Source organism: Toxotes jaculatrix, chromosome 15, assembly GCF_017976425.1.
Source record: "Toxotes jaculatrix isolate fToxJac2 chromosome 15, fToxJac2.pri, whole genome shotgun sequence".
Lineage (NCBI taxonomy): Eukaryota > Metazoa > Chordata > Actinopteri > Toxotidae > Toxotes > Toxotes jaculatrix.
The window spans coordinates 1,398,101-1,538,802 of NC_054408.1; the positions used below are offsets into that span (position 1 = coordinate 1,398,101).

At 41.8% G+C, this 140,702-nt stretch overlaps 8 protein-coding genes across 29 annotated transcripts in view; 4 read left to right on the forward strand and 4 right to left on the reverse strand.

The window, feature by feature from the left end:
* Positions 1-18,494: 18,494 nt before the first annotated feature.
* On the reverse strand, positions 18,495-36,717 carry pde1a (phosphodiesterase 1A, calmodulin-dependent). The gene is made up of 20 exons (XM_041056733.1): positions 36,656-36,717; positions 36,435-36,618; positions 36,081-36,386; positions 35,889-35,999; positions 35,782-35,849; positions 28,261-28,287; positions 25,322-25,450; positions 25,037-25,219; positions 23,982-24,048; positions 23,394-23,510; positions 22,519-22,659; positions 22,200-22,300; positions 21,952-22,077; positions 21,739-21,840; positions 20,439-20,559; positions 19,951-20,032; positions 19,602-19,722; positions 19,064-19,248; positions 18,766-18,969; positions 18,495-18,575 (listed from the first exon to the last, which is right to left on the reverse strand). The coding sequence occupies exons 1-20, from the start codon at positions 36,715-36,717 to the stop codon at positions 18,517-18,519; spliced, it is 2,496 nt and encodes an 831-aa protein (XP_040912667.1). The 3' UTR covers positions 18,495-18,516.
* A 6,052-nt stretch (positions 36,718-42,769) lies between these two features.
* On the reverse strand, positions 42,770-47,368 carry LOC121194147 (dual specificity protein phosphatase 19-like). The gene is made up of 4 exons (XM_041056792.1): positions 47,146-47,368; positions 46,401-46,447; positions 45,609-45,761; positions 42,770-42,976 (listed from the first exon to the last, which is right to left on the reverse strand). The coding sequence occupies exons 1-4, from the start codon at positions 47,366-47,368 to the stop codon at positions 42,770-42,772; spliced, it is 630 nt and encodes a 209-aa protein (XP_040912726.1).
* Positions 47,369-52,259: 4,891 nt separating this feature from the next.
* frzb (frizzled related protein) lies at positions 52,260-65,144 on the forward strand. Its single transcript, XM_041056779.1, has 8 exons — positions 52,260-52,665; positions 58,795-59,043; positions 60,413-60,448; positions 60,683-60,742; positions 60,985-61,050; positions 61,980-62,184; positions 62,663-62,726; positions 62,885-65,144. Exons 1-8 carry the CDS (start codon positions 52,461-52,463, stop codon positions 62,924-62,926), a joined length of 927 nt encoding a protein of 308 aa, XP_040912713.1. The 5' UTR covers positions 52,260-52,460; the 3' UTR covers positions 62,927-65,144.
* Positions 65,145-69,416: 4,272 nt separating this feature from the next.
* On the reverse strand, positions 69,417-78,967 carry dnajc10 (DnaJ (Hsp40) homolog, subfamily C, member 10). The gene is made up of 25 exons (XM_041056730.1): positions 78,890-78,967; positions 77,495-77,749; positions 77,150-77,312; positions 76,868-76,918; positions 76,553-76,635; positions 76,159-76,290; positions 75,900-75,993; positions 75,665-75,742; positions 75,377-75,420; positions 74,879-74,944; positions 74,519-74,584; positions 74,325-74,414; positions 74,052-74,162; positions 73,797-73,911; positions 73,364-73,491; positions 72,338-72,454; positions 72,157-72,258; positions 71,983-72,043; positions 71,686-71,780; positions 71,143-71,276; positions 70,758-70,811; positions 70,414-70,561; positions 70,192-70,314; positions 69,945-70,052; positions 69,417-69,855 (listed from the first exon to the last, which is right to left on the reverse strand). Exons 2-25 carry the CDS (start codon positions 77,702-77,704, stop codon positions 69,844-69,846), a joined length of 2,385 nt encoding a protein of 794 aa, XP_040912664.1. The 5' UTR covers positions 77,705-77,749; positions 78,890-78,967; the 3' UTR covers positions 69,417-69,843.
* A 690-nt stretch (positions 78,968-79,657) lies between these two features.
* On the forward strand, positions 79,658-104,275 carry nup35 (nucleoporin 35). Of its 4 annotated transcripts, none has more exons than XR_005895359.1 (10): positions 79,658-79,969; positions 81,067-81,234; positions 81,321-81,457; positions 81,934-81,991; positions 82,573-82,681; positions 82,767-82,836; positions 83,681-83,809; positions 83,966-84,100; positions 84,204-84,388; positions 104,223-104,275. XR_005895359.1 is itself a non-coding variant. In XM_041056784.1 (9 exons), the coding sequence occupies exons 1-9, from the start codon at positions 79,957-79,959 to the stop codon at positions 84,279-84,281; spliced, it is 897 nt and encodes a 298-aa protein (XP_040912718.1). In that variant the 5' UTR covers positions 79,658-79,956; the 3' UTR covers positions 84,282-84,494. The 4 variants fall into 4 exon arrangements, 2 of the variants coding, with proteins under 2 accessions (XP_040912718.1, XP_040912719.1); XR_005895360.1 differs by lacking the exon at positions 104,223-104,275 and adding an exon at positions 104,034-104,051 and having other exon boundaries at positions 84,204-84,389; XM_041056784.1 differs by lacking the exon at positions 104,223-104,275 and having other exon boundaries at positions 84,204-84,494.
* Positions 86,973-102,759, forward strand: ddx3xa (DEAD-box helicase 3 X-linked a). 16 transcript variants are annotated; one of them, XM_041056712.1, is made up of 23 exons: positions 86,973-87,299; positions 88,561-88,612; positions 88,863-88,910; positions 89,711-89,770; positions 90,135-90,227; positions 90,325-90,396; positions 92,544-92,624; positions 93,045-93,218; positions 93,563-93,698; positions 93,914-94,018; positions 94,106-94,205; positions 94,337-94,472; positions 94,637-94,734; positions 94,821-94,919; positions 95,061-95,221; positions 95,600-95,744; positions 95,830-95,974; positions 96,307-96,357; positions 97,729-97,910; positions 98,542-98,659; positions 98,740-98,893; positions 99,333-99,454; positions 99,672-102,759. In XM_041056712.1, exons 1-23 carry the CDS (start codon positions 87,255-87,257, stop codon positions 99,755-99,757), a joined length of 2,463 nt encoding a protein of 820 aa, XP_040912646.1. In that variant the 5' UTR covers positions 86,973-87,254; the 3' UTR covers positions 99,758-102,759. The 16 variants fall into 16 exon arrangements, with proteins under 16 accessions (XP_040912646.1, XP_040912648.1, XP_040912647.1 ...); XM_041056714.1 differs by having other exon boundaries at positions 93,045-93,152; XM_041056713.1 differs by having other exon boundaries at positions 89,714-89,770.
* Positions 104,276-104,990: 715 nt separating the features above from the next.
* Positions 104,991-109,572, forward strand: nyx (nyctalopin). The gene is made up of 4 exons (XM_041056751.1): positions 104,991-105,012; positions 107,232-107,518; positions 108,152-108,456; positions 108,638-109,572. The coding sequence occupies exons 1-4, from the start codon at positions 104,991-104,993 to the stop codon at positions 109,464-109,466; spliced, it is 1,443 nt and encodes a 480-aa protein (XP_040912685.1). The 3' UTR covers positions 109,467-109,572.
* A 19,079-nt stretch (positions 109,573-128,651) lies between these two features.
* Positions 128,652-140,702, reverse strand: part of caska (calcium/calmodulin-dependent serine protein kinase a) — a 91,611-nt gene continuing 79,560 nt past the window's right edge. Inside the window, exons 19-28 of one of the 4 annotated variants that reach the window (XM_041056705.1) lie at positions 140,578-140,646; positions 139,786-139,821; positions 138,212-138,253; positions 137,509-137,705; positions 137,180-137,295; positions 132,414-132,494; positions 132,131-132,211; positions 131,843-132,045; positions 131,648-131,731; positions 128,652-130,457 (exon numbers count right to left, since the gene is read on the reverse strand). In XM_041056705.1, coding sequence (XP_040912639.1) covers positions 130,281-130,457; positions 131,648-131,731; positions 131,843-132,045; positions 132,131-132,211; positions 132,414-132,494; positions 137,180-137,295; positions 137,509-137,705; positions 138,212-138,253; positions 139,786-139,821; positions 140,578-140,646 — 1,086 coding nt within the window. In that variant the 3' untranslated portion in view covers positions 128,652-130,280. The remainder of the gene's footprint in view (positions 130,458-131,647; positions 131,732-131,842; positions 132,046-132,130; positions 132,212-132,413; positions 132,495-137,179; positions 137,296-137,508; positions 137,706-138,211; positions 138,254-139,785; positions 139,822-140,577; positions 140,647-140,702) is intronic. The other 3 variants (XM_041056707.1, XM_041056706.1, XM_041056709.1) reach the window with 3 other exon arrangements.

Consider the following 140,702-nt stretch of genomic DNA (forward strand, 5'->3'; position numbering starts at 1 on the left):
TTTATGATCTGCAGTGGAAAGTTCAGAAACAGAAAATCAAACTTTGCTTCAACCTCCACAGAGACTCAGCAGCAGAGACTTCATCTCTGCGTGACGGTCGCAGTCTTTGTAAAATCTGTTTTCATCGGCTGGACGATAATATTCTTTGTTTTTTCTGTCACTCAGATGCAGTTTGATGTCACATCAATATAAACTGTCGATACATGTAAATAATTCAGTTATTTGGTGACTGGGGGGTCCCATCTCACACACACACACACACACACACACACACACACACACACACACACACACACACACACACACACACACACACACACATTTGCAGTGACCACGTGCCCGTTAAGACAAGGAAAGAGTGTGGAAATTTATCAGAAGCCACTGGGACACTAATGAGGACATGGGGGGGGGACTTGGCTCACGCAAGTACAAATACATGGCTGAGCTGAGATCAGAAGGGCTGTTGGTTTTATTTAATTCCCACATAATGAACAAATAAGTAGGATCAGCCATTCACAATTACAAAACACACACATTCAGGGTCTTAAGAGGATTAACTCAATTAATAAAGCAATTAAATCAGGTTAAAAACACGTAGCAGTGCATTAGAGACACTTTAATTTGAAAGTTTTCTGACTGACAGCAGGTTAGGTTTCACCATCACCAACAACTGTGAACTGTGGGATACCGTTTGCTCTGAACACTGCTTCAAAGCAGGGTTAGAAAAATGTGCGTCCAGCGAGGGTTGCATGTACAGAGTGTTAGCATTTGGTGCTGAGTACTGTACGACAATACAGTGGTGCATTCAGCTAAATGCTTAGCTATAAACAAAAGTTCTGCACAAATGAAAATGATTAGTCTACGGGGACCATGACTGCTCGTACAAAGTTTCATTACAACAGACCCACACCGCCATGCTTAGCCACCAGCATGGCTAAAAACAAACAGCAGAATCTGAGTGATTGATTTTTGTGTGTGTCGTCATTATCAAGCCTTTCCATCAGCGTGATGAATGACAAGGTGCAGATGTAGGAACTGATCGACTCTGAAGCTCCTCTCTGCAATAAATCAGAGTCCGAGTTCATATCTGGAACCACATCCTGACAGATAAAGAGGCAGCTGCAGCCCATCTATGAAACTCGATTACATTCCACTCACACTGCGGAGCAGGCAGCTAATATTCACTGTATAATCACTCAGAAAACTAAAGAAATAGCTTTATGTTTCACGGCCAGGAAAAAAAAACCAGTGAACAGCCAGAATAAGAATCTCCTGATTCATGTTCAGTGACACCAGCTTGATAAAAAGCACTGGATTTTATGTACAGTATATTTACATATATATAAAAAGTATAGTGGTTTATTATTAAGGCAATCATTACAGAATGTTTCATCACATACAGCAGAAAGTGTGAACCTCTGCACTGATGACTGAGTGAATGTGGGGCATGTTACACTGTGAGGACTGTGGACACATCTGTGGACATACCTGTGGACATACCTGTGGACATATCTGTCGACTTCATGGGCAGTAATTCATGGGAGGTTTCATTTCTTCCAGAGAGCACATTTCATGGCCAAAAGTTTATGGACACATGAACCTTCCAGCCACACGTGATTCCAGAGCCATGGGTGTTAATCTGCTGCTCCCAGAGCCTCCACCCTCCTGGTCTCAGTCTTTCCACCAGATGTTGGACCTGCTGCAGGGATTTGCTCGGGCTCAACAGCAGCAGTGAGGTCCAGCTGCTGCGGCGTTAAGATTCCTCTTCATGGGGACGAAGGAGTGTTAGTGTATATTACTTAAATGTTATATGTGAATGTTTTTATGCCCCTAATTCCACAGCCTAATTTTCCAGGCAGAAAATTAAAGGATTACTCTGAAGTAAAAACACTGGGGAACAGTAATGAGAAAATAATATTTAATTAGCTGTGGACAGAATATTACAGTAAATTCAACAGGAGGCCTCATGAAACGTTCTCATGGACAAAATCTTACTCTGTGTTTTTCAGCTGTGCATAGACTCATTTCTACACATTGAATCCAAATGATTAAAAAAACATTCATGTTATGATAACAGGTTGATAATTTGCTCTAAGTGACATGAATATTGCGCTGCAGCCTATTTATGGAATCCCCAAATACCTTTAACCTCAAACCTCATCCCTCCTCCTGGTGCTCTGCCTGCTGACTTAGTTTAATGTCCTCACATAAAGTGTAGAAGGCTGCAGCTCCACTTGTCAGCAGGACAGACTCACTGTTGGTTTTGGCCTCATCAGGGCAAACAAAAAAAATATGAAAAGATAAAATCCCTCTGCTGTTTACAGAAAATTAGCTGAATGGAAAATATGCAGAGTCAGAACGAACAGTGATGGTACAAACACACTGTCTCTGTGAGCAAATTAACCAGCAGCACTTTAGCCCGGTTAAGCATAATAAAGCATGACTCAGCGCCCAGCCTGCAGGAGATGTCAGTTCCAGCTGTTCCTCTGAAAGAAAAGCTGGAAGTGGCCAAACAAAGGAAGGAACACCGACCTCTGAGCAGCTATTGACATGTGACAAACACTTTGTTTCCCTCAGCATCCAAACACGGACGAATTCCTAGGTCGCCCCATGTCCACAGCACACAGCAGCACAGTGTTCAATCAGTTCTTCTTCAGATGAACTGAATATAACTGTGAACAATCAATTTAATACAAAAAACACATATTTACCTTAAAGTTCATGTGTGTTCAGGCGGTGAGTGAACATGGGAGGTGAAGTGTTTGTATTGAACCAACACTTCCCACATTCATATCCTGTCTCATTGCTGCGGTCAGTGTTGACATTTATATTGTCTAAGCATGACTAAGTAAAAAGCTTCAGCTGCCCAAACATTAAGGCTCATACTAGTGTCTGTAAGTTTTAGCTCTTTAAGACAAATCACATGGACCAGCCCGTCATTCTGTCCCCGATTCTTTTATCTGAAGAACGCTTTGAGATCTCTCTGTCAAACTTTGCACTAATGTTGACTGTGACTTAAGGCAGATCCGAAAGGAGTTTGTAGGTCAAAGGTCAAAGGGCAAGGTCACTATGACCATATTTATGTTTTGCATGGTAATGAGATATCATGGAAAACCACACGGCAGTGATCCTTCACCCAGACTCAGGCTGGAAACAAGTAACGAAGGAATAACTGAACAAACAAAGACGTCATGTACAACATGAACTTTCAGTCTGATAAAACAAATGAATCTGTCTAATTTCATAGCAGCAGAGTTTGTGGGGGATGAAGCTGGTATCTGCCGTGTGGTAATGATGTTAACTGAGATGATCTCAACCTCTCCCACTAACACTGTTCTGTAAAATTTAGATTCTTTAAAAATTCAACACAGTGACTCGAAGTCACATTGAATGTTTCTGAGAACAGACAGGGAGGAGGGTTTCACAGATGAGAGGGAGAGTTTCAGTTATCCTCCTGAGAAGGTCTGACTGGTACATTCTGAGGTGCAAAATGAATCACACGTTAAAATACTCCCCAAACCTTCATCCTCTTCATCCACACACCATCACCTCATCTGTCAGCAAATCTACAAACTGTTAAAGACTTCAACTGAAACTCAGTCTGAGCTGTTTTCAGTTTCCTCTCTGAACGTATTGATGGAGACATGAAGAGGTAAAAGTATATTTTCTGTAATGTCAGAAAATCTCATGTCACATACAAGTTTTTTTTTAGTTTTGCTTCAGTTTGCTGATGAAATTTTTACGTTGTTGTATTGTTAAGTTAATGCATTTTGTAGGTTTTAAGAATGAGTGTGAAAGTACAACACGGTGTTGGAGGCTCGATAATAAGTGAAGATTCTCTCATTATTTTGAATTTTCTCCACCACAGATAAGAAAATCACCATAGAATTGTTTTTGTGGAGCAGAAACACAACAGGAGAAAAAACTGCTCCTGTCCTGAGGATGTCCCTGATGGACAGAGCTGATCTCTGCTGGCTGATGGATGAATGGATGAGTGTAAAATTTTCCCATCACTTAGTAATGAATGAGAGGCTCGTTAGGATTTCAGGAGAGTATGTCATGACTAGCCCCTATGGGGACTGTTTTCTGAGCCCTTTTTATGTTTTGAACTCTTTTGTGGACTTTTGGACATTTTCAGTTTCAGTTTGGTTTTATTTTGAAAGTATATTCTTGTGTATCATGTCTTGTTTTACTCTTTGTTTGGTTTCCCGCCTGTGTGATTGTCTGCCCCGCCCTAATTGGTGTCACCTGTTTCCCTTTGTCCTGTGTATTTAAGCCTCATGGTTTCCCTGTGTTTTGGGTCAGTTTGTTTTTGTCTCATGCCCTTGTCTCTCGTCTCATGTCTTGTCTTTTGCCCAGTGATCAGTTTTGTTCCTTGCTTAGTCTTTCTCCTCTTTGAGAGTGATTTTGTGTTCACGTTTTGTAACCTTTGTTTTTGTGCCTTTTCCTTAGTCAGCCATTTTGTTAGAATAAAATTATTATTTTTTGACTACGTCTGAGGGCTCGTGCATTTGGGTCCTAGTCTTTGCCTCCCAGTCGTGACCGAGTAATCTGTCATTATTCTCTTCTGAGAATCACACACTGTCTGAGGCCTCCACAGCTGCAGGACAGACAGAGTGTGAGTAAATAAACTGGATCAAAGCGGTGATTCCTGTGTGGGATAACTTCGACAGTAATAACCTCGTGGCTGTGAGGAAGTGTAAAAACTTTAATTGAGACAGAACTGACGAACTTCTCATCGCAGCAGCGAGTGCAGCTGGAGTTTCTGCATGAAAGGAAATCTGCTGAAAACAACATCAAATATTTAACGAGCGGTCCCTCAGAGCTCCGTCGCACCGTGTTTGGGAACAGGAAGTGTAAACACGGCTCACTAAACGGCGGCTAACTCTGACTAAAACACCGATGTTTGGCTTCAAATCAGCCACTAAGATCTTAAATTAAGCTCAGTTTGATTCAACACAACCCGAACCAACAACAGTAATCTTCATTTTCATTTTAATTTAACACTTGTTAGGTTTTAGATTGTTTGCTAGGCAGGAAGTTGAAGATGCTCCTGTAACTCTTCACCTCCATGAATCGAGTCAATACATTCGCTTTGGTTCTTCCTTCCATGCAATGAAGTGCAAACAAACTCGAGTCTCGCTCCAGGTCGTCTCTGCTGTTTGCTGCTGAACTGTGTTGTACAAAGATGATGAGACAAGAGATTCCACCATGTTGAATTGTCTCTCAAAGGTCAACGTGCACAAGACATCGTCTCCCTCGTCAGATTTCATCACTTCACGTCTGCAGGCATAAAATTACAGCCGCACATTATTATGATAATTATGATTACATGGTTTTCAGAAGTCTGGCCTTGTCGTTGTCTGGGTGAAGCTCTGTTGTCATGCACGAAGGGATGTCGGCATTAACCGAAGTATCCGTGCCTTTTAAAGGTTTCTGTGGCTTTAAAACAAAAGTGCTTAGAGCGCACAACTGTAACACATCAAGAATTCCAATTATGAACACGCATGCAGCTGCCAAGTGGCTGTGAAAGTCAGAGATAAGCGCTGAGTGTTTTACAAACACTGATAATGGGTCTGAAAGATGAAATCAGCCTGATGTGAAAAAAAAAATCAGTCTCAACCTCCAGTTCAAGTGAAGTTATGGAGGGAAACACACAAACACGCCGCCACTGTGAATGTGAATGGAACTTACCTGCAAGCAGACCAGAACAGGCCTGTGTGGCCTCATATGGAAATGTTAAGGCTGTTAATGATGCTAATAATCAAATGTCATGAACCTGCACATGAACAGGTGACACGTGAACATGTGACACGTGAACAGGTGACACATGAACAGGTGACACTCACGACACACTTGTGCAGGAGACTTTGTTGAATCCCACTTGGAGCAGTCATAGAAAAAAGAAATGTCGGGGATATGAATGTGATCAGAGCTTCAGCAGTGAAAATGAGCTGCTCTTCATACAGTCCTGGATGGTATATCAGCGTACAGCTCGCTGTTCCTTTTCTGTCTTTAGTTTATCAGGTGTGTTTTTTCCAAATCGTCCTAAATGAAGTTTTAAGCTGTGACTTTTATGTCATGTTTTTTTTCCCTTCATCCTGAAACATAAACAGTGAGCAAACATTGTGTTGTTGTAATGATAAGCCTTCACTGCAGCATCAGTACAAGAATGGTGAAGATAGGAAATGAAAAAATCTTTAAAACAAGAAGAAAAAAAGTAATCTGATTCAGAGCTGGCAGGTGTGAAAGCAGTGGTCTGAGGTGAGACTCCAGATCTCACCTGAGGATCAATACAACGTGTCTGCTCCATCATTTCCTCCTCAGCTGCACAAAGGAAGCAAACTCATCATCTGTTTGAAGGATGGGGAACACAACGTGGGAGCTGAGTCCCATTTTCATTACAGTTACACTGCACAGGCTTATCAAATTTACACTAGACAGGAAGTGAATTACAGATTCAATCAGCTTTGGTTATGACTCTGTTTCTTTCCATCTCACGTGGGACTTGAGCATATGAGAGAGAGATAATAAATATTTGATGAAAGAGGAGATAAAGGAGAAAACCCTCTGTATTCTTGCAGGGTTTGGCTGAGGAGGTAGCACTGTAATGTCACAGGTGCTGTCCTCTGCCATGAACACATGTTGTCATCTGCTCCCATCAGAAACACATCTCAGCAAAAGGCTGCGATGTAAAATCTCAATCTGCTTTGGAATGAAGTGCTTCAGCGTATCTTCTGTATCCATCACATCCTCATCACAGCCCTCGACTCCCACAGAGACACTTCATTCTCTGCTCATAAGGCACAGCGAACGGTGAAATGACACACGTCTGCAGCTCAGTGCCATTAAAATTCAGCTCACAGGCAAAAGCTGAAGAGGAGCAGGAAGTCTCACAGGAAACCAGAGTTCGAAAAGTTAAAAGAAAAAAAAAGAAATCTCTTTTTTAAAGACTTTTCCTCGAGCTCGATGGAAAACGTCATGAGGTCGAGGAAAAGCGTGAAGGAGGAGAATCTGACCACTTTTTTAAAACCAACTTTATTTATAACACATGGAAGATAAGCACAGTGATATACATTTATTTCCCATAACGCTGAATGAGGTCAGGTTAAAGTTTTCATACGATGCGTTTAGTTTTTGTTTTTTCCTGAGATGAGGTTCAGCACTCACACTCTCTCCATCCTGTTCCACTGTGATTTCTATGCAGCTGCACCTCCTGTTCATCAGCAACACGGATTAAGTTTGGGTGATGAAACAAACACAGTTAATAACGTTCCCATTCAGCGGCAAACTAAACGACTGTATTCACAATCCAATTATTATGATCCTCAGTGCGGCGAGACCTCTTCCTCCTTTCACTTTGATGGGATTAGTCACGCCATCAGCCAAAATAAAGAACTGACACACTGAGTGTCAACGATGAGACGGACGCTTCATTCACATTTGAACAGACAGATTAATGAACGGCGGGCGGCCGGTTCTCTGAAGGCCTGTGCTCCCTTTCATTAAAACTCCTTTTCCTGACATGTTGGTCATCAGATGTTTTCCACTCTGGCAGGTATTTAAGTTTCATCCACTCTCTCATTTCAAAACCACCACGCTGCAGCAGCACAGTGATAAAGAAGGTTAAGAGAAGGAGCTGAGGGCCGTGGCCGTGGTTTCAGGGGTGTAACAGTTGGTTTATGACCGTCAGGGATCAGATTATTGTTTGGGGACAGAGGCAGAGCAGAGGCAGCACACTCCTCTCAGTGTACTGCAGTACGACACAACAACAGTGGATGCCTGAATATTCCAGCCATACAGCATGTGATAGGGGAACATAAGCTGGTTCAGTCTGTGTTCCCGTTCATCCCATCTCACCTTTATCTCGACAGTGATTTGACCTTAAACCTTAAACTAATGTTTTTCTGAGTTTGAGTCTAACATACTGTGGAAATGTGGATGTTGTTGTGTGTTAATATGAAACATGCATGAAGATGGCCGCCTGCTCAGACTGTCCTGACAGCAGCATCACACACTGCTGCAGATGGATCTTCCTGTTTAGTCGCCTGCCTGCATGAGATTTTGAAGAAGATCATTTCTGCTGCGTTGGAGCTCCGTCTGCGTCACAGGATTCTTTTAAAACAGGGATCCATGGCTGACAAAAGGCTTTCCAGAGCATGGAGTCTCAGAGTGGAGAGGAAAGGGCCTTTTCAGAGGGAAGGTGTTTACTCAGTGGAGCTGAACGAGCTGCAGCAGCTTTCATTTTTATCTTGACTCAACTGCTGAGGCTCTACCTGAGTCGATATGCAGCCGGCTGGTTGGATGTAGCTTTGAGGTCACTTCTCTTTTATGGTACATTATAGATCTGACACTCATTCAGACCTTTTCCTTCTTGGTGGCTAAGAAAGAGTACTTTAAAGTTTAGTAAAGCTTTTTGTTCTGTTGGCCTTTCACGTCTGAGGAAATGTCCTGCTGCTCTGATGTCGGCTCCTCAAACGTCGCAGCTTCAACACAATCAAACAGTGGCAGCAGGACAGGTGACCTCTGGGGTCGGCAGCTGAAAACGCCAGAAAACTGAAGAAAAACACTGAAGAACAATCCAAGAGTTTTTCATTGAGTTGCTGCAGTTCCAGGACACTGGTCTCAGTTATTATCATTCATGTTATTCATTACACCTGTGCTGTGAGTCAGGTCTGCTCAGACCAGGACTACAGACAGACAGACGGACAGACGGACAGACGGACGGACGGACAGACAGTGTCTGCTGCTGCAGTAGACTGAATGTTTCCACAGTGGATCAATGAAATCAGTCAACATGTCAGATGCAGCTCTGCCAAAACACACAGCAAACAGGAGATTTTTAAACCGGCGATCTGAGCCTCAGCCTTTGATCGGGCTCCTGCCACTTTGCATTGATTAAGCTGGCGAAGGTGAAGCCTGCTCCAGCTGCTGACACAGGCCTACGTCTGCTCCCAAACTCCGTCAGTCAGAATTATAGTCTTAATTATAATGAGTCTGGCCGTACTTCACGGGCTGTCACCACTTAATCTGAACCTTTGAACTCAGAAAGGGAAACTCAATTAGTCACATACGATGGTTGGGGACATTCTGCTGAGTCTGGTTTTCGTCTGTTACACAAACAAATGAGTGACTCTGCACTTAGTGTGAAATAAATCGTGTTTAATCCTGTAAATGGGCCAATTATGAACTTTAGTAAAACCAGGGCTCATGCAGATGTCGAAGAATCAGACTGACCAGGTGAGCTCAGGTGGAAATCATCTTCATCTCAGTCTTCATCAGAATCACGTGGACAGTGGCTTTTCACATCTGCTTCTCTGAAAACAGCTGCCTGCACTTAGTGAGAGTGAGCCACAACATTATTCTGTGAGTAAAACCAAAACAATGAGCTGAAAGGTGCTAAAACACAGCCCTATGGTTTTGTCTCTATGATGGTTCTGTCATGTTACAGCTGTTCTTTACAGTGTCAATGGTGATTTTTACGCACAGTAAAATAATTTTCACATGTAAGAATGAGGTGATTGGCCCCTGGTTCCTTTGTTTGTTTGTCTGTCTTTAATTTCTGCTGTCAAATAAAGACAAAGTCCAGAAAATGAAATATCAGAACTCATCTGTAACCTTTGCTGTTCATCTTATTTAAGCTGAATTATCTTCATATCTGGACTCTGTTGCAGTAAGAGCTGCTCCACAGGTCTGGACTGAAGAGTGCTGTGTGTTGTGTTACTGCTGCTGCTGTTAATCAGGAGCTGACTGAGACTGACTGTGATTGAAGGCACTTGAAGTTTCTCTAAACTGGACTAATCAGTGGATCAGTGGAAAAACAAACCTCAGGTTGTTTAATCCACAGACAACAAATAAATCAAAGTTATTCTACAAAGATAAAGTACTTTATCTTATTTTATCTTATTTTTTTACTCATATTTTACTTAAAATTTTAAGTAAAATTACATTTTATTGTATTGTATTGTATTGTTTATTTTATTTGATTTTATTTATATTGCATGACTCTTATTGAAGTTACTTTTTATGTATGCACCAAATCACCAAAGCAAATTCCTAGTAATGTGAAACCCTTTCACTTACATGGAAATAAACATGATTCTGATTCTGATTAAAAACAGAACAGATATTTCATAAATTATCACATATGACAAAAAAAATCAGAAAATTCTCACATTTGAGAAAATATTTGACAAAAAAATTAGTCTGTCATGCTGTTGTGTTCAACAGGTTTGACTTCATGTTTGTCTCTCAAATTAATTATCTGCTGCCCCCTGGTGCTGATTGTTACGTGTCTGTTGAGGTAGAGTGGGGTTGTGGGTTTCCTCCCTCCTTTTCTTTCCCTCCTCCTTTCCCTCACTCTCTCCAGGTGCTGGCTTTCTGGTCTCTGAGCTAATCAGCAGAAGTCGGAAGCTCATTGGCTCCTGAAGACTTCACCTGGCCAATCTTCCAAGAGGGCAGGGTTAAAAGAAGCACTGAAGCCTGGTGCTCACTCTCTCTTTTTCCTGATTGTTAGGCCTGAGGCCTGTGAGGTGCTGAGCTGTAGGTATGCTACATGTGGTCAGGGAGGAGGTGGATCAGGTAAGCTGGGGTGCCCTGTACACTCACAACACGTAGTTTTGGGCTGTCTAAAAACACTAGTCAGCGTGGTCAGTGCCGACCCCTGTATTTGTTTTATTTAAAGTCACTTATTAGTTAGAATAGCCAGGCCCTTTTGTTTGTTCTTTTGTGTAATACTAAGAGATAGATAAGGCTGGTTTTTTGTAAGTTTTTCTTTCATTTGGTACTGCCACACGGTCCCCTCCTCCTCCACACTTGAGAGCCTGTTGTGATTCTGTTATTAAAACTTTTGTTTGCACTGATGTTGACTCCCGCCTACTTGGTTCAAATGCTACGTCCCAGTCAACCCCTAGAGACCATCGCAGGGGACGTAACATTAGTGGGGGCTCGTCCGGGATCTTTTTCCCTGAGCTAAACAACCAAAGGTTGGAGGAGTCTGTGTAGTCTTGGTAGCATGAGCATGAGTTTTGATTTGAATGACTTCATTGACAACCCCAGCCTGGATAAACTTGGGGCTTGTCGAAAAGATGATTTACTTTGTATTGCAGCCCATTTTGAAATTCCGGTGGCAAAGCATGATCTTAAAAAAGAAATTAAAAATAAAGTGGTTGAGAAACTGGGTGAACTGAAAGTCCTTGAACTTCCTGTTGGGCCTGTGCATGATGAAAATGTGGCTGTTGCAGGTCCAAGTGTTTCCCTCCAGTTTACTCCTTCAAGGCCACAACCCAAGGGTGAGGCCCCACCAGCAACCTTGCCCCGTTTTGAGCCTTTTTCTCCAGAGATACCTGGGTCAGGTTCAGATCCCAGGCTCAAAATTCGATTGGCACGTCTTCAGCTAGAAGCCCAGGAAAAGGAGAGGGTGCGACAGGCAGATTATGACCTCAAATTGCAGGTTCGTAAGCTGGAGATAGAAGCTGATAAAGAAATACAATTACGCCGGCTTGAGTTGGAGGCTATGCGAATTTCCTCAGAGCAATTGTCACAAACACCTAATGCTTCTGTGTCTTTAGTTTCACCTCCAAAACCAAGCTTTGATGTTGGTAAGAATGTTGCTCTGGTTCCACTGTTCAGGGAGTCAGAAGTTGACTCCTACTTTCATGCATTTGAGAGGATCGCCACTGCACTAGACTGGCCAAAGGATATGTGGGCTGTTTTGCTCCACTGCAAGCTGGTGGGCAAGGCCCAGGAGGTTGTGTCTTCTCTTCCTTTAGAAGACAGCTTAAAGTATGATGTCCTCAAGGAATCTGTGTTGCGGGCCTATGAGCTTGTGCCAGAGGCCTATAGACAGAGGTTCAGGAACCATAAAAAGTCCAGTGGGCAAACTTTTGTTGAATTTGCACGGGAAAAAGGGGTTCTCTTTGACAAATGGTGTACTTCTAGTGATGTAAAATATGACTATGAGTCTCTTCGCCAGTTAATACTGTTAGAGGATTTTAAGAATGCATTGCCAGAGAAAATGGTGGTATTTTTAAATGAACAGAAGGTGACTTCATTGTCTAAGGCGGCTGTATTAGCCGATGAGTTTGTATTGACTCATAAAAATGTTTTTGTGTCCTCACGTCCGGACAGACCTTCTGTGTCTCGCCCAGCAGGTTCTAGTCTTGCCCGCCCCCCTTTCGACAAACCTAAAGGTCCCTCGTCACCTCCACGAGGGGAAAGGGAGTGTTTTTATTGCCACAAGAAGGGGCATGTAGTTGCTGATTGCCTTGCCTTAAGGCGTAAACAGACCTCTTCTAATCCAGCCCAGCCACAGCCCAAAGGTATGGGGCTGATTAAGACTGTGGCACCTCTTCCCCAAGGTGACACGGAGCCACAAGGTGAAAGGCCAAAGGATGAACCTGACCCATGTTATGCCCCGTTCATCTCTGATGGTTTTGTGTCACTGACTGAGGATCCAGCTGATGGTCAGCCAGTCAAGATTTTGAGGGACACTGGAGGCTCTCAGTCAATTATTCGTGAGGATGTCCTCCCTCTGTTGAAAACATTATACTGTACTTCCAGTGTTATTGTACGAGGTGTAGGGATGAAGTATGTGGCTGCTCCTGTATGCAGAATCTATGTTCACTCCACATTGGTTAGTGGATTCTATAAAGTCGCTGTTCTCCCTGCTTTGCCAGTTAAAGGGATTGATTTCATTCTGAGTAATGACATAGCTGGAGGTCGGGTTACCCCTGTTCTGGAACTTCTCCCCAAGCCTGAGACTGGTCCTCAGCTAGATGATGTTGCTCACCAGCATCCTGAAGTCTTCCCGGCCTGTGTGGTTACCAGGTCCCAATCTAAGGAAGGTGATGTTGATCTGTCAGACTCTTTTCTGGTTTCAGGACAGATGTCCAGCCCTGAGCCCAGAAATCAGCAGGGCCAAAGTAACTCAGTACCACTCCTTACCAGTCATGGTGATATACACCTGCCGGCTACCCGAAAGGAGTTCATTGTAGCACAAAAGTCTGATATGACCCTTTCCAAATGTTTTTCTTCTGTTCTTAGTCGTGAGGAAGCTATGAAAAGGAAAATGGCCTACATCCTCGAGGATGGCCTGCTTATGCGTCGCTGGGTTGAGGATCCAAATGAAAACTGGACTGCGACATATCAAGTTGTTGTTCCTGCATGCTACCGCTCTCAGGTATTGTGTTTAGCCCATGATCACCCATGGTCAGGACATATGGGGATCACCAAAACTTACAACAGAGTCCTTAGGCATTTTTTCTGGCCAGGCCTCAAGTCCGATGTTGTTAAGTACTGCCGTACCTGCCATACATGCCAAGTAGCTGGTAAACCAAATCAGGTGATTCCCCCTGCTCCTCTTCAGCCTATCCCTGTGATGGGGGTACCATTTGAAAGGGTGATAGTTGACTGTGTGGGGCCGTTACCAAAAACTAAGTCTGGACATCAATTTCTCTTGACTATAATGTGTACTGCCACAAGGTTTCCAGAGGCGGTTCCATTACGTAACATCACAGCACCTGCTGTTACCAAGGCCCTGATAAAGTTCTTTACGGTGTTTGGAATGCCCAAGGTGGTACAGACCGACCAAGGCACTAATTTCAAGTCGAGGGTGTTTGGCCAGGCATTAAAAGAGCTGGGCATCAAACATGTGACCTCTACACCCTACCATCCCGAAAGCCAGGGGGCGTTAGAGAGATTCCATCAGACTCTGAAAGCTATGTTGCGGAAACACTGTCATGATTCTGAGAGGAAGTGGGATGACAGTGTCCCACTTGTCTTATTTGCTACTCGGGAAGCTGTACAGGAGTCATTAGGTTTCAGTCCAGCTGAATTAGTTTTTGGGCATGAAGTCCGTGGACCATTAAAAGTCCTTAAGGAGCAATTGGTCACTCTTCAAACAGAGGTCAAGAGTCTCCCCGAGTATGTGGCCCTACTCAGGACCCGTCTTCAGAAGGCCTGTGCCTTAGCTAAAGAAGCCCTGACCTCCACCCAGAGCAAGATGAAGCTGCATTATGATCTGAAGGCTGTTTCTCCTTCTTTCCAGCCAGGTGACCAAGTCCTAGTCCTGTTGCCTGTTCCTGGGTCTGCGCTATCTGCTAGGTTTTCTGGTCCCTATATCATAAGTGAAAAGCTTAGTGACACAAACTATGTTGTCAAGACTCCAGACCGCAGAAGAGGTACTAGAGTGTGTCATGTCAATATGTTGAAGCCGTATTACTCTAGGAAAGAGCAGATGGAGTCCTCCATTAAAACAGACAAGGAAACAACTGTCTCTCCCGTAGCCATGGTTCACAAGGTGAACACTCCTAGTGATGATGGGCTGGTAATGCGTAATGCTACACCACAGGGAGCGAAGCTAAGTAATAGTGAAATATTGTCTAGTTTATCCTGCTACTTGGCTCATCTCCCTAAAGGTCAACGTAATGACCTTGAGCAACTGATTGGTGACTTCCCAAGCCTGTTTAATGATGTTCCCTCACAGACTTCTGTTGTAGAACATGACATTGTGCTAACTAATCCAGCTCCAATTAAGCAGAATGCTTATCGAGTCAGTCCGGCTAAGAGGGAGACCATGAAGAAGGAAGTCCACTATCTGCTGCAGAATGGATTTGCCATACCCAGCGCTAGTCCATGGAGTTCCCCCTGCCTGCTTGACACCAAGTCAGATGGAACCCCAAGGTTCTGTACAGACTTTCGCAAGGTAAATGCAGTTACCGTACCCGATGCTCATCCCTTGCCTTTGATGGATGATTGCATAGATGAAGTGGGGCCTGCAGCTTTTGTTAGCAAACTTGACATGCTAAAGGGATATTGGCAAGTCCCCTTGACAGCCCGTGCCTCAGAAATTTCGGCCTTTGTAACTCCTGATAGTTTCTTGCAGTATACTGTAATGCCTTTTGGACTGTGTAATGCACCTGCCACCTTTCAGAGGTTGGTAAACAGAGTTTTAGGTGACATTTCAAATTGCAGATCATATCTAGATGACATTGTTGTATTTAACAGGGACTGGGCCAGCCACCTGTCCACATTGAGGGATTTACCTTGGTCAGCAGGTGGGGAGTGGCAGAGTGTGCCCAGCAGGTGTTAAAGTTAAAGCCATCGCAGACTTCCCAGTACCAACCACCAGGAGGATGCTGCGTCGTTTCCTTGGCATGGCTGGGTACTATCGGAGATATTGTAAAAACTTTTCATCTGTTGCAGCTCCGCTGACTGAATTAACCAGTCCTTCTTGTCCATTTGTCTGGACTACTGACTGCCAGAAGGCCTTTGAAAGCCTTAAAGGATTGTTGTGTTGCTCCCCTGTGCTGTCTGCTCCTGATTTCCGCAGGCCTTTTAAACTAGAAGTGGATGCCAGTGCTGTGGGAGCTGGTGCTGTCCTCCTTCAGGAGGATGATGATGGCATCGACCATCCTGTGAGTTACTTCTCCCGTAAGTTTGATAAACATCAGGTGAAGTATTCCACAGTTGAGAGGGAAACTCTTGCACTGTTGTTAGCCTTACAGCATTTTGAGGTGTATTTGGGGTCCAGTGCTGAGCCCATCCAGGTTTTTACGGACCACAATCCCCTAGTGTTCCTCTCAAGAATGTACAACAATAACCATCGCCTTATGCGTTGGTCCCTCATTGTTCAAGATTACAATCTTGAAATACACCATAAAAGGGGGTCTGAGAATGTCCTTGCTGATGCTTTATCTCGTTCTTGATAGCTATGTGATTCCAAACAGGTTTGGATTTCTAAGGGTGGGGGTGTTACGTGTCTGTTGAGGTAGAGTGGGGTTGTGGGTTTCCTCCCTCCTTTTCTTTCCCTCCTCCTTTCCCTCACTCTCTCCAGGTGCTGGCTTTCTGGTCTCTGAGCTAATCAGCAGAAGTCGGAAGCTCATTGGCTCCTGAAGACTTCACCTGGCCAATCTTCCAAGAGGGCAGGGTTAAAAGAAGCACTGAAGCCTGGTGCTCACTCTCTCTTTTTCCTGATTGTTAGGCCTGAGGCCTGTGAGGTGCTGAGCTGTAGGTATGCTACATGTGGTCAGGGAGGAGGTGGATCAGGTAAGCTGGGGTGCCCTGTACACTCACAACACGTAGTTTTGGGCTGTCTAAAAACACTAGTCAGCGTGGTCAGTGCCGACCCCTGTATTTGTTTTATTTAAAGTCACTTATTAGTTAGAATAGCCAGGCCCTTTTGTTTGTTCTTTTGTGTAATACTAAGAGATAGATAAGGCTGGTTTTTTGTAAGTTTTTCTTTCATTTGGTACTGCCACACGGTCCCCTCCTCCTCCACACTTGAGAGCCTGTTGTGATTCTGTTATTAAAACTTTTGTTTGCACTGATGTTGACTCCCGCCTACTTGGTTCAAATGCTACGTCCCAGTCAACCCCTAGAGACCATCGCAGGGGACGTAACACTGATTATCTGCAGTGCAGCCACACAGTGAGAAACCACAGTGGATGTTTGACTCAGTGATAAACACTGGCCTTTGGTTTGATGACACTGCCCCCTACTGTCAACTGAAGCGCAGTGAGTCAGAGCAGAATCTCCAGTCTCCACGTTTGTGGACAGTACAAACAGCATCAGGTCCAAATATATAACCAAGGTTAGTCAGTAAACTCCATCATCATTCAGCGGTTCTCAGTGTGTGAAGTGGCAAAGTTCAATCTGATTTCTTTCTGAGATACGAGCTCAGTGAAGAGTCTGATTTACAGAAGAAACTCGAATGTCGTTACCTCAGAAACCTTTCAGTCGCTGGTCTCCAGTTCCTTCACTGTCCCATCTGGCTGCTGAGGCGAGGACACAGGCTGCACCCTGTGATTTTCTAAAATGTGGTGTAGATGTGACCTTTGACCTCACAGGGAAGAAATAAGACCTGAATAAACTGATCAGTGGGGAACTGAATGTTTAATACAATACTACAGAAAACAGCTGTACAGTATACAGTGCACACACACACACTCAGAATCTCACACACACACACACACACAGAGCCAAAGAGCACACGATGACTATAGCAAACATTGCATTGACGAACACAGTGCTCATAGGATCTAAAGAGTTTTTACTGTCGGCCATGTTGTCTCCACCCTTCAGTGTGTTGGCCGTTGCTATAGAAACTGGTGTTGTTTGTTGCCTTCATCACCATGGTGATAATATGGAGGGCACTGTTGTTTATTCTCAGTGAGCAGAGGTGACAGTCGCATGGTTTTATAGCAGAGAACAGGAAGCTGTCTGAGCTCTGAGACCTGCCCGTCTCTGCTTCCTGACCATCGCACTTCCTCGGCCTCATCTCGTTTCCATCCCGGCGCTCGTGTCCACAGCTTCTACAGTGACGGTGGAGAGTCAGATGCTATGCTAACCTATGGGCATACTGGCCAAAAAGTACAAGAAGATGATCCATGTTGTAAAAAACGTGGTCACATGTAAACTCTAGTGTTATTGACTGGTTGTCACTGGTTCGATGCTGCTCTGTTCTCTGTGGGTTCAAACTGTCAAACATGTTTGACCTCTGGCCTCATAGGGTCAGTCTGAGATCACACTGTGTTCTTCTCCTGTGACATGACTCAGCTGCATGAAAGCCTGAACAACATTTTCTCGTAAAAAAAATTAATGTGATTTTTGCTCTTTACATTTATCGGAGCTGTTTGGTCAGTGGGGCTTAATTAACTTTGGAAACTGATTTCACGACAACTAAAAGAAAAACTGTCACCAGGTGATTTCAGTTCAGCGTCTGCTGTTTGCTGTTTGCTGTTTGGTGTTTGGTGTTTGCTGTTTGCCTCCTTAATGTGAGAACTGCTCTGTTTAACTACACTCTATGTGATGTAGGCCTGTTTTATCTAAATGTCCACACCGTCGTCTCATGTTCGAAAAAACTCCAAAAGCAAATTGTTTAATTACGTTGTGGTTATGACAGTATCATCATCAAATCACACAAATGACCTATTTTGGATTCAAATCACAGCTTTTCACTGGAGGCTGCAGCTCTAAGGTCACAGGATGCACAACACGCCTGATCATCTGAGCCATGAGCAGAGAGAAGAGCAGAAATCACTCTTTACATGTAGAACAACACATCTGTCACTGTTCTCAGCTTCGTTCAGAAAACCTCCACATCTGCTTTTTAACAGCTCCATGACTCATTCCTCCGGATCAGGACCATTTCACCTGCGTTGTTTTCACCTGTTGCTCTTTAGTTTTTATTGAAGTTTGGATGTTTCCTCTCGTTTGACAGACAGCATTCCTCTGAGTCTCTACTAAAATCACACAACACTTTCACCACGGTGAATGGACCATGAAGCTGCTAAGAAGCTGTTCTCTGATGAATGTTGTCACTTTGAATGTGATATTTTCATGGTTGGTTGTAAACATAAGGTCTGCTGGCCCTCTGGGGTCCACCGAGGGGCCGCTGAGTCAGCCGCTGTGTTTAAACAGAAGAGTCTGAGCTCTTGTCGTCACCGCATCGCGCCGCCTGTTGCCATGGTGATCTGCCACAGCCAGATACAGTGGTGAGTCTGCCGCGGAGCGTCATCAGGCGTTTTCAGGCACTTCGTCGTCGTCCTTCTCCTTCTCCTCGCCTGGCCCTGCCCCTGCAACAGTTACCACAGCAACAGGTCATGTTCGAGATGTTTGATTGACACGATCATATTAATTGTGGACAGACGTCCCGCTTCACAAACAAAAAGACATTAGGAGGCTCCGCACTGATGTGAGCAGCAGCAGGAACTGATGCATCTGTGTGTACATCTATGAAATGTTTGCACGTGTTGTTGTTTGTACCATTCCAGGTCAGGTGATCTGCAGGCATTTGGTCAGGTGACTTGTCGTTGTGTGTCTGATCAGGTGGGGAGCCGTCTGAGTTCTGTGATTGGTCAGAGTTGTGTCCATCAGGGACACTGTGGTTGGGTGAGGCGTGTGACTGGACATCTGAGTTCATGCTGGACTCCACCCCCTCTTGTTCCTCTTGCTCCTTATTGGCCAGTTCTGCACACAACAGACAGGAAGATGTTACAGGAAACCTGGGTAACCATGGGCACAACAACGTGGTTTAGGTTGCTGTGTGTGTGTGTGTGTGTACCGTGAACAGACAGCTCTTTCCAGCGGTCCTTGTTGCTGACGATGACGCCCGATAGGTGGAGCCTTAGAGCTGGCAGGTCGATAGCGGTCAGAGAAAAGTCCATCTGTCCATCATCACTGTTTCCATGGCGTCCACTACTGTGTCTCTGCACTGACTCTACGGTAACGGAGCCACTTCCTGTTAAACTGGAACAGAGTAGGGTTATGGACCAAGAAGAACCACATACTGAGAGTCAGAACCAGTGGAGCCTCACAAAGTTAACATGTTAGCATGTAGCTCACTTAGTGTTGCCATAGCAGCCCCATGTTAGCAGAATTTCTTGGATTGTACCCCAGGTCTCATCAGTACCTGAGGCAACACGTCTCCACCATCGCACCCCCCTGCACTTCTCTAAAGCAGGTTTGATTTCAGTCTGAATGCCCACGTACTGAAATACACCTGGGATTTTCATACATGTCCAGGACATGTCCAGTGGAAATAGTCCGGTTCTGAACCAATATTCAATACCTGTCCTTGCATACAGTGGTAGTAGCAATACCTGGACCTCCTGTTTCCGGTCTCTCTGGCCTTCCTGTCCTCTTCTATCAGAGGACCAATCACCTTCTCTGTTGTGTCGATCAGAACACTGAAGGTCGGCTCCACGATGAAGTCTATGAAACCTGCAACCAGGCAGAGAGAACGTTACTGACAAACACTGGTTCCTCTTATAAAAATATAATAATCATCTGAGACTCATCCGAGATCAGAGAACGAGTTCAGTTCTTCCGACGGTCAGCAGGTGTCACTGTTGAACCAAAGTTCATAAACACACTGTCTCCTGTTTTAATTGGGGTATCTGCCACTAGTTAATGGTACTGATCACGTGGTCGGTTGATGGTTGTTCTTACCTATCTGTGATTGGGCGATCATGGTAGCTTTGCGGTCACAGAGAGGAGAAAAAGGAAGGCCGAGTTCCACCTCTTTGTCTCCCTGGAAAAGAGACGGTCACTAAGGCAACGTGAACAGTCTGCGTTTTTTCAAACCAAGTCTTTGTGGTATTTGCATCCACTTTTTTTCAGTAAAAACCTCTGGAAAGACCCGTAAAGTTTAAACCCCAAAGCAAAGCAGGGTGTGATGGAACCATAAATAATACTGTCTTTAAATATGAAGCATCACCTTTATTACATACATGCTCACTGGAATATAGGAGAAAGCACAAAACATCTGACACCTGTATTATTCTGATGTAGTAGTTCCTACCTCTGTTTTTTTAATAGTCTTTCCACATGGAGTCAGAATGGTCTTTTTACAAATATTTTGTTTTGGACATGTGTGTGTGTGTTTGTGTTTGTGTGTGTGTCTGTGTTTGTGTGTGCGTGCGTGCGTGCGTGCGCACCTGTCTAAAGAACTCCTCCATCAGACTGTGAGTCCAGCGGTAGTGCAGCGGCCAGGTTTTGGCTGGATGACTGATGTCTGCAGCGTGAAGCATCAGAGACAAAACCTTCACTTTGTCTATGCTGGAGAGAAAGAAGGAACAAAACCTCATTTAACAGCCAATAAAATCAATATTAAACTGGAACCATGCAAAGTAAGAAAAACATCACTAATGAAAAACTCCTCTCCTTCAACCCTAAAAAGCAGAACAGTGTCTCTTATTTTGTATTGAATAGTTCTCTGGACATTAGTGTGCAGGGAACAGTTCTCCAGACAGCTGCTGCAGCAGCACAAGCAGAACCAGCATGTCGACAGGCTGATGACAGCATCTTCCCCAAAATGTCATCCAAGTGTGCGCTGGCAAGCGTGACAGCTGCCCCCCTCCACACCCCCACACCTCCAGCAGGACTCACAAACAGAGAGGGGAGGCTGGACTCTGGTCAGACGCACAGACCAATCTGGATCAGCAGCCTGCAGGACCTTATGTTGGACCATTTCACCAGACTCCCACTGATGATCTGGTCGTCTCCATCAGATGGAGCAGCCTCACACAGTCTGCCTCTATCAGACCGGCCGACAGAATGCAGAGCTCAGGTCTGTGAATTTGGTCTAATTATGAACAACAAACTGTGTCACCTTAGAAACGCAACAAGAATCAGAGCATCACACAGAAGCTTGTACATTTGACTTTGGGCTCTGAGGAGCTGTGACACTTTTTACAGGCCAAACCGAATCAGCTTCAGTGATCAATAATGAAAATAATGATTATCTGTAGCCTAATATAACAAAACCAATTTTCTGTCCCTTAACAAACTACGACAGTAAAAATTCTGCTCACACATTAATGAATAGAAAGAAAAATACAATAACACAACACAGTACTTTTACTACTGATACTTCCTGATAATAATTTTACTTAAGCAACTTTTTCAATATAAGTTGACTTTCACTTGTAATAGAGTATTTTTACGGTGTGGTATTATGACTTTTACTTAAGTAAAGGATCTGAATCATCTTCCAACACTGACACCAACTACCTTTAAATCCAAGTCAAAAACGTCTCCACTCTCCACTTATAATATAATTATCTATCATCTCAATGAAAAGTAAAGCTCCAGTAGGCTGACTTACATTCATTAGTTTCTGCTTCTCTCCCCTTGTCCAGTACATCTTTCCATCACAACACTTTTCACGTAAACAGTCTTTGTTTTTCATAAAAAAAAATCAAAAATCATGAATAGGTTCATGGTAGCAGTACCGACCTGTGTGTCTGCGTCAGGGCGTTCCTCATGGTCTTGATCTGCTGGAAGTGACAGGACATGTCTGTGGACATCACCATTTCTATCACCAGAGACCTCAGCTCCCTGCCAATAATCAGAACACACAACAAAGACAATCAGTGATCAATCACCAAGACAGAGCCCTCAGCCCTTCCCGTACACAAGTAATAACTCTTCAGTGATCTGTGTGTGAACCTCCAGTCGTCCTTGTTCAGGTTGACCAGGATGTTCATGTCCTCCTCTGCCATCAGCCTGTAAGCAGCACTGACGTGATGGTTTTCCAGCACCGACCTGTCGTTGTACAGAATGGCTACCTCTGACCTGACAGACAGACACAACATCCAATCAGACGCTGACATCTGCTGCAGCCTTTTATATTTAAATGCAACGTGTTTCTGTTCTTGTTATTTCCTGGTTAAGGGCCATGTTGCTGTCTGCGTTACCTGGTGTGGATGTGGAAGTTGTTGGTTGTTCCCGTGTGTTCGAAGTCGTGAATCGCTGCAGCAAAAACCATCGCAAGAATCTCCAGCTCGCTGAGCCAGTGCTACACACACACACACACACGCACACTGTTAGCTGAGTGTGTTAATATCCACAGAGACTGTGGACAGACAGTGATGTTAGAGTGAGTGAGTGAGTGTGTGAGTGAGGTTAGGGTTAGGAAAGTAGTGGTTAGGATGTGTGTGTGTGTGTGTGTGTGTGTGTGTGTGTGTGTGTGTGTGTGTGTGTGTGTGTGTGTGTGTGTGTGTGTGTGTGTGTTACCATTAGTCCAGTGTGCAGCATCAGGAAATGGGCGGTCTGAGTGACATCAGCGGCATGGATCAGGTTGTGGTAGGGGTTCCTGTGTTTGCTGTAGCCGTTCTCCAGAGCTTCAACAAACTGCACCAGAGCCTGCACTGGGATCTGAACACAGTACTATAGTCAGTACAGGTGATATAGGTGGTGCAGGTACTATGAGTGGTAATTATGGCAGCATCTCAGTATTAGTACTAAAATGTGTTGTGATAATAAGACCATAAACTTAGAATTACAAGAGCTGCATCTCATAATTGTTGGTTCTTCATCTCCTAATTCTGAGATGCTAAGTCATGACTACAAAAACTGAGTCTCACAATTACAAGATACAGGTGTTGTAATAACAACATAGCTCCACCATCTTTTCTTTGGTGAAAGTAATAAATTACTATACCCTTTGCTCAATACAAAAAAAGCCTGTGGCAAATACATGTTATAGTTTTAAGGAGGGTTATGTGCAGGACTATTCTTTGGCTGGGTGAAGTAACTGCCTGGAAATAGTTTGACCACAATAGCTCACCCTCAACATCTTCATAAGGAGATCACCCAGGCCACTGACTGCACTTAGTATCTCTCACCCTCACATTAGGTCCCATCCCTCCCACAGTAGAGGTCTTCATGGGTCCACTCGGTTTTGAGGAACAAAGATCTGACCCAGGTCCCAAATTGGGCCAGGTCAGTCTTCCCACCGCAGCTGCTTGTTAATTGGTCAAATGAACTGACAGTGCATCATGCTGCTGCCAGTGTTTGTGTTCTTTATGTCCTGTTTGGGTAGGTTTTCCACATTTTGGATCATGAAGACCTCTACCCCACGTTTGTTAATGATATGAAGTTGTGTGTACCCTGAACCTGTTGACGAGGTCATAGCGGGTCAGCAGGTCGTAGACCAGGAACTTGAGGGCGTGGTCTCCAGTGGCCACATGGAAAGAAAACACATCAAACGACCACTGATCCACTTCCTGGAAAAAAATCAGTAAACATCATCATCTCATGAACTGAATAACATCTGATATGGGACAGTGCAGCTTCGATACAGCAGCTAATACTGACAGCAACGGTTCCATTCAGTGTAATGTAGTATAATTTCCAGTAGAGGGCAGTGTGATAATAAGTTTTGCTCACACTGAAGGAAGTGAAAGAGCATACCCAATTAAATTAATGATTATAATTATTGATTAGATCTTCATTTTACTGTTGTTGTCCACCTCTTTCTTCCTTCTCTGCGTCCTCATTTCCTTTAAAGTTAGTGGAACAGGATTTTTACAAGCACACAATCTTATGAACTGGTGTTTGAGAAAACAAAACTGTCTCCCAGTGTAGGAACTCTGGTTAAACTGGACTTTTTTTAACTTCTAATCAAACGCAGGGTTAATACGATAAAATGATGTCACTTCCTGCTGATGGGACTGCAGCAATAAAACTGTTTTTACCTTCAGAGCTGTCAACGCTGTGGGAGGATAGGTCAGACCAGCCATGTTGGATGTCCGTCTGTACATCCTGATGTCACACACACACACACAGATAAAAATATCATGCACAAATCTCACACATAGATACAGACAGTTGCATGCATATAAACACTCCTCTCTCAGACCCACTCCAGCCACCCTTCTCCACAGTTTGTGACCAGGATGGATTGTTTGTCGCCATGGTAACCATCTTCTAAACACACACACACACACAGAGCGAGCGTTGCCTCGGTGCAGCAGATATTTTTTGATTTCATGCGTCATTAAGCTGCAGAAGATGAACTGATACTGTTCTATCACTGCGAGTCATTTACACTCTAATGATATTGGACCTCATAGTTTCCCTATACTGTACGATCTCCATCTCCAGCTCGCTCACACGCTAACATCATTACACTTCATGTTTGACCTTGTAATCACATCTGCAGTGAAGTCGCCCGGATGTTTACTGATGTGTGTGTCGAAGAAGTTGATGATTGTTTCTTATTCTTTCTTCAGAAGATGAAGACAAAAATAACTGACTGGACATATGAAAGTCTTTAAGTTGAGACAACTGTCTGACTGGACAGGACTCATCTTTACCTGTTATTAGTATACTACACTAAGTGGCCAAAAGTACACGGACACCTGAAAGTTCCCCTATTTGTGGCGTTTACCTCCTGTTCTAACAGCCTTCATTCGCCTGGTCTCAGTCTTTCCACCAGGTGTTGAACCTGCTGCAGGGATTTGATCCTATTCAGACACAACAGCATCAGTGATGTCCAACTCTGATGTTGTGTGATAAGCTCAGTTTGCATTCTACTTCATCCCAAAGATGTCAGATGGCGCTGAGGTCAGGGCTCTGTGCAGGCCAGTTCTTTATGGATCTGGTTTTGTGCACGTGGGATTGTCATGATGAAACAGGAAAGGGACAGACATATTGTGTTAAATCTCATTGCGTGCTGCAGCACTGAGATTTCCTTTTACTTTTCCCTGTTAAGAAATACACATCATGAACTGACAGGAGCAACGTTTACCTCTCTACAAAGATGCCAGCTTGCACTGCATGGACAATGCTCCTGAATCTCGGCTTCTCCTCAGGGCGACGCTTGGCCACGCCCATCTTCCTGCTGAAAGTACACGCCAGCCAATCACGTACTTCACTCGGCACCGATTCTGCCTGCAAGTCGCTGAGCTCGTCCTCGGTGTCCAACAGACGCCTGCAGAGCAGAAACAAACAGCTGTCAGTCACAGCTTGGATAACCAGGAACAAAGATTTATATTCTGTACATCCACCCTTCCTCCCTTTATTCCTCTCTTACATCCATCCATCCCACCTGGTCTCATCAGTGTAAACAGCATCCAACATGGCAGCAGCGAGTTCCAGGTTCCTGCGGAGTTCCTGCAGGTCCACAACGCCACGGTCCATCTGCTCCAGGACCCCCTTCAGCCTGACAACACAAACACACAGTTATTAGTCTGTGCATTACAGGACAGATAGCACAAAGCATAATTTCTCCCAGTTTTACTGAATTACTGAAATAATGTAATTTGTTCATGGCTCATGAATTAATGAGTGGATGAGGGGGCGGAACAGAGTTTGCTTGAGCACGAAGCACATAGGAAATGTGTGTAGAACAGGGTGTTGGTACTGTCTTTGACCTCACATTAGATTCTGTTTGTTAGAAGTAAAATTAATCAGCTGAAATCAAGGCAACAGCATCTGTGAGTATGGTGTTGTTATTTCGATTTTTTTCACACTTAGTGAAGAAGCAGAGCTAAATACTGATACATTAACAGGATCACAATGACGACGCAAACGCCAGAGGATCATCACAGTTCGTCCTGAGGAGAACAGGAATGTCTGGACTCATCAGAAATCCTCTCTGCAGACTTCATACACCTGCTCACTGACAGAAGGAAGCACCGCTCTTCATACTCTGCACCCACACAGCTGCTGTCCTGCTCATAGCACACAACCAGAACACGAAAATCTGTTTCCTCCAGATGGACACATGACACTCTGCCGCCTGTCAATCAGCTGACACCCACAGTTAGTAACGGGAGTCTCCTCCAGGAAATAAACACGCTCTCTCTTAGACTTCATACTCACTGTGCCTTTGTCAGTCAGGTTAGCAATTCATTTCAGTTTGAAACCAAACTGCTGGCATTCATAACACCCTCAGCTAAGAACATGGACCCATCTTTAATATTAATCCTGTCATCTAAAGCCCCATTCAGACTGGATTTACTTCTCCAGGGGAGGTGGGGTGATTTTATCATCACCTGTTCTGGTCGCTCATTTTAATCCCGTCCAAAGCTTGAATGCTGGGAATTTTTCACCTCCAGCTTAGAAACAATTACAGCTGTAATTTCCTGGTGTTTTTCTGTGAACTCGCTGGTCTTCCTGTAATTTCAATCCTGTATTTTACAGTGAATCTCTGAGTCTTTTCTGAGCGAAGAGCTGCTTGTCCTTGTCCAACATGCAAGCCAGTTTAGGAACCAAGAGGACGACAGAAAACATTAAAAGCATCAGCAGAGCAAGAGCTCATCAAATGTGCAGATGTAATGTCAGCTTCAGGTACTTTATTCTCTTCTGAGCCCCATGTTTTTTCACATTCTCTGTCTGTGTTCAGAGTTATGACTTTAGGAAGAGGATGATTGTTGACTCTATTTCGCATCACACAGTATGTTTTCCTCCCCAGCAGTTCTCCCCCACTGGGGAGGCATTTGTCTCTGTCTTTTGTCCACATCTATCACAGACCACATCCTGTAATATCCTGCTGGTTAAAATACCTCCAGGAACAATGACTTAAACTTGACTTAGAGCACAGTCAGTACTTTATTCCGCACCTCCCCATGTTGATCCCATCTCAGTGGGAGTCAACAAACCCAGAGTTTTCCCACCACACTGTACAGTTCCTTTAAAAAGTTCCTTACTTTTTTTTCTCAGTATTATTTAGCTAGAAGATGGCGAGTGGGTGTGAGGCTGCATTCTGTACCCTATAGAGCTCATACTGTGTATTCACACAACACCTACCATACAGTCCTGGTATATAAGCTGAGGATGGACGGATGAATAATTGGACAGATGGATGGATATTTTGTGCCGGGCTGTTAAATCTTTTCTTGCTGCAGGAAAGAGGGACGGTTTGAATGTTTACAACAGAGGAGACTGACAACAGGGAGACATAAAGACTCCGCTGCGGCTGGGCATCCTGCCGTTGTCATGGTAACCAAACACCTTCTTGTAAACTGGATTAAATCAGTTTTAGTTGCCATGGTTACAACTAGTCAGAATGGGAGACAGGGTGAGAGAGAGCTAAAGTTCAAGACTGAGATTCAAGCATTTTCATTTCCATCAAAACTCCTCATCAGTGTCAGCAGTAACACGGGCAGCAGCAGCAGGGGTGAACTGTTCATACGTACAGTTCTGAGGTACATGTACGTTACATGAGTATTTCCACTACTCCACCACATTACAGAGGATCCCAACCATTTCCGCAATTAATCAACTGTTTTGTTTGTAAAAATTCTGAAAATAGTCAGAAATGCTGTCACAATTATCCAAGTGATATTCTAATAATGCTTTGTTTTGTCCGAACCTCAAAATTATGAAGAAATTAACCGAAACAATTAAAAAGGAAAAGCAGAAAATCTTCATATCTGAGAAGCTGGAAATATGAAATCATTCCTTCTGCTTTTTGCTCTGCTCATATGTGCTTTTAAGTAGTTTAATTTATAACAAAAGATCATATTTTATAAGCTTTTCCTATGTTCTGGATGCAAAAATCTTATTTTGTAAAGTAAATAAATCTGTCAGATAAATGTAGTGAAGTAAAAAGTACAACATGTCCGTCTGAAATGTGGTGGAGTACAAGTCCTAGCATAAATGTGCTTAGTTACATTCCACCTCTGCTGCTTGACGACTTTTCAGTCTATTAGTTTTCTGATGTTTGACATCAACACATTTCTGTAGTTTACAGAATATTTTGCAACACAATCCCTGTCACCAAGCAACAAGCAAACACAGAGACACACCAAAAAACACACATGTATACAGTCAGACAAACAGTGAAGACAGTGTGACCGTCTGTACAAAAATAGAGACAGAGACAAAAAGACAGGTAGGAAGACAGACAGGCAGCCCAGGTGTGTGTGGGAGGAGTGAGAGCCTCTTCAGTCCTGTACTTCAGACTGAGAGCTTCCTTTTTGTGTGCTTGTGTGTGTGATCATGTATTTGTGTGTGTGTGTGTCTTACCTCTGCGATGTACTTTTATATTTCTGCCTGTAAACAAAAATAAAAACAGAAGAGTCATTAAAATGAACCAATCACATGTTGCCTTCAGAAACAGATGAGTCATAAATTGACCAGGTGAGTGTGTGTGTGTGTGTGTGTGTGTGTGTGTGTGTGTGTGTGTGTGTGTGTGTGTGTGTGTGTGTGTGTGTGTGTGTGTGTGTGTGTGTGTGTGTGTGTGTTTGTGATGGTTTGGGTTGATGTAAACAGTGTGTGGAGCAGAGCAGAGCAGAGCAGAGCTATAAAGCTCCAAAAGAACTTAGCCAGGTTCTGAAGAGGACTTCTGCACGGTGATAAAGACGGAGGACAAGTAAATGAAGAGCATTTAGAAATATGAGTGTGTGATAATAAATCAGATTATGGCTGAACTAAAAACCTTTGCTGAACAAAATACCAGCATTAAATTCATTTGCAGCGGCGGCCTGATGGTTACGGAAGATGGCCGATTGGACATGTGTCCCCGGACACGTGTGTGGAACTGTGTGAGCATGTCCTGCAGAGGACAGTGGGCTTCTGGGAGTGTTTAATGAGCGATTAATGTGTTTCCTGCACTGTATGTATTTTTTCTGTCTAAGCTTCAGCTCTGCATGTTTCAGTCAGAGTCTAATAAAGCAGCACAGTGTTCTTATTTAGTCCATATTCCCTTAAACCTTATTACTCATCACTCCTGCTGTGTTTCTGTGTTGCACGTTTTAAATTGTACCTGGCGATGTAGAGCACCGTAGGCCTATAAGATGTGTTTTATTATCAAATAATTTGGTGGTGTAACTTTGCTTAATGCCCATTTCCATGTTTTGTGTCCTACATTAAATGTGACAGCCCAGTTTGTGGCTATATGAAGGGTCAGGACATCATTTTTCTCCATATTGGCTTTTAATGAGGTCAGCACAGTGTGATCTGTGGGAGCCCAAACAAACACAGGAGTTAATAAATCCTGGTAAATCCATTACATGAACTGGACCATAGAAGAAGGGCATGAATATGTGCACTACATACAAACTCTACAAGATGATGTTGAGCATTTGGTCTGAAATTAGCCAATCACGGGTCTGGGATCTGACCCCGACAGCTAATCACAGCTGTGACACGTCTCAGCTTTGAGATCTAACAGCAGGAAGCTGTTATTTCACGGTCGGTTGGTAATTGTACACTGGCCTGCGTGGGAGGATCAGCGCTGAATTACAAAGCTGGGTTCGGCACAGAGAGCGGCCGAGTGCAGGTTACTGCATTGTGATTTTCAGTCAAAAACACAAACACATGCTGCAGAGGCAGCTGTGGCAGGTGAGGACAGAGATAGTTTGTGGAGAATGAGTCACCACTCTGTCATGACTTTTCCAGGCTGAAGCCTTCAGTGGGAGAATTTGCATTTTTTCTCTGCTTTTCTGACCTTGTGCTGATTCGTTTTGTACTTTCACCTCACACATTTTCGTCCTTGCATTATTATCACTGAACATGTAAAGTATATTTTATTCTTAGACGAGTTACTTCTCTGCATGACTGTGTTTGTGATGAACCACCACAGGGTGCGTTTCGCGCTTTTTTCTAAGTTAACTCCATCTACGCCGCCTACGTCAAGACCGAGCGCCGCGGCACGGAGGAAAAGCAAAGAATCTATTAAAATGAAACAGTGATAATAAACCATCTGCAGCACACACACGCACACACACACACACACACACACACACACACACACACACACATACACACACACACACACACACACACACACACACATATATACGTACAGTCAATTCAATTCAAACATTTTAAAGCTTATGTGTGTGTGTTTCAACCAGTTTACCAGAGGCAGTAAACTGGTTTCCACTGTGGCTGAACTGGGCAGACTGGTTTCCACATACTGTTTGTGGTTCTCTGTGTGAGTGCAGTAACTGTACTGCTTCAACTGATTTCTGTTCTATTTGATGCTTCAGAAAACAGTCTGATGAACTCTCCAGTGGACATTTGCTCTTTTTTCTTCTCGTAGTTTCATCACCCTGTCACCAAAGCCTACCCATAAAAAATATAATATTAAAAGAAATATAATGACTACAAAGTGAATTAGTTATAATATGTTTGACAATATATAAAAATCTAGGAATAAGGAAAAAAGAAAAAACCGTCCTGTTTCTCTTTTTTTTTCTCTTCAGCAGAGAGTTTGCTGCATCAAAATGCTCTGCTGTTACCATGGAAACTAGGGAGGACGGCAAAAAAAAAAAAAAAAACACAAATCTGTACACTTATTTGTTTTCCCTCCAAACGTCACAGACATTAATTGTTTGTTGATCTGAAGATACAGTTTATTTCTATCAGGAAGAATTAATACGATCAATCAGGACGTAAATGAAGACACAAAAGGGCACTTAGTGCTTCAAGCACTGCTGGAAACTAACACACACACACACACACACACACACACTGATTTGATGATAAGAATGATGACTTGAATGCATCGTCTTATCTGTCAGGAGCTGCTGAACTGTTTGTTTTTGTTGCTGCACTTTTATTAATTGTAACTGCAGCTGTTGGGACTGTCTCAGTGTTACAGTCAGTTACAGTTGGACTGGGCATTGACCCTCATTACCTTTTAAGACCAAAATGTGTCCTTCGCACTGAGTATCAGAAACTTTCAGTGACTGAAAGATGGCATCTGTTTCTAAATAAGGAAACTTTGACTTTGGGCTGAGTTTAGTTTGAATAAAGTTCGTTATTTCACACTTTGGCACATTTCATTAAAGTGGCTATAATGAATATTTTCTTAACAACAATGTATGAAGGCCACGTGAAAACAACTTCACTTAGAGTTAAGTCTTAACTTTATCTGTCCGGACACAGCTTTGCTGTTCTGGCTCAGTCTCATCGCGTCGTATTTTGAGAAAAGGCTCTAAAAAACTTTCTCAGGAGAACAGAGGCACTCAGTCAGAGCAGCTGGTGAACATAGTGGAACATTTAGCTGCTAAAGAGCCAGATATTTACCTCAGGAGCTGGTAGAGACCAAAAACAGAGCTAAAAGAGAGGGAACACAGGACTTAGATTCGTCAGGTGGACTCAGACACCAGATGAAGGATCGCGTTGATCTGTAACTGCTGGATGTGGGAATAAGCAACTGTTTGCTAACTACGTGTTTCCCCTGCCTCCAAGGAGCCAAATAATCTGTTACAGAGATTTAACCAAGGTATCAAAAACAGTGTTTAGATACCAGTTCTGATGGTCAGGTACTGACTCAGTGTCAGTCAGTGATATTGAAAATATGCGATATCCCTGTTGTTGTTCAGAACAGGTTAGTTCTTCACGGGTGTTTTTAGCTGCTGCCTGTGTGAGTGTGTTCAGACCGACTGACATCTGGTCTCTGCTGTTAGTCTAGCTGCATCTGTCAGGGTGGGGCAGCGTACACCTCTGTCATATTAATCTGAACATAAATCCCAGGATAAAGGTGCAGTCACATTAATCCTCTGCTCAACAAAACTGTCCCACATCCAGCCTCGAACATGTGATACCATGGTACAGAGGTGGGCGATCACAAACGAACAGGCAGTGAGGCTGATTCTGCAGTTACACCAGGCGTGTTAGAATACTGACTCCATCAGTGTCTCCTCACGTCTGCATGGTCAAAGTGAACATCATACTATTTATCAATGGCGACTATACAGAGGTGTAGTTTGTGTATAACAACACTGAGTGATGGCAGTGTTTGTTGTAACAGACTTTGGCAGCATTTCCACACTTTTTAATCAAGTCAGATAAAATTTAGACTTCTCAGTTGCATTTCGACTTGGATGTTGACTTGGATGCTATCTGTGGGAAAGTGGTGATTGTGGTAATGATGCAGCATGAGATAACCCTGATGACATTACTATTATATCAGCAGGGGTTTCACTCCCTATGACAGAGTTATCTCAAAAGTTCTGACCTCAGAGTTAAATTATTTCGGGTTAAAAGCTTCTGAGCTGAATTCTGCATTTTCAGCTTTACACCGTCAGTGTTTCTCTCTCATTGAATCACTACTGACAGATAACACATCCATGTGCCAATGTTTATTACAGGATTTGGCAAAAATTAAACACTTTTCTTGGCGTCAACTTCTTCAACCAACACACCAACTTCTGCTGGTAAATTTCTGTTGTTTTTTTTTTCCTGCGATCTTTTGCTCTGTTGCCAACCAGTTACTAATACAAGATGCTGTATAGCAAGTAAGGTCTGTTAAACAGAACAAGAGTTGCCAGGGGGCATACATTTGTGTGTGTGTGTGTGTTTTATGGAAATGATACCACGCACATTTCATTTCACTGCTGCCACTGATGCGAGGAACGTTCAGTCCATCAAACACTGCTGGTGACTTCACATGATGAATGAGACCACAGTGACATGAAGACAAATCATAACATTACTGGAGTTCACGAGGATTAAATATGTAAAATAAATAAGGTAAATGAAAGTACATGGCATGTAAGTAGCATTTTAATGTTAGCTGATCAAAGTGGAGCTGCTTTTAATTATTTTATTTGACTGTTCTGTGTTTTGCACTATAAACTTTCCATCTCACAAAGTATACACGTATATTCATCAATATCATCAATAAGTATTCATCAATATATAGTAAATATTAATGAGACACTGAGTCCTAAAAGTCTTTTTTTTCTCCTTAAAGTCAGTTAATTATAATTAACAGAATAAGGGATCACTGCTTTAGAATAAAGAGAAATGTCACTTTATTCTACATTAAAAACGAGTCGCCCTCTGTTATAACAGTGTCATGACTAGAACCTAAGGGGGCTGTTTTTGGGAATCCTTTTATGTTCTGAACTCTTTTGTGGACTTTTGAACTCTTGTTTAGTTTGTTAAGTTTTGTTTATAGTTCCTGTTTTACTTTGAAATCACTGCCCTTGTGTATCTTGTCTTGTTCTACTTCCTGTCTTTGTCTTGTTTCCCTCCTTTGTGATTGTCTGCCCCGCCCTAATTGGTTTCACCTGTTGCCCATTGCCTAGTGTATTTAAGTCTCGTTGCTTCCCTGTGTTCTTGTCAGTTTGTTTTTGTCTCATGTCCTTGGCTCGCGTCTTTGGCTTTTGTTTCTCGTCTCACCTCTCGTCATCGTGTCCCCAGTCAGGTTGTGTATTTATTTGTTACTTTATTTCTTGTTTGGTTTTAGCTCCTTGAGCCGTGTTTCTCCTCGCTAAGAGTGATTTTGCGTTTGCATTTTGGATTTTTGTTTTTGTGCCTTTTCCCCCTTTATGGGTGATCCTTGTTTTGCCACTTTGTTAGAATAAACACTATTATTTTTGATTACGTCTGTGGGGCCGTGCATTTGGGTCCAAGTCCTTGCCCTAGCCGTGACAAACAGATGGAAACTGTGCCAGATTTTATTCTTATTTTAATAAAATAAGACATTTATGAGTCAGTAATCACTTGTTTAGATGAAGATTTTTGCAGTGTTTGCAAAATGTTAATCTACTGTACAAAGTAACTCAGCCAATCAGACTAATCTAGTGTATGAGTAATGTAATGAGTAGGAGAAAATGTAAATACTCAAGTAAAATAAACTGTAGTTAACTGTAGTTAAATGTACCTAGTAATTTTCTACCACTGGTTATAGTGCGTACTGTGCGCACCACATGCATCTGACAGAGACGTGCAGCTTCTATAGAGACTGGTTTCCTGGTCTGAGGTGTGTCAGTCTGGGCCGATGAGTCATGGTTCAAGTGACGATGACGAGGACTCTCGTGTGGTTGAGGGCTTCACATTTACAAAACTGTTCCAGCCCCAGAAACAGATAAAGCACATCACAGCGACACAGGTGCTGGTGATAAGGTCTGACTCTCAGCTGCTGTTCCAGTTCATCCCAAAGGTGTTGGACGGGTTGAGGTCAGGGCTCTGTGCAGGCATCAAGTTCTTTATCATCTAATGGAGCTGGCTTTGTGCAAATGGACAAACACAAACTGCTGCCACAAAACTGGAATGATGAATTCTAACACTGCATTTATCCACTGCAGTGCCTTTAATTCACCTGTTCACGCGCTCACATGGAGGCGTGCTCTTCTCTGAAATATCGCTGTGTGTTGCAGCATTAAAAGTGCACTCCACTCATTTTGTGCTCCCGTTCCAATAGACAGCTTTTCACATATTCTTTACCCACAATGCAACTTGACCACTGACAGTTTGGTTGAAGATTCAGGTGTGTTACAGAACCAAACTAAACAGTGAAGCACAAAGCTGTGTTTGCTTTTTAGCCTGGAATTAGAGTCCCAGCCCAGAGTTCAGGACCCGACAAAGGGAGTCACAAGACGACTAGTTGGACAGGAAAGAAGGTAAAAACATGTCTTTCCTTCTGACATTGCTTTGTTTTAAGATGTCTGGGAACTGGGAACCGTCTGTGCCACAGTCTCTTTTCTAGTCAGCAAGTTCATCAAATGATGACAAAGACACAAAGCAGACTCAATCCAACTACACAGAAATTCAAAATAAGTATGAGCAGCTATGTGCCGGACTATTTCATGGCCGCCCCCATAGAACCACAGATTTTCACTTTTACACTTTGGTTTCTGAAAGGATTAAACAAACTATATATAACCTGTTAACGAGTGGTCTTTAGAGGTGTTAGGCTGATTTTGTTCATCTTCAGGCTGTTTCCCCCGTTTCCATTCTAAGCTAAACTAACCTGCTGCTGGTTGTAGCTTCACGTCTGACACCTGAGTGCTGTCAGTCTCCTCGTCTAACTCTCAGCACCAAAGTGAATGAGTGTATTTCCCAAAATGTCCAGCTCTTTATCTGATTTCACCGTGAGCTGTGTTTCCTGATGTGTCTGTGCTCAGTGTGTAGTAACGATGTGACGAGGCTGTGGTTTGGATGTAAACAGACGTATGAAGTATCAACAGGATGTTAATTCAAACATTTACATCCTCTCTTCTCTTCTTCTCTCTTTTTCTCTTCTTAATCTGCGTTTTTATGCCCTGCCATCTCTCTCACTCCTAATGCATCTATCTTTGCTGCATCGCAACGCTCCACCGTTTCCATGGCAACTATAGAGCACAAAAAGACATGCTGTTTTTTTACATTTGTTGCTGTAGCCTCAAATTCAGACAGATGTGGCGATGATGTTCCTGCTGCGACATTCACTTGTTAGCTGAGACACACACACACACACACACACACACACACACACTCTCTCTCTCTCTCTCTCTCTCTCTCTCTCTCTCTCTCTCTCTCTCTCTCTCTCTCTCTCTCATGTTCAGTGATGTTGCGCACCCACTGCTTTTCTTTCTCATTTTCTGTCATTCATCTTCCCTCCATCCTCAGTCCATGCCAACATCACCACGGCAACCAGGCCACCGCACTGATGCCGTCCCCGAGGTTGTCAGTCTGATTCCAAAACTAACAGTGATCGATTGATCCTCGCAACACGATCACCAGTTAGTGATCGTGATAGTGCTATTACATCATCATCACCAGCATTACATCATCAGCCAGCTGACCGTGGGATCTGTGTTTACTCACATTCCTCTCAGTCGAATCAGGACCTGGTTGTTGTGGTTCTGCTCCAGAGCATCCACAAAGTCCTGCACCTCCCCTGTCCGCTGCACCTCCTGAATCTGCTGCTGCACCTCCTCGGTGTGCTGCTCCTCCTCAGACTCCTGCTCCTGTTCAGTCTGCTGCTGCACCTCTGTCTGCTGTTCCTCAGTCCATGACATTTCCTCAGTCTGCACCTCCTCCTGCTGCTGCTCCTCCTCCTCCTCAGTCTGCTGCTGCACCTCCGTCTGCTGTTCCTCAGTCCATGACATTTCCTCAGTCTGCACCTCCTCCTGCTGCTGCTCCTCCTCCTCCTCAGTCTGCTGCAGCTCCTCAACCTGCTGCACCTCCTCCTGCCTTACCACCTCACTCTGCTGCACCTCGTCCTGCTTTTGTTGCATCTCCTCCTCCTGCTGCACCTCCTCAGTCTGCTGGGGCCCCTCAATTTGTACCTCCACCTGCTGTTGCCCTTCCTCAGTCTGCTGCACCTCTTCCCGCTCCTCTTGCATCTCCTCAGTCTCCACCTGCTCCTCCTCCTGTTGCTGAAAATCCTCCTGCTGCACCTCCTCAGACTGTCTGTTCTCCTGTTCCTGCTCCTCCTGAACCTCCACCTCCCCGTCCTGCATCTCCTGATCCTGCACCTCCTCCTCCTCTTGGTTTCCCGCCTGTTGCATCTCTGGCTGCTGCACCTCCTCCTCCTGCTGCTGTTCTCCCTCCTGTTGCTGCACTTCCTCCTGCTGCTGCTCCTGCTCCTGATCGGGCAGCTGTGACTCCTCTGCCTCCTCGTTCATCTCGGTGTGGGTGAAGAGGAGAAGGAGGTGGCGTTTTTTTCAGCTGTTTGTTGAGTTGCTGTGTTCACAGAGCAGAGTTTGGTCTCTGAGAAGCGTTCGGACGTCGCTCAGACTGATGGAGTCGCGAAAACATCGACACCGATCACAGCCATTTGTGTTCGATGAAACTTCCTCTAACTTCCTGTCATGTCACCTGTCAGCCCGGCCAATCCAAAACAATGCACTCTGATGTGATCCGTTAGGGAAGCGGGAGGGTTAAGGTCACAAGACAAAGTCTAGTTTGGTTTTTTTTCTCTTAAAGTTGAAAAGTAGGAACAGACTGATGGCATCCAGCAACAACCAACAAGTAAACAAGGTGATCAGCTGACGACTTCCTTCAGTTCAGCTCTGCACTCCGACACTGCGGCGGCAAAATGATCCAGCTGAATGTCCCAGAGCATCGCCGTAGCAACGCACAGAGGAAGTCGACCAACGATAAAGACAGGATGGAGTGAGAGGGAGAGAGAGAGGGGAGGGAGAGAGGAAAGCGATGGAGGAGGACAAAGGAGAAGCAGAGAACATCGCAGAGCGTTTCCGTGGTAACTCAACAACGGTTGCTAAGAGTGATGGAATCCTGCAGCTGACAGACCTCCCTCCTCCTCCCTCCCAAATTCAAACACACATAACTTTACGCTCCATTCAGACGAAAACAGCAAACAGGCATCTCAGTCTTTACCTGAGAGAGTGTGTGTGTGTGCTGAGCTGTGTGTTTGCAGTGTAAGAGAGGGAGAGGGAGAGAGGGAGAGAGGGAGAGGGAGAGGGAGTATGTGGTTTTTAGACAATGATGATGTAATGTTCCTGAAAATGAGAGTCACAAAACCTCCCCAGTCAAGTGCCAGAACCAGACAATCAGATAAAGGTCCTGCTGGCGCCCCCTACAGGCTGCACTGGTCATTACAGCCCAATATGAAAATGTGGGAGAGAACTACTCTTATTTTTAACCTGGCTTACACATATTATTTATGTGTGTCTATCAAACACTTCTGTTATGATACTGACAAAAAACAGTGTTGATTTACCCCTGCTTCTTTGATGGGGCCTCTTTCTGTCCCAGTCACACACACACAGCCAGATTTTGCAGCGAGGCGGAAGTAACCGCCCACTATTCATCAGCAAACACTTTAATTGGGGGAGCACAGGTCTACTCGCCTGGGATCCAATTTGGTGGAAGGCTGCAGTAAACATGGCTGCAGAGGCAAAACGTGTACATGTATGTACACGGTTCATACTGCTCATCCAGCTGTGCGCTGATCAGCACACCTCTGTCCGCCCTGCAGCCAAGTCACCGCTTCGTCACTCACTCTGTTAGTTTACTGTTAGCTGTTAGCCTGCACACTGCAGCTAAAACACAAGCGAAACTTCAAATTGTCTTGCCCAAAGTCCTCACTCTTCAACACAACTGCTAACAAAACTTTCTGTCCTTAACTTACGGTTACAAACACAAGTTTGTTTACACTGTCTCAGCCTCCCACAGACAACTCAGCTACCAGCTGCCTATTGGTTATTTGGTTTCCATGTAGAAACCTGATCAAATTCTTACTGGCTGGTAAAGCTGGCGAGGCATCTTGCTGTGGGGTAGCCGAAGGAATGGCAGTAGCAAGAATCTTTGTATTTTCACAGCTTTTATTTTAGTGAGTTGATAAAAAAAACAAACACAAAAAACAATCTGACCCATTTTCACGATATTTTACACCAAACAAAAAACCTTCGAAGCTTGAATCTTAAGTTTCTTACCAGGTCTTGGGGTTTTTCACAGGACAGTGATTGGTAGGTCCACGGGCACGCCTCCCGATGCTACACCTGCTCCTGATTGGATGCTGCAGCTGACTCACTGCTTTGATTGGCTGCAAAGAGTCACCTGATGGAGGGAGAGGAAGGAAAAGTTTGTCTTAAAAACTGTAACCAAGTTGCACAGAAAACTCTGTTTGACCTCTCTGATCATTTCACTTCACCAGGTTGGAGGAGAATAGGAACAAAGGCAGTGAAGACCCTAAGTGACTGATGACAGAGTCAGGGTGAGAGTGATTTCTGCACAGTAAACATAAATCCTTCCTCTCTGAACACAACCTCCTGTTGCTCTTCATAGGATTTTTCTATACTAAACTGACCCTCCCAGAATTACAGGAGACGTCAGGCCTAAAAATAGACAAAGCTAAAAAAGACTGTAGAGGTGAAATTAGAAGGATCCACAGCAGCAACTGGAATAGACTGAGAGAGAAAAGAGAATGAAACAAGACGAGTGTGTGTGAGTGTGTGTGTGTGTGTGTGTGTGTGTGTGACTAGAAGAGCCCCAAAAAGAGGCCAGAAGAGTCCAGGTGACACCTGAAGAGACTAGAAGAAATCAGACAAGAGATCAGACCAGAACAGACCAGACAATCAGGCCAGAGACTGGAAGATACTAAAAAGGACCAGACAAGAGCCCAGAAGACACTTGAAGAGACCCAGAGACACCAAAAGAGCCTAGAAGAGAAACAGCAAGACACCAGAAGAGACAGGAAGAGAACAGACAAGAGAGCAAAGGCCCAGGCACTAAATGAGACTCGAAGAGTCCACACAAAAAGCCAGGACAGTCCAAAGCACACCTGGAGAGACAAGAAGAGACCAGATGAGAGACCAGAATAGACTGAAGAGACCGGACTAAAGACGAGAATCAGCTTTTGTCAACACTGTTGAGAGGTTTGGTTGTGTCCTTTGTGATAACAGGGATGAACAGAGTGTGTTAATGTGTGTTAGTTTCTGTTACAGTACATGTTTGTCCTTGTGTGTCCAACACAGCCAGCTCTTGTGGTTGTAAACAAACCCTCATGGAAACATACTGACCGTCTGATTGGTCAGCTGGCTAATTGATTGTTAATTGGTTCTTCATAATCAGCACCAACACTGAAGAGACAATTAAAGATGACCGCGTGGGCGGCTGGAGGAGTGTGTGTGCATGTGTGTGTGTGCACATGTGTTTCAGTAATAAATTCAGGTCTTTGTTCGTCAAAAGGCTTTCGAGGCAACAAGTAGAACAACACTGGCAGAGCGGAGAGACATCCTTCATCTGACAGAACCTGTAAAACACATTTTATTATACGTCCCCTGCAGATATGTTTTAGGACAAATAAAATGAATTTGTTTTCATATTTTTTCATTTCAGAAGATTAACTGCAGGACACAAGATCTCTCCTACTCTTACCTTAACCAGGACGTCCACAAGTACAATGACTCCTTTACAAGAAGACCTAGCCCAATTGTTAGCATTAAATATTCACAGCACTTACACATTGCTCATTGAATACCCACCCATTACACCAAAATTATTTGATGGCTATATATTACATGGACAAACATCAAAATGATGAGGTGACAATGAGCACGGAGGACAGTCAAACAAAATCCATGTTCACTGCAAAAATAAGACCACACCTAAGACAGGTGTAGAGAGGTAGAATATGACTGTCTGACCTGTCATTGTCTGAACCGCCGACTCCTCACGTGGCATCACCATCACCACTGCCATCTTCCTGTCCAGAGTCGAGCAGAAGGAGCCCATCATCAGCAGAAACCACAGGAGAAAGAGGAAGAGGAGGAGGAAGGAGACTCCAAACAGATGGAGGACTCTTTCTGTGTTTTTACCTGACGGAGAGGCATCTTCCTCCTGCTTTCATCCACATGCTGCACAGCACAGCTCTCTCTGGCTGTTATTGTACTCTCTCTCTCTCCCTCTCTCAGACTCAGAAGTGTATTGAGGTCTCTCGCCCTTTCAAGCAGCCTGGAGCTCTGTCAAGCTTTCCTTTCTTTGCATAGCGCATATACAGTTTACACTGTTAGTGGAAGCAGATTTACCACTGAAATTCAGTCATGTTTAAACATGACAAGCTGTGAACACAACATTGACATTTCATCATCTTTGATATATTGAACTTGTTATCAAAAAGTTTAATTCCACATCCTCCTTCGTCTGGAGTGGTGTCGAGTTCACCTGATGCCTCTAAGTTCTGTGTTCCCTCTCTCTGTACCAACTCCTGAGGGAAATATCTGGCTCTTTAGCTGCTAATTGCTCCACTATGTTCACTGAAATCACACCTGTCTTCAGCAGATTTTATCAGTTTCAGTTTCCTGATAATTCATATTAAATCAATGACCCTGTAAAAGGGTCTTAAATAAGAACTTGATGACGACATACATGATATTGTGCTTTCAGATTGAGGCTCACCAACCTCACCAGCTGATGATCCAAACTATGGACATGGAAATATCAAACAAAGTTATTGTATTGCTGTGCAAAGCTAGTTAGCTAGTTAGCTAACTGAGCCAACATTAGCTCCATGAGTGTATGGCTGGCTTGTTTTACAATGAGAGCCCTGGTCTTGATGACTACACTGATATAATGCTAAAAGACTGAGGCTAAAGCTAACAGGTCCCAGACGTAAAGTCACCATCCAGCTGATGAGCCATTTATAAGACATGGAAATAAAGATTACTGTACAGCTAGTTTGATTTAGATCTATTATACGTACGAGGAATAACCGATGTCTTTTGGAAATGTAACGTTACTTTGCATAACGTTGGCTGTGGTTATAAATTATATAGTGACGTTAAGCCATGGCGTCACTTCCTGTCTAACCGCTGTTCCGCTAGCTATGGGGACGTTAGCTAGCGGAGTTTTCCGTATTCCAACGTAAATCAGCTCCACTACAGCAGCTGCTACAATGAACTGAAACCTGGTCGTTGTTTTTAACAACGTTAAACAACGATTGTTTTTTAACTAAGTTAAACAACGATCAGTTTGTGAGTGCAAAAAACCCCCAAAAACAAACAGCTCCCGTGAAAAAAACTACGGGAGTGGCAGCGCGGGTAATTTGATTTTCCGATATTCTCCTCGAAAGACTTGGTGTTAATCCGCTGTCTAAAAGATGCCAACGCGTCCAGTCCTCTCTGTCCCGCTGCTGTTTTAAATTTGGTTTTTTATAACCACAGAAACTCAGTGACGGACGCGCCACTTCTGTCTACCTGCGCCAGTTTCTGGGGTTTAACGGAAATGCCGTTCGAAAAAGGTCAGTAAAACAACATTAAATATACAACGATGTGAGATTGTTTAAAAGGAAAAAAACAACTACCGTCCTTATCTAAACACATGAAGTGAGCCACACATCGTGCTGTTGCTAACGGTTCTGTTCCCAGGCTGGATTTATAGTCATTAGTTTAAAATGTGAGTGGGATTTTGAATGAGGTTTGGTTTGGCAGGTTCCAGTTTCACATTGGATTTAATGCAACCTGCAACCCAACAAACTGATGCTGCTGGCAAATGGTGCGTTCGTAGGACTTTGAAGTTAAGCTTTCTTTCAATTGTTGGTAGTTATTTAGTTCTTGATAAATAATTAATACGCATCAGTATCAGGCTTTGAATAAACAAACAATATTTGTTAGTAGAATTAATTTCTACTGGTGCGATTACACACAGAAATATGAATAATTATAAACTTTCCTTTTGAAAGATGCTTTTATACTCAAAGTAGCAACAGTGAGATGTTACAACCAACATTTCTGCCTCTGTTCTTTACGTTTTTATTGATTTATATGTTAAGAAATAACATTGTGGAGTTTGTGGCTTCCCACCGCTCTGAAACAGTGAGCATGGGTCTAAGTGCAGAGGACAAAAATCCCCCACTGATTTAAATCAAATTTAACAAAACACAGAGATGACTATGAGACAACAGCACCAAAACACAAAGAAGACGTCAATTATAACACACAAACAAGAATGTCGTTTGAAGTCAGTAATGTCCCTTTGTCTCTTTATCTGGACACATTAAGCCAAAACTATCTGCACAGAAAGATTCTGCCAGAGGAAAGAAAGAAATATACATATCATTTTTGGAGTTTAGATCACAAATCCATCCTTTCATTTCCAGCTTGTGGCATCTCGTTGCAAGGCGATTTGATTTTAGGAGTCAATATGATATTTCATATCAACCTCACTTTCTCACTGGATTATTGACCCAAAACAGAACCAGACTCTTCCTTCTCTGTAAAAATCTCCAAAATTTGTTCACGAAAATATTTATTTTTACTTCTTGGAAAGACCTCAAAATTTTCTCATAAAAATTAAACGTATTTGTTCTTAAACTGTCAAACCACCATGAACCTTTTCTCTTGATCCTTTAGTGTTTGGATCCGTTCATTGTCGGCATTTTAAATCTCCTGAGTTGGTCCAGGAAGCCAGGGTTGGGGGAGGAGGCGGGCCGAGCTGATTTGACAATTGAGAGGGCGCTGTCAAAGGACTGGCCATCACATGACATCAGGTAGCCAATCACCACAGCCGGTGCCCGGGACACGCCAGCGTTGCAGTGGACCAACACCACACCTTTCTGAGGGAGAGACAGAGGTAAATGTTAATACTAAAGCTGAGTGAATTGTGTTTGTTTGTTGTTGTTTTTTGGCCACTCGGAGGCAGAAAAACAAGCGGTTGAAAAACATACCGACCTATCATATTATCATATTATCATATTATCAACTTATAAACTTTTCCTGGCAAACGTGTTTGCAGACAGTTTGCTATTAACACATCCAGCAGACACAAAGCAACTGAATCACTGGAGATGAGCCTGTGTCCAGTGTTAGTCTGATATTCATTCCCATGTAGCTCTGTTTTGGTCTCCACCAATTTACTGATTTACTTTACTAAAAAACAACAAATTTATATACAAAAAATATTGTTCCATAAAATATCTATTATTATCTTCCAGACACCTCTTTATTTTCTGTGTGCAGTTTTAGAATAATTGGGAATGAATGTCCTGACATACATCAAACTGAAGTAGTGTGTCGTGCTGTTAGGAGTCAGTGAGAGGTGACATGAAGCTGCAGTGATGGTGTCTGAACACTAGAGGGCTCGACAGATCAACAGAACAGCTGTCTTCAGCCTGTGGAGCCGAGCCTAACCTCACAACAAGCTCCTCCGCTCATGTGCTGTTTGGTTAAGAGATGGCTTGTTTGTTAGTGTCTCTGGATCCCAATTAGCTTCTCCATTACAGCCTCTATTTTCCTTCACATGGAAGGTTTACACCACAGGCTGTGTCCCAGTTATCAGACTGAACCACTCTGCAGGGCTGCGTTCACTGCAGCCACAACCAAACATGTCAACCCTCTCATCTCAAGACAGAAATTAAAAGATATAATTGATATTATGAACTCATAAACCTGACCCAAAAATGTTGTAAATATTTCATGAGAATATGTTTACAAATCTAAACATTTGGATAAAACTAAATCTGATAATTGAGTTAAATTTGGGGGGGGAAATGAAGAATTAGAGAAAACAAAACAAAAAATGGAAATAAAAAAATGTTGCTGACCCAAATATTTGTATAAGAACCCAAAGATTTGCCACAGGCCTGAAAATTTCATTTGCAGTCAATGTGTTTTTGGGTTTGTAGCAGAATTTCCAGCTCAGGTTTAACAAAAACAAAATCATACATTTTACTGAATTTTCAATGTGCCTTAAATCAGTTCTGGAGTTTTTATCCAAAGTCATGTGTTGCTCATATTTTCAGAGTGTTCTCTCAGAGTTCTTGGATTCTCTGACTTCAGGAACTTCAGGTAAATAAATTCTAGGTTTTTAGCCCAGAATTTATTTAAGGCACGTTTGTGAAAGTTATTGCAAAACCTGATTCAAATTGTGTTAAACATGGTGAAAATTATGATACAAACCTGAAAACACATTTAGCATGAACACTACATGTCTGTGCTGCATTCATGAACTGAGCCCCATGATGTTATCATGGTTGTTGCTGTTGTTGTCATGACAACATCAATAACTGTCATTACCAGCCAGATGGCCTGCTGGGTAATTTGACCTTGCATTTCAAAGTAAAAGCATCAGTTTGATTATCGGGGCTGGAATTTCCACATCCACACATAGAACCATATCATAATGAACACACACACACTTCCTGTAATCATACACCCCTAATGACTGCCTAATGACTCGCTGTGTGTGTGTGTGTGTGTGTGTGTGTGTGTGTGTGTGTGTGTGTGTGTGTGTGTGTGTGTGTGTGTGTGTGTGTGTGTGTGTGTGTGTGTGGTGTCATGTTAAGGTGAGTCTCAGGCTTTGCTGCTAAAAGCTTGTATGACACTGAGATCTGATCTGTGTGCACTTTAATAAAACATGAACAAAAATACACATCCATTATTTAAAACCGAGGAAGAGGAGAGGAGGTGAAGGGAGAAGAAGGGGAGGGAGGGAGGGAAGGGGAGATGAGATGTCAAAATATGTGTCACATGTCACCTCTTCCTTCTGCCCATAATCCTTTGGCATTAGTGGATTTTTTTCTTGTTGTTTGACTTGCTCTGTTCGTTTAGTTTCTCCTGAGCTGCAGCAGCTCTCACCTTCAGTATTGGTTTAGTTTCTGGGGTTTTAATGCTACAGTTCCTGTTTCTCTGTGATAGATACAATATACATAACTAATAAATAATAAAAAACTGTTATGTTGATTTTACGTGTTTCATTTTTACGGAAATTAAACAAAACTTTACTCGTATATATGTTGTATCATGACAGAAGCTGAAATAAGAAAGAATCTGGAGATGATGAAAGTCTTTAAATCAAAATGCAAAAACCTTATTATCACTAACATTCACTGAAAGTTGTGTAACTTAGTCTGACAGTTAGTTTGGGGACATATAACATCTGAGCAGGCAGGAGAGGGTGAGAGCTGCTGTCATGTTAGACTTTAGAATGAGAGCATATGGCTATTTCCTGGATGCAGGATGTATCACCGTAGATCATCGAACGAGCACAAGCATCTTCAGCTCAGTTTGTTCACTTTTGTCCAGCAGTAGAAATGCTCCTCTTCCTCTGAGCAGCTGGATAGACGTGTTGGTGTCAGTGTTTGATTGACAGCAGCTGACACGCTGAGCTGCGTCAGGTGAATGAAACACAAAGTATTCAAACTTTCACTGTAGCTTACAGGTCGTGTTCATGTCTGTGAGACGTGTTACCTCACTGTGGGCCTTCTGGATGAAGTCGCAGCAGTCCTGGATGTGAAGCAGCAGATCAGCGTTGGGATGATCCTGAATACTGACAGTCTTATAGATGAACAGGTCAGGAAACACATTCTCCACGCCGAAGGCCACGTTCAGGATGTGAGACACCTGAGGATGAAGAAGACGACAAAGAGTCTTCATCTTGATAATCCCATACAGTCAAATCAGAATCACATGAAAATAACATTAACGCTCAGGCAGCTCAGTTCTGTTCATCAGAGCCTTCACAGAATTTATTTCCTGTCTTCTCTGCTGGTCTTGCTCAGTTTTTATTTCCTTTGTTAACAAGCTTTTGTCAGAGTCGCTACACGTCTGAAACTACGTTTGCGTTACACCATCTAAACTGTATTTTCATTACTTAGATTTTTGCCTCCACGGCAGAGTTTCCAGGCTGTTTCTGCAGAGAGCTCTGTCCTCAGTGTTCAGGTGTCCTCACACCTGAACGACATGGAAACAGCTCAAAAAACTGCATCACAAACTGCATCACAGCCAGTGTCCGGCGAGTGAGACAGATCAGCCCCAGGTTAGCTCTGCTGACGGAGGACTGACAAACAAAGGCGACAGAGCCTTTGCAGTCAGGGCTCTGAGACGTTGGACTGACTTACCTGAGGAGACCAGGACAGCAAACTGCCTCGTCTTTTAAATCGCACCTGCACACAGTCTGTCTCGGACACTTGTGGCTCATCAGTGTGTAGAAGCTCTGTGTTCTTACTGGTTTTTCACTTCAGTAGATAAACGAAAACTCACCTTGTGTTTTCTCAGAGTGCCAAAGTCATGTGCAGCATCTTGAGAACCTACACACACACACACAGACGTATTAGTGAGTGAGTTCAGTGCTTGTCTTTGCAGGGTGCTGACCTGGAAAGGGCAGCCTCTCTGTGTGCATGTACAGCATCTAATGCAGGTCACAGGGTCATTTATGTTCCACCTGTGAACCAGGGAGTCCTGATGGGTCACGTCTCCCCCTGTCCTCCCCCACGTCTAGGCTCATGTTACCCTCCACACTGAGCTGAGTCATCATCTGTGTTGGACTGAAGGTGGACGAGCCTGACTCCATATTACCTCTTTTACTCTTCACTCATAGTAGTTTCAGTAAAAACTTTTGAACCTGGCAGTTAATGCATGTACATATTTAGTTGCAACTAATCTCTTTGTAAGATGTTTGTTTTTGATTTAGACGTCATGACTAACTGGACTGAGTGTGATCCAGTCTGGAGCTGGGACATCACCTCACCAGGTGAGTGGTACGGTTTTATTTTACAGTGCAGTTTGTCCAGGCTTCAGTGCCACAGCTGCAGAAACCTTCACCAAACTGCACAGTTTACAGTTGATGTTGGAAATGTTTTTGTGTTTCTTCACCTTTTTTGCACAGAGTTAACAACAATGACAAAAACGGACAAACATTTCTGTTTGTTTGTAACGTGACACCACCTAATGGTGACTCATCATCAGCTAATATCGGTTTACCGTGTTTTCTGTCGTGTTGACTCACCCAGCAGCAGGTAAGGTTTGATGATGCCGACCTGCAGGTCCCAGGAAGTGTCTGGGACGTATCCCAGCGTCTTCTCTGGGGGGGCGGGGTCTTCAACCACAGTGATCGTCGAACCCTTCCAGGTCTCGATGATGCGACGGCCGCTCAGAGATGTCACACGGGTGCACTGCTTCCTCAGCCGCGTCCGAGAGAAACTCTGGATCTCCTCAGTCAGGGACTGCATGACCACACCGGACTGGACTGGACTGAACTAGTCTGGACCGGGCTGGAGTGAACCTGAAAGGTCAATGAAAGGTACTTAGACGATATGGTGGATATAGACAGGTGACAAACAAAACAATGAACCCAGTAACATAACAAATGCCGATGTTTCCACACAGGTGAGAACGGTACAGGCCTGAGTGACTGACTCTACTCTGAGGCAGCATATTGTGGAACCATCCCAGTGAACCTCATCCTCATCATGGCTCTAGAGGAAACGTAAGAATCTCTCCAAACAACTAGTGGGTGCCACACAGACGACCTCAGACGAGCATTATATTCTTGATTAAGTTTTCTGTGTCACTGAAATGACTTCCTGATCCACAGTGAAGCAGCAGCTCACTGTGAACAAGTAGTGACCGCAAGCTGGAACCAAGGTCCACATTTCCAACTTGACAGAAGATTCAGGGCAGGACAAACCGATTACCGTAGACTTCAGAGCAGTTCATGTTATTCTGTACACGTCACTGTATATCACTGTACGTCTGTATATATATCAGTCTTAGGTTTAGCTTTATTGGCCAAGTATTTTTATGTAAACGGAATCTGAATCTGATTTCTGGTAGCTCTGTGTGGACTTCCTCACAGACGAGACAGTCCAGGGAACCTTTGAATTTCTCAAGCTCCTCACAAATCAAATCATTCAAGGTTCACCACAACAAAGCTACTGGCAACAACACATGTCAAAGTATGGTAGTTATGACTGTCATTGGATAAGATGAGCAGTCAAACAGATGACAGACATTCACTGTTCATTTCACTCAGTTTTGTTAAGTGTAATAAATGTGATAAAAACCTGTTTCTTCAGATGTTCAGCTTTGGTCCAGTTTGGATCGGAGTGGATCCGGTCCAGCTGATGGCAGATAGTCCAGTTTAAACACCAGAAACCAGAGCAGAGTGGAGATCCAGTTCAGTTTCCAGGAAAGTAAAATACTCCTCCGTTCATCGTCTTCTGCTCCAGAGAAAAACAGTCTGGTTCAGTCCAGTCTGGTCCAGGTTAAAAGCTGAAGGCCAGATCCCAGTGCTGACCAAACTGGGCCCAGAGCAAATCCACTCTCACTACCTGTAGACCTGTAGTCTGTCTTCACTTCAGCTGAGTGGGTGAACTGTTAACTGGACCAACTCTGCTGGAGGTGAGACTGAACTGCTGCTGTGTAACATGAAACCTGCCTGTCTGTCTGTCTCTGCCTGCCTGCCTGCCTGCCTGTCTGTCTGTCTCTGCCTGCCTGCCTGCCTGCCTGTCTGTCTCTGTCTCTGTCTGTCTCTGCCTGCCTGCCTGCCTGTCTGTCTGTCTCTGTCTCTGTCTGTCTCTGCCTGCCTGCCTGCCTGCCTGCCTGTCTGTCTCTGTCTCTGTCTCTGTCTGCCTGTCTGTCTCTGTCTGTCTGCCTGTCTGTCTGTCTGTCTCTGCCTGCCTGCCTGCCTGCCTGTCTGTCTCTGTCTGTCTCTGCCTGCCTGCCTGCCTGCCTGCCTGTCTCTGTCTGTCTCTGCCTGCCTGCCTGCCTGCCTGCCTGCCTGCCTGTCTCTGTCTCTGCCTGCCTGCCTGCCTGCCTGTCTGTCTGTCTGTCTGTCTGTCTGTCTGTCTCTGCCTGCCTGCCTGCCTGTCTCTGCCTGCCTGTCTGTCTGCCTGTCTGTCTGTCTGTCTCTGCCTGCCTGCCTGTCTGTCTCTGCCTGCCTGTCTGTCTGCCTGTCTGTCTGTCTGTCATCAGTACTTTATCAGGGACAAATCTACCAAATCCATACCTAATAATACAGACTCATACTGGATCCAATCAATTAAAATTCTTTAACATATAAGACAAATTATTATTTCACATTTTGTTGTTTTCTTTGGTTTAATTTGCAAAAAGAAATTTACTAGTAAACAAACACAAAGAGAAAAACCGAAGGTAAAAATGGTGTTATCTCTTTTCTCATCATTGTTCTAAATCAAACAGTGAAAAAGTTCACATGATAATAAATAAAATCCCTCTTATGTTATATTTTCTTACATTTACACGATGAAATCATGCTCTGTATTATAAAGTTACACATACTGATAGTAACCTCGGTGAAAATCTTATTGGTGGTGGATGTTGTTCACTGTGAGATCCACTAGATGGAGCCACATCCCTGCTTTAATGAGCTGTTACAGCTTCGGTTCAGTAGAAGATGAAGCTGAGTAAACAAATAATAACACTACGTTCACTCTCATTGGTAAATTAACGGTTGAATGAAAACAGAATTAGTTTAACTTCATAAACACCATAAAACAAAGTTCATCGAGTATCTTCCAAAGTGAGTATCTCCGTGTTAAAGGCTGGTGTGAAGGTTCTGCTGCAGACTACAGAAGCAGACTGAGACCACCTGAAAACAAGGGTCTCAGACCGCTTTCTGTCGACTCTGGTGCTGTGTGTTTGTGGTGTGAAAGTGTGAAGCTTGTGTCTCACTCTGTATTTTAGCAGTTCAGGTGTGAACAGGTGAGACCACACAGTACCTGTCCTCCCACAGCTCAGTCTCTCTGAGGACCAGATGAACTGAAAACTTCAAGTGTCCTTAAAGTGAGAAACGTTAGAGCTCAGAGGACGAAACCTTCGGACTTTAAAGGCTTCAGTGTGCTTCAGACGGAGTGATCATCAGATGGTGAAACCTGTGTGAGTCCCCCTCCTCCTCGTCCTCCATCACCGTCTACAGGTTAAAACTGAGTTGCAAGAGAAAACTTCTGTACCTTTTGGAACCCGTCATTCACAACCACTTCATGTCCCAGCTGGCCAGGTGTGCAGAGGTATGAAGGTTGGCAGGGTGTGAACAATTTTACATAGTAAATGTGTCAACAGGTGTTAGGGCAACTCAAAAATCTGTTTTTATGAAGCTAAAATCAGCGAATGTGTTTGGTACAGAACATAACTGCGACTGGATCATGCTTCCTGGAAACAAACACTGATACTGAACATTTCAGTAAAACGTTCACCGACGTGTTCACAGGTGTTTCCTCAAACACCAGACTCACCTCATCTCCACTGTCAGGCTCTGCAGGAGAAACTGTAACTGCTGAAGATTACTTTAAGTCCTTTTCAATACTGTGTGTTTGTGTGTGTGTGTGTGTGTGTGTGCGTGCGTGCGTGCGTGTGTGTGAACAGCTGCACTCCTATTTATGTTGGAAAAGATTCTGGCAGTTTCCAAGAATATTTCCACACACACACACACACACACACACACACACACTTTCTGGCTGAAATTGAACCTTTTCATTCCCCACATTCAACACACACACACACACACACACACACACAGAGGTCAGGTTTCAACAGAAGTTTGTTTTGTTTCTCAGAAAGAGAAGAGGAGAAGACAGAAGGAGAAAAGAGGAGAGGAACAAGTGAAGATTTATTTTACAGCACAATCAGACAAAGACACAGATCCAGGTTAAACAAAAACACAAACAAAATGCAGAAACATCAGCCATGAAAAGTGAGGGAGCAATAACACTGGAGTTGAATGATCTTAGAGTGGAAGGTGAAATATTTCCAGAGTTAAAGGGCAGAGACAGGAAAGGTAATGAAGAGGAGAGGACACAAGGAGAGGAAAGGAGATGAGGCGTACAGGTGAAAGGAAATGAGAGGAGAAAAGAGGAGAGGGGACACTTTTACATCAGAAACACAAACACACTTTCAGAGATGAAATGAGAACTGAGAACAAAAAACGAAAGAAAGATGGAGGGTAGAGGAGGGAAGACAGGAGGAAAAAAGGAGAGAAGGAAGGATGGAGGAGAAAGTGCTGACTCAGTTTTCTGCATGTTGATCCATGAGTCAGAAAACCCAGAGACTGTGTGTGTGTGTGTGCGTGTGTGTGTGTGTTGGCTGTAACTCAACCTTAACATGGGAAGCTCCTCCAACATCTGACAACCATTACTGCTATCACACACACACACACACACACAGCTGCAGTGTGCAGCGTCATATTCCGTTTTAATGGACCAATAACAGAGCTGTTAATGCAACAGGCCTGCTGGGGTCAAAGGTCAACATGTGCCAGTGAAACAGTTACATCACTATCAGTCAGCTCCCTGATTGGTTAACACCTGTAGTTAATTCACTGCCATCCTGACTGAACAGAACAGGGTTCTTACAGGGCATGCTGGGAGATGTAGTCTTCTTCACCACGTTACTGAACCATGAGCCCAAAGGGGTCAAGGGACCCCTGGACACAATACTCACCCTCCAAAGAGTCACCACAGAAGTCTGAGGCGTGGTGCAGGGACTTACCTGGATGGTTCAGGTCCATTAGGGAACCCTAACTGGGACCAAACCAGTCCAGTTCAAAGTCTGAGGACTAGGAGGAAGAATTGTGTCACATCCAGTCCCCAGATGGACACATGCCAGTTACTGTACCCTCATTACTTCCTGTGCTGGTATCACACGTTTGGACCTGTGAGGTATTGATTAATTTACATTAGATCGGATTAACACAGTCCCAAACTGGCTAAGTGTTTAAAACCAGCTCCAACAGTCAAACAGCACTGGAGTCTCAGGGACTCATGGTCCCAGTCACAGAGCCCAGTTCTTTCACTTTAACTGCATTTTACTGATAATACTTGTTTACTCTTACAGATCTGCATGCAGAGTATTTCATTGTACTTTAACGTAGTTGTATTGGTACTTTTACTAAATCAGTGATGTGAGCAGTGAACACTGATTTTATGAAATAATGACACACACACCAACGAGCTTCCAGCGGCTTTCCTGCTGTTGACTTTTCATCTAAAAGGAATCTTTCTTTTAGTTTGGAGGATAAGAGGAGAGGGGAGGGAGGGAGGGACAAAGGGGAGAGGTGAGGAGAGGAGGGGAACTGTATAGAAGGGGGGACAGAGGAAGAGGAGGAGGTGAAAGTCTGAATAAGAAAGCAGCTCCTCCCGCTTCGTGTAGCTGCCTGCAGACCGGACAGCGGCGGCAGAGAAGCGCCAATCAGCAGGAAAATCACGTCCTCGCTCGGATTTAACTCAGTGTGAATGACCGAGGCTGCACCGGAGCACCGACAGCGCCGCCGTGACTTCAGCGTGTCCCCTCACTGAACCGTCCAACATGCTCTCCCCGGGACTCTCCGTGTCTCTGCTGGCCGTGTCCTGCGCGCTGTGGCCGGCTGCGGTCCGGGCGGCGTCCTGCGAGCCGGTGCGCATCCCGCTGTGCCGGTCCATGCCGTGGAACATGACCAAGATGCCGAACCACCTCCACCACAGCACGCAGGACAACGCGGTGCTGGCGATCGAGCAGTTTGAAGGGCTGCTGGGTGAGTTCGTGCCGCTCTGTGCGCTAATTAACCCCTTAATTAATCCTCCACCGGATCAGGAGCCCAATTAACTGACGGATCATCTCACACAGGCAGAGCTGAAGCAGACAAACCAAACTGTTTTCTGTGCCTCTGAAAATCCTCAGATTTTTCACTGTGGTTTGGCTCTGAGTACATTTTTGGACATTAAATTGAGGAAATGATGTGATTAATCTGAAATAGCCTCAGTTTAATGATCATGACAACTTTTAGTGAATTAATGAGTTTTTAATAAATTATGTTTGAGAGTAAAAAGTGGCTCCAAAGCTTAAACAGGAAAAGGTCAAATTACTTAATTACACTGCTTTAATTGGTTCAACAGATATTTAATCCATCAGTTGTTTAAGCAGCAGTTCAGTTACAGCTTCTCAGATTTGAGGCGTTGCTGCGTTTCTTTTTCGTGTCACTGTAAACTGAATATCAAACAGGGAAACTGATTTTAATGTGATTTCACTATTTTCTGACATTTTATAGACAATGAGTGAATAAAAAAAATAATTAGCTGATGAATCTATGAAAAGAAAAATTCTTAGTTGAAGCTCTGGCTTTAATTAGTGTTTGAAAGAAAAGGAGATAAATAACAAGGAGACAGAAAGGAGAAAAGAAAGAAAGAAGAAGAGGAAGGACAGAAGGAGAGAAAGCAGCAGAAACAGCTGGAGCTTTAAATAAGGTTCAGTCATCATGTGAGAGAAACTTTGAGAAAATGGCTGATGTTGCACAGATTAAAGGTTCAGTTCACAGTGATCCTCAGTGGATCAGAGCGATAAGGACAGAGACACTGATGCAAGGTGTGTGTGTGTGTGTGAGAGAGAGAGAGAGGATGGAGAAGTTTGGATTTTAGTGATGAACCAGTATTTATTCATCACCCTGATATTCACTGAGACTTCATGAGTTTAGCTGAAGAGAAAGTCTGATGTGACCGTACGTTCACGGTGCCCTGTGGACGTTTTGGCCACTGCAGAGTTGTTTTTACGAGTGGGCCTCTGTCTTATTTTTATCATGCTGATTGTGCAACACACAATCCTGCCGCCAGTTTCATGTCATTCCACTGATAAACTGTTGGCAGCGTTAATGAGCAAAGAAACAAAGCAATGCAGCGAAGAAGAAGAGTCTCAGCTGGTAAACATGGATGTAAACACTGTAGGATTTTAAACACTTCAAACTTTGCCACTCTGCAGATGTTTCAGGAGGAAGGAAATACATTCAACACATTCATTAGACCTCAGGAATACACACAGTGTGTTTCCCTAAAAAACACTGAATGTAAACATAACGTTGTTTATGAGAAAACTCCACAGGGCAGCTTTAAATCTGCTGAACCTCTCACCACACCCAGCTGTGCACAGTCAGGTGTGGTCACCAGCCTCATCAGCTCAAGTGTCGTGGAAACTGCCCCAACGTTGGATTAAAATCTTCCCATCTCTGTCTGAGGTCATAGAGAAACCAGTCAAACCAGATCCAGGTCTGGCTGTCTCTGGGTAGCTGCTAACACTGGAAGCAGAGCCACTCACCGACCCACACAGCCATGTTAAAAGATCTAATCTAATCTAATGTCATTACTAAGAGGGAATATAACTAATCTTAATCTGATCTGACAGTGTTGCTGTTGCAGTAAGATCATGATCTTGTTGATTCTGTCAGTTATGTTTGAATGCTTCTCTGTGTTATTGTATAAATGCAGTTTTCCTGACCTCCAGTGATTTACCTGCATTTGTCCTTCAGTGAGTGAAGGCTAAGCATCTTATTTAATACTTGGTTGATTAGTGTTGTTATAATAAATACAGCTACATGCGTGTAGCTGTATTTCAGTATGTACTTGATAAATCCCCCTGACAACAGGTGTGTATATGTCACATACCTGGGTATACATCACTATAACTCTGAGTCAGACTGCTGGAGCAGAGCTGGTTCTGCTCTGAACCCTTCAGGAAACTCTAAGCCATCAGTTCACTCAGTGACCATGGAAACATTTTTGTGGGAACCATCATTCTGATTAAGTTGATTCAAAAAGGAAAAAACGTTGGCTCCTGCAGCAGCAGTCAGGGAAGCAGCAGCTGAGAGTCGGTCAGAGCTACAGCCCGCTGCTGGTTTCTGGTTTGACTGGTCATTCCTTGTATCACGGTTCTGCGTGGCATTTTTAAAATTAGTTACAGGAAGAATGTTGAACAGTGTCTTAGAGCATTAACTCCAACAGCAGAACACTGAAGCTCATCCACACAAAACAAGAAATCCAGCTGCTGCCTGCTAGATTCCCTCTGACCAGGATAATTATATCCACACGTATTAATGGGTTTTTTTTTTTTTTACATAATTAAGTCGTCAGCTGAGCATGGAGGGGTTGAATGTCTGGAACTGAGATCTTGGTATTTTCCAGGAAAAATAGCTGTGGTGTCCTGGGATTTTTATCATGGGTGTGTTTGTGTGCTGGAATACTTACATACAATCTACACACTGAAAGTCAGTGGGACAAAATATACACAAGTTTGGTCTTTATAACTGCACCCACAAAAAACACACAAGACACTGGGTGGTTTTGACTTAGTGTTAGTGTCATTCTTTTATTTTTGATTTTACTGTTAGGTTGTTTTTATTTATTCATTTATATATTCGATTTTTTTTCTTTGTCTTCATTGATAGTGACAGTGGAGACAGACAGGAAAGGCAGGAGAGAGAGAGAAAGAGGGAACGACGTCCTGTACGTCACATTCACAAAACCAGGACAGAACAATCGTTTATTAAAATAGTGTAGCTCAGTTTCCTGTCGATTGACTGCTACAGCTCTAATGTGAATCATCATTTTATACAACTGACAATACACTGGCAGCAGATTTAAGTAGAACTGCAGCAATAAGTTGATCAATCAATTAGTTTAGACAAAAGAAAATTATGACCAAGTTTGACAATTTATTATTAATGATTTCATTCAAGCCAAAATGCCAATGGATGCTACTGAAGAGAAAGACTCAAAAAATGGAATCTGTGTTTTTATAATTAAACATCTGCAGATCTATTTTATAAATCAGACTTAATTTCTGGTAACAGATCTTAGGAGTCAAAGGAACCGAGTTATATATGACTGAAAGTTAAACCTCTAACATCAGAGGAAGTTTCCACCCTGAGCACTGTCACAGCCTCACAGCTCTTCATACCTTCATCATCTCCCATCATCCCCGGTGCTCCTCCTCCTCCTCCTCCTCCTCCTCCTCCTCCTCCTCCTCTCTCAGGTCTTGTTCTAAGTAAAAGAAGAAGGTCAAGAAGAAAAAGAAAGAAAGGGTTTTTCTTCACGACCTTCCTCAAAGGTTCGGCCCTCTGGACTCACAACAGTTACATTCACGCACGGTTTTACAAAGCAGCAAACGTGTGTTAGTCCAGGTTTTCTCCTTCAGCTCAGGGATTTAAAGGCTCCCTTCAGACCTGAAACAGCTGATGCTGTTTGGCAGCACAGCTGTTGGAAAGCACGATGTTATCAGAGCTGATAGAAACCACAGATAAAACTCACCAAATAAGACAAAGGCTGGAAAAAAAGAGAATTTTCCTTTAATCAACCATGACGTTGAACCTTTTCTCAGTTTGGTTTGTTTGGCTGTGAGTCCTGGACAGAGTTCAGCTGGGAACATGAACTTGGAACCAGAAAAAAGTTTTGGGATTTCAGGAGGGTGTGTTTAAAACAACAAGACCAAGAGCTGTGCTAGCAGCTAAGTGAGGCTGAACTTGGACACAGTGGTGGTTTGAGCTAAATGCTAACAGCAGCGATCTGTGACAGTGCTAACATGCAGAGGTTCAGCACGTATAATGTTTACCATGATCCCCATCTTTATTTAGCATGTTAGCTTGCTACAGATGTTTGGTGTTCAGCAAATGTAGCCTTTGACCTGCAGGTGGTGCTCTATGAAACGTTTAGTTTGTTTATTTGCACGAATATAAAACACATAAAAACATAATTCATTAAAGTATTAAAGGACTGTGCAGCAAGTGCAGCTAGTATACAACTGTTAGAAATGACACTGGGACAGAAAAGGCCACAAAACAAGTCAGAGTGAACCCGAGCCACAAATGTCTGTACAAAATATCATGTCAGTCCATTCATTAGCTGTAGAGATATTTCAGAGTGGACTGAAACTGTCTCAGACTTTATGTCTGAGGGGTTAAATAAGAGTTGAACAGGTTAAAGGTGAGTTCGGTGAATGTCAGTGTTTTCTTGTTCTTTATTGTTTGGTTGTGTTGAGCTGCGCTGGTTTTACTGTGTGAATGTTCATTATCATGGAGCTCAGCTCTGTCCAGCTGCTCTGCAGCCAAACCTGCACTTTATGGTTTTTACTTCAGCCCAAAAGGTAATAAAACAAACTCAGATTGAAGCAGCTGATCATTAAACACAAACTGGCCTCCATGTTAAAAGTTCACCCAAATGATAAAAAGCATATTTTCTCCTCCTGTGGCTGTAACTGTGAAGATTTCTGCCTCCACCCGATTCAGTGGAGGTGACTGGAATTTAGTTTGTTTGCACTGTGAAAAAAAGTTGTGAAAAATGTTTAGAGAATTTTGTGGATTATATATAAAAGGTGAAAGAGAAGTAAAAATATTCCGGGTAACTGTGGTAACGCTGTTTCTGGAACAGTCTGGTATTCAGCTCTGCTCTGTTTTTTTCTTCTCTTCATACCTGCTGATACCGACTGTGTGTTTTTGATAAGTTGAGCTAATAACACTGCTCTGAAACTCTGCACGTCCTCTGCATACATTATCTCAATCTGTAAACTGAATGTATTTGACTGTGTGAGTATTTTTTTATAGCACAGTTTTTTTTGTCTTTATCGTGAAGTCTCTCTGTACAGAGTAAATATTGCACAGTTCCTTTTCCTCCACAGTGAATTGGACTGTGAGTTGATTTAGTTTGACCAGTAAATCTGTGTTCAGCCTCCATCAGTGTCATTATTAAACATGTTAATGGTCCTTTTCAATCAGAACACAGAGCTGATGTAGGTTTGAGGTTTTCTCAGTTTTGTAAAACAGCTGATCAGTCACAGCAGGATGTTCACCATCCAGCTGATTCACACATTCACAGCTCCTCTGGGTGATGAGCTCAGGGCTGCGGTGCTTGTGTGAAAGCAGCTTTAGTGACGTTCCTTATCTCACAACCTGAGAGGTGAGTTTAGAATTTCCACATTTATTTTTGAACTATTTTCATTTCACAAACTCTGATTAATTTTCCTTAATCTAAATTTGTGAAGCTGGTTGTGTCTCTGCTCTCAGGACAAAAGATTCTCTTTTTCTAGAAGAAATTAAATCTTGATTCTAAGTTGATGTTCTCTGTTGAAAGCACTTCACTCCTGTGAATAACTGCACAAATGAAGCTGATTTCATGAAGATGATGAAATTGCAGCTGTGATATTCACCTTAGCAGTGCAGTGAGTTAGCTGGTTAGCTGGTTAGCTGGTTAACTGTCTGCCTGTAACACTGAGCAGGACCCTTTTCTGGATGTTAGTCTCTGGTGTTGGACTGAGATTTGTGGTAAAGAGACATTTTTAAATATCTTTAACTGTAAAGCAGAATCAAACTCAGAGGTATGTGGAAACCTCATTATCTACCATGATATTTTATGACGCATACTCGGCCTTCAGTAAGTACTTTTAGGTATTGGCTGAACTTAGAGCTCAGCTGAGGTCGGAGGAGTGGAGAGTGAAAGTGGAAAGGCAGTAAGCTTTGACCAGAAAAATGTCCTAATGAAAGATCTGCACGCCAAAAAGCAGGAGGCAGTTTCAGGTCACAAGTTCAGAATGTTTCTGTGACTTCACTGTGAAACTGTGCAGCCAAACCTCAGTCGCCCCCTGCAATAAAAACGCTGATCCATCTTCTACCCACTGTTGAACTCTTTCTGGTCCTGAGAGAGACGACCAGCAGGACAGCAGTGAGGACTTAAGTCCTGTGTGAGGGAAGTCCCTGAACGCACCGTGTCTTCACTGATGTAAGAGAAGCTGTGGTGGAAGACGTTGATCGTCGATGCAACACATGTCCAAAAGTGGTTTTAAAAAGAAAAACATGCACATGTAACTTTAAAAAATATTTAAAGCTGCTCACACACCTGTCTGTGTTCAGGTACAGGCTGCAGTCCGGATTTGCTCTTCTTCCTGTGTGCCATGTACGCTCCCATCTGCACCATTGACTTCCAGCACGAGCCCATCAAACCCTGCAAGGCAGTGTGCGAGCGGGCGAAGTCTGGCTGCGAGCCGGTGATGAAGCGCTACAACCACAGCTGGCCCGACAGCCTGTCCTGCAGCGAGCTGCCGCTGTACGACCGCGGAGTCTGCATCTCACCTGAGGCCATCGTCAAGGCTGAGGGACCAGGTATCAGTGTGTGATGCTGTGTTTGTCCCAAAGCAGCTGGTGATTGATTATTGATGATTGATGATTAGCATTTAAGCATCATTTTGAGGGGTTATTACTCAGATTTCAATCAGATTTAACAATTTAATTTATATCCAATTAATAAAAGGACTCGTCCACACATCAGATCAGTGGGATATATAAGGATTGTGATGTCAATGCAAACAATGATATACTGAATTGTTATTGTTTAAAGTGACAAGAGCAATTTACACAGACCCCCATAGTAAAAATACATTTTTATTGAAAAGTGAAAAATGGGAAAAAAACCCTAAACTAAATAAGATTTTAGTTTGTTTATTGTAAACACTGGTCACAGATCAGTGGCTTCTTTAATGGAACAAACCCATTTACTCCTGTCACAGTGTGAATATGGAGGCTGCTTCTGAATAAGGATCTTTCACTCTCTTTGCTGGAAAACATGGACAATCAGGAAGCAGTTTTCCCTCTTAGCTCAGCCCTATCAGTGTTTTCTATCATGTTTCTACTCTCAGCAGTTTGTTTCTGCTCCCTCTCGAACAGATAGCGTGAGTCATTTCCCCTCCAACTTCACTCCCACTGACTTTCTCAAAGAGCTCCTTGATACAGGCGGCCCACTCGTTTTACACTCAATAAAACCCTCACTGTCCTCTGCTTCTTTAAACAGGCCCCAGACCAGAAAGTCCTGAAAAAGAAAAACCTCATCTCAATCCCCTCGACTTCCATAATGATACACCCACATATCTCTGAGCTGCCCTGGCTCGGCTCGGCTCAACAGGGTTTTGGGATTTTCCCTCGGTGTGATTTGTTGATTTGCTGAGGTTCAGTCAGGGTGGATCGTTTAAGTCATTCCAGCGATTTTCAGCAGGACTCCAGGCCGAGTGTTGCTTTAAGGAGTTTGTCTCCTGTTGGAACAGAAAACTGAAGCAGCCACAGTTTGTCCGTTTGTCTCCATTTATTCTCTCACTTGGTTCACTAAGTTTATTGCGTGTCACACTGTGCAGGATGGATCTAATAAAATCCTGCTCTCACTCCATGTCAGACTCTACGATATCAATTTAAGGCGTGTCTCTGTCAACTTCACGTCTCAGACAGCCCACAGTGGGACAGTGTGGCCTTAATAGTCCAGCAGCGCTGTAAGGTGGCACACTCATGCTTTGAGCTAAATGCTAATGTTATCCTAACATACTTCCTGAGCTAGATGGGACATATATTCCTTCCAGTGTGTCCTGGGTCTGCCCCTGGGTTTTCTTCCAGTCCGTGCCCAGAAAACCTGTGTGAAGTGAAGAAAAAGGGGACGTGTTTTCTTTCTGTTCTGACTCTGACCGTGTGTCTCTCTGTGTCTCTGTAGATCCATACTACCAGGACCCAGCCAGGTGTAATCCAGGTGAGGCTGACCTTTGACTTTTTCTCTGCCCAAGCTTTGTTTGCTTTCCCGGGAGCTAGCCCGTTGTGTCGGCTGGTTGATGAGATGTTGGGTTGACCACATCATCACGAACAGCATTTGGGTGAATGTCAGTCACATTTCCATGTATTTCTCACTAACGTGCATCCAATCACCAAACTCCCAGAAACCACTTCACTAAAAAGCAGCACTTCACTGTGTTTCATCCTCTGACAGAATCCGTTCCAGACTTTCCAATGGACTCCAGCAACTTCCACTGCAGAGGACCGAAAGGAGGTAACCCGTCTGTCTACCTGTCTACTCAGGCTCGTCCTGCTTGTATGTGTGTGGTGTTCAGGGGACTGAGGGTTTATGCCATCTGAAAGCTCTGACTCAATATTACAAAAAAAAAAATTCAAAAACTTTTTGGATGTTTCACATTAGCTAAAGACTGCTGTTCAGATTGAATGGATATGCTGTTATATTATCAGTGCACAGAACCTGAATGTGTGTGTGTGTGTGTGTGTGTGTGTCTGCAGATCGCTGTAAATGTAAAACAGTCCGCATGATGTTGAAAACCTACTTGAGGAACAACTACAACTATGGTGAGTCATCTGGGACAATATTCAGTTTCAGTGTGATTGGTGTGTTATTCTGACATGATTATAAATGGTAGTTAAAGCTGATCAGTGAGACTATATCAGTTATCAGAATCAACAGTCAGTCTGCAGCTCTGAGGTTTCAGCAGTGTTCAGGTTGCTTTCATGTTTTATATTGTGCTCATTTTTTATAATATGACCAAACATATAAGACAAGCACAAACCTACATATACTGCATCGTTCAAGTTGTAAGTCTGTGCTGATTTGTTGGTACATTTCCAAATGAAGTGGGAATGGAGACTGAGCTCAGACTTGTTTTAGTCCAGAATCACTGAACTTCAGTCTTCAGCAGATTCTTTCTCTCAGACCTGTGTTTCTTTGTGAAGTGGGAAAGATTTTGGTGCTGAGGCTGTTACTTAGACTGAATTAGACACGCACAAGCTAAAAGACCAGAGAGGCTTTTCCAGACGATTACAGTTCACAGGCATGATTTGGCAAATCCAGCAGAGATTTTCATGTGGACTTTTGGAGCTCACTAATCCCTTTGGCTACAGAATCCGTTTGGGGAAGATTTTAGCTTTTTTTTTCCGCCATCAGTAAAAACAAGAGCTCACTTTCTAAATATTCAGATATAATTAAAACAGAGAGGTTTAGTGAAGCATGGTGACACATCAGAGTGCACAACAAGGTGGTCTTTATGATCTGACGGCTGAAACTGACTTTTTAACACTGCTGCTGATTTTTACTTCTGAGTCTGACCTGACTCACCACTTTCTTACTGGTTGTACTGGTTTCTACATCATCTGCCCTGTGAGTTCTCTGTGCAGAAGTAAACATGTACAGTAGCTGATTCATTATGAGGTCTTTATGAAAAGGCAGAAATTTAAACCCATTGTCCAATGTGTCCATATGTGTCGATGACTCTCTCCTTCAGTAATCAGGGCGAGGGTGAGGGAGGTGAGGAATCGCGGTCTGGAGCCCACAGCAGTGGTGGAGGTGAAGGAGGTGTTCAAGTCTTCTCTGGTCAACATTCCCAAGGACACGCAGACACTCTACTACTCGTCCTCCTGTCTGTGTCCTCCTCTGACTCCTGGGGAGGAGTACCTCATTATGGGCTATGAGAACGAGGAGACGTCCAGGTATGAGAAACTAAAACAAAATCTGAGATGTCGATACAAATCCAGCTGACCGATAAGACCCTTAAACTTCAACTCGATGCTGATTAGCTTCAGTCTGTTGTCTGACATGCAGGTTTTCACAGATTTCTTTGTACAGCTTTTAAAAACCCTGGAGGTTTTCTTTTCTCCTAACTCTGTAACGTACCATTGTGATTCATTTCTTCAAAAAGGATGTGATCAACCACCTGCTGAGCTGAATCAGACAGATCCTTGTCAACCACGTTTTTAGTAGAATGATTGTAAACACTCGCCTACGTGATAAAATGTGTTCCTTTCTGTGTGATGTAGTGCCACTGCTCATGGTCCCTGAAGCGAAGGACGCCTCATTTTGTTTTTTATGAAACTGTACATATTTCTTCTGACATTGTCAGAGTTTACGGACACGTCCACTTTGAAACGCGGTGGGAAGCCCTGCATAAACCTCGCTCTGTGTTTGTAGGTTGCTTCTGATTGACAGCTCCATTGCTCAGAAGTGGAGGGAGAAAATGCGCAAGAAGATCGAGGTGCGTTTCACATCCCAATAAACACAAACAGAAGGCAGCAGTTAATTTCTATGGAAACACATCTGCTGTGATACAGGTGGAGGCTTTTTAAGTTAACACTGATTTATACCTCCCACTGACTCCAGTTTCACTTCCTGTTTCTCTGTCTTTCTGTCCAGAGATGGAACCAGAGCCTGCGGGATTCAATGAGCAGCCACTGAGATCTGACTGTGTGTGTGTGTGTGTGTGTGTGCGTGCGTGTGTGTGCATGTGTGCGCCTGCACTTGTGTGTGTTTGTGTGTGTAGATATTGCACTATCACAGGCTGTTGTAGCTGAATGTAGTTCATCTCTTCATCTGTCAGACTTTGTCTGATTTTTGTCATTTATTTTCTTTGCACAAACATTATTAAGTGTGCGTTTGGTGTGTTTTTCAGTGTGTACGTGTGTACGTGTGTACGTGTGTGTGTGTGTGTGTGTACACCTAAAGCGCTCAATAATGAAGAGAGAGTGGAGCTTCTGAGCTGTAGTACTAAACCTACACACAGCCATACAGTCTGTACGTGACACTTTTTTGGAACAAATTTCTTTTCAGTGGCAGCCATGTTGGCTCCACAGCTCCTCGCCATGCTCACAGTCTCTAACAATCCTGGATGTTGGTCATGTTACCATGGCAATGGGATGGAGGACATTTAAATGATGCGAAACCCATTTGGACTATGATGGGTCTGTAACCATGACCTGAACTTTACTGAACTCTGCAGAATGGAAGGAAAGACGGTTATTCAAGCTTTGTTCATACAGCAGCAACCAGAGCAACAGCAGCTGCAACCAGAGCAACAGCAGCAGCAACCAGAGCAACAGCAGCTGCAACCAGAGCAACAGCAGCAACAACCAGAGCAACAGCAGCTGCAACCAGAGCAGCAGAGAGTTTACTTATGTCTTGAGTATAGTGTGATCCAGCCATGGATGGTTTAGTGGATGGGCCTGTGGGGCACACGCCCAGGGGCCAGAGTAGTTGTTTGAAGAGACTGTTAACATTTGTTTGGCTTTGATCAGTTATTATTTTGATTCATGTTAAAAGGCAAGTATCAAACAAAAAGCCTGTAGCATTTAATCAGCTGTAGTGATTAATCGATCACAGCAACACATTGTTTGATTGATGTTGTGTTGGACATTGGGGAGGAGTGTCGGGGGGTGGATCCCTGCAAAGGTATAGTCACATTACACCTCAGTTTCATGAATATTTGCTCTGTTTTCCATTTTCTTCTATTCAAACCTGCGAAACAGGCAAATTTGGGCTCGTATTTCCTGTTTCGTTGTGATCTCAGAGTTCACCTTTGTTCTGCTTTGATTGTGCAAATATGGTCTACCAATGGAAACACCGATCCAACAATGATCGGCAGTTACTATTCTAGTGTCACCACCGCGGTTAGTACAACATCACACCACCAGACCACAAACCGTGGCATCGTTCCTACAGCCTGTTTACAGTTTGTGATTTCTCTGATCAGTATTTAATCAATATTTATTCCTTACCTGCATCATAACTGTGCCCTCTGGTCATTTTGGGGACTGAGTGCACAGCAGCTTTGATCAACAGAGGGTGATTGTGACTGTGACCTTCACTGGAGGCAAGAAAATCCTGCGAAATGGAACTTTATCTCTGTGCAACATATACATACATACTACGTTAAGGATCTCCACACTAAAACACAAACCATGTGCAACACGCAGAGATTCACACATCAAGATGCTGTGGTGTGCGAGTATTCACGCTAACAAATATAATGAAATTAATTTTTAATGGATACAAGTGTTTTGACTTTATTTCTCCTTGTTGCCTCAGTTGCGTTTTTTAAACCTTCCCTTTTCTCATGTCGTGGGTCAGTCCTGCTTCTCTGAGGAATAGTAGGGATTTATTATGGGACACGGTTCACATGCATCCCAGAGAACACGAAGCAGAGATATCAGACTGCAGCCAGCTGGTCTTCACCCTCACGAAAGAGCTCTGAGAACTATCCATCAGACTCTGCTGTCAGGATTAAAATTCATTTTAAATAAAAGAACGTGACTCAAAAGATCTTTTTCACAGCAGACCTGTCAGAGCAGGAGAAGAACAGGTGTTGCTAATAACATTAATGATGGCTCTGTTGTAATCCAGTGTCCCAGTGAACTGTGATAGAGAGCCAGCACGCACAGAACCAGGACCCTGAAACTGGAGCAGCTGAATGGAACTCAGCCATCATTAGGCCTTTTCCTTCCTGCTGTGTGAACACAGCCTCTGATGAACAAACCTTACTCTCATTATCACACAGTATCTCTTCATGTAAACACACTAACAATCAGTACTACACTTCTTTTATCAGTAAACTGTACTAACACTGATATTTTGAACTCTGGAATTCACAGCAGTTTGAACCATTAAACATGAATTTAGACAACATGCTCAGTTTGATGTTATTTTGGGAGTTTGTACAGATGCAGGCATCACTCTCAGAGCAAACTTTACTGCTGTTTGTAAATCCATATCTAAGTTTGTGTGGAGAGTCTTTCATAGGTTTGGCCTATCACACATTTTCAGGCAGTGTGTGTGGTGCAACCTGTTATGATTTAGTGATAAAATAAATCTCCACTCAGTAAATACTAAGAAGTCGGTTAAGTGTGAACTTGAGGAGCTGGTGCAAGCTTTTACATTCAAGTGTAAAAAAATCTTTACACTTGAATTTAGCTTTGTTAACATCAGACTCTGAAATTCTTCTTTAAGACACAGCAACAGCCTGTAAACATGTTTATGAACTGGTTTAAATGTTTGTCATAAAGTGAATCATAGGCTGAAACAGACCAACATGACACAGAATATCAGACCAGCAGAGCTGAACCTTCAGACCTTCAGTGTTTCTCACTGATGGGAGTAGTTTGTTTAACAAAACTGAGCAGCAGCATGAAACACAGCCAGCGTTGTGTGTGTGTGTGTGTGTGTGTGTGTGTGTGTGTGTGTGTGCACGTGCGTGCGTGCGTGAAGTATGTATTAGTTTGTTCAGTGAGTGTGTGTGTGTGTGTGTGTGTGTGTGTGTGTGTGTGTGTGTGTGTGTGTGTGTGTGTGTGTGTAGGCGTGCGTCCAGTAGTTCCTGGCTACTAATTTCCAGCAGTGTTTTCTCAGCTGCAGTTTCCATGAGAGAGAAGAGAAAATGTTTTCATGGATTTACTGCTATTACTCCTCCTTATCCTCCTCCACTCTCCTCCTCCTCCTCCTCTTCTCTCTCCTCCACGTTGACTTCAGCTGACTGCCTGGCTGAAAACACACCTGGTACTGGTATAAGGTGTAGTCTGTTTCTTGAGGCTGAGTGGCTCCATTCACGTTCCTGAGTGCTGACACAGCAAACAGTCACAGAGAATATTTCCATCCTGCTTCACCTCGGTGAAAAGCAGTTAAAGCTGAGTTTAAGTGAGTTTTCAACACTAGAGGGCAGAAAGTAGACAAACACTAACAGAGGGCTGGGTGTACCGCATCAACTCATCAAGGCCGATGCATTAACGCATGAATGATAAAGCAGCAGCAGAGAACCACCCTGTGTTTACTGGTCCACTGCTCTGTGCTGTTTTAGCCTTATTAGCCCTGGTTTGGTCTGATATTTGCTGCTGTTCCAGCCCTGGCTCATCCCAGGGCTCCTCCACTGCTGACTATGCGTGCTGACGTACTGAGGTAAGCGTGCTGTGTCATTTCCGGTTGTTGGTGTTAGCGTTACTGTTAGCGTGTACCTCTGCTCTGTTTTTAATTTGTTAATCTTGCTGCTTTCTTCATTAGAGCAGACAGACAATTATCCGCTGTTCACGTAAACTCACATTAGCGGTGCTCAAACATTCATAGGTGTCTCCTTCTTTTAGCGACTTTCTCGCTAATCCTACAGTTGTTTACATTCTGCTAGTTTCTTTAGCTTCGCAGTTAGCTTAGCAGTTAGCTTCTCCCCCTCGTCCTATGCCCTGCTCAGTGTGGCTTATGTTCAGTTAATCCTCTGCCTCCTTTGGTGATAAATGGAAAATGTAGCTTATTTGCTGTATTGGAGTGAGGCTCTGGTCCATGGAAATCCAAACGTTAGCCAAACCCCGGTAGCCGGTGCTAGCCCACCCCCACCCAGCGTAGCCCCTCCTCTCCTCACGGCAGCTCCCGGGAAGCCGCGGCGGCTGGTGGCTGTCCGCAGCACGGAGCGCAGCTCTGAGCAGAAAGCCACGGTTCGTACGGGTTGTTAGGGACCAGCTCTGTGCTGAGAAAGTTACCGGCACCAGGACCACAGTCACATGATTCCCCGAGGCCATAGTGGGCGATGATGAATCCTATTTAAAACTGGGGGCTTACGATAAACGTAAATATTGTAAAACTTTTATTCACGTTGGCGGTAACGAGACCTGATTACTCCAACCGGAGGTCACTTAAATTAATGCTGAGTCGGTATGGATATGTCCGGGACCGTGTCTCATCTGACCCCAGATAGGTGTCCAGCTCTGGAGACAGTTGACGGACTTTCTGGGGAAGACCAGCAGCTCTCAGATCTACAGATGTGCCCGAGTTCGGGAGTAGACCAAAAGCACGACAAGCCACAGTTGAGACCAGCAGGCAGAGTTGCAGTCTTACACGGTTCTCTGCGCCCAGCTAAATTAATTTAATCATAAGTAAACAGAGGAGGAGTAATTCATTAAATCCTACAGCTGCATTTAGAGCTGTAGAGTCTGAGCTACAGGTCACCTTCTGCCCCCGTAATTAGTCTCACTTATTATTACTGTTATTAGTCCTATTAATAGTCTTAATGTCATTAGTTTTACCATTGTTATTGTTAGTCTCATTGTTAATCCTACCAGAAGTCCAATAATTGTCTTATTAATATTAGTCTTGTTATTGTTAGGCACTGTGCTTTGTCCTCTTTACCCCTGCTCTGATTTGGCCCAGTACTCTCTGGTGTTTCAGCCCTGGTTCGGTCCAGTACTCTCTGGTGTTTCAGCCCTGGTTCGGTCCAGTACTCTCTGGTGTTTCAGCCCTGGTTCGGTCCAGTACTCTCTGGTGTTTCAGCCCTGGTTCGGTCCAGTACTCTCTGGTGTTTCAGCCCTGGTTCGGTCCAGTACTCTCTGGTGTTTCAGCCCTGGTTCGGCCCAGTACTCTCTGGTGTTTCAGCCCTGGTTTGGTCCAGTACTCTCTGGTGTTTCAGCCCTGGTTCGGTCCAGTACTATTTAGGGATTTAATTCCTGGTTTGTGCTAATATTTGCCAGTGTGAATGAAATGGTTAAAAATACACACAGGTCCAGTCTTTCGTGCGTCAGTCATTGTGATGTGCCACATTAAACTGTATATCTGTTAATCAGTGCACAGCGTCATAGACACGCATGGCCAAGTCTCCAACAGTCCAACACAGAAAGACATTTTAATCTGACATCACCATCCAAACACACACACACACACAGGACTACCAGGTTGGTTCCCACAATACCTCAGTGAGTGTTTGTCCAACTTGTTGCTCCATTTCACATCATGAAACAATAGAACGCACACACAGTAAGTGGTTCCAGTGGTTTATGGAGCAGTGCTGCGTCAATGCTGACCTCCAACTGCCCACAAAACAGAGAGAGGGTGAGAAGGAGGGAGAGAGATACAGAAAAATGTTCTGCTTTAATAATACTCAGAAGTGGAAAGTACCTAAGGTCATTTAGTTAACTACCACACTAGAATACAGTTTTAGTTGGTGGTCTTTTACTTGAGTATTTCCACTTCATGAGACTTTCTACTTCTTACCCCACATTTGTCTGATGGAATTTATACTCAAAGCATAAGAGAGAGTCTTAACATTTGAACTGTCTGGAATTCAAACTGAACTGTCAGTATAATAAACACAGGTACAATAGAGGTAAATAACAACTCACTTCGCAGTTCAGCAATTTGTTTATTTCCTTACAGAGTTTCAGAGACTGTGTAGTTCATTCATGGGATTCAGTGTTGTTCAGACAGTCATGGTCCCAAGAGGAAGAATCCTATTGACTTTGATGATCCCGACTGTTTGTCCAGTGCCATCATCAGGTCAACGTTTAAAATTTCCAGTACTTTGGATTATGAGCAAAACTTGCAGAGCTAAATAACTTTTCTCATCAGCCCTGACTGTACTTTGCGTTAAACAGTAAATGTTATGTGGTGAGCGCTGTAAGTGCTGAGGTTACCAATGGAGCTACAACCACTGCTGACCCAGTGCATGAAAAGAAAATGAAATAGAACATGAAGACTTGAATCCTGGACTTTCTGCATATCGTTCCTCTGGAAACTTTATGTACACACATTATTTAATTTACCAGAAGCTCAGTTTGAACTCAGTGTGCCGCAGCTTAAAGTTCTGTCTGTCGCTGGTTTGAACTGTTCACATTTCTATCTGAGCAACTTTCTCTGTTGAATCTGCTGCTTCATACAACAACAGAGGTTTCACTCTGTCCATGTGTGATGCTGAGCCTGTTCAGGCTCTTCCTGTGTCCTGCTGAACGACTGAATAGAGGAGTGATAGTGACACCTGCTGGTTAAACTGGAAACACACATGCACACACACTTAAACCATTTCCATTATCAATTAATCTGCCAACTTTTTAATTTTATATCTATTTTCTAATTGATTAATTGACTAATTGTTTGAACTCTGAGTGACTTCTGAGATCTACTGGGATGTGTAACAAACAAACTGCAGTTTAGATTGTAAAATTTATGTGACGGTAGAATTATATAAGAATTATAACAGAAACACACCATTTTATTTTGAAAGTCCAACAGTTTTTACATGAACAATAAAATACAACACTATGTCAACATCTGCCTGTGTGTGTGCATGTGCGTGTATCAGTAACATGTCCGTACAGTGTCCCACAGTTTTACTTCATAGAGTAAATACGAACAATGGAGACCAAGTAAAAACAAATTAAAACAAGGCAGAAGTGTTCAGTACATTCAACACAGCAGGTAACAGTGTCCTTCTGTTCGTCTGTGTTACAGCTGTTGTCTTATAAAGGAGCGTTCCTTGATTGATCATCAAGATGGTCCAATCAGATCCATCCAGATTCTGTCCCTCCCAGACCAATCAGATTGCTGGTCTTTTCCACGGCACAATCCCGAGATCATCAGAGCTCATCCTTCAGAGAAAGAGACAAACGTAAGACACTTTTTTTTTTTTTTTTTTAAACCAGTCTACGTTTCAATTTTATGCCAACCTTATATTTACCTTTGGTTTGCTGTGTAACCGCGGCAACAGCTGTTGTAGTCGCTGTCTGATGGTGTCAGCAATCACGTTTGCATCCCTGCTGTTGATGTGTTCCCCGCTGTGTTCATGCTGTCAACACACACACACACACACTTTTTTACATCTTTATCACACCAAACTTGATGAGCTGTGGGACTTTCATGAAATCAAACACCATCTTTGATTATACTTATGGTCGCCATTGTTTCATTATTAGTGGCGTCCTCACCCTCCTTGTTCCCAGGTACGGGTAAAATCTGACGGATGGGTAGGCGGTGATTCCAGCTGATTGACAGGTCTGATAATGAGCCTGACAATCCACCTTCCCTGCCCGAATCTCCCCTTTAAGAATCTGTCAATCAGATAAAGAACATCCTCATAAGAACCTCAACCTCTGAGAACATGTCAGTTTGTGCTTCCTGTCACAGCCGGCTTCTCCAGGGTCTCTTACCCGAGCCAGGACCTCGAACTCTGGGGCGAAGTGTTGACAGGGTCCACACCAGGGGGCGTAAAAATCCAGAACCCAGTGATCTTTACCTGAGAGAACCAGAGACCTGAAGGACTCTGGAGTCAGGTCCACTGACGCTCTGGGTAAAGAACTGAACACACAACATGTTAACACAACTAGACCCCTACAGTACAGGATGACACATGCACTCAGGAGGGAGGGGGGTAGGCAGAGAGAGAAAGGCATGAAGCAAAAGACACACAAAAACTGAGAGACAGACAGAAAGATGGAGACAGGCGAAAAGAAAGACATAAAAATAACAGGAAGAAAGAGAAACTATGTCTCACCTCAGTGCCCATGATCTCAGGGAATGAGCGTCTCTGTGCCAACCATTGTAACTCCTGCAGATGTGGATCAATAGGGGACGTGATCAATAAGCAAAATTAGGCAGTAACCCGTTCTAGCTAACAGGCTTATATTAACACTCAGAAACAACCAGAGATTAGCCTGTAACAGTGCCAGCTGTCTCATACGGTCCGATGCAGACTGAACACGTCGACTCTATGAAAAGGATTTATGCTAAACACATCCTGCAGCTTTTTCTGAACTCGATGTACAGAGATGCAACGAATCTGACTCTGGGAAAACGAGTTTCCTGACATGTCACAGTGTTTTTAGTATGTAACCAAAGTTCTGTACATAAGTCAGAGTATTTTAACGTATGGTACGTACGTGTAGCGATCTGGCTGCCGGGCGTTGCCGGGGTACAGTCGGATTTCAGGGTACGCCCTCACACTCTGACTCTGACAGAACGACTGAAACCGCTGACAGTCGACTGAACCAACCAGGATCTGACCCAACAGCAGCTGGAAACAGGAAGTAACAGACACACAGATTAGACACGTGTACTGCTGATCACCAGCAGCGTGAATATGCTGTCCTCCTTCAGTCTGGTCTGAGGAACGGCGCTGAGTCCTGACGCCATGTTTCGACTCCTCTACATGTGCCACACATTCGTGGAGGGGTTGTGTGATTTCTCTAAAGAGAAGAGTTTGTGTAATTCACAGTCGTATCTACTATGCAGCCAGTAAATAACTGTCACAGTCAGGCTGTAATGACTGGGTGTGAAAAATATTATATGTCAATCATGTTTTAGTCTTAGTGCATTTAATTTCTCTGCTGTGGTCGTTTGGTTGAAGTGAAATCCAGGTTTTAACAGCTAGCATTACTCCGCTAGGTGAACTGTGTGTCTGGTGTGTATATGATGTGTTGTACCCTGGCCATGCGTCTCCACTCTGGCTTCAGAGCCTGACAGGGTCCACACCAGGGAGCATAGAAATCCACCGCCCAGATCTGCCCTTCAGCTCGACCTGCAACCAACAGAGGGGAGGGGAGAGGGGAGGAGAGGAGAGAGGAGGGGAGAGAAGGAGAGAGGAGGGGAGAGAAGGAGAGAGAAGGAGAGAGGAGGGGAGGGGGAAGGGGAGGGGGAGGGGAGAAATTAACAAACTCAAAAAGTTAAAGTCTGTGTTTGTGCCAGGACAAGCTGTTATCTAATGTCAGGACTGGTTTTACCTTTAACTCTCTCAGCGAAGCTGGAAGGATCCAGGACCACCACAGATGGATTGACCAGATCCTGCCGAACCAGAAAGAAGATCTTTGTGAACCTCCTGGGAAGGTGACAGCAGGTGACTTTCTTTTACCTGAGAAGTCTGTAAGAATCAGGATGTAGCTGGTATGACACAGTACCTGTATGAACTCCAGGATGCCGTCTGCTGAATGCTGTCCTTCATATTCATGAACAGAGGAGCCGTTAAAGATCACTGTGGTGGGGTACGCCTGAATGTTATACTGAGACACAGACAGGAAAAGTCATCAACCTGTCTCCAGCTCTTAGTTAATCGTACAGTCCAGATGTGTATGTGCTTACCATAGAGCAGAGGTTGTGGTGGATGGTACAGTCCAGGGTGCCAAACTTCATCTGTCCGGCCAACTGGATGGAAGCTTTTCTCAGCTCAGGCAGTAAAGCTCTGCACGGAGGACACCACTGTCCACAGAAATCAAACGTTTCTCAAATTAATATCTAACTAGGTGAAGTCAGAGCAGTTTGTGAGCTTCATCAGTTTTTTTTTTTTAATTAAAATCTCAGTAGTTTGTTAAAGGTTATGTGATATTACACAGAGACACGATGAACTGTGGTTATGTTTTTTTTTGTGCTGTTACATAGTTGAGTTGTTTTACTTTTTTTAAAAACCGTCCAAATCAAGCTACCGGGCAACTTTTGAGTGTTGAATCTGGGCCATGGTTAGAGTGTTGGTGGGCAGAGGCAGGATGTTATTTGAAGGCTGAAGTCACAGTGAAAGGCGTTCTGTCACGCCTCCTGAGCTCCACCATCTGTTTATGTTCATAAGCTCAGCTCCTAATATTTGAAACAGCAGTGGATAGAAACGCACATTACTCTGCATTTTCTTCTGCTCAGTCTCTAGAACTTCAGTTAAAATCTGTGCTTCATCTGGATGGAAACTCGACTCTGAACATCCTGTTGACTCATACAAAGTTTCAGCCTCTCTCTTCTCTCTCAGAAGCCTGAAGCTTGCGATTGTGTTTAATGTTAAGCACTTACAATAATTTACATACTCAGCTCCATTCACACATTAATTTTCTCCCGTTGCCACTGTACCAGCATGCATTTTAAGTCGTTTGTTTCCGGCTGCCTCTCAGAGTCTGTCTCCCTGTCTCTCACTGTTTGTGTTGTGGGTGTGGCTCCATCACCATCCCTGAAGGTAAACAGGGAGTCGAACAGGCTGAGAAATCAAGCAGCAAAGTGTGAAATATAAAACAATCTGAGGTTAGGTCAGGCTTATCAGCGATGGCGTGGCATTTTCCACCTGTTTACTTATGATGAGTGTGTGTGTGTGTGCGCATCAATCAATCTTCTGATTCGTTAGTTACAAACCGGAGCAAAGAAGTCGACCAGCCACGGCTCCTTCCTGTCTGAGGGGAAGTTGTCGGGCCTCAGAGTCGTCACGTGAGCACGAACACTGTCCCTCGCAAAACCCACAATGTTGTATAACACATCTTTACCTACGGAAAGACACAGGTCAAACAGGCAGAGGGTGAAGGGACTGAGCATGGGCTCGAACAATTAGTCTATTAATCAATTAGTGAGTCATTCGAAAATGAATCAGCAGCGGCTTTTGTTGAAGTAATTCCCCGATTCAAGGATTTGTTTCTTCAGTCTTCTGTGAATTTAAACTTAATGTCTTTGGGTGTTGAACCAATCCTGGTGTTTTATGAACCAGACACTTTAACGATTAATCATGAAAATGGTTGACAAGAAATGAAAAGCATAAAAAAAGGAAAAGAACGGTTCAGTCTGTAGCACTGACCATGGTGGATCTCAAAGTCGTGGATTCCCAGTCCTTTGAAGACAGCCACACAGGGTTTATGGATGTAGAGAGACTGACACAACTCTGAGTCTGCTACACAGTCCACTCTGCCAACCTGAGGAGACAGAGACAGTCAGGCAGACAGACTGAGACAGACAGGCAGACAGACTGAGACAGGCAGACAGAGACAGACAGACTGAGACAGACAGACAGGCTGAGACAGACAGGCAGACAGACAGACAGACAGGCGGGCACCTGTATGTGGTCGTTCCTGAGGAAAGCTTGTAGCTTCTTGTACTCGTTGGAGGCGGGGCTTCTGTCTCCAAACATAAAACTGACCAACCAGCGATGACGAGCCAGCTTGCTCTGGAGACAAGAGGTTACTCATCATCAAAGGCTTTATCTTTGAACACGTCCTGTATCAGTACCTGAAAGCTGTGGAGCACACCTGAGTGGCTGCAGTGTGTGTGTGTGTGTGGTGGGTGTAGCTGTGTAGTTGTGGTGTGTGTAGCTGTGTAGTGTGTGTACCTGGAAGCTGTCACTGGTCAGCAGCTCCAGATCAGGCAGATGGCTGATCACCTGACTGTAAATCTCTTTACTGTCCAGAGTATTCAGCCACTGAAACACATGCACAGTGAGTCAGTACTGCAGTACTACACACAGTATTACACAGACAGTACTGCATCGTCCTCATACAGACAGTCATGTGTTCTGTCTCTTACCAGTACGCTGCCTTGTTGATCCAGAGAACTTCCAGGTGGGAACAGAGCAGTCGCTCCACTGGTCACCTGAAAAACAGCACAAGGACTGAACACAGATACTGATACTACTGATACTGCTGCTGCTGCTGTTAGTTACTGTTTCTGCTGAAAATATTCACGTTTCTTCAGAATGAATCTAAAAACAGTTCAGAGCAGCTCAGAGCATGGTGCGTTCAGAAACAGCACATCTACATATCTCTGCACTGCTTTGCAAATGATACCCAGATTTATCTCCCATGGAAAGACTGAGTTTTTTTCTCTATGAAGAGTAACGTGAAGGAATCTTACAGTAGTAGTATCAGTAGTGCTGCAGTACCTTACCTGGAAACTGGCACAGAGCTGCTCCTGTGTGGTGCAGTCCATCCATCCCACTTTCACCAGACCATCCTGCACACAGACACACACAAACACAGGCTGGTCAGCAGATATGTTCACTTTGTATGATTTCAACCAGTGTGTGACGCTAACACAGCTGTGTGACGCTGACACAGCTGTGTGACGCTGACACAGCTGTGTGACGCTAACACAGCTGTGTGACGCTGACACAGCTGTGTGACGCTGACACAGTTTCCCCAGAAAAGCAGCTGGTGCAGTTACTGTGTGTTGAATCTTTACATTTGATGTAGATGTTCTTTACTAACTGAAGTGATATCAGTAAAATGCTACAAAGGGTTTCTATTTTTTTAAAGATACTGTTTTAAGTTTATTTTTTAAGTAAAATAATAATGATAAACAACATTCTCATTCCATTGGAGCTGTGTTTTCTGGCCACCTGATGCATCTGCCTCTGCTGTGATTATATTATTACTGTGTTCTCACCAACATTCCTGCCAGCTTCTGTCTCGTTCTTGGCTCCAGGCAATCTGAGAGAGAGAGACAGGTAAACAGACAGACAGACACATTAGCAGCACGTAACCAGGTAGATACAACCAGGATGCGTCCAAACATCTGATCATTCGAGGTTATTCACCCATGTACCTCCTCTTGTAAACATGTGCTTTTGAACATGAAACATACAGACACGTGTGTGATTATGTGACATGTAGAGAAACATGTGTGACTGAATGTTTAAACAAAAAAAAAGCCTCATAAATGCAGGTGTGTTACCTCCAGTGTCAGAGCAGAAGGTGATCAGCCAGCCGAGCCCAGACGAGAACGCACTCTCTATCTCACTGAACACGTTACCTATTTAAAAGAACACACACACAACCACAACCACAGGTCAGACCATGCTGAACAATATAAAACAGCCTGATAATAAGACTGAGTTTAGTTTCATTCGAGATGTGGGCAGCGACTCAGAGGCTACAAACTGAAAGATGAACGGCTCAGAGACGTTTACCTTGCCAAAGCTGAGTGACAGTTGTTGTGATAAACTGCATGGAGAAGTGGACCAGGTTGTCTTTGGAGCGTTCCCCAGTAAACTTCTCTGGTTTCTGTGGCAAGGATTTAGTCAGACAGAAGGATGCACTGAGACGTAAACTTCAGAACACGTTTCTGCTGCATTTTAAATCCTCCACATCCGTTTACTGTAGCAGCCCACACTTCACTCACATTAGTTAATCAGTCAGGGGACAATGATTAAAGACCCGTAAACCGACCTGTCCTGCTCTGTAGATAAACAGACTGGGGTAGCTGTTGATGCCTTTCCTCCTGCAGAGGTGGTTGTTGTCTCCACAGTTCACAGCTCCAATTCTGATCACTCCATCCATCTCCTTGGCAAACTCCCTCCACTGAGGGACAGACAGATGGGACAAATGGGACAGACACAATGTTCTTTTATTTACACTCAGTAATAATCAACTACTGCTTACGTCTGCAGACGTTATAAAATATAAAACAGGGGAAAATCAAATTAACTATCCATGAGCTTAAAGAAAAAAAGGCAACAGTGAGAAGAACACACCTGCAGTTCTCAGGTGTATGTTCAGTGTGTTTAGTTTGTGTTAAATGTGCCTGCAAGTGGGTTTATTATCTCTTTTAGTGTTATATTACCGTCGGAGCCAGCTGGTGACAGTGTGAGCATCGTGGGAAATAGAAGTTGACGAACCAGATTTCTCCAGAGTTCACTGCTGCCTCTGAAATACACAAACAGCCGTCAGTACCTGTTTACCTGTTCACCTGCCATCTCACAGCCATGAAAACCTCATGGCTGTGAGATGCAAACGTAATGTTTGTCTTTTGTATACAGCTGTACATGTGGCAGATGCTGAGCAGAATTAAGACATTTTATTTATTTAATGTGTTTCTTACAGTTTGTTTTTTTCTGTTTCATTGTCATTTTGTGCTTTTTGTAACAGTCACTCTTACCAAAATCTCCGCTGTCCAATGTGATGATCTCCAAATCATCATCGTAGATACCTGATCAGAGAAACAGATTCAACTGTTAAACAACTGTGAGATTTATTTACACTAAAATCAACGGGTGGTTTTCAAAGAAAATATTTTAATGTCCTCTCAAGGTTTCAGTTCAAACTGTTGTAAAAAAAAAAAAAAAAACACCACCATGGTTACATGAGACAGGAGTGCCTGCTTAATGTAGAGACTCCTGTCTCATGTGCTGTCCTGTCTCTGCTTAATGTAGAGACTTACCAAAGTCATAGCGGTAGTAGTTCCAGCTCTCATAGCGTCCTCCTTGCTGCTCGTCCAATCCCTTTTCTCCATATTTATCATATTTCTTCCTGAGGTCTTCATCCTTCAGAACCTCATAGGCTCGATTTACCTGCAGGAACTTCCCATGGGCCGAGGGGTCGCCCTAAAGCACAACATTTTGATCAGGGTTTAGGTTTTCAATGAACAGAAGTTCTGTCTAGGCCTGGGTTAATTCCAGGTTTAACTGGGGTGTGTGGTTTGTGGTTTTTAACTGGGTTTATCTGTAGGTGTTTCAGGGGAAGTCGGTGGTTTAGTGAAGGTTCATTGTTTCTCAGAGTAACTCACAGGGTTTTTGTCTGGGTGCATGGTGAGTGCCAGTTTCTTGAAGGCTTGTCGTATCTCTCTGGTCGTGGCCTCCTTGCTGACTCCCAGCAGATCGTAGTAGTTTTGGCTCTCAGTCCACACTGCCGCCAGCAGGGAGACGAGGAGCAGCAGAAGCAGCGTAAGCCGGATGGGATGGGGCTGCTGGACCCCGAAGACAACCCTGTGCCCCATTACCAGTCACAGTGCAACCACAATAACCAGCTACAACCAGGGGAGCTGAAACACACAGGCACAAACATGAATCCTTACTTTGTGTGAGCAGGTTAATGCCACCCTGTGCTGTGAGGGCCCACCTCATGCATCCTCCACTAACATCCTCCAGTCGTGCTGGTTTAATGTAAGCAACTTATTTTCAAAGCAAACAACAAACAGAACCATCAGTGGATAGCTAGAATGACATGTTACAACCCTTTTTGTGGCTTGGGTGGACTGGCTTAAAACACGGGAGCGGCTTCAGGAGGGTATGCTGTCATTTAGGTCCCACCATCCCCCCCTTACAACCCCTTGGGCTGTAAGGGGGGCTGTAAAACAGACATTGCTTTGGACTCTAGGAAACTGTGATGGATATTTATTACTGTTTTCTGTCATTTTATAGATTATCTGAAAACATATTTGACAGATTAATCAGTAACAATAATAATCATTAGCTGCAGCCCTGCAGCTTTACTCCTCTATATTTGGGAATCCTGGGAATTACAATTAGCTATGTGAAATTAATATGTTAACTTTTCCTGTAGATAGAAGAGAGTAGCTCCTGCATTAAATACCTCAGACTGTTATTTTGACCTGTAAAAAACATCCCTGTTGAGCTGCAATAGAGGCATGGTAACACAAAGAGGAACTTTTAACTTTGGAAGCTGGCCTCTTAATTTGGCTGAATGAGACTACTGAAGCTTTATATTAGCTTTGAGTTAACTAACAAATTCATTGTGGTTCTGGATGAGGACTGCAGACAGATAGTTCTTAGAAATGTCATTGGCAAAAACTGGCAGACGGAACATTCAGAGAAAAAAAAATTATAACAACAAGCAAAGACAGTTTCTAACAAATATATAAAAAACACAGTTACACAAAAGTGATCAGTGCTAGTTATTTGTATCCACAGAGCCAAATCTTACTTTCCTCTGAGTTTGTGTTTATCTTGTCCCAGAAGAAAAGCTAAAATCAGCTGAACTAAGCTAAGCTAGTAGCTAGCTGAGGGTCTGCGGGCAGCAGCAATTTTAACAACTTGCTGGCTAATTAGCGTGTTAGCTTCACGGCAACATGTAGCTTTGTGGTGTGTGTTGCTGAAGATATGCTAAAATGAATCTACCAAATTCAATCAAACAAGCGCTCTGGAAACAGCAGCTCCGTTACCTTAAAGGGGTCCCAACTTCTAAAAGTCTGAGGCTGGAGATCCGGATCAGCATCCGGCTCAGACCGGCATCAAGTTCCATACAAAACATCAGAATTCCCGTTTCCGCTCACGGCATTTCACACTAAAAGCCTCAGAGAAACCCAAGACAGCGGACTGTTCCACAAACGAATCTTAAGATGTCTGCATTTTGAAAAAAGAGACTGTGTTAAACAGACTTTAATCAGAAAACTAAGGTCCCCTCCGTCTTTGTTCTATTTGTTTTGCGCTTTTATTTCGATAATAGTTGCCTTTACCGTGTTTTTTGTATTAACTTCACGAAACTTGTGGCTCACCAGCCGCATGTCGATGACGTTAAAGCACAAAGTTTGGTGCATTCAGGTCCACTCGTTTATAAATCTAAGCATGTCTAAATGAAATACCTTTGTTGGGGATTTCCAAAATGTCCAGCGTTAAATAGATAATGGGGAAATACAAAGTCTAATGAATACATACAATTATGTATGTATTCATTAGACTTTTGTCTAATGAATAAATGTCGTAGAACCTGGGCTATCAATGGAAATTCTGTCGTATTGAGCCACTAGAAACTGGAACAAAGTTTTTCTTGTTTGTATTATTTTTTCTGTTTGGAAATATTTCACTGAACTATACCTTAAAAGTTTACGCTCAAATTTTTACGGTAAAAAAAATCTGGCTTTACAAGTCTCGGGTAAAACAAAACTCCCCTGAACGCCTCTTTACAATGACGCTACCTTAATGCGCCGGAGTAGCCCCGTTAGCTGAGGTGCTCTCAGTTTCCAGTCTGCTCGGACCAGCACCCCTGAGCTCTGGAAACCAACAGAAACGAACTGAGTTTCTGACTGACTCCGATTTTAAACCATTTAAATTATTGGCTGGTATCATTTAGCGTTCAGCTCCACTTTAGTAGTTGTTTCAGTAACAGAAAGTTCTAGTGACAGTCCAGTTAGCTTTGCTAGCCACATTAGCCAGCTAGCCAGCCCTTTGCCTGGCGTCATTTCCTACTTTTGAAAATCGCGGCCAGAAAGTAACGAGGCACCAGGCAGAGATGGAGCTTCAAGGTAACCGGAGTTTTATAGTTTTATCTGCTGTTGTCTGATGACTTTGTTATTTATATGTTCATCAATCTGTTTGCTCTGACGAACCGTTAGCTCAACATTAGCTGTTAGCAGCGGACAGTGGTGTTTATTTCTAGTTTTCTAAGAGGTAAACATGTTAATTGAGATTAAACGTTACGTTAAACTGTTTCTCATGTTCACCAGTGGAGGAAGAAGTTTTCATATCTTTCTCTTTTTTTAAATTCTGCAATACCACAGTGTAAAAGTCCTGTATCCAGATTATCTGCTTGAACTTCATTTATAAAGACCTCAAACGTTTTTTCTAGCCTGTTGTTGACAGTAATGTTATTTATAGAATGGACGTGTGGACGTGTTGATGATTATAGCATAAACATCTCCACTACCATTGTTCCAGATCTCTGATGTTATTTGAAAGTCAAATGTGAACCTTAATCACATTTTTTAATTTGGTTAATCCTTCGATCCATTTTCTGCTGCTTGTCCAGGTCCAGACCGCGTTTAATGATTAGTAACTCATGTCACGTGTGTCAAGTGTCAAAATATCCACGCTGGATATTTAATTCTAGGCCTTATCATCCCTCCTGGCTTTCACTGATATCTTTCTTTCATAATTTGCTTGGTATGACTGTGTTACAGGTATTGAATTACATCACCTGTGTGGTTTTTTTTTTAAACAGCCTTTAAAAGTCTTAAGTTTAACTGTGAACTAGGTGACTGTCCTTTGCTCTCTGTCATCTCGTGCTCTGTGCGAAACATTCACCACACTGCAGAGCTCACTGTGATCAGTGGAGAAGGTGTAGGAAAGAATCACAGACATAAACAGAGCCTGGATATTTTTTCCTTTTTTTTTCTCTTCATTAAATGTGCCTGCCTCAAACTTCAGTCCAGCAGCTAATCACAGAAGTTCAGATGTTTACTTTACCACCTGTATTTAAAGTAGCAGAAACACACAGTAAAATTACTGCTACATTCTACAACCTCAGCTCTTTGGCTTTATCCTTTATAACTGCTGACTTGAGCTTGAGTCAGTCCTGATGGTGGCCGCTTGTCTCAAACCACTCTGTGTCACTGTCTCTCAGTGGGAACGGAACCGATGACCCTGGGCTCTCCCACCTCTCCAAAGCCGACCTCTGGAGCTCAGTTTCTGCCCGGTTTCTTGATGGGAGACCTACCAGCTCCAGCTAGCCCCCAGCCACGCCCCTTCAGCTTGACCATGCCCCTCGTGGAGAGCACAGGTATGCACCGAGGTCAGCAGGAACTCACACCCACCTGTAGATCAGCTGATGGTTATTTCTTTGATAGATTTGTTAGTATGTGCTGTCCTGCATTTTAGGAGGAGGAGGTGGTGGGGGAGGCTCTGCCCCTCAGCCTGTTGTCCCCACCCCCAAGGATAAAAGTGGAGCTCCACCTGTCCGCAGTATCCGCGACGACTTGGTTACTGTAGCGACGCCCCTCAATGCACACAGGCAGGTTAGTACACAGACAGTTTGATTAATCAAAACCATGTCCCACATTTGCTCCTTGCAGAAATAGATGTTCTCACAACGGAGAATTGCAGCTTTTCAACCACAATGATAAGTGGGTGTAGAAAGCGAGCTGGTTTAATGTGTGCTTATTACCTGATCAGCAAAGCACCTGTTCAACAAGTATATGGATATTTTGAAATGCTTTGTTTACAGTTTCCCATCCACTGCTGGTATGTTCTGTCCATAGTTCACTCCTTGGGCTAATGACACATAGTTTTGAAGAAACTGAAACTGAAGCTAACTGTCTGAAGCCTAACTCTTTAAGCTCATTGATGCTGGAGCTCAGAGCTTGGTAGATTCAGTAAGACTTTCTGGCTGAGACAAATCTGCCAGTTATGATGATTTAAAATGTGATAAAGGCGAGAAAAGTCTGAGCATAATGTAAATATCTCTGTCCTCTCTGTCTGCTTCTGTCTTCAGTCTTTTCCTGTAATGCAGTCTCCTCTGTCTGCTCGTCAGGCCTCAACCCCAGGAACAGGTACATACTGCTACTACTAATGGTATTACTAGTTAATCTATCACTGATATTAGCGAGTCTACAACAAGTAATCAGTGTATCAGTGTATTAACACAAAGACTACTTCCAGACAATTGTTTCCTTGAATTGTCAACAGTTTGTGTTAGTGCCTTTCCTGTTTTCTTTATGACTGTGCCCCCGTGTAAAAAGCCGGAGGGGCACGGAGGGGAAACAGCTCTTTCTCAACATGATAAAGATATGAAGACATATCAGCCAATAGTAATATTTTTAACATAAAGATTTCTGTACAGCATTGACTTATCAGGTGACAAACACACTAATACAATACATGTGAAAGAAGATGAGGAATATCTAACATGTTTTTTCTCTGCATTGTTGTTCATGTACTCAGCTGCTTTAGCTATGACCTCAGTAATAAACATAAAATTGAATTTACACATTTCTGACAATGTCAACAAAACCTGACCTGTTGTATTGAATTGCAATGTACATGTGTACTTAATAAAGTGGCCAGTTAGTGTGTGTCTGTTATTTTGACCCACCTGTCTCTCTCTCTTCCTCCTACCTGTGTCCGTCTCCAGGTGTGCAGCAGGTGTGCTTATCTCCAGCTCAGGTGGATCCGTTCTACAGTCAGGGAGAGTCTTTGTCATCTGATGATCAGCTGGACCAGACCTGGGTCACTGTGTTTGGGTATTTTTATTTCTAAATAAACTGATTACACTGACCTCCTGCTGAATATAGTGTCAATATAATAGACATCAACTCTGTGTGTTAGTTTTCCTCCAGCCTCAGCCTCTTACATCCTGCTGCAGTTTGCTCAGTACGGAAACATCCTGAAACACACGGTGAGACTCACACACACACACACACACACACACACACACACACACACACACACACACACACACACACACACACACACAGTCCAGTCGAGTGTGATGTTAGAAACAAGGACTGGTGTTACAGGTTATTAACATCAAACTATAAAACTTAACAGGAGATGCTGCTGGTGGGAGCAGCACAACATTTAGCAGGTCACTTTTTGTTTCCGAGGTTGGAAGGAAGAGAAAAGCAGAACAACATACAGGTGAACTGCTTAGATGAAGAACCTCAGAAGTCTGTGATGAACCTGAACATTGTTCCTCAGCTGTCCTGTTGACTCACAGAGGCCAATGAGTGCAGCATTAGTTGGGATCTCCATCAGTGTTACTGACTGACACACTGTCAGGTTGATACATGTTGACAACACCAATAATCTTAAAGCACAAACTGTTTGTGTTGCATTTGTTAGATAAGCACAGGATGATGAGTCAGCCCACAGGTCAGAATATGATAAAACTGTATACTAAAAGGAAGACAGTGAATGAACATGTCCACTTAGCGTTTTACAGTACATTTACAGCCTCATAACATCATAAGAATAACCCCCGAATTCGCGTCATCAAATTGACGTGAGCACATACGAATCGATCTTTAGAAAATAAAACGAGAATCGATTTTATCGACGCAGCTCAAATTTATGGCTCCTGAAGCTCATGTAGGGAATCACTACGTCGACTGCTGCATCATGTGATGCTGACACAGGGAAGTAACGTCTTGATCAGTGAACTTTGTTGATTAGCACTAACAGCTCAGCTCATACAGGTGTATTGATGCGTGTTTCTATATATATTGATGGTAAATTGACAGATGGCGTCTCCTGGTAACTGGATGCACCTTCAGTATCAGTCCAGGCTTCAGGCCAGGAAAGCTCTGTCTAAGGATGGAAAAGTGTTTGGTGATGCCATCATGGTGGGAGTGAAACCCTGTATAGACAAGGTCAGTACCTGTTTTTACCTAAGTGTATGTCTGTGTGTGTGTGTGTGTGTCCATTTCTCTGCCATCTGATTGGTCCTTCACATCAGGTGACATTGATCCCAGTTTGGAATCTGAACTGAGCAGCAGTGAAGTTGATTCTCTCTCTTTCTCTCTCAGAGTGTGATGGACAGCAGTGAAGCTGTCTCTCTTCCCCTCTCTTCCTCCTTCTCCTCTTCCGCCCTCCCCTCCACTCCTCGTTCCGACATCAGACCGCTCAGCGCCGCCTACAGAAGCTCCAGCAACGACTACCAGGTGACCTCTGACCTCAGGATTCACTCTGGTTCTACTTGAAAATCTGCAATTTGTTTGTACTGCTGCTGGTTGACTTTAGAAATAAACCTGTGTCTGTCTTTAGGTGGTAGCAGACAGACAGACACCCAGGAAGGACGACAGCTTTGTTTCCAAAGCGATGGAGTACATGTTTGGTTGGTGACATTACACAGTGCATCATGGGATACCTGCAGCCTCGAAGGAGAATCGGTGGATGAACTGACTCACTACTGTGTGCGTGTGCGTGTGTGTGTGTGTGTGTGTGTGTGTGACTGTGCACTCTGTGTGTGGAGGATTTTCTCTTTCTCTCTCTTCTTTTATAATATGTGTTTTTTACTGTCTCTGTCTCAATAAAATTGTCTCTGGTTTAAACTCAGTAAACCTCAGGTTTCATTCAGAGATGATGTTCTCTCAGCAGCCACACGGTGGCACTGTTACAAGGCATGGCCAAAAGTTTGTGGTCACTCAGACATTCCTCACAAATGTGATTGTTGAATCAGAACTATGGGCATTAATGTTCTGCTCTAACAGCCCCTACTCTTCTGGCCTGCTGCAGGGATTTTTTCCCACTCCACTGCTCCACACATACCATCACCGTGGTCCAGATGTTTGGTGATAAGAGCTGACTCTCCGTCGGCATTCAGGTTCATCTTACGTGGGATTGGACTGAGCTGAAGTCAAGGCTCTGTGCAGGCGAGTCAAGTTCTTTATCACCAAAGTGGGAAAACAGTTTTTCTGTATGGAGATGGCTTTGTACATGGGGCATTGTCATGTTGAAACAAGAAAGGAACAAACACAATCCTTTGACAAAAAATTGTGAGAATACAGTTGATGCTATTGTATGCTGCAGCAGATGTCATTGAAACTAAACAGCCCAAACCTGTTGAAATCTGTCAGTCAGGTCAAAAGTACTTACTGTACTGTATGGCTCTATGAACTCTGCTGAAAGTGTGAAAGAATATTTTGTCCAGCAGATGGAGCCACAAGTCCTGCCACACAAAAAAGTCCATTTATATGTTCTGTGTTGGTAATGTTTAAAACTTGGTTGAAAAAAACAAGAGAGTTCAAAAGTGTTCACAAAAGCAGGAGAGAAGAGCTTCTGAAAGCAAAGGTTCATAAATAAATATTTAGATTGAATACATTACAAGTTAATTGGTCCCAACCTTACGCCTACTCTGTCAGTTCAGTATCAAGTTAAGCAACATTTTTGGAATAGGTAGGTGCACCTTGGTGCTTGTCCTGTCAGCATGGAAAACCTCTGTGTCATTGGATGACTAATGGATAATGACTAATCAAGCTGACACATGAAGCATGTATATATGTGTGTAAAGTACTTACCATAGGGAATGGTACTGAGCATTATTACTTGGAAAGGTGGGGCGAATTTTAACTATATTTACACCCAGGGATAAATAAAGTATTTTACATCATAATTCATTTATTGACTATATTATTATTTGTGCTGCTAATCTGAATCTGCAAAGTTACTAAAGTTATCAAAGAAAAGTCACAGAGTAGAAGTACAAAGTAAAAGAACACTGAAATATTCAAGTACAAGCACCTTAAAATTGTACTTCATTAAAGGACTTAAGTAAATGTTACTTTCCACTATAGCCAAAGAGGCTGAAACAAAAAGTAAGAATAATAAGTCTGGTTTTAATAAAAGCGTGTTTAAAAGTCCAAATGTTCTTGTAAACATGTCCTTAGAGGACAAAATTAAATTTAGGTGAGTCGTTACATCTTATAGATGGAGTAAGGGGGGGATTTCCTGTGCCTCAGCCTCACTTATCATCAGTCATTTCTGAAATCTCTCACCAGCTGACCTTTCTCCTAGTAACCAATTACCCCTGGTGTACCTTATCCTAGCAACATATGGTGTCTTCAGCCCTCACTCTACTGGTGCAGCATACAGCACGGGATAAATTACCAGAACAGGCCTCGCAGGCTGAACTGTATGCAGAACAGAAGGCGCACTGCTACAGAAAAGACAGGGGGAGTGGAAGGGAAGGCAGAGGGCGGGGGAGCTTTGGCTGAGCTTATGCTTGACCCTTCTGACCTTACAAGGTAATTTGAAACCCTATGATTAGGGGATGGTCAGCTGTTCCAGATGTCACGTGTCCCATTCTGAACAACCTGGAGAATCCCTTTATGTAAATATACACACACACACACACAGTGTTTAGCCTTCTCTGATTTGCATGTGTTGTTGAGGGATTATGAAACAATGGAACCCTTGGCACAGATATGTACAGCAAAACACCCCCACTGCTCCATATAGAAGCAACACACCCAGACTAAAAGAGACACAAAATGACTACAAATCTCTTTGTGGTAGTTTGCATCTCATTGTAGTCATTTTACGTCTCTTTGTGGGTATTGTACCTCTCTTTGTAGTAATTTTGCATATCTTGACAGTTATTTTTATCTTTTTGTAGTTGCTGTGCATCCTTTCTCAATCACTCTGCGGTCATTCTCCATCTCTGTGATCTCTTTGGAGTTATTTTTGCAAACCCCTGGAGCCATTTTGCGTCTCTTTGTGGTAATTTTGCATGTCTTTGTTATCATTTTGTGTTTCTTTGCGGTTGTTTTATATCTTTTTTGTGCATCTTCCATCCATGGCAGTGCTGGATAGGCGTTAAAGTGTAGAAGTTTAGGTTCCCGGTCCCGGGTTTTTAAACACATTTTTCACACAGTAGAACGCCAACCTTAACGATCGGTTTCACGTGCCTGCTCTCGCCACTGTGAGCGATACCAATCCGAGATGAACAGAAACATCGCGATATTTGTCCAACAGCGCGCTGGCCTGAGGTTTCAGAGGCCATATCTCGCGCTACCTGAGCACTCGGTGTCTCATTCCACCACGGTCAAGCCTGCCGGGAGGGGGTATCTGTTCTACTGTTCCACAGCCATCATTTCATTTGGAAACTTGAACGGAATTTATATTTATACCAAACAACGTAATTTTATTTATTTAAAGTAAACGTAATCGTTTAGCTGGCGTTATAAGTAACCGTTGGCTCAAGGTCGTAAATTTGTACAGAAAAGGAAAGCTAAGTTAACGTTACAGCATAGCCGGTCGTGCTAACAAAGAAAATCCTTTCTCTTCAGAAATAATCCCCCACTACTCTCTTTAGTTATGAGTCATGTGGTCATTGATAGTCCACACGGTCTAGATCAGCAGGTAAGTACTTTAAACTTCTTTGTTTTTCTTACATACGTGTGGTGATTTTCCGTTACGCACATGTAGTTTCGACAGAGAAAGAGTCGTTAGCCGTGAGCTAAGCTAACGCTGCGGCTGGTAAAATGGAGGTGGTCATGTCGCCGTAGAGAAGATTGTGATGGCGGAGCTCGTCACTACGTCGTGCCAGAATTTAACCAACAAGCTTCTTAATTGTGTGTGTCCCCTTTTTAAATGGCTAACAGCAGTCTTCAGTCTAACTAAATAAAATATGTGAATCGCCTCGTTTGAAATTTTGTTTCAGTTAATGGCGATATACACGGCTTAGACAACATTTACGATCCGACCGGTATCGTACTAAGTTAGCCCGGCTAATGTTGGGCCTTCTCAACCTGAAACGTGGCGCAGGAGAAAATGTTGGCAGCGGTTTTTAGCGACCGTAAAAGTTTCTGAAGTCTAATGCTCTCAAAGTTATCAACCGTTCAGGTAGCATGCAATTTTCTACTTTTATTAACGGTTAGTGCTAAGGTATATTTCACTTTTTTAATGTTCTCTTTTTTTTAACTTGTCGATGTTTTCTTCTTTGATGGTTGTGCCATGCATGTCATGTCTGTTGTTCGATAACCAGGCCAATTTTTTAACAATTTTATATAAGGAGTTTAATAATGGTCGGAGTTCTTGGTTTAGCCTAAAGTGCAAAACCATTGTTGGAACGATCTAGCTGAAAGTAGTGGACAGTAGGGCTGCAACTAACGATTATTTTTAATCTATCTTTGATTTATTTCATATAAACGATGGATTTACAATTTCTAACAGTGTCTTCACATAATAGTCTGTGATCGTTCCTCCCGCTGTCGACCATTAAACTATCCCCTCTTGATGCGCTTGTAATGGGAGCTATGGGTGACAAAATTCACTAATCGTTCTGTGAAAATAACATTTTCCAAAAGCGGTTTGAAGCTTATGAGGCTTCATCTTAAACAACCCAAGTGGGAATCTTCCAAAGTTGCAGTCTTTTTAGTACAAAATTCTCAAGTCTGTCTTTTTTGCTTTAAAAGATCATTCGATTATTTGACTGAAAATTGCAGCTCTGGTTTACAGCCAAACATTTCAAGTTGGAGGATTAATTAAAGTGTTTGTGGTGTTGTTTCAACAATAGTTATATTGATTTACTGTCATATGTTGTTGATGGTTTCAGGAATTTGGATGAATTTTTAATTTCAATTTACATTATTAACTTGTCCTTATTTGTCCTTTTTTGTAGCTTGCTGCCCTAGACTTGAACTCTGCTGACGGACAAGGCGGAGGAACTGGCAGTAAGTAATACAGCAGATTTCACTGTGATGAAATTGGTTTTTATAAGTTAGTACTTTTATATTGATGATTACATTCAGGCAATGTTCAAAAGCAAAATGTATTTTCTACAAAACAGGCAGGGGAGACATGTTCTATCATAACTGTGTTTCTCCTTTAGTGTCCATAGCTTCTTTAAATTAACACCAGTCTTAGTAACTTAGTGTGTTTAACTGTGTGTGGCACATGACATTTTTTTCCCTTTCCATCCAGGGCGTTACATTCCACCTCACTTGAGGAACAAAGATGCTTCCAAAAACGGTGAGTTTGGTTTCACACTCACCCGCTGAGCTACAGTCAGGCCATTAACACGGGTTTGACTTGTGGTGTTCTTGATTGGTAAAAGCCCATCAGAGCATGGTAAAAGCAAGCACGATTGAGAAAAAAATTGTGAGGCGCTAACCAGACAATATTGGTCTTTACCAGTCAAGACAAAGATGGTGGTTGTGCAGTGGTTTTGCTGCACTTCAGACCATTGGGAATGTTGAAGACACTAGTCTCATTTTAACCTGTGCACAGAATGAGGAGAGAAAGCCATGTCAAATGGGTTTTCTGAGTCTGTGCGTGATAGCTTATTTTGGCATGGATAAAGTAGGACAAGTGGAACCATAAAATGGCCATAGCCTTGAATTTTATCCCCATGCTGCTCATAAGTAAGAGAATGGGGCAAATTTTAAAACGTGTAACTCGGTTTAACATTTTAGTAACCATTTTCATGGGAGATCTCTTTCTGGTGCAGTGTCTCACGTGTGGAAAAGAGGAGTGCTAGCTGTATACTGCTCTGATAAAGGGAAATGTGACGGGGGGGTGGGTTGTTTGTTTTTATCAGTATTGACATCTGTAGCCTTTTAACAATGTTTTGTAGCTAGGCTGAGGTGGATGTGAGGTAGCTCTAAGTTTTTTTTTCCTGTACTTGTTTAGCCTCTTAAAGGCTTAAAATCAAGAAAAACTGACTTACATTGTCAGCCAGGCAAGTTTACATTAAAAAAAAGATGGAATCATGGTACTGTGTCTTTGCACACTTGACGTTTTTCTCGTTTTACTGTTTTCTTATTCCACAGCAGGAAATGCTTATTCCGCTGGTAGACAGTGCGGTTTTTCAGTGGCACCAGTAAATTTCTGTAAGTCCCTTCTGTCTGCTTTCGCTGAGGGCAACCTGCATTTCCAGATGCATGAAATAGCCATTTTACACACCAGCAAAGCCAGTGCGAAGGGGGAGAGGGTTAGACTTACACACTTAACAGTAAAAGTTAACGATGGGCCCATGAATGCCTAATGTGCTTCTCTCTGCTGGGATGCTTGCAGTCAAAATGAGAAATATAAGTAAAGGGCAATTTGATTTAAGTACAAGGTTGTTGGGTTAATGTTCTTCTTTACTATAGCTTGTTGAGTTTTTAATCTACAGAAGCTTATGATAGATTTATTTAAATGATTTTTTCCCCACTGTATATTCAAGCCCATATTTCACCTGCAATGTCCCCCAAGTTTCTTCTAAGCAGTGCCCACAACCATGGCAGGCAGAGTGTCAGCCAAGACACAGAAATAACTATACTTCAGGATGGGATGACTGTAAGATTGGTAACTATTAGTGTAAAGTTAAGCCCAACACTCATACTGCATGAGCCAGTAATTATGGGTGAGTCTTTTTATAGCCTGCTTCCCTACCTTTGCTCAGGTTACCCAAGACTGGCCTCTCAAGAGCTTGCCTTTTACCATGCCTACAGTGGGGGTTGGCGAAACAGATGTGGTATACCTTGGCCTCTACCTGCATGCCATGCCATCTACATGTTGGCAGAGTTTCACAGCGTATATAGCTGAACACTGGGGCATAATGGCGTACCCTTGCTTGTCTTGGTCACTTGGAAAATGCAGCAGAAATCTGGGCCTAACACAGCATTTGTCAAAGCTTGCAAATAAAGTTGCTTATGATGCATGGTGATGGTGCCTTTAAGACTCTGCACTGCATCACTCTTGTGGCTGTCTTACTAATAATCAGACAGTATCAGCTGTGAAAGAATTATCAAAGATTTGTACCCATATGGCATTGTCCAACCATTTTATACTATTTAACGTTCCCTGGTCACAGTGATGAAATCAAAGCAGGAACTTTATTTTGTTGGTTGTAGCTTTTTCTTGGCCTGTGACACACTATTAAGTATTAAGTGGGATTATTGAACATTGCTGTGCTGAGACATTGAGTGCACGCAGGCTTTTGTTTCAACAACTGATCATGATGTAATTTTTTGTGTGTGTATTACTTCATTTTGGTGTGAAGTTGGAACAACCATTGAAATATACTGGTGCACTCGGTTGTGGAAGAGAAACCTGCATACACTCGTCCCTCCCTGGCACATGATTGAATACTCCTAACCTGTAGCATCAGTCTGAAAGCATTGTTTGTTACTGTGAGGTTATTTCAGTGTAGAGCGATTATCAGACGTTCTCCTTGGCCCTTTCTTAGGTACTGGTTAGTAGAACAGCTGACTTTTTGCAGTTTATACCTGGCTTCCACTCTGCATTTAATGGATGATAATGTACCGGAATTGTTCTCTTTTAGACAAACAGATTGTTGGCGCTAATTTATAACCTTGCAACACGTCGTCTTTGAAGTTGAGCAGGCTTGGGGTGCTGCACAAGCATCTCTGGAGTATGCTGTTAATTTGCTGTCTGCAGTCTGGCAGACCTTGGGCCTGATCAAAACGGCAAAAGGGCGCATCAGGACATAACTGAAATATGTGAAACTGTGCTGGGGGATGTGCTCTTCCATGAAGTGTTGCACTTCCTGAACCACTTGCAGCGTTTAACTGGCAAAACAAACCTATCTGTAATGCATATTTTAGCCTCTCAGAATCATTAATTACATATCCATGTTTTGTTTTTTTCTTCAGCCTTTTGCTCGTAAGCTACAAGTGACATGGTCAATTCAACATTACTTGGACAGGGAGAATTGTTACCATGGTGAATCATTACAGGCCATTGCAACATTTATACACAATTTCAAGAGCGAGCTGTGTGATCGTGGTGTAACTTGCATTGCTTCGATGCTTCGTACTTTTAGAATTGGGGTTGTTTTTGTTAGTTTTCACGAACTACCTGCATTGCCGTTTCAGAAAGTCAGGCTGTGACACTGCTGCACGGTGTGCTTTGCCATGTTTGCAGAGTGCACATTCACCATTTTTGTCTGATACTAGTCTGAGTGAGTAAATTCTACCACAAATCTGTATGCAGTACTTTTGTAGGTAATTCAAAATTCCGTTCTTTTTTTGTACATACTAAAATTGTTAAAGTAAAGTTTAAAGATTTTGGGTCCGGCACAGGAACTGGGAAGATGTGTCAGCTCCACATGTCTGAAACTGAAGCAGTTACTTTCATTTCCCCCTTAAATTCTAAGGCAGATTAGTCGGAGAGATCCTAATTATTCACTGCCCAAAATCCAAATCTTGATACCATCGTCAGGGTACCTTCGGAGTGCGATTCGAAAATACTGGACAATATATGTTTGAATTGTCTGATATTCTGAATTTATTTGCTCAGATAAATATCAGCGACAAAAAACGTGTGACTTCCTTTACTTGTCCATCTATGGACTGGTCTACAGCACATAGATCAGTGTGTGCCTGTGTGAAGCATTACAAGGCTTTTCCTTGTGCTTACTTGGAAGGGGGAGCCATGATGGAGGCAGTTACCTGTTTGCTGACAGGTAAAAATTAAGATCGTCACCACAGATCTAGAGTCAGCCCCTTTGGCCCAACCAGTTCTTACTCAAAGCAAGACTAATCAGAGACTAGATCTGTGTGACTGGTCTGCCCCTTGATACTATTGTGGCATAGTCTCAGCTACTTAGCAAGCCTTACCAAGGCAGTGCTAACTGTCCATTGTCCACCCCCCCACCAGCGTCAGCCTGTACTGATAACAGTGTGGCCACCGATGGGAACGATGACACAGCCAGTGTCCAAAGCTGGGCAGATCGTTGTGGTAAATGTCCCATACTGACAGAACCAGGGCTCATTAGGTCTCTTGGTACATTCGTCTAACAAAGCCAGTGTCTTTGTGGTTATTTTGAAAAAGCCAGTGGATTATATTTATTTTACCTCAGACCTTTGATTTGCATCCGTTCTCTTGTACAGATGTAGAACTTGCTTCTTCTTGTTTGCGGTTGCAGCATTTTTCTTAAAATTATGCAAGCTTTCAGAACAGGCTCCAGTCTATTATGGAGTTGCTTGTATCCCACCTGCTAGTAAACTGGTGTGAGAATAGGTCAGAGACTTGTGGCTAGTGAGGACTATAAGCACAGCCAAATTAGCCAATATTTGCTTACAGACACAAATATGTGCAGAGTTATTCTCCTTGCAAGCCTCTTATTCATTTTTTTGTTTTATTTGTCTTCTAATGAAGATTCACCTGGATGGGATGGCGGACGCAGCAATGGATTCGTGAATGGTTACCACGACAACCGCACAAATGGGGGCTTTGGAGGGCGTGGAGCCCCTCGCAATGATAGAGGTGGGCGTGGCGCCTACCGTGGTAACAGGGGTGGAGGCTCGTTTAATCAACCATTGCAAAATGCAGGTGGGGAAATGTCGTGCTTTAAATTGTCTGACCATAGCTGTAGTTGTAGAATGGTGACAGTGTAGTTTTAGATGTAATCTCTGCCCTCCCCCACCCTTGTTTATTTATACAGTTGTTACAATATCAAAGAGCTGTTACTCTGCATATGCACAATTGTAAATTATAAATAGCATTTAAGATGAAATAACTTGGGGATTCTTAAATAACTGATGGCATTGCTCTTTAAAGGAAAGACCCCGTTCCGCTCATGGTAAGAAAGTGACGTCATCTGATGACGCCTCACAGCTGATTTGCGAAAAAATCTTCACTTATATCACTGACAGGGCTTTATCTGTTCATTACAGGGTTTGGCAATTATGAGAACAAAGATGGCGGCTGGGGGGGACCTCCCAGGGATGCGGCCTACAACAGCTTTGGGGGACGGTCTGATAGGTCCAAGTCTGCCTTCTTCAGTGACCGTGGGGCAGGCTCAAGGGGAAGGTGCGTGAAATTGTTAAATTTAGTAATATATGAAGTTAGTGTTGTAATACGTCTTCATGGGTTATAATATGTACAATACATACACTGCATGTTTAGCTGTTAGCTTGCTACATCCTGTTTCGGACATATTGAAATCTGCCAAGCATAGTTTGCCGTTTTGTCTTTGCTCTTTGAGGAATGAAAAGGGGCTTAAATATTCATGTGCCTGTGTACAGATATGAACGTGGGGGCTTTTCAAGCGGAGGAAACAGCCGCTGGGTGGAGGAATCCAGAGATGATGACTGGTCCAAGCCCACTGCTCCCAACGAGCGCCTGGAACAGTAAGACAGATTCTTCATATATTAACAAAACAAACAGCCATCTTGTACCTGCATTTGGCCTAAACTTTTGCTAACCTTATTTCCTAGTGAGCTTTTCTCTGGAAGCAACACTGGGATAAATTTTGAGAAATATGATGATATTCCCGTGGAGGCCACTGGAAGCAACTGCCCGCCCCACATTGAAAGTGTAAGTCTATACTCAGCAGTGCTTGCATATTCTCAGTGGTGTAATTGAAAGGGAAAAGCTATATCTGTATGGATTCTTTTTCATAGAAAGGTTTCTGTCTTATACTGATGGTGTGTGTGAATATTCTGTAGTTCCATGATGTGGACATGGGGGAGATTATCATGGGGAACATCACCCTGAGTCGCTACACTCGTCCCACCCCGGTCCAGAAGCATGCCATCCCTATCATCAAGTCCAAGAGAGACCTGATGGCTTGTGCCCAGACTGGTTAGTATTACTGCATGTTCTCTTTTTAATTTCTCTCTTCTCTTACCTTTTAAAATAAAAAGCAAAAGTTGATGGATCACTCAGTGTATACCTTTGGGTTTTATACTTTGCCTTTAGGTAGTCTAAACAGTAGAAGTGTATGTCTGATCCCTGCTGTGTTCCAGGTTCTGGTAAGACTGCTGCCTTCTTGCTGCCCGTACTGAGCCAGATCTACACCGAAGGCCCAGGAGATGCTCTGCAGGCTGCCAAGAACAATGGCCAGGTACTGGGGGAAGACGGTGTACAATAATTAAGCATATCCTGCTGTGCTATTTGACTTGTTCCTATAAACATATATTTCATCCTTAGGAGAATGGAAGGTATGGCCGCCGTAAGCAGTACCCCATCTCCCTCGTCCTGGCTCCCACCAGAGAACTGGCCTTGCAGATCTATGATGAGGCGAGGAAGGTGAGCTTCAAGCATACAGTTGACTGTATCTGACACTATAATAGATTAGAATATACTATAATAGAATAAAACGTTGTTTGCCTCAACATCAAATGAATATGCATCTTGAAGCATAATCACTTCCACTTCTTCCTCCTTTAGTTTGCTTATCGCTCACGTGTGCGTCCCTGCGTGGTGTATGGTGGAGCTGATATTGGCCAACAGATCAGGGACTTGGAGAGAGGCTGTCACCTGCTTGTGGCCACACCTGGACGTCTGGTTGATATGATGGAGAGGGGCAAGATCGGTCTGGACTATTGCAAGTTAGTATAGCACAAGGATCTCCACTGACTTTAGAAAAAAAATTAAGAAAAAAAAGCAGTAACTTATTGTTTTCATCATGGATTAATTTGCAGATTATTTTCTTGTTTAGTCAGTTAGTTGTTTTGTCAATAAAATCTTCAAAAATAGTGAAAAATGTCTGTTACAGTTTCCAAAAGCCAAAGGTGACGTCCTCAGATATGTTGTTTTGTCCAATCAACTGCCCAAAACCTAAAAATATTTGGTTTACTATTAAATACAACAAAGAAAAGCAGTAAATCTACACACTGGAAAAGCTTGACTCAGCAAATATTTGGCACTAGATAATTAAAAATGATTAGACCCAGAAAGTTAATCAAGTGTGAAATGCATCTGTGCAGCTACTTGGTCCTGGATGAGGCCGACCGCATGTTGGACATGGGTTTCGAGCCACAGATCAGACGCATTGTGGAGCAAGATACAATGCCGCCCAAAGGCATTCGCCAGACCATGATGTTCAGTGCCACCTTCCCCAAGGAGATCCAGGTATGTTGGACGGTAAACAAGCTTACAGAACCATGCTTAGAGTGAAAAATATCTGCAGATTTATTTATTTGGCTTGTTTATGTAGATCCTGGCTCGTGATTTCCTGGAGGACTACATTTTCCTGGCAGTGGGGCGTGTTGGTTCCACTTCAGAAAATATCACCCAGAAAGTGGTCTGGGTGGAGGAGACAGACAAGAGGTCCTTCCTCCTTGACTTGCTCAATGCCACAGGTAGGAAATGCAAACACAAAACAGAAGATGTTCAGGTTTCTTTTCTCCCATGGATGTCACATTGGGCTCTAACCCATCATCCTGTGTTTGTCAGTCTGCCCCATGTCAAGCTAATATTGACTCTGCTACATCTCTGCTAACAAATGTTGTTCATTATAGCAAGACCTTGCAGTGAAAAATAAAATGTCAAAACAAAGATCTGATGCAGGTGTGAGCAGGCACTGAGATCACTTGCCGTCTTTAAGGGGGTTTGCTTCTCATGATGATCTAAAGCTGTTAAAGTTGTGTACTGAGCAGCCTTACGTTTACTGGCTGGTTTGGTTTTATCTTAGTTATTCCCAGTGAGGTTCAGGAAAATGTGACAGAGGCTCCAGAGAAGCCAGGTAAGTGTGAACATACCATAACTTCATTCTGACCCACAAGCCAGAAACATCACATCCCACAGCTCATTCTGTCCCTCTGCTCCCCCTGCTTGACATACTGCCTCAGTTTTGTTTTTGTTTTTTTCTTTTTGTTTTTTTTCTTTTTATTTCCAAAAAGAGCTGTTAGGGTCAATGCTAACGTTTGCCTCACGCCATATAGACTCAGTGAACTTTGAGTCCAATCTCTCCCAACTGAAAAAAAGAGTTCTTTTGTAGGGTAGAGTTGGTGAGTTTTCAGCACCGGCACTAAGGTCAGCTGGCTCAACATGACTGTGTTGGCTGGTTTTCATAGAGAGAGCTCTCAGTTTCCATGAGTCAGATGGCTGTGACAGATTTAATGGCACCAACCTGTTACTTCAGTGAACACACTACAACTGTTTCTGTAGATCTTGTTTGGGCCACGTCTACATTGAGATCAGTGAACGGTACCGTTTCTTATGTTGTGTTGAGCTCTTCCAGCTCGAGCAGTTCCCACTCCTGCTTTTTATTATGTACAGGTCCTGTGTTTTGTAACTTGACTTTACCTCCAAAGAAATGACACATACTGCTTTTGTGCTGTTTCCATGGTAACCGGTGCAGCTGCCACTATAAAAGGCAAAGTAATGTGTAATATGTCATGGACAGCCTTGCTAAAGCACACACTTGGCTGTTATTCAACCAAGGTAAAGAGGCTTGGGGGGAAAGGAGTCAACTTCATGGAAATGGAGAACTGTGTGGCCCATAACCACCTTAATAATTTAGCTAGTCTGACTGGGCTCATCTGGGCTTTATTCTAAAGTACTCACAGGCTTAAGTAATAATGGAGATGATGGAGCTTTGATGGATGTAGGTTTGTGTTTGCTGGCTTGTGCCAGAGTGTGTTGGCAAAACAGTTGCAGGGTTGCGAATGATGCAACTTGGAATGGCCTGTCCCGCCCCATCACCCCTCAGCCATTTTTATTATCTCGGGCTTTTGTTCTGATCACCATTAATTCCAAATATCTGGATTGTTATCTAATAATTCACTAATTAAATTACTCAGCTGTCACCTTCAGTACAGTGTTCTGAACTGAAGCTAGGGTTGTCAATTAATGGTTGTCAGTAAATGCAGAGCTTTTCCTGCAGCCCGTCTCCATTTCTGAGTTGTCATTTTAGTTGTTTGATTTTCTTCTTTCACTTCATGATCTTGCAATTGCCGACCTTTTCAGTATGACAGTTTTAAGTTCCCATCTTTTAGTTCAAATATCCATCTATAGCCTTGTTCCCAGTTATCAATGATTTTTTTTTTTCGTGTCATGCTCTTTATCCTGCTCTCTTCCCTTTGTCTCATCCTCTTTATTTCCGGCTACACAGGTAAAGACTCGCTGACTCTGGTGTTTGTGGAAACCAAGAAAGGAGCAGATGCTCTGGAGGACTTCCTTTACCGTGAGGGTTACGCCTGCACCAGCATCCACGGAGATCGATCCCAGAGAGACAGAGAGGAAGCTCTGCATCAGTTCCGGTCTGGACGCTGCCCCATCTTGGTGGCTACAGCTGTAAGTCATCTCATAATTTTCATATAACTTAAATTTGTTTTTGTTCCACCAGAAACATAAGGAGAGAGTTGTCTCAGTAGATTAGAAAGAAAATTATAGACAGGCAGGTTAACAGTAAACACATTACTGCAGCACATCATGGACTGGCATTATTGAAATAATTTATAAACATTTCCATGTTGAGTAAAACATTTATTTTAGCTTTTATTTCCTTTCAGCAAATTCAAAAAAGTTATGGAAGAGAAACACTGGATCTGGTTAGAGTAGTTTTGAGCTAACTCTTGAAATATTACAAAAATGACTGAACATGTCATTTTTGTAATTTTTTTTTTTTTTTTGCATCTGTTTAAAAAGCAAAGATCAGTATACAAAATGTTGAGGTTGCAAAGTCTCTGACATTTGGAAACTGTAGGAAACCAGGCCAACTGGGTCATGGAGGAAACTCTGGCTTTGGCTGAGCTGAAGCACATTGTTGGAAGATTTTTGTAGCTGTTGCTAATTAGCTCAAGTCCCATAAGAACTGTGGCTGGTGGACAGAGTGAAGCTCAAAACTGTAAGCGTTCTTGTGGCAATCTCTCCAGATTCTGCTGTGACATTTAAATAAAAAAATCTTCCTCCTTTACTTCTCCAGGTGGCTGCTAGAGGTCTGGACATTTGCAACGTGAAGCATGTCATTAACTTTGATTTGCCCAGTGACATTGAGGAGTACGTTCACCGTATTGGCCGTACGGGACGTGTGGGCAACCTTGGTATGAACCTAATTTTTTGATGCCTGTCACGTGTGCTGATATTTCAGGGGCTGTGTAATCTTACACCTGTTTTTGCACAGGTCTGGCCACGTCGTTCTTTAACGACAAAAACAGCAACATAACCAAAGATTTGCTGGATATTTTGGTGGAGGCCAAGCAGGAGGTTCCCTCCTGGCTTGAGAGCCTGGCCTACGAGCACCAGCACAAGAGCAGCAACCGTGGACGCTCCAAGAGGTAACAGTCGCACACTGCAGCAGATGTATTTTCAGAATGTACACCAGTGCCTCTCTGTCAGGTGTGAGCTACAGGCCACACAGGCGTCCCTCTGGGAGGAAAGGAAAGTTTCACAGACAGTTTTATCACTTGGGTCTTTGATAATTTCAGTAACCAGGTTAATTCTGCTGTTTGGGAATGAAGTGACACAGTCAGTATGTGCTCTGAAACATAAACCATATCCTCTTACTTGGAGTGATTGATGAATGGATCCACATATTTGGAAATTAAAGGGCGACAAAGGCAAACCTGTCAATTGCTTTGTTTCCTATACCAAGTATTGTGCCAATAATCAGGCATGTTTGTTTTACCATATGTGTTGCCTGACAGGTCACAGCCACCTCTGATCTTAAAAACCTCTACCATCTGAAAAATAAACAAATGTTCTTGGTTTGTGTAGGTTCTCCGGTGGTTTTGGAGCAAGAGACTACCGTCAGACATCTGGTGGCTCTGGAAACTTCAGTGGCAGCCGTGCAGGGCGTAACACTGGAGGCCATGGAGGAAACCGTGGCTTTGGTGGAGGTAAGGGAACAGTATTCCCACTGCCTTTTTATCTGTGCTTCACTTTGTTGTTAACTCAGAACCATAAACACACTATGAAGAATCTTGCTGCGACATTATGTTTAACAGCTGCAATGTAGGATTCAAATCGTGAGCTCCTTATTGCACATCGTAACTGTAAAACATGACAGTGTTTCTCTGCAGACTGACCTCTGACCTCTGACCTTGTCCTTCACAGGTGGCTTTGGTGGCAACTTCTACGGCAACGACGGCTATGGAGGAAATTACAGCCACTCTGGTAGTGTGGATTGGTGGGGCAACTAGTCACATAAGCAACAGGTTGCCATGCCAACCCAGCGGAAACCACATGTTAACTTAAGCCAGACCATAACAACCCTCCCTGTGTAGCTTCACTGACACACAGTACATTACCAACCCTGGTTCTCTGCCATTCGCTTCTCTCAAAAAGGAAGTGCAGCACGACGCAAAGGAAAGTCACCAGCACGTGCAATGCACCGGGGGCCGCAGAGATTCGCACACCTCAGAGTGAGCATGGATGCTGACATGCATTGTCCGATAGCAACCTCGGACTTTCATTGTTTAAAGTATTTTTGTTCTTTTTGTGGAAAAAAAAAAACCAATTGAATAACCTGAGGATCATTTGTATGTTAATGTACTGTGCCTTTTGAATTTAAACAGGAAATCTATGTTTTCATTTCACCAGATGAACATGGCCAAGAGCTCTAAATTTGCTTTTACTGTTATTTTGTTTGGTGAAAAATATTAGAAAGGTAAAATAAGCTTGGACTTAATCAAACCTTGGCAAACACTTGGGGTATTGTGGCTCTTGGAGTCATGATTCCATTTGAACTTCAAATTTATTGCAGGAACATCATGTAGCCTTTTCTATAGTCAAACAGCTAATGGAGCCATTACTACGTCTAATACAAACTGGGCCACTCTGTGAAGCAACCGTATTTTAATCCTAAGGGAAAAAGTTACATTTGTTTTCTTTTTCTTTTTCTTTTTCGCTCACTCTATCCTGGACAGGCTCCTTTTTATGGATATGGTAGTCTTTAAAATAGCCATTCCTATTGTAATCTTAAGAAACACAGAAGTCATTAAGCTCAGTGCCAACAATCGCTGAGGTTGAAGCAAGACTAATCAATGCTGGAACTTGTTACTCCACATTTTTCAATTGACTTGACAGTGTTATGGCAGCTAGTATGTTACCAAGTGCTAGCTACGTTAAGTGGGCGGTGTTTTTTGTTTTATTTTTACTTGAGACATTTTTGGTGCAGGTGTGTGCAAAATCGAAAAACTTTTTTTGTTTCTCTACAAATATGTATCAAAACAAAAAATGCCTGCCATCTTGAAAGTGAAGTTCAAAATGGCTGCATAAAGGACCACAGCATCGGGAGGGCATCGCGTGGTGTTAGTGTTTACTGAAGCGACCGGCAGCCACGAGGCCCAGATGGTATTCTACGCTTGCAAGTGTTTTGTTTTTTGGTCAAGGAGAAAGGACACGTGAACTGAGTCGCAGGCTTAACTTAATTACAAACGTTTTCTCTTTTCAAGCTGCGTTGGAGGCATGGTTCATCTTTAAGAGACAGGCATTTGAATGATCACTGAGGTTTATCAATTAAACAGCGAGGAACAGAGCGGGGTAGAGCAGCACTCCGACCACTGGGGTTAGGGGGGCGGGGGTAGGCGTGGGGGCGCGGTTTTCAGTGCACCACCGTCGTCAGTGGCTTTGGTTTCCATTGCTGCGTAGTGTAACTGTGGAGGTGGCCAAAGACATGGGAGTGTCCACTTCCTTTATGGAACATTAAAGTACTGTCAGGCCCTCTGGGAGTTCATCTGCTCAGACATGTATAAAAACCTGTGGCTTCATAAAGCCGGAGCCGGCTTTTCCTCTCAGAGAGGAGCAGCCATCGAGAGGAGGAGAGATGGGGGCGTTTCACCTCTAAATGCTCCCAGTTTTCTCATCGGGTGTGTTGTGCCTTGAAACCTTTTTTTAAGAAATTGAACTAAAAGCAGATGCACTGACAGTGTTGAGAACTTGAGATTGAATGGTGCTACTTGATTTAGGTGTGTAGGCCCTTGTACGTCGTGCCCATCAAGTTTTACAAAAGTTCTTTTATTGCACATCTAGAGTTTTATATAGATGTCTTGACTATGTGTCCTTAAGCTTCCAAATATTGTGTGTGAGGAGATTGTGAAAAACGCAGCTTGTTTACAAAGGGGAAGGGTTCTCAACGTTTAAACCAGGATTTATTTGGGACCAGGGGATTTAGCAGTCGGGGGAATTTAGCCATTTGCACAGATTTCTAGATTCTACTTTTGCTGCTAGTTTTGTGTAATTTATTAAGCATTTTTGACAAATATTTATTTTTGTAAGCCTCAAAGTGATTCTTTGAAAGTTTCAGAAACTTGACCAAAAGACAGTACAAAAAACACTGGCACTTGAATGTTGAATGTCACCTGTATGCGTGAAATTTATATATTTCGGGGTAGCGTGAGCTTTTTAATGTTTAAGATACATTGGACTCAGTAAATAATATCCACAGCTGTTTCAGGGCCTTTTCAGGGCCAGTCATCTCTATCAGATTATACTAATTGGTCAACAAAAATTGAAATGGAATTGAACAAACATGCCAAGGTTTGGAATAAAGCTGTCAAAGGAGCAAATAAATTTCCTAAGCATATCGGTGCAGAAGTGTTCAGATTCTCCAATTGTGTGCATTATTGATTCTTTACTCTGATTTGACCTGATAATTATTTTTCTCCAGTGAATGTCTGGCACATGGCAATCCTTAAAGAAACAAACATGTGGTTTATTCTCATTGTTGTATTTGCATATATGATTCCTCTGGAGTTCTCCTCCAACGTGGAGCAGGTCCAAAGCCTGAAAGTCCAAAGCAGCTGCTGTTGCTGTTTGGGATGAACAGGAGGGTCATGTTGTGTATGTTGTTGTAAGCAGAACCCGAGACTTGTTCCACGTTCTCTTGAGAACCCCAGAGCTCTTTAGATGTAGACTTTGCTTTCTGTATTAGCTTATAGGCTCCTGCACTGCATGGGAAATACTCAGCTGTGCAATTGTATGATTTTACCAAAATAAAATGTTTGAATGCAAAAGTATCTGGAAAAATCAAGCATGTTTCCTGAAGACTTGTTTACTGTAGTTGTGCAGAGAAGACCTGTAGCAAGCAGCCTGTTGCCCTGTGTGGATCCAGGGCGGGCGGGCGGCGAAACTCAATTTGGTATAGATTGGACTGACTTAATTTCTTTTTGACACAAAGAAATATAAAGATTTCATTTGTAAATTCAACTGTGTCTGTTGCTTTATTTTCCTGAAGCTGTTTGTGACTTTTTCCTTTCTGTGTTTTTGCTTTAACAACCTGGATCGAGGAGGAACAAAGACGGGAGCCTGCACCAGTTTTATCTTGATTTTTTTCTAAACTAAACCAAAAAATCGAATCAATACCTCTGTAAGAACCAGGCAGTGCGGTGAACACCAAACCAGGTGAAAATTTCCAGTTAAGTAAATGTTGATTTTACAGCTTGTTCAGGTGTTTCAGCAGGTTTTATTTTAAGAACCTAAAACCATCAAGTGTTTTGTATTTTTGCTTTAAAAATAACCTGAATGATGAATTTATTTTAACAGTGTTTCTTCTGTTGACAAATCAGTCGATTATTATTATTATTTTATTTTATTTTTATTTTTTTATTTTTTTTATTTTTTTACAGCAGCAGATTGATGTCTGTGGTTTTGGACCCAGGTCTTCAGCGTTGATACATGTGTGTAATATGCTGCAGGACCAGGACAGCTGAAAACCAGACTACCCAAATCCAGAAGTCTGTCACAATGTTGTCTCTTCCCATGATAAACCAGATGTGCAGAGAGCGTGATGAACATGTGAGCTGAACTTTGAAGTGACTTTTTTTTTAATTTAAGAGACTCATTCTGCTGAACTATGTGAAAAGAGAAATGTGACCTGTATTTTTATGCCTCCACAGATGTTCTGTTCTGTGGCCATCTGTGGTTTTTAGGCCATGAAAAGACAAAACAGTGGTTACGTGTCTGTCATCCTGCATGAAAACCGTGTTTACCCCAAACTTTGGGAGGGTTTGTCATGTTACTCTTGAAAGGTCACATGGTCTCTAATGTGCTGAGTAGGTTTCATAACCGTAGAGCCAGTGACACTCATTAAAACCCTGTTGTGTAATTTCTGTGTCATTTTGAAAATAAGGTTTCTGGGACGTTGGGGTCGGGTGAAGCCTTGAACCGGTTACTGAACAGGGACCGGGTTCCGAGGAGTCAGGGGCCCGCTGGTCTGGACCCTCTGTGTGAAGTGACTGGCAACATTTCTTCTCTGTCAGTCTTTGTGTCATAGCTGAGCTCAGCTGTAACAGCACCTCCATCTCTCTGGAGAAAGATGGAGGTGCTGGTCCATACAGCTCGTACAGTGAAGTAATCTTATTTAACAAATTGTATTGATCGCCTCTCTAATCAGATCACACCGCTGATGGCCTGCTGATCCTCTAATCCATTTCAACATCTGCACTTCTGGTAAGTTTTACGTCCAACTTCATGCTCTGTGTGTGTGTGTGTGTGTTGGTGGGCGTAATCTGTGTGTTTCTAAGTTACCGCTCGGCCTCAGCGGTTTGATCTGAAAGCTTTGCTTTACTTCTGTAATCCTGCCAGCCGCCTATCTCCATCTCCATCCATCCCTCCCTCCATCACTCCATCCAGGGGATTTGACTGCCATTAAGAGATGGCTTTTTGGTGTGTGTGTGTGTGTGTGTGTGTGTGTGTGTGTGTGTGTGTGTGTGTGTGTGGGGAGGTGGGGGTGAATTGTAAAAACACAACCACATACACTTGAGCAGGAGAAGTGAGTCGGGCAGAGGCGTCCGGTGAGCTCGCTCAGTGATGCTGATGCTGAAGGAGCACGGTGCAGGCTGATGAGGGATGGAGAGGATGGACACATGCCAGATTACCTGGACCGTGACTTTAAACACACATGGATGCAGCTGTCCGGAAAGATCCTCAGGTATGTGGCTTCCATTTCTGTGTGTTGTTGGTGTTTATGTTCGCTCAGATTAACAACTGCGGTCGTGGATGGATTTTCAAATGGGCCCACAGGGCCTGAGAGGTCAGGGGCGCCTGGGCCAGAGCAACTGTGTGAAGGAACTGGTAATATTTCCAGTGTGAAAGTCAGACCACCGAGAGATGCTAAATGACTAAGAGACAGAAAGCTTCTTCAGTCTGGGGTCCGACTTATGGATGGGGGGCCTTTTACATGTCTGAGCTCAGGGGCCCATTTCCTTCTAATCCACTCACGGTTGTTAACATCCACAGAGACGAGGTAAGATTCAGATATTTATGCTTCCAGTCAAAGTCAAACCGAGCTGGATCACTGACAGACGTCCAACAACTGGCTTTGTCACACATTTATGTCATTTATAATGGTTCATCATCAGTGCTACTGTGCTGTTTCTGTGCCGTTTCAGACCTGCGTTAATCCTGGCATGTCCCAGATGAGAGACCACAGTAATGACTGTCATCACTTTCACTGGTCAGTTTCAATCCCTTCACTCTTCCACTGTTTTTCTGTTCGTTCTCCTCAGCTTTAAAAATGGTTTCACGGTTTATACTGTCTCAGTTCCCTCACACTTTAAACCCTCCGTCAGATTCTGCTTCTTTACGTAAAGATTTTTTTTTTCACAAACCTCCATCAAAAGACTTTTCATCTCAGGCGATTGGTTGATTGATCAGGCTAAAAGGCAGGGCCGGACTCGAGCTAACATGGACTGGATCGGGGGTGAAATCCCAGGCACAGACAATACCTATTGTTGTGAGGCTAATCTCTGATGTAAGCTGTTCTTTCTTAATCACATCATCATTTCATCGGCAGCTGGCAAAGAGACAGTTTAGCCTTCAGCCTGCCAGTCAACATGACTCCGACATCAAGTCATTACTCCACCTTATGCTGCAGCAAAAATCAATGCAAGCATTTAATCTGAAGAAAGAATGAACACAGCAGCTGATCTGCGTGTTGCTCTTCTTTTTTATTTACTAATATTGATTATTACATTTTGTAGATTTTTATAAATTGTCAGTTTGTTCAGCAGTAAAGAAGAATAAAGAAAGTACAATTATTTATAACCATTACTCTCACTATCCATCAATCTGCCAATTTGCTTGAATAATTGATTCGTTTTTTGGTTTGTAAAAATGTTCATCACAGATTCAGCAGCCTAAAACCCCAAAACAGTTTACACCAATTAATTTTCTGTCAATAGACTAATCGGTTGGGCTAATAGTTTCAGCCCAGTCCTCCTGCAGGAGGACAACTCTCAACACACGATATGTGATTCTTCTAACCAAGGGGACAGTTGTAGGTGTCAGCAGTGAGGATCACTTCCGCGTTCAAAAAGCTGCAGTTCCTCGGCTGCCGCTGGGGGCTGGCTCCAGAAGTGAGCATTGACACCCATGTTAAAATAGCCAACTTTACAGCCTGAAAAAACATATTTACAGCCTGGTACATTTTTTGTTTTTGGTTTCTATTGATAGTTTCCACCTCCGGGTTTGTACCACAACCGTTTTAGTGTTATTTAGGCTTAAAATTCTTGCATAAATTAGGGCGTGGTTACATTGAGTGACAGCTCCACAGACAGGCGCTGGCAGTTAGCTCTGCTGCTAAAGCATCGGCTGGGCTAGGCGGCTACATCCAGAGGCCTCCGGCTACCTCCAGCAGTTGACCGGGGCTGCAGTGTTCGTGTTTGTTTGCCAATGTTCGGATAGGTTTCTGTGACAGTATGGCTTGTTGTAGTGTAGACTGTACTAACCGACCGTCGAAGGAGTCTGTGTTGCAGTTTTTTCGGTAAGTAAATTTCTCACTATTTTGCGCTAATTAGCATGTATTAGCATATTTTGCCGATTTATTGTTGCTGCTGATACAGATAGAGGACCGGAGCAGCTAATGTTAGGAACGCTGCTGCGGTGTGTTCCGTGCTCTCAGAGTCCGTTTATTGCGGGAATACTAGGCTACAGTTTTATTTCGTCTCATTTTTCTGTTTAAAAAGTCTGACATTGCATGGACAGAGCAGCTCCGTCAGTCAGCGGCTGCTGTTGTTTGTGTGTTGTTGTAACTGTAAGTGGATAGTGGGTGGAGGCAGCGGTGAAAGCCGGTAAATATTAAATATTAAACATTTTAATATATTTCATTAATATGAAATAATAATGATTGTTTAACAGTTAAATAATAGGCTAGAAATAAATTTCCCCCCACAACTCCACCAAACCCTGCAGCTCCACCTAAAACCTCTCTATCTGAAACAGTCATGTTTTAAACACAGCAGCAACATCATGATCTCTGTTGTATGCTGTGTGTCACGGTTACACGGGGTCGAGCTAGTCGGGTCGGACTCGGGGACTGTCGTGTGGTGGATGTAGCTGCGTGTAGCTGCCGCTTAGCTTGTTAGCCTAGCTGATTAGCCTTAGGCTAGCTCGGTTGCTCCGAGCTAAGTGGCCGGGTTCTCGGCTCGCTGACCCCGGCTGACCCGTAGAGTAACCGCCTCTCCGCCAAATATATACACTCCCACTAAAATCCAAAGTGGCGCAGCTCAAATGCTCATGGTTTGGTCACAAAACCGACTCCCCAAAACCAATGGGTGACGTCACAGGTGCTACGTCCATGTTTTATACAGTCTTTGATCTAAACTCAGGGGCTGGAATGAGTGTCTTTCACCTTGAAGCTTTGACACTCGTGTCCTCCCTCTGTCCTGCTTTCAGTCTCGGTGCTGTGCCTGCTGCCTCAGGCGGTGCTGGCGCGGTGGGCGTGTGTTCGGGCGTGTCCGGCGTCCTGCTCCTGCACTCAGGAGAGGAGCTGCAGTGTGCTGTGCGACCGCTCCGGCCTGGCTGAGCTGCCCAAAGAGTTTCCCTGCGAGGCCTCTGCCATCAACCTGGACAAGAACAGACTCAAGTTCCTGTCAGAAAGGGCCTTCGGTACTCTGCCGTCCCTCAAGTCTCTGTCTCTGGACCACAACAACATCTCCTTCATCACTCCTGGAGCCTTCAAGGTCTGCTGAGTTTTTGTGCTGCAGTTTGATTTCATTAATGGTTTATTTCTTGGAATTTGTACTGAAAAAAGAAAGTGATTGTCTGCTCCTGTTCCAGCATTTGATTTGGATTTGAATTTTCTGCTTTAACGTTTTCTTTTTCGTTTTCTTTGGTCAGTGTGTACAATAGTAGGAGACTACAGGTTGTTTACAGTGTTATTCATGGTGAACAGTTCACTTGTTTCTTCATACAAATTTCCACAGAAGTTCATTTTAACTTGTGTTTTTATCATGGAAACAATCAAATGACACTTAATGAAGTGTAATGTAAGAAACATTAGTTGTGAATCTTTGACTGAAGGCCAGTTTAGTTTGAAGACCTGTAAAATGAACAGCAGCCTGTGGAGCTTGTGGTGGAGAAAATATTCAGATGCTTTATTATAGTAGAAGTACTAAAACCACACTGTAAAAATACTCCAATATAAATAAAGGTCCTGAGTTTAAAATTTTATTTAGGTAAAAGTATGAAAGTGGATGAAAAAAGTGAAAGTAAAAGGTAAAAGTATGAGATGGAAATACTCATGTAAAGTACATCAAATGTGTATTTTACCTTAGTAAATGCATTGAACACCCAGCTGCACCTCTGTCCTGCAGGGCCTCTCCAACCTGGTGGAGCTGAAAATGGCGCACAACGAGTACATCAGCTACCTTCATACACGAACGTTCACGGGGCTGAAGAAGCTGGTGCGTCTGGACCTGTCCGACTGTAACCTCTTCAACATCCCCGACCGAATCTTCATTGAGCAAATGGCGCTGAAGGAGCTGCTCTGCTTCCAGAACAACTTCAGGAGGATCCCCGGAGCCATCAGGGGCATGGAGAACCTGACCCACATCTACCTGGAGAGGAACAAGATCGAGGCGGTGGCCTACAACTCCCTGCTGGGCCTGGGGAGTCTCAAGTAAGTTAGAGGCTGGAAGTGAAGGTGAAACCTAAATGTTTAATAAGCAGTGTTACTGTGTGATTTTCATTAACAGCACTGACCTGCTGCCATTTGTCCTGTAGAACTGAACGCGTCCTGATCCAGGATCATGATAGATCCAGATTTCAGTACAGTTTTTTTTTTCTTCTTCTTATCTCAGGTACCTGAATCTCCAGGAGAACCGTATTAACGTGATCCATGACCAGGCCTTCCAGGACCTGGTGCGGCTAGAGAACTTCTACCTCAATGACAACCTGCTGTCTGATCTGCCCCGGCTCGCCTTCAAGGGCCTCAGCCGCCTCAAGATGCTCAACCTCGGAGGAAACCAGCTGACTAACGTGTCCAAGACCTGGTTCAGTGACCTGGTGGAGCTGGAGATCCTGTACCTGGACAGGAACCAGCTGCTATACATCGAGGAAGGCACCTTTGAGAACCTGACCAGCCTAATCACGCTGCACCTGAACAGCAACAACCTCACCACCCTTCCCTTCCCTGTTTTCCAGCCCATCTACTTCCTGGGTCGACTCTACCTCTTCAGAAACCCCTGGGAGTGCGACTGCTCCCTCGAGTGGCTGAAGGACTGGATGGAAAACTACAAGCTGGTGCGGGACATCCCCTGTGCCTCACCTTCTTCGGTGGCGGGACTGGATCTCAGTGAGGTGGTCTTTGCTAAGGTGAACAGCACCTGTGTGGACCCTGCGGAGTTGAACCTCACCACGGCCTCTTCAGATCTCGCCTCCACCACGGAGAACCGCTTCAACAGCCTCATATCCAAGCTGCTCCAGCAGGAGCTCAGAGAGGAGATGGGGAACAGCACAGAGAGCCTCCGCAATGGAACCCTGATGGAGCTGGACGAGGGGCAGCTCTCTGCGGGGGTCAGAGGTCAACAGGCCCTGACAGGCCAATTACTTCTCTGCTTCGTTGTAGCGTGGTTCATCTGTGGTTTGATTGGTCCGTCAGATGTCAGTGTCTGTCTTTATAGCACATGAAAACTGTGGAAACGGGGAAACAGGGAGTCGCAGTTCACACTGCCAATGAGATAAAAGATGTGTGTATGTTTCCAGGTGAGAACCAGGGAACATGTGGTCACAGGTGTGAGTCTGTGCTGCCAAACTTTGGGATTTTTTTTTTTCCAGTTGAAAAGCAGATGTGGTGAACTGAACATTATCTTCATATTATCTTCATAAGAAAGACTGACAGCATGTATGTTCACCTGAGCAGTTTATCTTCAATAATCTGTGATATTTAAAGATGAACTGTTTAAATGAGCGGGATCTGCTCGGCCACAGGATTCATTTCTACAGTCACAGAGGCAGGTGTTGATTTCAAACTGTGGAGACATGATGAAAATGTATATGTGAACTTGCATAATACTCCATTTTAATTAATATTATGTAATATTCATAGCATTACATCATCTGTTATTAGTGTTTGATTTGTATTTTCATTCACATCCACCGTGTGTGTAAAGTCAGAGGAGATCAGAGCTCCTATAGTTATCTCCTAAACAGATGTCCTCTCTGCTCGTGTCTGTTCATTCAACTCTAAATGTAGGTTCTGCAGCTTTTCCATAAATGCATTAATCTTCTTATTGCATGCGGCTCAGTTTCGTTGCTGCTTGTGTATGCTACAGCGAACTGGAGGGACTCATTGCTTTTGCCTCCTATATGGCTGGATGGGCTGTTTTCCCCTTATGGACGTGATCTGTCTTCATACGGGGGTGTGGTGGGTGTGATTGCCATATGTCAGGTTGTGGATGGGGGAGGGAACAGTGTCAGAGCAGTGTCAGAAAAGCTTTCAGGTACATTACGCTGCAAATAAATGGACTGCTCCTGATTTGCAGCATATTTTAGGTCCTGCAAAGTTTGATTTTCTGTATATCCACTGGTGTGCTTTGTGTTGAGCTGAAAACAAAAAAAAAATCCCTGTTTTAACGACAGCCACTGCTTTCTATTTAACCCGCTGAAAACATCAACGCTCTGTCACAGTATATTTTTCTAAATTAAAATAAAACTGCGGAACTTTTGCCCCGTCTGCTCGGTGTCTCCTCCTCAGTCTCGGCCTAGAAGTCGACCCGTTTCAGTGGCACCAGTTAATCTGCACACTGGCCTGTTGGCCCTTTAATGTGGGATTAGGCTGAGACTAAGACAACTGTGGAGGCTGGATGTTGCTTCTCATCCCTCTCATTTACTGTCGTTCTCATGCAGCTGTTTTTATCCTGGACCAGCACAGAAATGTAATAAAGGATGTTCAGAATGTCTCTAATTTATGTGGAAATGGCAGAAGTGTCAGAGAAGAGGGACTGTGGTTTGCTCACTGTTTTCTGTCCTTTAATTCACTAATCATTTCTGAGAAAGAGACATCATATTACACTAGTTGTAGGAAAAACTGACAGTGTTTTCCATTGGCCACACTTCATTTATTGATTTATAAAAGAAAAAAATGGAAAAACTGACAACCTGTGTTAGAATGTATCTAATAAACGATGATTTATTATGGATCAACCTGCTCAGGACAATTTACAGGAAAAGATCAGAGCTGAAAAGATGAGTCAGGACAGAAAAGTGAAAGGACAGTATTTTTGATTGATTATGAATGCCAGAAAATTCATTGTTCCAGCTTCTGAAATGTGACAGTTTGCTGTATTTCTTTTTCCTAATTTTAACCTGTTTTTAGTCATTTTGTAGTTTGGACTGGATAAAACCAAACAAAGCTCTGAGAAGGTGTCACTGAGCGTTTCCCATATAATTCAATAATGTCATTTACATTCTGGTGAAATGGGCCATTATGTAAAATTAAGACTTTTAATTTTTGTTCTTTAACGAAATTTTGATGCAAATACTTCTGCTGATATGGACACAGAAATTTATCTCAGAAAAAAAGCAGTTTTACTGAGAGAGAGGGAGGGATATTAAGAGTGACTCACTCATCCTGAGGATGAGCTTCATTGTCTGATGTCCATCGTAAATAAAATGTTCATAAACCTGCATAAAAACAATATGCTACGCATAACTACAGAACTCGTCTGAGAATGATCACATTTCTAAGTTTTCCTCAGTGTCAAAGTCATTATGTGACAGGTGTGGCAACATCCAAAGGTACATAGACACATGGACTATTGATAGTGAATTCGGCAAACTTAATTTTCCAACAGGAAAAATATGAAGGCTGAAAAATGGGGCTTAAGCTGTAAAACCACAGCTAAACTCACTGAATCAGCCGCAACATTACACTTCCTGTTTCTAGAAAAGCCTTTTTCTACGTTTTCTTAATGTAAGACTTCAAAAAGTCCTAAAATGGGCCAAAAAAAATCAAAATTTTTTTTGACCTCAAAATGTCGTAAAATCCGTCATAGTACAGTAAGGCGTCAAAATCGGCCAAAAAAAGTCAAAATTTTTTTTACCTCAAAATGTCATAAAAAACGTCATAGTATAGTAAGGCGTCAAAATCACCCAAAAAAAGTCAAAAAATTTTTTGACCTCAAAATGTCATAAAAAAACGTCATAGTATAGTAAGGCGTTTTTTTTGGCCAAAAAAAGTCAAAAATTTTTTTCTCCTCAAAATGTCATAAAAAACGTCATAGTATAGTAAGGCGTCAAAATCGGCCAAAAAAAGTCAAAATTTTTTTTGACCTCAAAATTTCATAAAAAACGTCATAGTATAGTAAGGCGTTTTTTTTCGGCAAAAAAAAGTCAAAATGTTTTTTGACCTCAAAATGTCATAAAAAACGTCATAGTATAGTAAGGCGTCAAAATCGGCCAAAAAAAGTCAAAATTTTTTTCGACCTCAAAATGTCATAAAAAACGTCATAGTATAGTAAGGCGTCAAAATCGGCCATAAAAGTCAAAAAATTTTTTGACCTCAAAATGTCATAAAAAACGTCATAGTATAGTAAGGCGTCAAAATCGGCCAAAAAAAGTCAAAATTTTTTTTGACCTCAAAATGTCATAAAAAACGTCATAGTATAGTAAGGCGTTTTTTTTCGGCCAAAAAAAGTCAACATTTTTTTTGACCTCAAAATGTCATAAAAAACGTCATAGTATAGTAAGGCGTCAAAATCGGCCAAAAAAAGTCAAAAAATTTTTTGAACTCAAAATGTCATAAAAAACGTCATAGTATAGTAAGGCGTTTTTTTCGGCCAAAATATGTCAAAATTTTTTTTTACCTCAAAATGTCATAAAAAACGTCATAGTATAGTAAGGCGTCTTTTTCGGCCAAAAAAAGTCAAAATTTTTTTTGACCTCATAATGTCATAAAAAACGTCATAGTATAGTAAGGCGTTTTTTTCGGCCAAAAAAAGTCAAAATTTTTTTTCACCTCAAAATGTCATAAAAAACGTCATAGTATAGTAAGGCGTCAAAATCGGCCAAAAAAAGTCAAAATTTTTTTCACCTCAAAATGTCATAAAAAACGTCATAGTATAGTAAGGCGTTTTTTTCGGCCAAAAAAAGTCAAAAATTTTTTTGACCTCAAAATGTCATAAAAAACGTCATAGTATAGTAAGGCGTCAAAATCGGCCAAAAAAAGTCAAAATTTTTTTTGACCTCATAATGTCTTAAAAAACGTCATAGTATAGTAAGGCGTCAAAATCGGACAAAAAAAGTCAAAATTTTTTTTGACCTCAAAATGTCATAAAAAACGTCATAGTATAGTAAGGCGTTTTTTTCGGCCAAAAAAAGTCAAAATTTTTTTTGACCTCAAAATGTCATAAAAAACGTCATAGTATAGTAAGGCGTTTTTTTCGGCCAAAAAAAGTCAAAATTTTTTTTGACCTCAAAATGTCATAAAAAACGTCATAGTATAGTAAGGCGTTTTTTTCGGCCAAAAAAAGTCAAAATTTTTTTTGACCTCATAATGTCTTAAAAAACGTCATAGTATAGTAAGGCGTCAAAATCGGACAAAAAAAGTCAAAATTTTTTTTGACCTCAAAATGTCTTAAAAACGTCATAGTATAGTAAGGCGTCAAAATGGGCCAAAAAAAGTCAAATTTTTTTTTGACCTCAAAATGTCATAAAAAACGTCATAGTATAGTAAGGCGTCAAAATCGGCCAAAAAAAGTCAAAATTTTTTTTGACATCATAATGTCTTAAAAAACGTCATAGTATAGTAAGGCGTCAAAATCGGACAAAAAAAGTCAAAAATTTTTTTGACCTCAAAATGTCTTAAAAAACGTCATAGTATAGTAAGGCGTCAAAATCGGACAAAAAAAGTCAATTTTTTTTTTGACCTCAAAATGTCATAAAAAACGTCATAGTATAGTAAGGCGTTTTTTTCGGCCAAAAAAAGTCAAAATTTTTTTTGACCTCAAAATGTCATAAAAAACGTCATAGTATAGTAAGGCGTTTTTTTCGGGCAAAAAAAGTCAAATTTTTTTTTGACCTCAAAATGTCATAAAAAACGTCATAGTATAGTAAGGCGTTTTTTTCGGCCAAAAAAAGTCAAAATTTTTTTTGACCTCAAAATGTCATAAAAAACGTCATAGTATAGTAAGGCGTTTTTTTCGGCCAAAAAAAGTCAAAAAATTTTTTGACCTCATAATGTCTTAAAAAACGTCATAGTATAGTAAGGCGTCAAAATGGGCCAAAAAAAGTCAAATTTTTTTTTGACCTCAAAATGTCATAAAAAACGTCATAGTATAGTAAGGCGTTTTTTTCGGCCAAAAAAAGTCAAATTTTTTTTTGACCTCAAAATGTCATAAAAAACGTCATAGTATAGTAAGGCGTCAAAATCGGACAAAAAAAGTCAAAATTTTTTTCGACCTCAAAATGTCATAAAATACGTCATAGTATAGTAAGGCGTCAAAATCGGCCATAAAAGTCAAAAAAATTTTTGACCTCAAAATGTCATAAAAAACGTCATAGTATAGTAAGGCGTTTTTTTTCGGCCAAAAAAAGTCAACATTTTTTTTGACCTCAAAATGTCATAAAAAACGTCATAGTATAGTAAGGCGTCAAAATCGGCCAAAAAAAGTCAAAACATTTTTTGACCTCAAAATGTCATAAAAAACGTCATAGTATAGTAAGGCGTTTTTTTTTCGGCAAAAAAAAGTCAAAATTTTTTTTGACCTCAAAATGTCATAAAAAACGTCATAGTATAGTAAGGCGTTTTTTTCGGCCAAAAAAAGTCAAAAAATTTTTTGACCTCATAATGTCTTAAAAAACGTCATAGTATAGTAAGGCGTCAAAATGGGCCAAAAAAAGTCAAATTTTTTTTTGACCTCAAAATGTCATAAAAAACGTCATAGTATAGTAAGGCGTTTTTTTCGGCCAAAAAAAGTCAAATTTTTTTTTGACCTCAAAATGTCATAAAAAACGTCATAGTATAGTAAGGCGTCAAAATCGGACAAAAAAAGTCAAAATTTTTTTCGACCTCAAAATGTCATAAAATACGTCATAGTATAGTAAGGCGTCAAAATCGGCCATAAAAGTCAAAAAAATTTTTGACCTCAAAATGTCATAAAAAACGTCATAGTATAGTAAGGCGTTTTTTTTTCGGCCAAAAAAAGTCAACATTTTTTTTGACCTCAAAATGTCATAAAAAACGTCATAGTATAGTAAGGCGTCAAAATCGGCCAAAAAAAGTCAAAACATTTTTTGACCTCAAAATGTCATAAAAAACGTCATAGTATAGTAAGGCGTTTTTTTCGGCCAAAAAATGTCAAAAAATTTTTTCACCGCAAAATGTCATAAAAAACGTCATAGTATAGTAAGGCGTCAAAATCGGCCAAAAAAAGTCAAAAAATTTTTTGACCTCAAAATGTCATAAAAAACGTCATAGTATAGTAAGGCGTTTTTTTCGGACAAAAAAAGTCAAAAATTTTTCTGACCTCAAAATGTCATAAAAAACGTCATAGTATAGTAAGGCGTCAAAATCGGCCAAAAAAAGTCAAAATTTTTTTGACCTCAAAATGTCATAAAAAACGTCATAGTATAGTAAGGCGTTTTTTTCGGCCAAAAAAAGTCAAAAATTTTTTTGACCTCAAAATGTCATAAAAAACGTCATAGTATAGTAAGGCGTCAAAATCGGCCAAAAAAAGTCAAAATTTTTTTTGACCTCATAATGTCTTAAAAAACGTCATAGTATAGTAAGGCGTCAAAATCGGACAAAAAAAGTCAAAAATTTTTTTGACCTCAAAATGTCTTAAAAACGTCATAGTATAGTAAGGCGTCAAAATGGGCCAAAAAAAGTCAAAATTTTTTTTGACCTCAAAATGTCATAAAAAACGTCATAGTATAGTAAGGCGTCAAAATCAGCCAAAAAAAGTCAAAATTTTTTTTGACCTCATAATGTCTTAAAAAACGTCATAGTATAGTAAGGCGTCAAAATCGGCCAAAAAAAGTCAAAAATTTTTTTGACCTCAAAATGTCATAAAAAACGTCATAGTATAGTAAGGCATTTTTTTCGGCCAAAAAAAGTCAAATTTTTTTTTGACCTCAAAATGTCATAAAAAACGTCATAGTATAGTAAGGCGTTTTTTTCGGCCAAAAAAAGTCAAAATTTTTTTTGACCTCAAAATGTCATAAAAAACGTCATAGTATAGTAAGGCGTCAAAATGGGCCAAAAAAAGTCTAATTTTTTTTTGACCTCAAAATGTCATAAAAAACGTCATAGTATAGTAAGGCGTCAAAATGGGCCAAAAAAAGTCAAAATTTTTTTTGACCTCATAATGTCTTAAAAAACGTCATAGTATAGTAAGGCGTCAAAATCGGACAAAAAAAGTCAAAATTTTTTTTGACCTCAAAATGTCTTAAAAAACGTCATAGTATAGTAAGGCGTCAAAATGGGCCAAAAAAAGTCAAATTTTTTTTTGACCTCAAAATGTCATAAAAAACGTCATAGTATAGTAAGGCGTCAAAATCGGCCAAAAAAAGTCAAAAAATTTTTTCACCTCAAAATGTCATAAAAAACGTCATAGTATAGTAAGGCGTCAAAATAGGCCAAAAAAAGTCAAAAATTTTTTTGACCTCAAAATGTCATAAAAAACGTCATAGTATAGTAAGGCGTTTTTTTCGGCCAAAAAAAGTCAAAAATTTTTTTCACCTCAAAATGTCATAAAAAACGTCATAGTATAGTAAGGCGTCAAAATCGGCCAAAAAAAGTCAAAATTTTTTTTGACCTCAAAATGTCATAAAAAACGTCATAGTATAGTAAGGCGTCAAAATCGGACAAAAAAAGTCAAAAATTTTTTCGACCTCAAAATGTCATAAAAAACGTCATAGTATAGTAAGGCGTCAAAATGGGCCAAAAAAAGTCAAAAAAATTTTTGACCTCAAAATGTCATAAAAAACGTCATAGTATAGTAAGGCGTTTTTTTCGGCCAAAAAAAGTCAAATTTTTTTTTGACCTCAAAATGTCTTAAAAACGTCATAGTATAGTAAGGCGTCAAAATGGGCCAAAAAAAGTCAAATTTTTTTTTGACCTCAAAATGTCATAAAAAACGTCATAGTATAGTAAGGCGTCAAAATGGGCCAAAAAAAGTCAATTTTTTTTTTGACCTCAAAATGTCATAAAAAACGTCATAGTATAGTAAGGCGTTTTTTTTCGGCCAAAAAAAGTCAAAATTTTTTTTTGACCTCAAAATGTCATAAAAAACGTCATAGTATAGTAAGGCGTTTTTTTCGGCCAAAAAAAGTCAAATTTTTTTTTGACCTCAAAATGTCATAAAAAACGTCATAGTATAGTAAGGCGTTTTTTTTCGGCCAAAAAAAGTCAAAAATTTTTTTCACCTCAAAATGTCATAAAAAAACGTCATAGTATAGTAAGGCGTCAAAATGGGCCAAAAAAAGTCAAAATTTTTTTTGACCTCAAAATGTCATAAAAAACGTCATAGTATAGTAAGGCGTTTTTTTCGGCCAAAAAAAGTCAAAATTTTTTTTGACCTCAAAATGTCATAAAAAACGTCATAGTATAGTAAGGCGTCAAAATGGGCCAAAAAAAGTCTAATTTTTTTTTGACCTCAAAATGTCATAAAAAACGTCATAGTATAGTAAGGCGTCAAAATGGGCCAAAAAAAGTCAAAATTTTTTTTGACCTCATAATGTCTTAAAAAACGTCATAGTATAGTAAGGCGTCAAAATCGGACAAAAAAAGTCAAAAATTTTTTTGACCTCAAAATGTCTTAAAAAACGTCATAGTATAGTAAGGCGTCAAAATGGGCCAAAAAAAGTCAAATTTTTTTTTGACCTCAAAATGTCATAAAAAACGTCATAGTATAGTAAGGCATTTTTCGGCCAAAAAAAGTCAAATTTTTTTTTGACCTCAAAATGTCATAAAAAACGTCATAGTATAGTAAGGCGTCAAAATCGGCCAAAAAAAGTCAAAAAAATTTTTCACCTCAAAATGTCATAAAAAACGTCATAGTATAGTAAGGCGTCAAAATAGGCCAAAAAAAGTCAAAAATTTTTTTGACCTCAAAATGTCATAAAAAACGTCATAGTATAGTAAGGCGTTTTTTTCGGCCAAAAAAAGTCAAAAATTTTTTTCACCTCAAAATGTCATAAAAAACGTCATAGTATAGTAAGGCGTCAAAATCGGCCAAAAAAAGTCAAAATTTTTTTTGACCTCAAAATGTCATAAAAAACGTCATAGTATAGTAAGGCGTCAAAATCGGACAAAAAAAGTCAAAAATTTTTTCGACCTCAAAATGTCATAAAAAACGTCATAGTATAGTAAGGCGTCAAAATGGGCCAAAAAAAGTCAAAAAAATTTTTGACCTCAAAATGTCATAAAAAACGTCATAGTATAGTAAGGCGTTTTTTTCGGCCAAAAAAAGTCAAATTTTTTTTTGACCTCAAAATGTCTTAAAAACGTCATAGTGTAGTAAGGCGTCAAAATGGGCCAAAAAAAGTCTAATTTTTTTTTGACCTCAAAATGTCATAAAAAACGTCATAGTATAGTAAGGCGTCAAAATCGGCCAAAAAAAGTCAAAATTTTTTTTTACCTCAAAATGTCATAAAAAACGTCATAGTATAGTAAGGCGTCAAAATCGGACAAAAAAAGTCAAAAATTTTTTCGACCTCAAAATGTCATAAAAAACGTCATAGTATAGTAAGGCGTCAAAATGGGCCAAAAAAAGTCAAAAAAATTTTTGACCTCAAAATGTCATAAAAAACGTCATAGTATAGTAAGGCGTTTTTTTCGGCCAAAAAAAGTCAAATTTTTTTTTGACCTCAAAATGTCTTAAAAACGTCATAGTGTAGTAAGGCGTCAAAATGGGCCAAAAAAAGTCAAATTTTTTTTTGACCTCAAAATGTCATAAAAAACGTCATAGTATAGTAAGGCGTCAAAATCGGCCAAAAAAAGTCAAAATTTTTTTTGACATCATAATGTCTTAAAAAACGTCATAGTATAGTAAGGCGTCAAAATCGGACAAAAAAAGTCAAAATTTTTTTTGACCTCAAAATGTCATAAAAAACGTCATAGTATAGTAAGGCGTTTTTTTCGGCCAAAAAAAGTCAAATTTTTTTTTGACCTCAAAATGTCATAAAAAACGTCATAGTATAGTAAGGCGTTTTTTTCGGCCAAAAAAAGTCAAATTTTTTTTTGACCTCAAAATGTCATAAAAAACGTCATAGTATAGTAAGGCGTTTTTTTCGGCCAAAAAAAGTCAAAAAATTTTTTGACCTCATAATGTCTTAAAAAACGTCATAGTATAGTAAGGCGTCAAAATGGGCCAAAAAAAGTCAAATTTTTTTTTTACCTCAAAATGTCATAAAAAACGTCATAGTATAGTAAGGCGTTTTTTTCGGCCAAAAAAAGTCAAATTTTTTTATTGACCTCAAAATGTCATAAAAAACGTCATAGTATAGTAAGGCGTTTTTTTCGGCCAAAAAAAGTCAAATTTTTTTTTGACCTCAAAATGTCATAAAAAACGTCATAGTATAGTAAGGCGTTTTTTTCGGCCAAAAAAAGTCAAAATTTTTTTTGACCTCAAAATGTCATAAAAAACGTCATAGTATAGTAAGGCGTCAAAATCGGACAAAAAAAGTCAAAATTTTTTTCGACCTCAAAATGTCATAAAAAACGTCATAGTATAGTAAGGCGTCAAAATCGGCCATAAAAGTCAAAAAAATTTTTGACCTCAAAATGTCATAAAAAACGTCATAGTATAGTAAGGCGTTTTTTTTCGGCCAAAAAAAGTCAACATTTTTTTTGACCTCAAAATGTCATAAAAAACGTCATAGTATAGTAAGGCGTCAAAATCGGCCAAAAAAAGTCAAAACATTTTTTGACCTCAAAATGTCATAAAAAACGTCATAGTATAGTAAGGCGTTTTTTTCGGCCAAAAAATGTCAAAAAATTTTTTCACCGCAAAATGTCATAAAAAACGTCATAGTATAGTAAGGCGTCAAAATCGGCCAAAAAAAGTCAAAAAAATTTTTGACCTCAAAATGTCATAAAAAACGTCATAGTATAGTAAGGCGTTTTTTTCGGACAAAAAAAGTCAAAAATTTTTCTGACCTCAAAATGTCATAAAAAACGTCATAGTATAGTAAGACGTCAAAATCGGCCAAAAAAAGTCAAAAATTTTTTTGACCTCAAAATGTCATAAAAAACGTCATAGTATAGTAAGGCGTTTTTTTCGGCCAAAAAAAGTCAAATTTTTTTTTGACCTCAAAATGTCATAAAAAACGTCATAGTATAGTAAGGCGTTTTTTTCGGCCAAAAAAAGTCAAAATTTTTTTTGACCTCAAAATGTCATAAAAAACGTCATAGTATAGTAAGGCGTCAAAATGGGCCAAAAAAAGTCTAATTTTTTTTTGACCTCAAAATGTCATAAAAAACGTCATAGTATAGTAAGGCGTCAAAATGGGCCAAAAAAAGTCAAAATTTTTTTTGACCTCATAATGTCTTAAAAAACGTCATAGTATAGTAAGGCGTCAAAATCGGACAAAAAAAGTCAAAATTTTTTTTGACCTCAAAATGTCTTAAAAAACGTCATAGTATAGTAAGGCGTCAAAATGGGCCAAAAAAAGTCAAATTTTTTTTTGACCTCAAAATGTCATAAAAAACGTCATAGTATAGTAAGGCGTCAAAATCGGCCAAAAAAAGTCAAAAAATTTTTTCACCTCAAAATGTCATAAAAAACGTCATAGTATAGTAAGGCGTTTTTTTCGGCCAAAAAAAGTCAAAAATTTTTTTGACCTCAAAATGTCATAAAAAACGTCATAGTATAGTAAGGCGTTTTTTTCGGCCAAAAAAAGTCAAAAATTTTTTCACCTCAAAATGTCATAAAAAACGTCATAGTATAGTAAGGCGTCAAAATCGGACAAAAAAAGTCAAAAATTTTTTCGACCTCAAAATGTCATAAAAAACGTCATAGTATAGTAAGGCGTCAAAATGGGCCAAAAAAAGTCAAAAAAAATTTTGACCTCAAAATGTCATAAAAAACGTCATAGTATAGTAAGGCGTTTTTTTCGGCCAAAAAAAGTCAAATTTTTTTTTGACCTCAAAATGTCTTAAAAACGTCATAGTATAGTAAGGCGTCAAAATGGGCCAAAAAAAGTCAAATTTTTTTTTGACCTCAAAATGTCATAAAAAACGTCATAGTATAGTAAGGCGTCAAAATGGGCCAAAAAAAGTCAAAATTTTTTTTGACCTCATAATGTCTTAAAAAACGTCATAGTATAGTAAGGCGTCAAAATCGGACAAAAAAAGTCAAAATTTTTTTTGACCTCAAAATGTCTTAAAAAACGTCATAGTATAGTAAGGCGTCAAAATGGGCCAAAAAAAGTCAAATTTTTTTTTGACCTCAAAATGTCATAAAAAACGTCATAGTATAGTAAGGCGTCAAAATCGGCCAAAAAAAGTCAAAAAATTTTTTCACCTCAAAATGTCATAAAAAACGTCATAGTATAGTAAGGCGTCAAAATAGGCCAAAAAAAGTCAAAAATTTTTTTGACCTCAAAATGTCATAAAAAACGTCATAGTATAGTAAGGCGTTTTTTTCGGCCAAAAAAAGTCAAAAATTTTTTTCACCTCAAAATGTCATAAAAAACGTCATAGTATAGTAAGGCGTCAAAATCGGCCAAAAAAAGTCAAAATTTTTTTTGACCTCAAAATGTCATAAAAAACGTCATAGTATAGTAAGGCGTCAAAATCGGACAAAAAAAGTCAAAAATTTTTTCGACCTCAAAATGTCATAAAAAACGTCATAGTATAGTAAGGCGTCAAAATGGGCCAAAAAAAGTCAAAAAAAATTTTGACCTCAAAATGTCATAAAAAACGTCATAGTATAGTAAGGCGTTTTTTTCGGCCAAAAAAAGTCAAATTTTTTTTTGACCTCAAAATGTCTTAAAAACGTCATAGTATAGTAAGGCGTCAAAATGGGCCAAAAAAAGTCAAATTTTTTTTTGACCTCAAAATGTCATAAAAAACGTCATAGTATAGTAAGGCGTCAAAATGGGCCAAAAAAAGTCAAAATTTTTTTTGACCTCATAATGTCTTAAAAAACGTCATAGTATAGTAAGGCGTCAAAATCGGACAAAAAAAGTCAAAATTTTTTTTGACCTCAAAATGTCTTAAAAAACGTCATAGTATAGTAAGGCGTCAAAATGGGCCAAAAAAAGTCAAATTTTTTTTTGACCTCAAAATGTCATAAAAAACGTCATAGTATAGTAAGGCGTCAAAATCGGCCAAAAAAAGTCAAAAAATTTTTTCACCTCAAAATGTCATAAAAAACGTCATAGTATAGTAAGGCGTCAAAATAGGCCAAAAAAAGTCAAAAATTTTTTTGACCTCAAAATGTCATAAAAAACGTCATAGTATAGTAAGGCGTTTTTTTCGGCCAAAAAAAGTCAAAAATTTTTTTCACCTCAAAATGTCATAAAAAACGTCATAGTATAGTAAGGCGTCAAAATCGGCCAAAAAAAGTCAAAATTTTTTTTGACCTCAAAATGTCATAAAAAACGTCATAGTATAGTAAGGCGTCAAAATCGGACAAAAAAAGTCAAAAATTTTTTCGACCTCAAAATGTCATAAAAAACGTCATAGTATAGTAAGGCGTCAAAATGGGCCAAAAAAAGTCAAAAAAAATTTTGACCTCAAAATGTCATAAAAAACGTCATAGTATAGTAAGGCGTTTTTTTCGGCCAAAAAAAGTCAAATTTTTTTTTGACCTCAAAATGTCTTAAAAACGTCATAGTATAGTAAGGCGTCAAAATGGGCCAAAAAAAGTCAAATTTTTTTTTGACCTCAAAATGTCATAAAAAACGTCATAGTATAGTAAGGCGTCAAAATCGGCCAAAAAAAGTCAAAATTTTTTTTGACATCATAATGTCTTAAAAAACGTCATAGTATAGTAAGGCGTCAAAATCGGACAAAAAAAGTCAAAATTTTTTTTGACCTCAAAATGTCTTAAAAAACGTCATAGTATAGTAAGACGTCAAAATCGGACAAAAAAAGTCAAAATTTTTTTTGACCTCAAAATGTCTTAAAAAACGTCATAGTATAGTAAGGCGTCAAAATGGGCCAAAAAAAGTCAAATTTTTTTTGACCTCAAAATGTCATAAAAAACGTCATAGTATAGTAAGGCGTTTTTTTTCGGCCAAAAAAAGTCAAATTTTTTTTTGACCTCAAAATGTCATAAAAAACGTCATAGTATAGTAAGGCGTTTTTTTCGGCCAAAAAAAGTCAACATTTTTTTTGACCTCAAAATGTCATAAAAAACGTCATAGTATAGTAAGGCGTCAAAATCGGCAAAAAAAAGTCAAAATTTTTTTTGACCTCATAATGTCTTAAAAAACGTCATAGTATAGTAAGACGTCAAAATCGGACAAAAAAAGTCAAAATTTTTTTTGACCTCAAAATGTCTTAAAAAACGTCATAGTATAGTAAGGCGTCAAAATGGGCCAAAAAAAGTCTAATTTTTTTTTACCTCAAAATGTCGTAAAAAACGTCATAGTATAGTAAGGCATTTTTCGGCCAAAAAAAGTCAAATTTTTTTTTGACCTCAAAATGTCATAAAAAACGTCATAGTATAGTAAGGCGTCAAAATCGGCCAAAAAAAGTCAAAAAATTTTTTCACCTCAAAATGTCATAAAAAAACGTCATAGTATAGTAAGGCGTCAAAATAGGCCAAAAAAAGTCAAAAATTTTTTTGACCTCAAAATGTCATAAAAAACGTCATAGTATAGTAAGGGGTTTTTTCCGGCCAAAAAAAGTCAAAAAATTTTTTCACCTCAAAATGTCATAAAAAACGTCATAGTATAGTAAGGCGTCAAAATCGGCCAAAAAAAGTCAAAATTTTTTTTGACCTCATAATGTCTTAAAAAACGTCATAGTATAGTAAGGCGTCAAAATCGGCCAAAAAAAGTCAAAAATTTTTTTGACCTCAAAATGTCATAAAAAACGTCATAGTATAGTAAGGCATTTTTTTCGGCCAAAAAAAGTCAAATTTTTTTTTGACCTCAAAATGTCATAAAAAACGTCATAGTATAGTAAGGCGTTTTTTTCGGCCAAAAAAAGTCAAAATTTTTTTTGACCTCAAAATGTCATAAAAAACGTCATAGTATAGTAAGGCGTCAAAATGGGCCAAAAAAAGTCTAATTTTTTTTTGACCTCAAAATGTCATAAAAAACGTCATAGTATAGTAAGGCGTCAAAATGGGCCAAAAAAAGTCAAAATTTTTTTTGACCTCATAATGTCTTAAAAAACGTCATAGTATAGTAAGGCGTCAAAATCGGACAAAAAAAGTCAAAATTTTTTTTGACCTCAAAATGTCTTAAAAAACGTCATAGTATAGTAAGGCGTCAAAATGGGCCAAAAAAAGTCAAATTTTTTTTTGACCTCAAAATGTCATAAAAAACGTCATAGTATAGTAAGGCGTCAAAATCGGCCAAAAAAAGTCAAAAAATTTTTTCACCTCAAAATGTCATAAAAAACGTCATAGTATAGTAAGGCGTCAAAATAGGCCAAAAAAAGTCAAAAATTTTTTTGACCTCAAAATGTCATAAAAAACGTCATAGTATAGTAAGGCGTTTTTTTCGGCCAAAAAAAGTCAAAAATTTTTTTCACCTCAAAATGTCATAAAAAACGTCATAGTATAGTAAGGCGTCAAAATGGGCCAAAAAAAGTCAAAAATTTTTTCGACCTCAAAATGTCATAAAAAACGTCATAGTATAGTAAGGCGTCAAAATGGGCCAAAAAAAGTCAAAAAAAATTTTGACCTCAAAATGTCATAAAAAACGTCATAGTATAGTAAGGCGTTTTTTTCGGCCAAAAAAAGTCAAAATTTTTTTTGACCTCAAAATGTCATAAAAAACGTCATAGTATAGTAAGGCGTCAAAATGGGCCAAAAAAAGTCTAATTTTTTTTTGACCTCAAAATGTCATAAAAAACGTCATAGTATAGTAAGGCGTCAAAATGGGCCAAAAAAAGTCAAAATTTTTTTTGACCTCATAATGTCTTAAAAAACGTCATAGTATAGTAAGGCGTCAAAATCGGACAAAAAAAGTCAAAATTTTTTTTGACCTCAAAATGTCTTAAAAAACGTCATAGTATAGTAAGGCGTCAAAATGGGCCAAAAAAAGTCAAATTTTTTTTTGACCTCAAAATGTCATAAAAAACGTCATAGTATAGTAAGGCGTCAAAATCGGCCAAAAAAAGTCAAATTTTATTTTAGCTTCAAAATGTCATAAAAAACGTCATAGTATAGTAAGGCGTCAAAACCGGACAAAAAAAGTCAAATTTTATTTTAGCTTCAAAATGTCATAAAAATGGTCATAGTATAGTAAGGCGTCAAAACAGGCCAAAAAAAGGCAAAAATTTTTTTTTACCTCAAAATGTCATTAAAAACGTCATAGTATAGTATGGCGTTTTTTCGGACAAAAAAAGTCAAATTTTTTTTTGACCTCAAAAAGTCATAAAAAACGTCATAGTATAGTAAGGCATCAAAATCGGACAAAAAAAGTCAAAAATGTTTTTGACCTCAAAAAGTCATAAAAAACGTCATAGTATAGTATGGCGTTTTTTTCGGACAAAAAAAGTCAAAAATTTTTTTGACCTCAAAAAGTCATAAAAAACGTCATAGTATAGTATGGCGTTTTTTTCGGACAAAAAAAGTCAAAATTTTTTTTTACCTCAAAATGTCATAAAAAACGTCATAGTATAGTAAGGCATCAAAATCGGACAAAAAAAGTCGAAAAATTTTTTGACCTCAAAATGTCATAAAAAACGTCATAGTATAGTAAGGCGTCAAAATCGGACAAAAAAAGTCAAAATTTTTTTTGACCTCAAAATGTCATAAAAAACGTCATAGTATAGTAAGGCGTTTTTTTCGGCCAAAAAAAGTCAAATTTTTTTTTGACCTCAAAATGTCATAAAAAACGTCATAGTATAGTAAGGCGTTTTTTTTCGGCCAAAAAAAGTCAAAATTTTTTTTCACCTCAAAATGTCATAAAAAACGTCATAGTATAGTAAGGCGTCAAAATCGGCCAAAAAAAGTCAAAATTTTTTTTGACCTCATAATGTCTTAAAAAACGTCATAGTATAGTAAGGCGTCAAAATCGGACAAAAAAAGTCAAAATTTTTTTTGACCTCAAAATGTCTTAAAAAACGTCATAGTATAGTAAGGCGTCAAAATGGGCCAAAAAAAGTCAATTTTTTTTTGACCTCAAAATGTCATAAAAAACGTCATAGTATAGTAAGGCATTTTTTTCGGCCAAAAAAAGTCAAAATTTTTTTTGACCTCAAAATGTCATAAAAAACGTCATAGTATGGTAAGGCGTTTTTTTCGGCCAAAAAAAGTCAAAATTTTTTTTGACCTCAAAATGTCATAAAAAACGTCATAGTATAGTAAGGCGTCAAAATAGGCCAAAAAAAGTCAAAATTTTTTTTGACCTCATAATGTCTTAAAAAACGTCATAGTATAGTAAGACGTCAAAATCGGCCAAAAAAAGTCAAAAAATTTTTTGACCTCAAAATGTCAAAAAAAACGTCATAGTATAGTAAGGCGTCAAAATCGGCCAAAAAAAGTCAAAATTTTTTTTGACCTCAAAATGTCATAAACAACGTCATAGTATAGTAAGGCGTTTTTTTCGGCCAAAAAAAGTCAAAAAATTTTTTGACCTCAAAATGTCATAAAAAACGTCATAGTATAGTAAGGCGTTTTTTTCGGCCAAAAAAAGTCAACATTTTTTTCGACCTCAAAATGTCATAAAAAACGTCATAGTATAGTAAGGCGTCAAAATCGGCCAAAAAAAATCATTTTTTGGAACGGCCTCAAAATGTCATAAAAATGGTCATAGTATAGTAAGGTGTCAAAATCGGTCAAAAAAAGTCAAAATTTTTTTTGGCCTCAAAATGTCATAAAAAACGTCATAGTATAGTAAGGCGTCAAAATCGGACAAAAAAAGTCAAAAAATTTTTTGACCTCAAAATGTCATAAAAAACGTCATAGTATAGTAAGGCGTTTTTTTCGGCCAAAAAAAGTCAACATTTTTTTCGACCTCAAAATGTCATAAAAAACGTCATAGTATAGTAAGGCGTCAAAATCGGCCAAAAAAAATCATTTTTTGGAACGGCCTCAAAATGTCATAAAAATGGTCATAGTATAGTAAGGTGTCAAAATGGGTCAAAAAAAGTCAAAATTTTTTTTGGCCTCAAAATGTCATAAAAAACGTCATAGTATAGTAAGGCGTCAAAATCGGACAAAAAAAGTCAAATTTTATTTTAGCTTCAAAATGTCATAAAAAACGTCATAGTATAGTAAGGCGTCAAAATCGGACAAAAAAAGTCAAATTTTATTTTAGCTTCAAAATGTCATAAAAATGGTCATAGTATAGTAAGGCGTCAAAACAGGCCAAAAAAAGGCATATTTTTGTAAGACCTCAAAATGTCATAAAAAACGTCATATGGCTGTAAGGCGTCAAAATAGGCCAAAAAAAAGAAACGCTGTGTTGGAGTTTGCATCAAAACACCAGTGTTACGTGAGTGATGATGTTTGAAGCTGTTTCACTTCATGCTTCATTGCTTCAAAATGTTTCGAATCTGTTACAGAGAAAAGTGTTAAAATATTCAGATGTTTAAACTTGTGTTTAAACTCGGCTCTGCTTGTGAAGGTTTTTCTCAGTCAAACCGATCAACTCAAACATTTTGATGCCAGGTGAGGATTTAAATCAGCCAATTAGATGTGTGGCGAGTGTCACGTGAGAGGTTTGGACAGGTGGGACGTTAAACAACTTTACCCTCGGTCTCTGACCAAACTGTGCTGTGTTTAACAGAAACTCAGGATAAAGAAAACGCGTTTTAATGAGGAAAAAAATCTGATGCGTTTTTTTCACCTGAGTTGAGTTAAAGTTTGATCCGGTGGAAAACGACAAAGTTCGTGTGGAAATGACCTGGATGTTGATGGAGGATGAAGATCAAACTGGGAAAGTGAGTCAAGGTTCACTCAAATTCATTCTTGTCGTTTTTTTCAGCCTGATAGAAAAAAGAAAAACGTGGTTTAACATCCTGTGAAATGTTAGAAAGCAAACAGCTTAACAGACTTAAACTCTTTATGATGCAGTTTCAGCTGATGTTATTATTGATTCTTATCTTCATGATTATTATTGGACAGAAAACGGAGACATGCTTATGTCCTGTAGGTAAATTTGTACTTGAGTGTTTCTGTTTTATGCTGAGGACTAAACGGACTGTAGCAGCTACAGCAGTGAAACAATGAACTGGTGACGTAAGGCTGCAGCTGACGATTATTATCATTATCAATTAATCTGCTGATTATTTTCTCAATTCATTTTTCTGTAAATGTCCAGAGACTGTGAAAAATGTTCAATTTACCAGGATGAGGAGCTGGAGTCATAGAATATTTCACATTCCTGACGTGAAAAAGACTTAAATTATAAATCAGTCAAATCCAAACGCAACTTTGTGAGTAATCTTTTCAGACTCTGAGATGATAATTCAACTTAATCTTAAACTTAATCTGGGATTCATTGTCTTTGTGGGGATGAGCTGTAACTCTTTGCTTTGGCATCAGAAACAGAAACTGACTTTACTTATTTTAAATGTTTCACTCGTTCACAGCTGTGAGAGAAGGATCTTTAAGTAAATCTCAGTATGAAAATCATACCATAAAAATTCTCCTACATTTAACATTTAACCCACATCAAAGTACAGATGCATCACAGAGTAAAAGTAGACTCGTTGTACAGACTGTTATGATGTGAGCAGTACTTTAATGATGATTTTTCTCTCCATCGACTCATTGATGTAGAACTGAACTCAGGACTCAAACGTCTTTTTAAACCTGTTGTATTGATCTGAGTCAGACTCCACCCCTGTTCAGTCTGGACTTTCAGAGGGATTCTGTTCATGTTGTTTATGTGCAGTGGAAAACAAAAACAACAAAAACAAAACTAAAGAAGAGCCACTCCAAGGTTCGTTTTTCCAACACATAAAAGGAAATATATTTAAAAAACTGTTCATACTGAAGAGCTTTGATCATTGTAGAGTCATTTACACAAGGGGCAGTTGTATGTCAGTCTGTCATATTCATATACACGGTTATTCAGACGCACACACTGCCTCCTCTTCCCTTGCAAAGTCGTCACCTTTGCAGAATGTGGAGTGTTCACTTCTTTGCAGACGATTACGGAGTTTCAGAATAAAAATCATTTCATCTCATAGATTTTTAAACTTGATTGAAACATTAATACTCTTGGACATCACATTTCTGAAATGGCAAATGAGGAATAAGATGAATTCTTCCTTTTTAATTTGCGTATGACAAATCAAAAAGAGAAAAATCGAGATTTTTTCTTTTTTACAAACACATCTCACTACATGGTCGATCTCGTTTTTTTTTCCTTTCTTTTTGTTAATAAATCTGTGGTTTAGAAACGTCACCCGAAATGCAAGGGATGTGCATAGGTGTCAAGTCAACGTCTGGCTCCGTCGCTGTTGGTTTTTTCTTGCCCCCTCTTGCTTCCCTTGGCTGAGTTCAATCTTCCAAACAGCTGGAATGTTTTTTTTCGTATATATTTTTGTCTTCTTTTCTTTGTCAGAGGTTTACAGAGGGACACGGGGAACACTGACTGACTGACTGACAGCATGGAAGCTTGCAAATGTCCACATGCATGATAACCTCATTCAAATCTCTAAAACATTTATGGATTTATTTAGAAGAGACAGTACCTGGCAGGTAGAAAGGTGCAGGTGTGCGATACTGTAACTGTACCGAGGGCTGAGGCTGATGGACGATGAGAGGAGGTGAACCAACGTTAACAGCTCAGAAAAGAACAGGAGCGAGAGGGAAATGAAGGAAAGGGACACGAGCTACGGATGAGAAGACATTGCAGTGTGTTTGTGTGCTTTTACTTCAGTCTGCTGACAGACCGACACCGTCGCTCTGCAGATGGTTTACGACACCCAACAGGACCACAATGCAACGGGGAGGGCTGTGGTGGAGAGCACGTGGGATGACGGGACACAGTACTGTCTCTTTAAAACAAACATCTACAAAAATGTTGCCTCCTAGCTAGTACAGACATGACAATATTCACTTTAGTTTACTCTGTTTTTATACAACACTATGACTAGGTCGTCTGTCAGGGCGAGAGTCCGATCATTGGTGGCCGCAGGTAGCCTGTGCGGCGTTGGAGAGGGTTTCGGTTGAATGCTGTGGTCGCTTTCACAGTACGCTGAGGGTGTTTTCCATCGAGTGCAGTGTGGAGAGAGGTTTCCCATCGGCTTTTGTCTTTATTCTTATTTTGACGAGGGAATGATGGGAGTTTGGCCGAGGTGTTGCTGCTGGGAGGGGAGATGGAGGAGCAGAGAGAGTAAGGGAGGAGGTGGGTTGCAGGTCAGTAGACCCAGGACACAGGAACCCACTGGCTGGTGGTGCACACCAGATCGATGGCCTCCTCCAAGTGCCTGATGGTCTCATCGATCTCATTGTTGATGATGGTCTGGTCGAAGTAGTGGGCGTAGGTCTTCTGCAGGATCTCCGACTCCTTCTGCAGCCGCTGAAGAGACTCGTCCTAGAGGAAGAGAATGAACAGAGGCTGTTAGACACTGATGAAGGCAGAGAGAGGGAATGAACGCAGGACTTAAGGCCCCAGCACACTGTGACTGAGCCACGATGAGACACTGAGACAGAAGCTCTGTCCTGCAGTGGACCGTCCTTCACCAGGGTCATGATGTTCACTCTGTGTTTTACACCTGTGCTGATTCACCTTTACGATCATTTTAGAGGCTGCAGTTTGTTTTGCTGTTGAATTTTACTGCATTAAAATGTTAGGTGTTTCTATTATTTTGTCCCCATTTATATCACAGAGGGAAAGAAGAAACGAGAGAATGAATCAGTTCTCAGCAGCAGCAGAAGCACAGTGTGTGGAGACCTGAGCAGAGGACGACGTGAACAGGAAACAACCACACAGACAAACAGGAAACACACACGTAAGGAATAAAAAGGAACGACACAGTCTTTGTCCCGTCAGGTTTTACTCACTGGCAGTGTTCGACACCACCTGGGCATCTGAGGGGAGCGCCAAAGAAACAAACGCATGCAGCATGCAAACAAAAAAGAAAAAGAAACGAGTGCAGAGGAAGGAGAGAGGAGGACGGATGAGTGAAGAGCAGGCAGAATGAGAGGCTGCGTGATGACAGTCACATGACAACTCCACATTTTCAAAAATCATTTGTTAACAATATAAAATGAATCACTACGTCTCATCAGCAGTAAATAAACATTTAGTACATATATAGCACTATGACGTCATGTTTAATGTTTTATTTTATTACATCTGTGTTTTCTTGTCACTGATTATCTGTTTGTACAGACGCCTCCAGCTGTTGGTGAGGAGCTGCAGCGTGTTACAAACATTTATTACATGATTATTACACGACCGGTGACACTTGGAGTGTCATCAATGATCGATCAGCTGCGTTGATGACTGATTGTCCAAACAATATTTTGGGGTTTTGTTTTCTTGGTGGAACAAAAACAAACAATTAGTTTATTTCACTGAGAAAGTGTCTGTAACTGTTGTAAGTGTTCACTCAGCTTCAGCTCTGCGACTCTGAACAAACACTTTTTGTTGTGTTAACTGCAGATTCTGTTTAGTCTTTGTTATTTGATTTTAAAGATAAAGCTGGTGATATTTTTTATTTTTCTTCTTTTGACAAATTGATAGAAACATTGAAGAAAAAAGTGTGTGTTTTTTTCTACCTCGTTGATGCCTGGTGTGATGGTTGGTGCAGCAATAAAGACGACGTACGGGGCGAACTCCGCTGTCCGCAGGACCTTCAGGGCCTGATGGAGACCAGGTGTTAGATTCAGTATATCTCACACACACACACACACACACACACACACACACACACACACACATATATATATACATACATAAACACACACACACACCTGAGGTTCCACATCCAGTATAGCTACAAGTCCCTGCTGGTGGATCTTCCGTATGGTCTCCAGCCGTGTCCCGTACATGGCGTCCTCGTGGCTGCCGTACTCCAGGTACTCGTTGTTGCTGATGTCCTGCATCATCTGATCGTGGGAAACAAAGTAGTAGTTCTTCCCGTTCTCCTCGTCCTTCTTCGGAGGTCTGGTTGTGTCTGTGGGACAGAGACACGGTTAGGTTTCCTCAGACATCGTGGTTCTGTTGACGTTTCTGTGGAGGATTCTGATCACGCGTCTTACGTGGGATGGGGTAGGCGAATCTGTCGGGGTGTTTGGTTATGAGTGTGTTCTTGATGTGTCTTCTGCCCACGCCATGAGCACCTGTCAAACACACAGTCAGTGAGCTCAGTTATAAAGAGAGACTGGGTTTGGGTTCTGATCCAGTTTCCTGTTGGCAAAACACCTGGATTCATTCACAAATCTTTGACTTGAAGTTATTTATAACTTTAGTTACTTGCAAACGATAAAAGCTGAATGTAAAGAGATCTGATAACTGGATCTGATACATCACGTCATTACTCACCTAACAAAACTAGTGTTTTCCTCTTGAAAGCAGGAAGCTTCACAACCTCCTCATATGTGACAAGATCTAGTTGATCGAACACTGGAGGTGAGAGAGGGAAAGACAGACACAGATTTAGAGGATGTGGAGAGGGGTCACACTAAATGAAGAGTCTTGAACACACCCGCTAACTAAGAGTTCAGAGAAGAACAAACAAAGCAGATTAAAAAAATCTACCTGGCAACAGACCTAATGTCAAACGTGAGTGGAAATGAAAAAAGAGCCGAGATGATCAGTGAAGTGACCGAATGAATTTGTCCTTTAAAAAAACCTCAGTGGTTCAGAGATTTATTCAACCAGGCTGATGAAGGAATAATGACTAACACTGCTAAGCATCAGTGTCTGGCTGAACTAAGGCTGCACCAGAGTCCATCAGGACTACGGACATGTTTCTGTGGAGATAAAGTTACTGTTAATCAGATTGTTCTTCTCGTCCAAACTGTTTCTGTTCATGTTTTCATGATGTGGTTTATTGAAAAAGGAGAAAAAGGAGCCAAACTGAATTAAGGAGAAAAGAAAACCTGTTGAATAATTGTGATTTAAATTTATCATCAGGTCTGAAAAAGCCCTGAAACTATGGATAAATTGTCAGAAGATCAGTGTTAGATTAACTGGTTACCTTTTTCACTGATTCCAGCTTGTTAAATATGATTATTTTCTGCTTTTCTTTCATCTTCTGTGTAACTTTCATCTTTAATATATAATATTTAGTTTTGGTTTTGACTAAACGATGGAAAAAGATGGAAATAACTGTTAGTTGCAGCCTTTGTTGAAAACAACAGATGTATAAATACAAATAAAAAATCTTTTTTAAAAGCAAGAAATGATGAAGTCGAAAAAGTCAACAAGAATGAGAGAGAACTAATTCAAACGGACACGGAGAGTTTCAGTGTAGTGGGTTAGTATGTTTACAGGCTGATTAAGCTGATGTGTGAGCGGACAGTAAAATATGTGGCACAGTTTTTTACCGATCGCCTGACAAACTCTCTGCAGCCGCTGATCTCAGCTGGACGTCCGTGTGACAGACGACAGGTCATTAAAGGAATTTCACAGAATCTCCAGTTTTATTTGTTGTAAATATTTTCATTATCGCTTCGTCCGCCAATTATTTTCTTAATTGTTATTTCAATAAAATTCCAAGGGCTCAAGTTTAACATTTCTAACATCCAAAAATATTCCATTTAGTTTCATATGACAAAGAGAAGCATGAAACCTTGAGCTTAAAGAAACTGGAACAGAGAAAAGCTGCTCGTATATTTTTTTTGTTTCTACCTTTCCAGGTATTTATTTCCCAAGGACATGATCCAAGTTAACTCTGTGCAAATAAAGCTGCACAGATAATTAATGTTTTAACCCAACTTTAGTGAAAGAGCCAAACTTTAGTCTGATACGTTTCTCTGTGACAGAGCAGAATGATCCAGACTGCAGGTAGTCTGACGCCTGTGCTGCAGAGTGTCTCACATGTTAGAGCAGAGCTATTCACTGTACAATGTGTTCTCATCCTCTGAAACACGAGCCACCGTCTCAGGGTGCTGACAAGTGAAATACAATACCCACAAGTCACTGGGTTCTGTTGTGCAACAGGCGGCTGCAGACCAGCAGCTGCTCAGACTGAGGGCGAATGATCGTGTTTCCCTGACTGAAAATGTTAGTTAATAACAGTGAATAATATCTGGCTGCTGTTTTCCTTCCTGTCTTTCTGAGAACACGGATTAGAGATGAAGATGAGCGACACAGCACACAATGTCTGACACACAACAAACTAAGCTACGTGGTTTCAGTTTTGTCTTGGCCTTCTGTTGTGTTTCTGACAATATCAACAGAAACAAAACTGAAACACGGGCAGTGACAGCTGATTCAGTCTACAGGGTTAAAAGAGTAAACCGAGAGAGAGAGGGAGAGAGAGAAAGAAAGAAAGAGAGGAGGAGGAGGAGGAGGAGGAGCTGGTTGCTGTCACTGGTTGTTACTTACATGCACAGAGGCCGTTCAGTAGGAGAAAGCGAGAGAGATGAACAGGAGGGGTCATAACATGGTTCGGTTACAACAGCAGAATTACAAAACACAAACTGCAAGATACAACAGCTGGGCAGCTGTGCAGCGCTGCACCGTGCCGACAGTGGACGTGGAAATAATCAACATGCTGTTGTTGTTGCTGTTAGAGGGTAAATTGACAGCAGCTGGTGACAGGTCAGTGTGTGATGCTGGCGATGGGAATGGACACGGCAGCCTCACACAGACTGATCGGTCAGAGCTGGATCATTTCCTGGAAATATATCAGGCTTTTCCTGGGAACGCTGGGATTTCTCGTTATAAATGAAATGTGACTTCTGTCTTGTGTTATCTGATCTAATCTGTGTTTCACCATCTGATTTTTACAGCTTAGTCCAGGGAATATAAACACGTTTTTAGAAATTTTAGTTTATAAATAAAGTTTCAGAATTAGATCAGAAACCATAAACAAGCCCAAGAATCTGATCAAGTGATCAGGTCCAACTTTCCATACTTGAATCTTTGAAATTCAATGCAACAGACACATTTTGGTCAGAGCTCACAAAGTACTGAGGTCTGAGATCCAGTCGTGGTTTCACTGTGTGAGTCAGTCCGAGATAAACTGTGAGCTGTCTCAGTGTTTGACACGTGGGAGAAGGTTCCAGTGATCGGGCTGTGGCAGGTGTGTGGTAGAGGTGCTAAGGTTTGGAGAAGGTGTTTTTGTTTCACTACACACACACACACACACACACACACACACACACACACACACACACACACACACACACACACACACACACACACACACACGCAAAGACGAACACAAAAAATCCCAGAGAGGAAACAGTGACAATTCCCAGGAAATACCAGTATCTCAGTTCCCTGCATTCAACCCCAGTTAGTGCTGATGGACAGTGAATGGGACAAATGAAACAGGACGAGTGAAGTCGTGGTGGAGTCACAGATTATTTCAGTTTAATGATTCAACGCTGATGATGCTGGATCTCGAACATTCATGCTCCTATGGCCTCATGGCTGATGCTCTGTGTTGCATGCTACAGAATTATTCAGATGTGCACACACACACACACACACGCACGAGCACACATGTACACAAACACATGAACAGACACAGTGTCCTTCAGTCTCCTGTCTGTCCCATCATAAGAGCAGGAAGTCTCATGGTGGCCTAAAACAATAGAGCGCTCTGTCCATCACGGTGTCTCCTCTGTCTCAGATCTGTCTCTGGCTCTTGGTTTTGCAGACCAGTTTATAAACTAGAGCCGGTTCCTGTTCAGTGCAGTGATTTGCTCCTGATACAGAGACATTGTGTAGGAGCTGCAGACACCTCACACCTCAAAGCCTGAGACCACAACGCCTCCGTGTTTCACGTCCACCCTGCACTCAGCTCTGAACTCACCACATTACAATTCACTGACAAGTTAATTATGAAAAACAAGTAATAATCAGTTTAGATCATTTATTATTTTTTCAGAAGAAATAAATTCTCAGGTGTCTTTTAGTCTTTTATGACAGTTTAAACTGTTAAAAGAAGCAAACGACATTTTAAGATTTTCTAACATTTTATCAACTGAATGATTAATTAATTCATTGAGAAGAAAAATTGTAGATCAGTCGCTTATGAAAATAATTATTAGTTCCTGTCCTGCTCATGGAGGAAGTGTGTAAAATACCACAGGTGAAAATGTTACAGAAGCTGAAGTGTGTAGGTAAACGTACCCAGAGCAAGGAAGTGTTCTAATAATGCAGAAAGGTTCCTGTGAGCGTCGCAGTGTCCTACGTTCATTCACTGGTTATTTGGTTTGTAAAAACTGAGCAATGTCCATCACATTTACCCAGAGCTCAAAGGGACATCTTCAGATTTCAAACCTCAAAATGATTCAAAGGAAAAGCAGCAAATCCTCATATTTAAGAAGCTGGAACCACGAAATCTTTGGCATTTTTTTTATATGAAAAATGACTTAAATGATTATTAAATAGATAATCCCCCCGTCCCCAGCTTCCTGTGTGAGCTCAGCCTGCTCACGCAGCCGGACACATGGCAGTGGTATCTGAGTCGTTAACCTATGCGCTACATTTATGTCAAGACACAGCTAAACACACCGGCCTCTGCTGCTCCTACTGGGCCAATACGCTAAAAAGTGCACATGCACATCCTCATGTAGGCTCGTTATTCAAACTGCAGAGATTCTGCTGGCTCAAATCTGGTGTCAGTATCAATGAGCTGCCCACATTTCCCTAAAGCGTCCCTCTGCTCAGATAAGATTTCTGCCACACTGGCAGCTCCTCCTGTCATTCCTGGCTGTGGCTCTGCCACTGGAGATGAACGCTGCGAGATCCTGTTACATACAGGTCCCACACACACACACACACACACACACACACACAGACAGACAGACAGACACACACACACACACACACACACACAGACACAGACACAGACAGACAGACAGACAGACACACACACACACACACACACACACACACAGACACAGACACAGACACACACACACACACACACACACACACACACACACACACACACACACAGACAGACACACACACACACACACACGCTCACTCTCATGTAAACACAATGTAAAATGCATACACACATGCATTTAGGGAATGATGGGAGTGATACTGAAATGTCTGAAGCATGTTGTTTTGTGCACATGCATGTGATCGTGAATACGTGTGTGTGTGTGTGTGTGTACCTGCGTTGTGCTTCGCCAAATACTTGTCTTTGTACTGTTTCTTCTTCTTGCCAAACCAGGTACAGCTGGCCTGCTGCTCCTGCTTGGTCTTCTCCATGGCTATACACGCCACTCGCCTTCCACAGGCAAACAGAGACGGAGACAAAGACAGAGACAGAGACAAACACAAACACTTTTTCAGTTCTTCACTGTACTCTGTTGTCAGTCTGGACTGACTGAGACAGACCGAAACACACAAACAGTGATGAATTTAGTTGTTTCTGTTTAATTTGCAGTTTGAAGCATCAGATCGAGGAACAGTGTCCTCCTGCTATCATCAGTCTGCTCACCACTCCTGCAGCTCTGGGGATGGGATGAGGCCTGCCGTGCCATTTTTCGTGTTCTCCAGCTTGCCCTGCCACCAGTTGTGGTCGTCCTTGGAGATGATCTGGATGATGTCGCCCACCCGGAAGCGAATGCCAGCCTCCTTGCAGGGGATGAGTTCGTCTTTGGAGGGGTCGTATTCAAACTGGGCCCTCACGTAGATCTGGAGAAATGTGAAAAGTGCAGAGGTCACGGGGGTGAGCTGACTGAGGGTCAACCCTGCCCTCCAGATGTTCGTGCGGGGGTTTCAGAGAGGGTGAAAGAAAGAGAAATGTGACGGACAGGAAGAGAGAAGCGGCTGCACGATGGACTTTCTTCTTCATATCACGACAGCTAGGACTGTAATGAGCAGTGGACTCTCAGGGGAGCAAGGGTCCACTGGGGTGTTGCCAGGTTGGAAACTGGTTTCCAAGCAAGGGCTTTCTCCAGTGACATAAACCCAGACACTGCTGAGCCATTAATGAGCCTCTCATCACACTGGTAATTAACGGCACAGGAATTGTTTGTGTCCATTAGTTCAAAACAACAGTCATTATCCTGCTATATACTGTTTATAACCACACAGCCATTTGTTGCTATTCTACAATCTACACTGTGTGAAGGTCAGCTGGTAGAGGTATTTGGGAGTTACTTTTTTGGGGGGTGGGGGTGAGGGGGGGCGTCTCTTACCTTAACAGACATTTTGTCCTTGATTGGAGGTCTGGATACAATCTAGGATTTGAAAGCATCACACACATCATGCAGTAAAACGGCTATGCAGTGTCTGAACAGCAGTATGGTGGCCAAGGATGGTGGTGGTGGGGGGATAAGGTTGGGGTTGATGGTGGTGGGGGAGCTGGGGGATAAGGTTGGGGTTGATGGTGGTGGGGGGATAAGGTTGGGGTTGATGGTGGTGGGGGAGCTGGGGGATAAGGTTGGGGTTGATGGTGGTGAGATAGGACAGGGATGTTTTGAAATATTTCCTCTCTGCCAACACACAGCAGGTTCTGAGACAGCTCAGTGTTAAATGTGTGGTGTCTGATGGTCTGCTGTGGACTCACGCTGCCCTCTGCTGGTATGATCTGCACTCACAGGATCCTTTGATGCCACTCTGTTGGTGCGTGATCGCACAACATTAAAAGGGTGAGACAGCATGACTCTGGGTGAGTGATGTCTCAGAGGAAACTGATGATGTGTATGAGGAAGGAGAATACACACACACACACACACTGTGATGGGATGAGTGATGTTAGAGGTTTCCCATAACTCCTGTTCTCACAGCCGCGTGTCCACAGCCCTCACTGTTACTGCAGCGGGGATGATTTCATGTCTGACTGGGGATCAGTGGTTAGGGAGGATCTCTGGGCTCTGCAGGGTCAACAGTGCCTGTGCCGTTATTACACACAGTGTATGTGAAGGTGGAGAAGCACCACACTGTCACACATGACACCACAGTGGTCACTCACACTGATTCAGTCTACAGTGTACAGGTCCCAGTAAACAAGAGTGTGAATGGATCCAGATCACGTTCTGTGTGACTGGTTACCAGGTACACAGCTGACAACACTGATTCAGACAGGTGTGGTTCCCCTGTGGACCAGGTCTCTGCTGATATATATCTGTATATATCTGTATAACTGTAGGAGTGGAGCTGGTGACCGCTGCTGTGTGGTTACAGTTTGTGAGCTGATAGTTGGATGTGTTTGGTCTGTGGAGGGCGGGGTGAGGGGGAGGGGGAGGGTGGGGGTGGGTGGTTGTTAGAGAACAGGTGAGCAGAGAAGGATCACGAAGCTGTGTGTGTTGTGGGTGATGCAACTGTTCTGGATCTCTGGTTTCCAGTATACACAGACTGTTTGATTTGCATTCATACAATTCTAACTGTTCTGAGTTGAAGGGAAACATTATGCTCTTCAAATCAATAAAATCTAATTTGCCAAAACACTCCAAACAGAGCCTAATTTGAAGCCAGCTGCTCTCTGTGGGCTGATTAAAGCTGGACAGCTGCAGCCTATTGTGCTGTAAATTGCAGAATTTCCACTATTTCCTCGTTTTAGATTTAAAGAAAGAGGTCGACCTCGGTCACTCAGCGAACAGTCCAAACAAAGCAACTGTCTTGTAAATCAATCTATTTTATATTGAGGAGTTTTGGGAAGCAGAAAAAAGGGTAGGGGAGCAATCAGGACACACACTTCTGTAGAAAGGGGAGGGATGCAAGCGTTGCACAGTATACGGAGCTCATGAGTGAGTAAGTGACTTTTATTCACCTGTCGACCCTTGGGCTGAATGGTGGAGGGCAGGTCCTGTGGGAATAAACCATTGATGACAGAGAGACATGGTTAAACAGGATAGAAATACTTAACTAAAACAATAGCAACATTCATTTATCCTTCTGAGAACACACATGCACACTCATCTGCAACCTAGCTACTGTTCTTGTTAAAAAAAAAAGACAGAGAGAGGAAATGTGGAAAAGAAAAGAGAGTAATTCTCATCTGTTAAAACAAATCCAGCTGTGGAGCAACCAAGCAAGCACAGAGCAAGCAAAGCAGCTGCAGCATCAGCGTCAGCACGGCCACAGTGTCTGTCCGGAGCCTCGGCGGAGAAACAAAGGAAGTGCAGAGCCCCCTCGGGCTCAGCGTAAAGTGTGTCCGCCGCACCGCCGTGACCACGGGAGGCCGAGCGTGTTGTGTCAGCAGCGAGGCACGGCACGTTGCAGGCTTTACGAGGCACACCAATTTGTTAACTGAGATATCGGACACGGGGGCCTTTGGCTCAAACAGATGAACAGGGAGGATGACACGGGATCGACTCCGGAGATCTACAGGATGAGCCGCTAACTGCTACTGCTACTGTCACAGTCACAACTCAGAACAGAAAAAACACAACCCAGGACAAACGGATCGACTGATGGAAAGACACGGACATGTAAAAATACCATGACACATCAACGTGACAGATGAGACGCACTGGTGGGGGAAGGGGGGTGGTGTGGGAGACAGGGGGGAGAAATGGTTGTGGGTCTGTCTGGGGGTTTTTCTGGGGGCAGGGGTCCTTACCAAGATGGAACTGTTAATGCTGGAGTGGCCATTGGCAGGGGACTGCCTGGAGGTGGTGGGGGACTCTTTCTGAAATAAGACACACAGGTCAGCAGCGCACAGCCACCACACACACACAGACACGC

Excerpts from the sequence above, each read along its gene's own strand:
- pde1a (XM_041056733.1), bottom strand. The coding sequence starts at position 36,717 with ATGTTTTCGCGACTCCATCAGTCTGAGCGACGTCCGAACGCTTCTCAG. Across the intron at positions 21,841-21,951 it reads CTGAACAAGGACGACTGGAG|GGAGCTGAGGTCTCTGGTGA; the intron begins GTTCACACACAG and ends GATTATTGGCAG. Across the intron at positions 18,970-19,063 it reads GAAAGAGCTGTCTGTTCACG|AACTGGCCAATAAGGAGCAA; the intron begins GTACACACACAC and ends TGTTGTGTGCAG.
- LOC121194147 (XM_041056792.1), bottom strand. The coding sequence starts at position 47,368 with ATGCAGTCCCTGACTGAGGAGATCCAGAGTTTCTCTCGGACGCGGCTG. Across the intron at positions 46,448-47,145 it reads CAAACCTTACCTGCTGCTGG|GTTCTCAAGATGCTGCACAT; the intron begins GTGAGTCAACAC and ends GTGTGTGTGTAG. Across the intron at positions 42,977-45,608 it reads TCCAGAAGGCCCACAGTGAG|AAAGGTGTGGTGTTGGTCCA; the intron begins GTAACACGTCTC and ends TCTCTCCCTCAG.
- frzb (XM_041056779.1), top strand. The coding sequence starts at position 52,461 with ATGCTCTCCCCGGGACTCTCCGTGTCTCTGCTGGCCGTGTCCTGCGCG. Across the intron at positions 52,666-58,794 it reads GCAGTTTGAAGGGCTGCTGG|GTACAGGCTGCAGTCCGGAT; the intron begins GTGAGTTCGTGC and ends GTCTGTGTTCAG. Across the intron at positions 60,743-60,984 it reads CTGCAGAGGACCGAAAGGAG|ATCGCTGTAAATGTAAAACA; the intron begins GTAACCCGTCTG and ends GTGTGTCTGCAG.
- dnajc10 (XM_041056730.1), bottom strand. The coding sequence starts at position 77,704 with ATGGGGCACAGGGTTGTCTTCGGGGTCCAGCAGCCCCATCCCATCCGG. Across the intron at positions 77,313-77,494 it reads TGCACCCAGACAAAAACCCT|GGCGACCCCTCGGCCCATGG; the intron begins GTGAGTTACTCT and ends GTTGTGCTTTAG. Across the intron at positions 76,291-76,552 it reads GTCACCAGCTGGCTCCGACG|TGGAGGGAGTTTGCCAAGGA; the intron begins GTAATATAACAC and ends TCTGTCCCTCAG.
- nup35 (XM_041056784.1), top strand. Across the intron at positions 81,235-81,320 it reads GAGCACAGGTATGCACCGAG|GAGGAGGAGGTGGTGGGGGA; the intron begins GTCAGCAGGAAC and ends CCTGCATTTTAG. Across the intron at positions 83,810-83,965 it reads TGAAACCCTGTATAGACAAG|AGTGTGATGGACAGCAGTGA; the intron begins GTCAGTACCTGT and ends TTTCTCTCTCAG.
- ddx3xa (XM_041056712.1), top strand. The coding sequence starts at position 87,255 with ATGAGTCATGTGGTCATTGATAGTCCACACGGTCTAGATCAGCAG. Across the intron at positions 94,206-94,336 it reads GCCCGCCCCACATTGAAAGT|TTCCATGATGTGGACATGGG; the intron begins GTAAGTCTATAC and ends AATATTCTGTAG. Across the intron at positions 95,975-96,306 it reads TGACTTGCTCAATGCCACAG|TTATTCCCAGTGAGGTTCAG; the intron begins GTAGGAAATGCA and ends GTTTTATCTTAG.
- nyx (XM_041056751.1), top strand. The coding sequence starts at position 104,991 with ATGACTGTCATCACTTTCACTG. Across the intron at positions 105,013-107,231 it reads GACTGTCATCACTTTCACTG|TCTCGGTGCTGTGCCTGCTG; the intron begins GTCAGTTTCAAT and ends TCCTGCTTTCAG. Across the intron at positions 108,457-108,637 it reads CTGGGCCTGGGGAGTCTCAA|GTACCTGAATCTCCAGGAGA; the intron begins GTAAGTTAGAGG and ends TTCTTATCTCAG.